Genomic DNA, 144179 nt, shown 5'->3' on the forward strand with positions numbered 1-144179 from the left:
ACTGAAAGCAATCTCCATTCACAAATCTCAGAACAAGTGTGTGTCTACCCTCAAGAGAGTCAGGAAACAATATATCTCTACTCTCAAGACGGAACTCTCAAACCTGTCTCCCTCCTCCAAATCCTGGCGGTGACTGGTCAAATCTGTTTCTGGTGTTTGTTCCCCCTCCATCCCTTCCCTTCAACGACTACACAGCTGACTCCACACATGAAAAAGCTGAATGCCTCAACTCTGTGATTGCCTCAAAATCTTGTGTCCCAAACCCATCGCTCTCTGTACCCACCTTACCCAGTCGAACCCAGCTGCTCCTGGACTCTGTGTCCTTCTCTCCTGACAAGGTGGATAAGTTTAAGTTGATCCTCGACTCTGATTCTGCAACTGGACCTGACGGCATCAGCCCACGGGTCCTAAAATCCTGCTCTGCCGCTCTTTCACACCCTCTTATCTCTCTGTTCTCTTCACCCTCTCTTTTGCTCAAGGTAATCTGCCATCAGCAAACATTACCGCTTTACACAAAAAATGTGCAAAAACAGATCCTTGCAACGACAGACCAATCAGCCTGCTCCCAATTATCAGCAAAGTCATGGAATCCATCATTGCTTCGGATATCAAATCCTTCCTCTTCTTCAATGGCTTGATCTCTGATCATCAATTTGGATTCAGACCAGGTCATTCGACTCTGGACATGCTGCTTCTGCTGTCTCAACAATGGATGGAGGCCCTCAACGCAAAACAGGAAATCAGTGCTGTCTCCCTTAACATATCACGTGCCTTTGATACGGTCTGGCACCCCGCTCTGCTCACCAAACTCTCCTCTTATGGTATCCATGGAGCTCTCCACACATGGCTTGCGGAATTCCTCTCTGGTCGCAGTCAACGTGTGGCCCTGAATGGGTTTCTCTCATCTCCCCTTCCTGTTCAGGCTGGAGTTCCTCACGGCAGTGTTCTGGGCCCTGTGCTTTTTCTGGTCTTCATCAATGATCTCTCTGACTCTCTGGAAAATCCTCTCTCTTTGCTGATGACTCCACTCTCTCCCGCTCCATTCCTCTTCCCTCAGATCGGCAGTCTGCAGCCTCTTCACTCTCTGCAGACCTGGACAAAATCACAGACTGGTCAAACAAGTGGAACATGTCTTTCAATCCTGACAAATCTCACTCTCTCACTATGTCTCTCCGAAAAGACTGTCTGGACAACCCCCCGATCTGCTTTCTCAATAATCCTCGCCAAGAAGTTCTGTCGCTCAAGCTTTTGGGTCTCACTATCTACCATGATCTTTCCTGGGAAAACCACATTTCCAAGCTGGCCTCCAAAGCCAGTTGCCGACTGGGCATCCTCCGTCGTGCGAAGTCCTTCCTTAGCACACCTGAACTCCTCACCACATACAAAGTTTTCATCCACAGCTCAATGGAATACTGCTCTCCCCTCTGGGCCGGTGCTCCTGCCTCACACCTAGCTCAGCTTCACGCGGTTGAAACGAAAGCTTTCAGAATCATTGGAATCTCCCGCGATGAAGCTAACTCTGAGGGCCTTTCACTCACTCACCGCAGGCAGGTAGGTGGTCTTTCTGTCTTCTAACGACTCCTCTCCGGCATAGCTCCCCCAGCCCGAGCTGTGCTCTGTCCCCTAAATATTCCTTCAGGTCGCACAAAATCTCCCAGCAACCCTCTTATGGTGAAACTGATAAAATCAAGACTCTCTGCTCACCTTCATTCCTCTTTTCTCCCGCCTCTGGAACAAACTCCCTCATTCTCTTCAATCCCACTCCTCCCTCCAGGTCTTTAAAACAGCTGTTCACCACCATCTCTTATCTTCCCACTTCCAAAACCTTGATCTTTTCTACCCCCGTTAATTCACCCCAGATCCACTTTTTTGATGATACCGACTTCATTCCTGGAAATCCTAGCAGTGTCCATTTGTTTTATACCTCTCTCACCGTGGTTGTGCCACTGATGCAGTCACCCTATTACTGCTAGTACACTGGGCTCAGGGCCAGGGGCCCCACACCTGTGGATTCGAACTCAGGACCTTAGCATCCCAATCCGTGCTTTCGACGATCCTTCCTCTCCCCCCTCACTAACAGCTACTTATACCCGACTCTTACCCCTCCTTCGCCAGCGTGTCATGCTTCGTCCATATCCACTATAATCCCGAAAGCAATAACAAAAATAAAACTTTTTTCTCATCTTTTCATTTTGAAACTTTTATGGAAGCAAATATTGGAAGGCCAAGGAAGGCCTTGAGTTTGTGATGGTGAAGCTTTACCTGACAGTATAGTCGGCACGGGGTCTCCACAATTTTTAGGATTTATTTTTCATATTTAATATTCGAATTTAAAGACGTACTTGATGTAATGCGTAAATATTGGGATGTAAAATGAGTAAATGAACAAAAGATGAGCACGTCCAGCATCATCAGGAACAACGGAAAGGTTTGGCGATATGGCGATGACGTCACTTCCTGTGCGGCCTATTCGGTTCGGTCTTTCTTGGGCTTGTTTTGTCCACCTGAAAGGTGAGTTCGTTATTTGGATACGTAGTTGTTTCCGTTTTTCCATTAAATGTCCCGGTTGTCATTTGACCTCCTGTTTAGAAACCGTTTAAAATTTTAATTTTATCGTCTCTTTCGGACCGGGCGACGCTTTAAAGGAGTAGGTGTTAATTTATTCGTGCTCCAGCACGAAAACAGTTTATTTTGTTGGATATGTAAATATATATATATATATAGATATATAGATATAAAATCCGAAGCAGCTATTTCCACGCCACCGTGTTTATTCAGCTCATATCTTTTTCTAATCGCTGGTTATGTATCGACCATCGACTATCGAACCTCCACCACCACCACCACCTCCACCTCCACCACCACCACCACCTCCACCTCCACCTCCACCTCCACCACCGCCTCCACCTCCACCTCCACCTCCACCTCCACCTCCACCACCACCTCCGTCCCCTTTTCCATTTTCCAAACCTCCACAACTACCCACACACCTCCTCTATCCCCCTTGCCCCCCTCCTCTACCCCCCTTGCCCCCCTCCTCGATCCCCCTTGCCCCCCTCCTCTATCCCCCTTGCCCCCTCCTATATCCCCCTTGCCCCCTCCTATATCCCCCTTGCCCCCTCCTCTATCCCCCTTGCCCCCCTCCTCTATCCCCCCTTGCCCCCCTCCTCTATCCCCCTTGCCCCCCTCTACCCCCCTTGCCCCCCTCCTCGATTCCCCTTGCCCCCTCCTCGATCCCCCTTGCCCCCTCTCTAGCCCCCCTGCCTCCTCTATCCCCCTTGCCCCCCCCTATCCCCCTTGCCCCTCACCTTGATCATCACTTCCACTCCAGTCACTCCCATTACATATTAATGTCTCTTTCACTATCGGTGTTCATTGTTTTTATTTTTTTATTTATCTTGTCCCTACAATGTGATGTTTTGCGATTTTATCATTTGATATGTCCGCCACCGAAAGTGGATGAGGGTTGTGTTTTCACCCCTGTCTGTCATGAAACAGCATATCTCAAAAAGTTATGGACGGATTCGGACAAACCTTGGTTGTGTGTTTGACAAGGATGAAACTTGGTTGGTGTATGACGAGGATGAAACATGGTTGGTGTACTTCAAGGATGAAACATGGTTGGTGTATGACAAGGATGAAACATGGTTGGTGTATGACGAGGATGAAACATGGTTGGTGTATGACAAGGATGAAACTTGGTTGTGTGTATGGCAAGGATGAAACATGGTTCTGTGTATGACAAGGATGAAATATGATTGGTGTATGACAAGGATGAAACATGGTTGTGTGTATGACAAGGATGAAACATGGTTGTGTGTATGACAAGGATGAAACATGGTTGGTGTATGACAAGGATGAAACATGGTTGGTGTATGACAAGGATGAAACATGGTTGGTGCATGACAAGGATGAAACATGGTTGGTGTACGACAAGGATGAAACATGGTTGGTGTACGACAAGGATGAAACATGGCTGGTGTACGGCAAGGATGAAACATGGTTGGTGTACGACAAGGATGAAACATGGTTGGTGTACGACAAGGATGAAACATGGTTGGTGTACGACAAGGATGAAACATGGCTGGTGTACGGCAAGGATGAAACATGGTTGGTGTACGGCAAGGATGAAACATGGTTGGTGTACGACAAGGATGAAACATTTGTTGGTGTACGACAAGGATGAAACATTTGTTGGTGTACGACAAGGATGAAACATGGTTGGTGTACGACAAGGATGAAACATGGTTGGTGTACGACAAGGATGAAACATGGTTGGTGTACGACAAGGATGAAACATGGTTGGTGTACGACAAGGATGAAACATGGTTGGTGTATGACAGGGATGAAACATGGTTTGTGTATGACAAGGATGAAACATGGTTGTGTACGACAAGGATGAAACATTTGTTGGTGTACGACAAGGATGAAACATGGTTGGTGTACGACAAGGATGAAACATGGTTGGTGTACGACAAGGATGAAACATGGTTGGTGTTTGACAAGGATGAAACATGGTTGTGTGTACGACAAGGATGAAACATGGTTGTGTGTATGACAAGGATGAAACATGGTTGGTGTTTGACAAGGATGAAACATGGTTGTGTGTACGACAAGGATGAAACATGGTTGTGTGTATGACAAGGATGAAACATGGTTGTGTGTATGACAGGGATGAAACATGGTTGGTGTATGACAAGGATGAAACATGGTTGTGTGTTTGACAAGGATGAAACATGGTTGGTGTACGACAAGGATGAAACATGGTTGGTGTATGACAAGGATGAAACATGGTTGGTGTCTGACAAGGATGAAACTTGGTTGTGTGTATGGCAAGGATGAAACATGGTTGGTGTATGACAAGGATGAAATGAAACATGGTTGTGTGTATGACAAGGATGAAACCTGGTTGGTGTATGACAAGGATGAAACATGGTTGGTGTATGACAAGGATGAAACATGGTTGGTGTATGACAAGGATGAAACATGGTTGGTGTTCGACAAGGATGAAACATGGTTGGTGTACGACAAGGATGAAACATGGTTGGTGTACGACAAGGATGAAACATGGTTGGTGTATGACAAGGATGAAACCTGGTTGTGTGTATGGCAAGGATGAAACATGGTTGTGTGTATGACAAGGATGAAACATGGTTGGTGTATGACAAGGATGAAACATGGTTGTGTGTTTGACAAGGATGAAACATGGTTGTGTGTATGACAAGGATGAAACATGGTTGGTGTATGACAAGGATGAAACATGGCTGTGTGTATGACAAGGATGAAACATGGTTGTGTGTATGACAAGGATGAAACATGGTTGTGTGTATGACAAAGATGAAACATGGTTGTGTGTATGACGAGGATAAAACATGGTTGTATGTATGACAAGGATGAAACATGGTTGGTGTAATGTGTATGACAAGGATGAAACATGGTTGTGTGTATGACAAGGATGAAACTTGGTTGGTGTACGACAAGGATGAAACATGGTTGGTGTACGACAAGGATGAAACATGTTTGGTGTACGACAAGGATGAAACATGGTTGGTGTACGACAAGGATGAAACATGGTTGGTGTACGACAAGGATGAAACATGGTTGGTGTACGACAAGGATGAAACATGGTTGGTGTATGACAAGGATGAAACATGGTTGGTGTATGACAAGGATGAAACATGGTTGGTGTACGACAAGGATGAAACATGGTTGGTGTACGACAAGGATGAAACATGGTTGGTGTATGACAAGGATGAAACATGGTTGGTGTATGACAAGGATGAAACATGGTTGGTGTATGACAAGGATGAAATGAAACATGGTTGTGTGTATGACAAGGATAAAACATGGTTGGTGTATGACAAGGATGAAACATAGTTGTGTGTTTGACAAGGATGAAACATGGTTTTGTGTATGACAAGGATGAAACATGGTTGGTGTATGACAAGGATGAAACATGGTTGTGTGTATGACAAGGATGAAACATGGTTGGTGTATGACAAGGATGAAACATGGTTGGTGTATGACAAGGATGAAACATGGTTGTGTGTATGACAAGGATGAAACATGGTTGGTGTATGACAAGGATAAAACATGGTTGGTGTATGACAAGGATAAAACATGGTTGTGTGTATGACAAGGATGAAACATGGTTGGTGTATGACAAGAATGAAACATGGTTGTGTGTTTGACAAGGATGACACATGGTTGTGTGTATGACAAAGATGAAACATGGTTGTGTGTATGACAAGGATGAAACATGGTTGGTGTATGACAAGAATGAAACATGGTTGTGTGTTTGACAAGGATGACACATGGTTGTTTGTATGACAAAGATGAAACATGGTTGTGTGTATGACAAGGATGAAACATGGTTGGTGTATGACAAGAATGAAACATGGTTGTGTGTATGACAAAGATGAAACATGGTTGTGTGTATGACAAGAATGAAACATGGTTGTGTGTTTGACAAGGATGACATATGGTTGTGTGTATGACAAAGATGAAACATGGTTGGTGTACGACAAGGATGAAACATGGTTGTGTGTATGACAAGGATGAAACATGGTTGTGTGTACAACGAGCAACGAGGATGAAACATGGTTGTGTGTATGACAAGGATGAAACATGGTTGTGTGTATGACAAAGATGAAACATGGTTGTGTGTATGACAAGGATGAAACATGGTTGTGTGTACAACGAGCAACGAGGATGAAACATGGTTGTGTGTATGTCGAGGATAAAACATGGTTGTATGTATGACAAGGATGAAACATGGTTGGTGTAATGTGTATGACAAGGATGAAACTTGGTTGGTGTACAACAAGGATGAAACATGGTTGGTGTACGACAAGGATGAAACATGGTTGGTGTACGACAAGGATGAAACATGGTTGGTGTACGACAAGGATGAAACATGGTTGGTGTACGACAAGGATGAAACATGGTTGGTGTACGACAAGGATGAAACATGGTTGGTGTACGACAAGGATGAAACATGGTTGGTGTACGACAAGGATGAAACATGGTTGGTGTATGACAAGGATGAAACATGGTTGGTGTATGACAAGGATGAAACATGGTTGGTGTATGACAAGGATGAAATGAAACATGGTTGTGTGTATGACAAGGATGAAACATGGTTGGTGTATGACAAGGATGAAACATGGTTGTGTGTTTGACAAGGATGAAACATGGTTTTGTGTATGACAAGGATGAAACATGGTTGGTGTATGACAAGGCTAAAACATGGTTGTGTGTATGACAAGGATGAAACATGGTTGTGTGTATGACAAGGATGAAACATGGTTGGTGTATGACAAGGATGAAACATGGTTGGTGTATGACAAGGATGAAACATGGTTGTGTGTATGACAAGGATGAAACATGGTTGGTGTATGACAAGGATAAAACATGGTTGGTGTATGACAAGGATAAAACATGGTTGTGTGTATGACAAGGATGAAACATGGTTGTGTGTATGACAAAGATGAAACATGGTTGTGTGTATGACAAGGATGAAACATGGTTGTGTGTACAACGAGCAACGAGGATGAAACATGGTTGTGTGTATGTCGAGGATAAAACATGGTTGTATGTATGACAAGGATGAAACATGGTTGGTGTAATGTGTATGACAAGGATGAAACTTGGTTGGTGTACGACAAGGATGAAACATGGTTGGTGTACGACAAGGATGAAACATGGTTGGTGTACGACAAGGATGAAACATGGTTGGTGTACGACAAGGATGAAACATGGTTGGTGTACGACAAGGATGAAACATGGTTGGTGTACGACAAGGATGAAACATGGTTGGTGTACGACAAGGATGAAACATGGTTGGTGTACGACAAGGATGAAACATGGTTGGTGTATGACAAGGATGAAACATGGTTGGTGTATGACAAGGATGAAACATGGTTGGTGTATGACAAGGATGAAATGAAACATGGTTGTGTGTATGACAAGGATGAAACATGGTTGGTGTATGACAAGGATGAAACATGGTTGGTGTATGACAAGGCTAAAACATGGTTGTGTGTATGACAAGGATGAAACATGGTTGTGTGTATGACAAGGATGAAACATGGTTGGTGTATGACAAGGATGAAACATGGTTGGTGTATGACAAGGATGAAACATGGTTGTGTGTATGACAAGGATGAAACATGGTTGGTGTATGACAAGGATAAAACATGGTTGGTGTATGACAAGGATAAAACATGGTTGTGTGTATGACAAGGATGAAACATGGTTGGTGTATGACAAGAATGAAACATGGTTGTGTGTTTGACAAGGATGACACATGGTTGTGTGTATGACAAAGATGAAACATGGTTGTGTGTATGACAAGGATGAAACATGGTTGGTGTATGACAAGAATGAAACATGGTTGTGTGTTTGACAAGGATGACACATGGTTGTGTGTTTGACAAGGATGAAACATGGTTGTGTGTTTGACAAGGATGAAACATGGTTGGTGTACGACAAGGATGAAACATGGTTGTGTGTATGACAAAGATGAAACATGGTTGTGTGTATGACAAGGATGAAACATGGTTGGTGTATGACAAGAATGAAACATGGTTGTGTGTTCGACAAGGATGACACATGGTTGTGTGTTTGACAAGGATGAAACATGGTTGGTGTACGACAAGGATGAAACATGGTTGTGTGTATGACAAAGATGAAACATGGTTGTGTGTATGACAAAGATGAAACATGGTTGTGTGTATGACAAAGATGAAACATGGTTGTGTGTATGACAAGGATGAAACATGGTTGGTGTACGACAAGGATGAAATATGGTTGTGTGTATGACAAAGATGAAACATGGTTGTGTGTTTGACAAGGATGACACATGGTTGTGTGTATGACAAAGATGAAACATGGTTGTGTGTATGACAAGGATGAAACATGGTTGGTGTACGACAAGGATGAAACATGGTTGTGTGTATGACAAAGATGAAACATGGTTGTGTGTATGACAAGGATGAAACATGGTTGTGTGTCCAACGAGGATGAAACATGGTTGTGTGTTTGACAAGGATGAAACGTGGTTGTGTGTATGACAAGGATGAAACATGGTTGTGTGTACGACGAGGATGAAACATGGTTGGTGTATGACAAGGATGAAACATGGTTGTGTGTATGACAAGGATGAAACATGGTTGGTGTATGACAAGGATAAAACATGGTTGTGTGTATGACAAGGATGAAACATGGTTGGTGTATGACAAGGATGAAACATGGTTGTGTGTTTGACAAGGATAAAACATGGTTGTGTGTATGTCGAGGATAAAACATGGTTGTATGTATGACAAGGATGAAACATGGTTGGTGTAATGTGTATGACAAGGATGAAACTTGGTTGGTGTACAACAAGGATGAAACATGGTTGTGTGTTTGACAAGGATGAAACATGGTTGTGTGTATGACAAGGATGAAACATGGTTGTGTGTATGACAAGGATGAAACATGGTTGTGTGTACAACGAGGATGAAACATGGTTGGTGTATGACAAGGATGAAACATGGTTGTGTGTACAACGAGGATGAAACATGGTTGTGTGTTTGACAAGGATGAAACATGGTTGTGTGTATGACAAGGATGAAACATGGTTGTGTGTATGACAAGGATGAAACTTGGTTGGTGTATGACAAGGATGAAACATGGTTGTGTGTATGACAAGGATGAAACATGGTTGGTGTATGACAAGGATGAAACTTGGTTGGTGTATGACAAGGATGAAACATGGTTGTGTATGACAAGGGTCCCTCCGCTTCCGGTCCGGTCTGAAGAGGACGCAGGCGTCACATGCTCGCCGCTTCTTCGACTGGGCCACTGTCTGTGGCTTGCTTTTTTGGTGGTCATGCGGATTTTTTGGCCATTGAGTCTGCCCTCCGCATAGTCCCGGCTCTGCTCCCTGCTTCGCCTACCCGGCTCCTTCGCCTGCTCGCTGTTTCCTCGGGCACGCTCTCGTGGGTTGTGTCCTTCGCAGCGGTGTGGCGGCGGTTTTGCCGCCGTGATCTTGATTTGTAGCGGCGGCGGTTGATTGCCGCTGCATTTCCCGCTTTGCCGTGATCAACCTTGGCCTCGTGATCGTCTCTTTGCTCCTGTCTGCCCTCTGCTTGGTCCCGACTCTGCTCCTGGCTTCACCTACCTGGCTCCTTCGTCTCCTTCGTTTCCTTGGGCCTGCTCCCATGGGTTGGGACCATTGTTTCACCTCCTCAACCTTGGCATCGTCTCATCTCTCCGCTCCTGCCTGGCATGGCTCTGCGGTACTCAGCCGCAAGGCTCCTGCTCAATACCTGCTCCACCCCATCATGCATCTCTGCCATCAAATCAAATGGACTCCTCCGACGACCCAGGTACATTCACCGTGGCTCCGGTCGTAAGTTTGTATATGTACAATCAGGTCACTCCATCCCCGTCCTATGGTCGGCTCAGCGCACTCCCACTCATCGTCCCAGCGCACCTAGTCACGGCAACGCACAAAATCGCACCTCCTGCCTGCAAACCCTGGCTAAATCACCTGAATTCATCCCCGCTGTTCAAAACAACATCAAGCTCACCCTGTTCAACACCCGGTCCCTCAACAACAAATGCCTCATCCTCAACGACTACATCCTGGTTAACAAACTGGACTTTCTCTGTCTCACCGAAACCTGGCAACAACCACTGGACTACTACACGCTCAACCTCACCACACCCAATGGATATTCCTACGTCAATAAAGCACGCTCGGAGGGCCGAGGTGGTGGAATTGCCGTTATCCACCGTCAAGACATCAGGACCAGCCTCATCCCCATCGCCTCATCCTCATCCTTTGAACACCTGGCTTTTAAACTCTCTGGTCGCACGCAGTCAGTCATGGCTGTCGTCTACCGCCCTCCCAAACCACACCCATCATTCCTGTCTGACTTCTCCTACTTTCTGACCCAGCTATGTTCCCTCTCCCACTCAATCCTTCTCCTTGGTGATTTCAATATCCACATGGACTCCACTGACTCCACAATAACCACTGACTTCACTGATTTACTCACCTGCTTTAACCTCAGTCAACATGTCAACTTTCCTACGCATATCCGTGGTCACATTTTGGACCTTGTCTGCTCCACTGGATTAATTTTGCATCATCTCTCTGGCTCCGACCTCACCCTCTCTGACCACTTAGCCATCACTATGACCATCAACATCCCCACCCCAACACCAAGACATTATCGCACTATCAACTTCCGTAAGCTAAACACTCTTTCACCTACCTCATTCTCATCCACCCTCTCTGAAAAAATGTCCACTTCTCCCTTCATTGACCTCCACACCCCTTCCGACCTCACTGACTACTACAACCACACTCTCTCCTCCTACCTTGACCAGCTTGCGCCTGTAAAAACCAAAAGTTTCTTTCACCCATTCTGCTCCCTGGTTTACCCCTGAACTCCGCCTGATGAAAACTAGTGCTCGCCAACTTGAAAGACTCCGCAATAAAACAGGTCTCACAGTTCACTCCCAAGCCTACAAGGACCACCTACAACACTACAAATATGCCCTCTCCCACGCCCGCCCCGCCTACTACTCTCAAATTATCCACTCTGGCTCCGGAAACCCAAAAGCACTCTTCTCGACAATAAACAAACTCCTCCGCCCCCTGAACACCACCACCCAGTCATTCACAGTAGACAACTGCATCTCCTTCCTCTCTTTCTTCCAACGCAAAATTGACAACATCTACAACAGCTTGACCACCGCCGCACCCGCTCCCCCTCCAACCACCTGCCCCCCCTTGTCCTGCCATCCCCTGTCTCGGTTCTCCCCAATCTCCCCTACTGACCTCTCTGAACTCCTCATAGGAATGAAAACTGCCACCTGCACTCTTGACCCCATCCCCTCCAGCTTTGTCAAGGCCTCCCTCCCTGCTCTCTCTCCACTTATCATTGCAACAATAAACTCCCTGTCTACAGGCATCGTCCCACCATCCCTCAAAATTGCTGCTGTTACCCCCATTCTAAAAAAACCTGGTCTAAAGCCTGACACCCTAAATAACTTCAGACCCATCTCCAACCTACCCTTTCTGTCAAAAGTTTTGGAACGCGCTGTAGCCGCTCAACTCAAACATCACCTCTCTGCCAATAACCTGTATGAAACATTCCAATCCGGATTCCGCTCCAACCACAGTACTGAAACTGCTCTCCTCAAAATCACCAACGACCTTCTCCTCTCCTCTGACGCTGGCAACCTCAACATTCTCGTCCTCCTCGACCTCAGCGCTGCCTTTGACACCATCGATCACACCATCCTCCTCACCCGACTTGAATCCACCTTTAACGTTACCAGCACTGCCCTCTCTTGGATTAAATCATACCTCTCTGACAGACGCCAGTTCATCTCCATCAATAACTTCAAATCCTCCACTGCTCCCCTCCCCCAAGGTGTCCCCCAAGGTTCAGTTCTTGGCCCCATCCTCTTCATCCTTTACCTGTCCCCCCTCGGTCACTTAATCCGCCGTCATGGTCTCCAATTCCACTGCTTCGCCGATGACATCCAGCTTTTCATCTCCACCAAGTCCGTCTCCACCGACACCCACTCTATCCTGACAAACTGCATCTCTGAAATAAAATCCTGGCTTCAAATAAACTTCCTCAAACTTAAATGTGATAAATCTGAAATAATCATCATTGGCCCAAAAACGCTCACAAAATCCACCCATAACTTTGCCCTCAACATCGACGGTATCCCAGTATCCACCTCCCCTCTCATCCGGAATCTTGGCGTCATCTTTGACCAAACCCTCTCCTTCGACAAATACACTAAACAGATCACAAAGACAGCCTTATTTCACCTGAAAAACATCGCCCGTCTCCGCTCATCCCTCTCCTCCACGGCTGCAGAAACCCTCATCCACGCCTTCATCACCTCCCGTCTGGACTACTGCAATAGCCTTCTCTATGGTTCACCCTCAACAATCACCAATAAACTCCAATACATTCAGAACTCCGCTGCCCGTCTACTCACCCATTCCCGGACCCGTGACCACATCACCCCCGTCCTTTACAAGCTTCACTGGCTCCCCATCTCCCAGAGAATCCAGTACAAAATCCTCCTCTTGACCTACAAAGCCCTCCATAACCTGGCCCCATCCTACCTGGCTGACCTCCTCTCCAGACACACTCCCACCCGCAACCTCCGCTCTGCTGGTACCAACCTCCTGACCCCCCCCATCCGGACCAAATTCAGATCCTGGGGGGACAGGGCCTTCTCCATCGCTGCTCCCACCCTCTGGAACTCACTACCTCACACCATCAGAGACTCCTCCTCACTCACCACATTCAAAACATCACTCAAGACCCACCTGTTCAGCACTGCATTCAACATTCAACCCACAGCATTTAACCCCTGACTATCACTTCTCCTTCTCCCTCCTTTTGCTTTAAATATTTCCCTATTGATTCTTGTCTTTTTGCAATTGTTGTTTTCATGTTTTGTTATGCATTATGTTTTGCACTCTGTCAAAGCGCCTTTGGGCTTCATGAAAAGCGCTATACAAAATAAATGAATTATTATTATTATTATTAATGTGTGTATGACGAGGATGAAACATGGTTGTGTGTATGACGAGGATGAAACATGGTTGTGTGTTTGACGAGGATGAAACATGGTTGTGTGTATGACAAGGATAAAACATGGTTGGTGTATGACAAGGATAAAACATGGTTGTGTGTATGACAAGGATGAAACATGGTTGTGTGTATGACAAGGATGAAACATGGTTGTGTGTATGACGAGGATGAAACATGGTTGTGTGTATGACGAGGATGAAACATGGTTGGTGTTTGACAAGGATGAAACTTGGTTGTCTGTATGACAAGGATGAAACATAGCTGGTGTATGACAAGGATGAAACATGGTTGGTGTATGACAAGGATGAAATATGGTTGGTGTATGACAAGGATGAAACATGGTTGGTGTATGACAAGGATGAAACATGGTTGGTGTATGACAAGGATGAAATGAAACATGGTTGTGTGTATGACAAGGATGAAACATGGTTGGTGTATGACAAGGATGAAACATGGTTGGTGTATGACAAGGATGAAACATGGTTGTGTGTTTGACAAGGATGAAACATGGTTGTGTGTATGACAAGGATGAAACATGGTTGGTGTATGACAAGGATGAAACATTGAAACATGGTTGTGTGTTTGACAAGGATGAAACATGGTTGTGTGTATGACAAGGATGAAACATGGTTGTGTGTATGACAAGGATGAAACATGGTTGTGTGTATGACAAGGATGAAACATGGTTGTGTGTATGACAAGGATGAAACATGGTTGTGTGTCTGACAAGGATGAAACATGGTTGTGTGTATGACAAGGATGAAACATGGTTGTGTGTATGACAAGGATGAAACATGGTTGTGTGTATGACAAGGATGAAACATGGTTGTGTGTATGACAAGGATGAAACATGGTTGTGTGTATGACAAGGATGAAACATGGTTGTGTGTATGACAAGGATGAAACATGGTTGGTGTATGACAAGGATGAAACATGGTTGTGTGTTTGACAAGGATGAAACATGGTTGTGTGTATGACAAGGATGAAACATGGTTGGTGTATGACAAGAATGAAACATGGTTGGTGTATGACAAGGATGAAACATGGTTGTGTGTTTGACAAGGATGAAACATGGTTGTGTGTATGACAAGGATGAAACATGGTTGGTGTATGACAAGGATGAAACATGGTTGGTGTATGACAAGGATGAAATATGGTTGGTGTATGACAAGGATGAAACATGGTTGGTGTATGACAAGGATGAAACATGGTTGGTGTATGACAAGGATGAAACATGGTTGGTGTATGACAAGGATGAAATATGGTTGGTGTATGACAAGGATGAAACATGGTTGGTGTATGACAAGGATGAACTTATTCTATATTTTTCAGGTCAGGATCCAGAGCCGACCTATCATTGGATACAAAACGTAAAATGTTGTGCCGGTCACAGGTGTGCGCCCTAATGAATGCCGCACCTGCTCACCATGTAAATAACGATGACCTTGAAGTGCGGGGCCCTCGGCCATGGCTTAGCTGGCGTCTGCCTTAATTTGGCCACGGGCTGCATATGAACCACCACCGATTGAAATGCACCTCTAACTGTTTAACTCTCCAATAACAATATTCATCCTTACAGATTTTTTTTTTTTTTTTTTTACATTTGAAAAAAATTAAGTTTTATTTTTGAAATTTATTTCGAAAATGTTGTGACATGTGGACATATCCTCATGCTGGGTATGTTGCTGTAGATGGCTGATGATCTTATGATCCAGTTGTCCAACTACCGGATCCAGCTTCAGCAAGTGGAGGCAGCGCTTACGGCAGATTCTGATAATGAAGACCTCCTGAAGCTAAAGAAAGATTTGCAGGTTGGTCATGTGGGGTTCCGCTGCCTGTTTATTAATGGTTTCACCGTAATGCTTATTTAGCCTCAACCATTCCCGAAGGGACAGCAGTGGCTATTGTAATTCAGTCTGTGTGTCAATGAGAGTCCGTACACAGATCTACTTTTATTTAGATTTCGGATTGTTTATACTCAGATATACTTTAATCTCTATATCCCGGCGATGCTCCCCATTTTTATATGCTCTGTCTCGTTATTCCCACGCTTTATGATATAATGGGGAGATATTGTAATCGGCTCTGTCTGTCTGTCCATCCGTCACGCTATCTCCTCCGAAATGGTTGCCCTGAAATTCACCAAACTTGGTCGTTGTGATGACCCTGAGGCGGCGTCAAAAGGTCGCAAATGCAATTACGGGCCCGTCTTTAAACATTTAAACAAAATTTAGTATTTGTAATGAACCTTGGGGGATGCATGAAATATGTTGTGGTTTTTTTTTTTGGGGGGGGGATTTGCTCCCTGGTTCATGACCCAGGGGATGGAGACTTCGGGTCACAGTGGTGAAACGGGGGGGGGGGGGGGGGGGGGAAACCTCTTTTACCTGTGATCTGGCTGGGAGCCTTATTCTTAAGACCATCCCTGACTTAGTTTGTCCTTTCCCTTTGGTTAAAACAATGTTGTATGCTTAACATCTGCAATTATTCTCATGCAAAGCGAATTGTCTCGCCCACATCCATGTTCTGTTGCAGGAGGTGATTGAACTGACGCAGGACCTTCTGACGTCGCAGCCTACAGATAATTCAACAAACGTCGATGAGCATGAGGCCAGCAGCAGTGTTGGCCACACGTGGCATGTGGGTGACCAATGTATGGCCCTGTGGAGTGAGGATGGACAGTAAGTGATCTCAGCGGTGGAGGGTGTAAGTAGAGTATCTTGCATATTTTGTAGTTTGAGAAGCTTTTTTGTCTAAGGAAGTCTGTTTTGTCTGTACATTGAGAGTTGATCTTCCTAAAAGCACACTATTGTAAATGGGACTTTAAGTTTTTGGCCATTTGTTGTTGAGTGTGTTCACCCTGGTAGCCAAGCGTTCAATGCCTACTTTGCAATTTGTATTTTATTTTTTTCCATTGATGAAAAAGTCAAAGTTTGTTTCGTGTTTGTTTTGCCTTTTAAAACGTCTGTAATGGTTTTTTTTTTTGGTTTTTTTTTAAATAAATCGAGCTTCTGTTTATAGATCTCTAAGATGTTTGGATTGACTGTTTTTGAGGTCACATGACTGGAGCATAGCCAAGAGCATTGTTCCCTAACGGTACACAGGCTTGTCTTTTCAGGTGGTACGAGGCAGAGGTGGAGGAGATTAATGCAGACAGTTGCACGGCAGCTGTGACCTTCTCGTTGTACGGAAATGCAGATGTGGTGGCTTTGCAGTCACTCAAAATGGTGGAGGAGGGTCAAGGGAAAGGCAGTGAAGATGGTCTTGGTGGAAAGCCCAAGTCAAAGTACAGCACAAATGCACATGCTCACACGATGTAGTTTCGTATTTTAATTTTCATTTTCAATCATCTGTATCTTGCCTCTGGAAGGATAGACTCGTGGCTGTTATGACATATGTCATGTACCATGCACATCGTTGTGATATATTCCGACTGTATTGTTATGCATGTGGTTTAATTTAGTTACACAAATGTGATTCATTATTAAAAAATTGAGAAACACAGAGTGCAACCGACTCTAGGTTTAAAACTCGGTGGTGTAATGGTTCGAGCGTCCGCTCCTAGTCTGGGTGGTCTACGGTTCAAACACCGGCCAAGTAATACCAAAGGCTTTAGAAATGGTACGTTCTTCTTCCTTGCTTGACGTTCAGCATTTAAAAGGATAAGAGCACGGACAATCCCTATAGGTTGGCATTCATGGGGAGGAGGAAATTCCTCCTCAGGAAATGTCCCGCTAAGTGTGGTGTCGCTGGTATCCAGAGTGCCTTGGGAAGTGGCGGCACTTCCCCCAAGCCCAGTGGTTGTATTTGTCTCTTCTAACTGTCCTGTTGTGTCTCATGTGTGTCATTATGTGGCGGCTCCACAACGAGCTTTCAATCCTGAAAAAAAGCCTCAAAGTCCAATGCTTTTGCCAAAAGTGGCTTTCATAAGTGACTAACACAGGCCACTTGTGCTCATACCTTTTCAGAGGGGCGAAGCAACACAGGCTCTCATTGGACCGCTTTACTTTGGTAACGATTATTATCATCACCTTTGAAGTTTGAGCCGGTTTGATTCGGGGAGTAGGAATGGTGAAATGCAAAATGTGGGAGTAAACATTGGATTGAGGGGAACATGGGGGGACGTAGGGGAGATGTAGAGTGTATGTGTACATACATGAATGATTGTACACATGTGTACTTTCAGGGCTCTACATTAACTTATTTTTTTCCCAGCTTGCTCGCGGTATAAAAAGACATTCGGACAAGTAGTAATGTCGAGCTCTGAGTTTCTCACCCAATGTCTTCTCCCACACCTTGACCCTCTTCCTTCTCTGTTCCCACCCATAAGTCTCGTTGTCTATTGCAGACTTGTGTTGCTCCACCCCATTCCCACCCCACCCCCGTGAGGGCATTTTAATGTCTGTTCACACACGGTTTGGGCTTGTCCTGAAAGAAGATCCTTATGTAGCTTAACGTTCAACTTTCTTTTCTTTTGACAAAACGACGGGTTGGTTGTGCTTCTGATGATTCTTTCGTTGCATTTCTCACATTTCCGGTGTATTTTTCCAACCGCAAACTATTTTTTGACAAATGTGATTGTTTTGTTGTGATGAAGGAAGGAAATGCTGGCACAACAAAGGGAGTATAAGAAAAAGAAGGCATTAAAGAAGGCTCAAAGGATGAAGGAGATGGAACAGGAAAGAGAAGACCAAAAGAACAAATGGCAGCAATTTAATAACAAAGCATTTTCCAAAACGAAGAAGGGCCACGTAAGTTTGTGTGAAACTTTTGATCGGACTTTGTGCACGACTGACGTATTCCAAACTTGGTACCGTTTGAGTATCCCCTCCGCCTTACCTGTCTGTTGTTCTGCACATTGCTGGATATTTGCAGGGTGGTACACAATCGAGTCCCTATTTTAAATATAGACATAAGTTGCATTGTTGTGTAAATAAGACACCAAAATATTTTGCCCTAAAAGGCCATTTATTTGCCCTTTTAATTTGTGAACATCAAATTTCAACATAAGCTCTTGTGTTCTCAACACATTCTTTTCAATCGTTCGACAACATTTTCCACTGAACGCGGAAGAAACCCGTCTGGCAAATCGGCGAACACTTTGCGGATGTAACTTTCTTTGTGGATGTAACCATGTGTGTAGGTGTTCGTAAAATTTTAACATTTTTCCCTTGTGAAAAAACATTTCCCACCAGCCACGCACACAATTCTAAACGCCTCTTCCATGCAACAACAACAACAACAACAACAGGCATTTTAAGGCCATTTTCCCTGCTAGAGTGGGGGTTAGCCTTGCGATCCCCATGACAATCTTCTCCATTTTGCCCTATTTTCTGCATCTCTCCTTGTTAACCCCCCTGCCCGCATTTCTTCTTCCACCATCTTTAGCCAAGTCTTTCTCGGTCTGCTCCGTCCTCTACTTCCTTCTACATTCATTTCCATCACTCTTCTCAACCAGTCACCTCCATCCTTCCCCAACACATGATCAAACCATCTCAACCTGTTCCTCTTCACAGCATCCATCACAGGCTCTATTCCATGTGTCACACATAAACCATTTCCCACCAGCTGTGCACATAACACTTCTAAAAGCATATTTGACACGAATGTTCATTCACATCCACCACACTTGCACGGTGTTGTGCATGGCAAGTCTGCCATTTTGTATCTGCACTGCATCCCTTGGTGCATCCACATTTGATGAATGTGCGGCATGCTTCACCAGCAAGTTGAAGGGTCATCCATTTCATCTTCCACTGTGCACTCGACATCTCCCAAGTCCACCTGAATTCTGCTGGACTTGGTAACTGTGGTGCTTTTATCATTGCTTGACCCCCATACATGACCTGCCTCGTATCCTACCCGCGACAGATTCTGGACTAGTGTGTCTTGTGTTGGTGGAATGTTTTCAATTTCCCTGCCTTTCTGAGTGAATAATATTTGCCTTTCACTATTTGCACTAATCTCAGGGCTCCCACAGTCATACATGATCACCATTAATCTCTCAGTTGTGGGAATAACATTCAGGGCATTCTCTGTAGTTGGCGAACATGTCATGGCGGATAATATCTGCACCATGCGACTTAATGACTATCTTAGTCTCTCCATTGAGTTGACAAATTTTCCTAAGAGATTTTGCCAGCAGTTCCACTTCCTACGAGTAGAATGTCACACCCCTCACCATGTGCTTCTAACTAGGGGAAGTATCCAAGTATCCCATTCTTGAATATTGTAATTTTTAAGTGATTCTTCACCATTGAGAGATGAGGCCAAAAAAACGATGTATGGCATATACATCTCAAACAGTTGTGGACAGATTATGAGAAAACTTGGTGGATTAGTTGGTTAGATGACAAGAACAAGCCGATTCTATTTTGGTTCAGGTCCACATCGAGATCTGGTCTATCATTGCGATGCAAAATGTAAACTGTTCAACTTGGCGAAGGTATGCACTTTACCGAGTGTTGTTCTAGTTACCGAAGCTGAATGGAGGTTATGGCTTCACCCCTGTCTGTTTGCTTGTTTGTCTGTCTGTCTGTCTGTGAACAAGATACACTACATGACCATAAGTATGCGGACACCCCTCATAATTAGTGGATTCTGCTGTTTCAGCCACACGCATTGCTGACAGGTATATATAATCAAGCACACAGCCATGCAATCTCCATCGACAAACATTGGCTGTAAAATGGGCCGTACTGAAGAGCTCAGTGACTTTCAACGTGGCACCGTCATAGGATGCCACCTTTCCAATAAGTCAGTTCGTCAAATTTCTGCCCTGCTAGAGCTGCCCCGGTCAACTGTAAGTGCTGTTATTGTGAAGTGGAAACGTCTAGGAGCAACAACAGCTCAGCCGCAAAGTGGTAGGCCACACAAGCTCACAGAACAGGATCGCCGAGTGCTGAAGCGTGTAGCCGGTAGCATGTAAAAATCGTCTGTCCTTGGTTGCAACATTCACTACCAAGTTCCAAACTGCCTCTGGAAGCAACATCAGCACAACAACTGTTCGCCGGGAGCTTCACGAAATGGGTTTCCATGGCCGAGCAGCCGCACAGAAGCCTAAGATCACCATGCGCAATGCCAAGCGTTCTCTGGAGTGATGAATCACGCTTCACCATCTGGCAGTCAGACGGACGAATCTGGGTTTGGCGGATGTCAGGATAACTCTACCTACCCGAATGTATAGTGCCAATTGTAAAGTTTGGTGGAGGAGGAATAATGGTCGAGGGCTGGTTTTCATGGTTCGTGTTAGGCCCCTTAGTTCCAGTAAAGAGAAATCTTAACGCTACATCATACCATGACATTCTAGACGATTGTGTGCTTCCAACTTTGTGGCAACAATTTGGTGAAGGCCCTTTCCTGTTTTAGCATGACAATGGCCCCGTGCACAAAGCAAAGTCCTTACAGAAATGGTTTGTCGAGATCGGTGTGGAAGAACTTGACTGGCCTGCACGGAGCCCTGACCTCAACCCCATCGAACACCTTTGAGATGAATTGCAATGCCGAATGTGAGCCAGACCTAATCACCTAACATCAGTGCCCGACCTCACTAATGCTCTTGTGGCTGAATGGAAGCAAATCTCCACAGCAATGTTTCAACATCTATTGGAAAGCCTTTCGAGAAGAGAGGAGGCTGTTATAACAGCAAAGGGGGAGTCAACTCCATATTAATGCCAATGATTTTGGAATGAGATGCTCGATGTTTGGGTGTCCACATACTTTTGGTCATGTAGTGTATCTCAGAAGGTTATGGATGGATTCGGATAAAATTTGGCAAAGAGGTAGTGTATGTGACAAGGACGAAATAATTAGATTTTGGTAAAGATCCGGTTTCGGATCTGGCTAGTAGATTTTTTTAAGTACTGTATTCACTATGGGGAGATAGGGCCAAAAACGATACATAGCAGGATATCTCAAAAAGTTGTGGACGGATTTGGACGAAACTTGATGGCAGGTTGTGTGTGTGACAAGGACGAATCAATTCGATTTTGGTGAAGATCTGAATATGGATTCAGCTACGAGAATCGTTTAATTCTTTAGTGATTCTTTACCATTGAATGATAGGGCTAAAACCGATACATAACACGATATCTCAAAAAGTTATGGACGGATTTGGACTAAACATGGTCGGGAGGTTGTGTGTGCGACAAGGACGAATCAATTCGATTTTGGTGAACATCTGGATATGGATTCGGATACGAGAATTATTTAATTTTTTAAGCGATTCTTCATTGTTGTGAAATCGGGAGAAAAGCTATCTATGACATGAAATATAAAAAAAGTTATGGACGAGTTATGAATAAACTTGAGTGGACAAGTTGGTAAGGTGACAAGAACAAGCTGATTAGATTTTGGTTCAGGTCCGAATCCAGATCCAGCCTTTCAGTGGATACAAAACAAACTGTTCAGCCTGGCAGAGGTATGCGCTCTACCGAGTGCCGTTCTAGTTGTACTTTTGTAAATACATGTCCAGTGGATGCATTGCGGAGAGGATTGGTTGACGTTTCTGGATTGTCGCAGAAGAGACTGGTTGTATTTTGATGATCAGGCTGTGAGATCTGTCGTGTAAACCTCTCTTGGGCATCTGAGGCATGTCTTCAATATCGATACCCAATAATCATCAATACCGGTTTGATCTACCTGTCAGGTAGGACGGCTCAACTAGTCGGTAAAGACAGACACCCTCCCATCTACACCCTCCCCACCCATCTACTCCATCCATCCCTCCCATCCCATCCATCTCTCCCATCCCACCCATCCCATCCATCTACCGACACCCTCCCATCTACTTTCTCAACAATCCTCTCCAAGAAGTTCTGTCGCTCAAGCTTTTGGGTCTAACTATCTGCCATGATCTTTCTTGGGAAAACCACATTTCAAAGCTGGCCTCCAAAGCCAGTCGCCGACTGGGCATCCTCCGTCGTGCGAAGTCCTTCCTAGGCACACCTGAGCTCCTCACCACATACAAGGCTTTCATCCACAGCTCAATGGAATACTGTTCTCCCCTATGGGCCGGTGCTCCTGCCTCACACCTAGCTCGGCTTCACGCTGTTGAAACCAAAGCTTTCAGAATCATTGGAATCTCCCGCGATGAAGCTATCTCTGAGGGCCTTTCACTCACTCACCGCAGGCAGGTAGGTGGTCTTTCTGTCTGCTACCGACTCCTCTCCGGCCTTGCTCCCCCAGCTCTCTCTGTGCTTTGTCCCCCAAATATTCCTACAGGTCGCACAAGATCTGCCAGCAACCCTCTGATGGTTAAACTGCCGAAATCTCGGCTATCTGCTCACCTTCACTCTTTCATTCCTCTTTTCTCCCGCCTCTGGAACAAACTCCCACACTCCCTTGAATCCCACTCCTCCCTCCAGGTCTTTAAAACAGCTGTTCACCACCATCTCTTATCTTCCCCCATCCAAAACCTTGATCTTTTCTACCCCCGCTAATTCACCCCAGATCCACTTTGTTTGAAATTCCAACTTCTTTCCTGGAAGTCCTGGCAGTGTCCATATGTTTTATACCTCTCCCACCTTCCTAAACTTCCCTGAAAGTAAAAACATATGTCTGCTGTTTGCTGACAAAAAGTAAAATAAACTTCCCTGAAAATGTCTGCTGCTCTTCTTCTGCTCCAATCGGATCATCTGATCATGTCCTTGTTAAAGTGGACATCTCTCTGACCATTCTCAGGGAGCCTGCTCAGCGTCGACGAGTCTGGCATTTCACTCAGGCCAACTGGCACGGTCTTCAAGCAGCCATCAATCATCTGGACTGGTCTCCCATCTCTACCACCTCTGACATCAACTCATCCTGGGAATTCTTCCAAAGTAAATTGCTCTCTTTCTCATGCACAGATTTATCCCATCTCGTCTTCAGTTGTCATACCCTTCCTCCCGTCCATGGTACACGAAATCTTGTGGTGAGGCTGTTGCCCAGAAACAACTTGCCTTCGTCTCCTGGAAAGCAAATCCAACGGAAGGAAATCTCATTTCCTTTCACAAAGCCCGAAACAAGTGTGTGTCCACCCTCAGGAGAGCCAGGAAACAATATCTCTCCGTTCTCAAGACGGAACTCTCTTATCTGTCTCCCTCTTCCAAATCCTGGTGGCGTCTGGTCAAATCTGTTTCTGGTGTTTGTTCCCCCTCCATCCCCTCCCTTACCTCAAACGGCTACACAGCTGACTCCGCACATGAAAAAGCTGAATGCCTCAACTCTGTGTTTGCCTCTAAATCTTGTGTCCCAAACCCATCCCTCTCTGTACCCACCATACCCAGTCGTACCCAGCTGCTCCTGGACTCCGTGTCCTTTCCTCCTGACAAGGTGGAAAAGTTTCTGTCAACCCTCGACTCTGATTCTGCAACTGGACCTGACGGCATCAGCCCACGGGTCCTAAAATCCTGTTCTTCCGCTCTTTCACTCCCTCTCTCTGTTCTCTTCACCCTCTCTTTTGCTCAAGGTCAACTGCCATCTGCTTGGAAATCAGCCAACATCAGCGCTTTCCACAAAAAAGGTGCAAAAACAGATCCTAGCAACTACAGACCTATCAGCCTTCTCCCAATTATCAGCAAAGTCATGGAATCCATCATTGCTTCAGATATGAAATCTTTCCTCTTCTCCAATGGCTTGATCTCTGATCATCAATTTGGTTTCAGACCAGGTCACTCCACTCTGGACATGCTGCTTCTGCTGTCTCAACAATGGATGGAGGTCCTCAATGCCAAACAGGAAATTAGAACTGTCTCCCTCGACATATCACGTGCCTTCGATACGGTCTGGCACCCCGCTCTGCTCACCAAACCCTCCTCCTTTGGTATCCATGGAAATCTCCACGCATGGCTGGCGGACCTCCTCTCTAGTCGTCGTCAACGTGTGGCCCTGAATGGATGTCTCTCATCTCCCCTTCCTGTTCAGGCTGGAGTTCCCCAAGGTAGTGTTCTGGGCCCTGTGCTTTTTCTGGTCTTCATCAATGATCTCTCTGACTCTCTTGAAAATCCTCTCTATCTCTTTGCTGATGACTCCACTCTCTGCCGCTCCATTCCTCATCCCTCAGATCGGCAGTCTGCAGCCTCCTCACTCTCTGCAGACCTGGACAAAATCACAGACTGGGCAAACAAGTGGAACATGTCTTTCAATCCTGACAAATCTCACACTCTTACGATGTCTCTCCGAAAAGACCGACTGGACAACCCTCCCATCTACTTTCTGAATAATCCTCTCCAAGAAGTTCTGTCACTCAAGCTTTTGGGTCTCACTATCTGCCATGATCTTTCCTGGGAAAACCACATTTCCAAGCTGGCCTCCAAAGCCAGTCGCCGACTGGGCATCCTCCGTCGTGCGAAGTCCTTCCTTGGCACACCTGAGCTCCTCACCACATACATACAAGGCTTTCATCCGCAGCTCAATGGAATACTGCTCTTCCCTCTGGGCTGGTGCTCCTGCGAATGGAGTACTGCTCACCTAGCTCGTCTTCACGCTGTTGAAACCAAAGCGTTCAGAATCATTGGAATCTCCCGCGATGACGCTATCTCCGAGGGCCTTTCACTTAATCACCGCAGGCAGGTTGGTGGTCTTTCCGTCTTCTACCGACTCCTCTCCGGCCTTGCTCCCCCAGCTCTCTCTGGGCTCTGTCCCCCAAATATTCCTGCAGGTCGCACAATATCTGCCTGCAACCCTCTTATGGTTAAACTGCCAAAATCAAGACTCTGCTCACCTTCACTCCTTCAATCCTCTTTTCTCCTGCCTCTGGAACAAACTCCCTCACTCTCTTCAATCCCCCTCCTCCCTCCAGGTCTTTAAAACGGCTGTTCACCACCATCTCTTATCTTCCCCAATCCAAAACATTGATCTTTTCTACCCCCACTAATTTCACCCCAAATCCACTTTTTTGAGGTGACTTTTGACTTATTTCCTGGAAGTCCTTGGTGTCCTTGCGTTTTATACCTATCCTGCCTCCCCCCAGGCCCTCTCCCTCCAAAAACATCTCCCGATGTCCCTGTTCTCAAATGTTGTGTTTGTGTGCTTCCTCCCCTTCTCTCCCCATCTTGTCGACCGCTCCCCTCTTTATATACTTTGTTTGCTTGTTTGTTTGATAAATGTTAGCTCTTTCACGAGCCTCGACTCTGTACACACAACCCCCCCCCCCTTCCAATGCCCGTCCCCCCAAAGCCCTCTCCCTTCCACAGATCTCTCGATGTCCCTGCCCTCAAATGTTGTACTTGTGTGCTTCCCACTCTCTCCCCATCTTGTCTACCGCTCCCTCTTTTTATATGTTTTATGTGTCGGTTTGTCTTTTTGTGTGATTAATGTTAGCTCTTTCACGAGCCTCGATCTTGTATACAAAAAAAAAAAAAAAACCTCAATTTCAACATGGACAGTATTTCAAATGTAGTGATGTCATCATCCATCACTCAAAATTTCTCAAAATCAGAAGCATTGACACCAGTTTTATACGCACCATTTAATCTCTCGTATACCATGAATCATCATTATCACCGTGATAAAGTGATATTCAGCAGTTACAAGATGTGAGGGCTTACGACTTTAGGTCACTCCGTTTTTATCAAATAACAGAAAAAGAGGATATTTGAAATTGTCACCAACTCATCTTTCATAGAATATGGCTGACACGTGCTCATGATCGAAGGTGAAGGTCACTACATGTCTGGCAATTTCGCCAATTGGCAGCAGCACTGGATAACCAAGCTATTTTTGGGGGGAGGGGAATGGCATACATCAAATACATGAATATTGTTCTTATTGGATTATTTGGCCCTGAAAACGTTGGTATAGACACCAAAATTAATTTCCTAACTATATTATTAGCCGATATATCAGACAGTGAAAATCCGCATGTCGGCCATTTTGGAAAATGGCTGCCACAGCTTCCACTTGACAATTTTATACTTGTATCACGAAGTGCATGTGTTTTTTGCTACACGTCTGGACTTAGGGGCCACTGAGTTGGGTTGAATTCATTCCACACCAAGCAAGCAGTTCTGGCCCACTTTGGCTGCAATTGACCATCGTTTCGGGATTACTTCCTGACCAGTAATGGCAGTTATGCCTGTTGACAAGACTATTAACATTTTGTAACTGTTGCTTCCAAAGCCAATTGAGAATGATTGTCTGTTTGGTGTTGTGTGTTTCAGGTGAAGAAGAGTATATTCGCATCTCCGGAAAGCGTCACAGGCCGTGTTGGGGTCGGCACTTGCGGCATTGCGGATAAACCGATGACCCAATATCAAGACGCCGCGAAGTATAACGTGCGACATTACATGCCTCAGTGATGCTCTCAAATGCCTGTTCTGGAGGTGTTTCCTTTCTCCTGTGACGACAGGCTTCGAGAGGCTTGCGTGCTCGAGTGTACATGCCTTCAAAATGTTTGGGTGTCGGTCCACCTCCGAGAGACACACAATTTGTTTTACAAACCTTTTTTAGGTGGCCCTGATGCTGGTTTGGATTCCTGAGGGGATGGGTGTAGGGGTTATGGGGTTGGGGGTTATGAAGTCCATGAGCTTGCTTTTCCTGCTTGTGGGAACTGCTGGCATATCTGCAGGATATGGTGTTTATACGATCGATTATGATACACATATACCATGTTGCTTCATTTGATGGAGCTTTAACGTGATCCGGTGCCAGATTTGTCCACTTCGTGGTCCCACAGCATCTCGTGTGCTGACTTTATCTCGTGAATGTCTTTCACTGGAGCCCAAGGGAAGGTGCCCGAGTTTACCTCCACCCTGTACAGGTGCGTCACGCGATTTATGAGTTCAACTGAGAGTTTGCCACTTCAATTTTTTTCCCCCTGACACCGAAGTGTTTGCAAAAGAATGGATTTGTTGGCACAAGTCAAGACGATTCATTCGGATGATTTTTGCAAATGTTAAGGGTCGTCCAATTTGAAGTGATACCCTTGATGTAAAATGATCGATGTGGATTTGCTATAACATTTTATTTAATAAAACGACCAAGTCTCTTACTTATTTCTGATGATTCTTGGTGTATTTAAGGTGTTGACTTACTTTACCTGCCTGAACAGATGGTTTTCAATTTTTATGGATGATAGGAAACTTTCCCTCCTTCCCAGCCCTGAAACAGGATATTGCAATGGTGCAATGCCCTCTTGATGAGGGGTTCTAGGTAAAAGGTGTAATGATGGCCAGGTAAGGAACTGAATGAGAAAGCATCATCAACAACAACAACAACAACATGCATTTTAAAGGCCATTTTCCCTACTAGAGCGGGGGTTAGCCTTGCGGTCCCCATGACAATCTTCTCCATTTTGCTCTATTTTCTGCATCTCTCCTTGTTAACCCCCTTCCCCGCATTTCTTCTTCCACCATCTTTAGACAAGTTTTTCTCGGTCTTACCCGTCCTCTACTTCCTTCTACATTCATTTCCATCACTCTTCTCAACCAGTCACTTTCATCCTTCCTCAACACATGACCAAACCATCTCAACCTGTTCCTCTTCACAGCATCAATCACAGGCTCTATTCCCATCATCTTTCGCAATTCATCATTTGTCTTCCTCTCTCTCAACTATACTCTGCACATCCGTCGAACCATTCGCATTTCCACCCTTTCCAACCTTCGTTGCTGCTCTACGTTCATTACCCATGTCTCGCTCCCATAAATCATAACACTTCTCACACATGCAGCATACACCTTTCCCTTCAGCTTCAACGACACTCCCCTCATCATCAGCACGCCACTCAGTTCCCGAAACTTCTTCCATGCACATCTCACTCTAGCAACCGTTGCCGAGTCTGATCCACCTTCTCCATTCAGCATGTCTCCGAGGTAGCAAAACGTTTTCACACCTTCCAGCTTCACGCCATCTCCAAGATACAACTCAACATTTCCTCCATCTGCAGCTCCCTCTGTGCACATCTTACATTTGAATGTAGCTGCCACACTGGTTAATGACCCTCTCAGACCACTACATTTTTGATGAACCCACTCAGCGCACATTGTACATTGAATGGAGTTCACTCCGACACCCTTCCTACACACAGCACAGGGCCACTTCCCAGTTCTTTCCACCTCACCACATGCTTTACCACTTGCCATCACCTTCGTCTTTCCGATATTCACCTTCAGACCTTTTGTCTCCATACATTCCTTCCACTTGTTCATCGTTTCCTTCAGTCCATCCATACTTTCCGCAATCAACACCAGATCATCTGCATACAACAACTCCCACGGTAAACCCTCCTTTACGTTCTGAGCCAGCACCTCCATCACAGCTACAAATAGTAGTGGACTTAGTACCGACCCCTGATGCACTCCCACCTTCACCTCAAACGCACCACTGTTCCCGTCCTTCTGAGAAAGCATCATCATGGGTAGAAATTGAAGAGGGTGGATGTGAATGTGTTAGACAGTACATTTGAGAGAACGAACATGGGGATACGATCCCATAAGGCAAATGGGACAGACTAGAACAAACAGAAGTTGGTGGAGCTCATTTCTTCGCCAGAATGGACAGTTTTTTTGTATACGCAGTTGAGGCTCGTGGAAGAGCTTGTACAATGAACGGATCAAGACATGCATACATGGTGCGGACAAAATGGATACAGAAAGAAACTCCAAGGAATAAATTTTGGAAGGAGGAGGGATTTGGGTGGGGTTTCATGGTTTCATAGAAAAGATCATGGTTTTGTATTGGGGATGATCTGAGATGGTAGTGAACAGTTGTCTTGAACACCTGGAGGGAAGAATGAGATTGAAGGGAGTATGGAAGGTGGAACATGTGGGAAAAAGAGGAACAAATGAGTGGAGTTGAGCAGTGATTCTGGAGTTAGGTAGTTTTACCTGCAGAAACCTGGGGGGACAAAGCACGGAAGGAGCAGAGAGTGCAAGACCAGAAAGGAGGTGCTCGAAGGCAGAGAGAACACCGACCTGTCTCTGATGGCAAAGTGATGGACTCAGCTTCAGCATGGGAGATTCCAATGATCCTGAAAGGTCGTGGTTTCCACAGCAACAAGCTGAGTGAGAAGTGAGGCAGGAGAGCCAGCCCAGACAGGAGAGCAGTACTCCATTAAGCTGCGGATGAAGGCCTTGATGGTGGAGAGGAGTTCAGGTGTGTCAAGGAAGGACTTTGTATGAAGGAGGATGCCCAGTTGGCAGCTGGCTTTGGAAGCCAACTTTGAAATGTGGTTTGTCCAAGAAAGATCATGGGTGAATGGGTTATAGTGAGACCCAAGAGTTTATATGACAACTTCCTCAAGAGGATTGTTTAGAAAGTAGATATAGGAGGGTTTTTGCCAGACGGTCCTTTCGGAGAGAAATAGTGAGAGTGGGGGATTTGTCGGGATTGAAAGACATTTTCCAAGTTTTTGACCATCTTGATTTTTTTCAAAGGTCTCAAGAGAAGGAAGAGGCTGCGGCCTACCTGTCTGAAGGATGAGGGACGTCACGATATAGGGTGGAGGTGGAGTCGTCAGTAAATAGAAAAAGAGGATTTTCCAGAGAGTCAGAGAGATCATTGATGAATATCAGGAACAGGACTGGGCCCAGAACACTGACTTGCAGAACTCCAGCTTTAACAGGGAGAGGAAATGAAAGGATTCCATTGAGAGCCACATTTTGGCTACGAGTAAGTCAGTAAGCCATGTGTGGAGTTGGCGTTGGATGCCACAGGCAGAGAGTTTGGAGAGTAAGGGAGGATGTCAGACTGCATCGAAACCACAAGATATGCCAGAGACAACCCTGATCTCATGTCTGAAATCGAATCAAATCGTCCTTGTTGCATCCACGTGTCTAAGCACGTTTCTGCCAAATTCATCCATAACTTAGTAAATCCTGCAGCTTCAGTAAGACAATAAGACAATAAAAAGTAAAATAAATGAAAAAAGTAAAATCAAATAAATTTTCAGTAAGAAAATCTATATATATATAAAACACAGTTTGTGTGTGTGTGTGTGTGTGTGTGTGTGTGTGTGTGTGTGTGTGTGTGTGTGTGTGTGTGTGTGTGTGTGTGTGTGTGTGTGTGTGTGTGTGTGTGTGTGTGTGTAAATATATAAATATATAATTTACTTTATGTAAATACGGTACAATATAATAATTAAATATACTACAAATTAATGTTGCTCGGAATCAGTGGTTGCTAGGATACGGCAGCATGCCAAAAATCGTTATAAATGACAGTTTGAACATTCGAAATAGAGTTTGATCGAGAGGTAGGTGGTGTGGTCATGCTGTTTGGTCGATTGATGTGTTTAAGGGTAAGATGTGAATGATTTAATGATATTATCATATAGAGTGTGTAAGGAAAGTTAAAAATTTATGATAACATTAAATCCTATTGCAAGTAAAGTTGGAATAAGTGATGTTGCATTGATGGGTTGACTGACTGCCTGGACGCAACTGAGGTTGTGGATCTACTGATGTACCATCTATTGATGTGGATCCATGATCGAGGTTGTGGATTCGCCGTTTGGAGAGGTCCTGGGCTGAAAGGATCGAAACCTCGAGGAAGAACGGTGCCCAGCTGATGATCCGTGCAGTCGGGAAACTAGGCAATTGCTTACAGGTTAAGGTTCTTGCTTTAGGTGGAGAAACTATGTTTGAGGTTTACAATTTAAATAAAGTTGAATATGGGATGTTGTAAAATTAACATCATTTACAGAAATCCTTTAAATTATTTAAGTTTAGGAACAACCGATACTGTACAATTAATTAAGTGTGTGTGTGTGTGTGTGTGTGTGTGTGTGTGTGTGTGAATGAAAGAGAGGGATAGAATTGTAAGGAACAGAAATGAAAAAACGAGATTGTGTGTGTGTGTGTGTGTAATGTTACCGATAGACTCCTAATCGGAGAGGCTCACGTGCTTGATATTTGGCATATCAAGTCACTTCCGCTTCCGGTCCGGTATGAAGAGGATGCAGGCGTCACATGCTCGCCACTTCTTCGACCGGGCCACTGTCAGTTGCTTGCTTTTTTGGTGGTCGTGCGGATTTTTTGGCCATTGAGTCTGCCCTCTGCATAGCCCCGGCTCTGCTCCCTGCTTCGCCTGCCCGGCTCCTTCGCCTGCTCGCTGTTTCCTCGGGCACGCTCTCGTGGGTTGTGACCATCGCAGCGGTTTGGTGGCGGTTTCCCGCCGTGATCTAGATTTGTAGCGGCGGCGGTCGATTGCCGCTGCATTTGCCGCTTTGCCGTGATCAACCTTGGCCTCGTGATCGTCTCTTTGCTCCTGCCTGCCCTCTGCTTGGTCCCGGCTCTGCTCCTGGCTTCACCTACCTGGCTCCTTCGTTTCCTCGGGCCCGTTCCCGTGGGTTGGGACCATTGTTTCACCTCCTCAACCTTGGCCCCGTCTCGTCTCTCCGCTCCTGCCTGGCATGGCTCTGTGGTACTCCGCCGCAAGGCTCCTTCTGCTCAATACCCGCTCCACCCCATCATGCATCTCTGCCATCATATCAAATGGACTCCTCCGACGACCCAGGTACATTCACCGTGGCTCCGGTCGTAAGTTTGTATATTTGCAATCGGGTCACTCCATCCCCGTCCTCTGGGCGGCTCAGCGCACTCTCACTCTTCGTCCCAGCGCACCTGGTCACAGCAACGCACACAATCGCACCTCCTGCCTACGAACCCTGGCTAAATCACCTGAATTCATCCCTGCTGTTCAAAACAACATCAAGCTCACCCTGTTCAACACCCGGTCCCTCAACAACAAAAGCCTTATCCTGAACGAATACATCCTGGATAACAAAATGGACTTTCTCTGTCTCACCGAAACTTGGCAACAACCTCTGGACTACTTCTCACTCAACCTCACTACACCCAATGGATATTCCTACGTCAATAAACCACGCTCGGGGGGCCGAGGTGGTGGAATTGCCGTTATCCACCGTCAAGACATCAGGACCAGCCTCATCCCCATCGCCTCATCCTCATCATTTGAACACCTGGCTTTTAAACTCTCTGGTCGCACACAGTCAGTCATGGCTGTCGTCTACCGCCCTCCCAAACCACACCCATCATTCTTGTCTGACTTCTCCTACTTTCTGACCCAGCTATGTTCCCTCTCCCCCTCAATCCTCCTCCTTGGTGATTTCAATATCCACGTGGACTCCACTGACTCCACAATAACCACTGACTTCACTGATTTACTCACCTGCTTTAACCTCACTCAACATGTCAACTTTCCTACCCATAACCGTGGTCACATTCTGGACCTTGTCTGCTCTACTGGATTAAATTTGCACCATCTCTCTGGCTCCGACCTCACCCTCGCTGACCACTTAGCTATCACTATGACCATCAACATCCCCACCCCAACACCAAGACATTATCGCACTATCAACTTCCGTAAGCTAAACGCTCTTTCATCTACCTCATTCTCATCCACCCTCTCTGAAAAAATGTCCACTTCTCCCTTCGTTGACCTCCACACCCCTTCCGACCTCACTGACTACTACAACCACACTCTCTCCTCCTGCCTTGACCGGCTTGCGCCTGTAAAAACCAAAACGGTTTCTTTCACCCATTCTGCTCCCTGGTTTACCCCTGAACTCTGCCTGATGAAAACTCGTGCTCGCCAACTTGAAAGACTCCGCAATAAAACAGGTCTCACAGTTCACTCCCAAGCCTACAAGGACCACCTACAACACTACAAAGATGCCCTCTCCCGCGCCCGCTCCGCCTACTACTCTCAAATTATCCACTCTGGCTCCGGAAACCCAAAATAGACGGGTCAATATACAACCAGAACAGCCGTACCCCAAAAAAATTGCAAATTTTAGTTTTATTGCATTTCCTTATATTTTAAGACTTACTTAGGAACATATCAAAAGTTGGACAGAAATGGACCATGGGAAAGTAAAATTTTTTGACATGATAAAAATGTCACAAAACCATGCACGATTCACTACGTCGAAAACGTCTTTGGTTTTTTATTTTTGTTTCTTTTTGTTTATATAAATTAATTTGTTCCACTGAGACCAGCTGCAAAGGCAACATTTCAAAAAAATGTCCCAGATCCTCCGTGACCACTACAATGCACCACGAGAAGATGATGAAGAAGCACAAAAACGTGCAATTCTTCAGACTGCTGCAAAACTAATAAAAAGTGACATAAAAACAACAGTTGCACCACATGGGGATACATACCCAACTACTGCAGACCTAAGCCTTACTGCTGCATTGGGGTATGTCCCAACTAGCCTGCGATTCTTGCTGCAGCATCTTTTGGTCGGGAAAGATACATCTAGGGAGGTTGCTGGTATTGGACAAGCAGTCATCCAAGCAGTGCGTCCAAGGGCTGTAATTGCACCATTGCAGCTTGGTCTTGCAGTGCAAATGCATCACTTGTATAGGTCTCGTTTCTTGATAGATAGTCTATCAACCTTTGGCTTTTCCTCATCTTACTCCGAAGTGCAACGGTTTGAAGTAAATGCAGCCTCTTCTCTTGCTCCGGATGTGTTTGGAGGTGACACCGACATTCTTGATACATCCTTGTTATTTGCTGGAGACAATGTGGACCACAACATCATAACGTTGGATGGAAAGGGTACCTTTCATGGGATGGGCATGATAGCAGCTATTACACCAGGGCGTCAATCTAGCCACATCATATCTAGAAAGAAAATGTCTGACAGGAAGCTCGTCGAACTGACGAAGATCAATATAATAGATTACCGCTATGCAGAGCACGTCAACCGCAACCTCAAATTTCAGCCCCTCCCTTTGTTATCAATTTGTGATCGCCCAATTGACATATTATGGGAGATGTCATTTTGCTTCGAAAAGAGTGCACCAAATTGGCAAGGCATGATGCACTTTCTGCATGAGGAGTGTGATCACCCAGGGAAAGCCTCAATACAGTTTCTCCCAATGATTGATATGAACCCAGGTGACAAAACCTGCATCTTGTCAACTCTTGATTACCTGAGCAAACTTGCATCAAAACACAACATGCCAGCAATCATCACATTTGACCAACCGCTGTTTTGGAAGGCCTCTGAGATAGTGAATGCTCTTCCTGCTGATAACCCAATCCATAATGCAGTGCTACTGCTTGGGAGCTTCCACACATTAATGAATTTGTTGGGTGCCATTGGAAGTTTGATGGATGGAAGTGGACTGAAAGAGATCCTGGAAACAGTGTATGGTCAAAATGCTGTTGTGCACATGCTGAGTGGGAAGGCGGTGCAACGTGCTTTTCGTGGCCATTTGCTTGTGGATCAGTGTCTTACACGTCAGGTTGTTGGCAAGATTGTGGAAGTTGACCCTGGGTTTCAAGAACAAGTGGCAGAACTGGAGCGACTGTACATTTCCCTGGAGACTGTCGAAAGTGACACTATAGAGTCTGTGTTGCAATCAGAGTGCATTCATTTCATTGACAATAGATTGAATCAGGAAAGGAATAAACTTGCAAAGGACTCGAAAACCAGTGCACTTTGGATCAACTACCAGCGTATGTTGGGAATTGCAAGGGCACTTGTGGCAGCTGATCGGACGGGGTCCTGGGAGATGCATCTCCAAGCCATATCAGCTTGCTTGCCGATATTTGCAGCTGCTGGCCATCCCAATTACCTGAAGTCAGCTCGACTCTATCTCGAGAAGATGCTTGCGTTAGAGGATGACAACCCTGAGGTTCATCAGAAGTTCCAATCTGGTTATCATGTAATCCGGCGCAGTGACCAATACTGGGCTGGCCTAGGCTCTGATCTTGTGATAGAACAGACATTAATGCGCTCACTGAAAAGCCAAGGGGGGCTGACTCGAGGAAGTGGGATGTCAGAGCACCAGAGAGCAGTTTGGACTCTGTCTTCAACCATATCGTCCTCCTACAACCTTGCTATGCAAGAACTGACCTCGAGTAGCTACTCAACAAGTGAACAACATAAAGAGTTGACAACATCCAGGGTGAGTCGAGATGAAGCTGATCGTGGCAAAGTTGCCGAAAAACTGGACAGCTTCACACCATTTTCTGATGACAAGTCATTGCGCAATATCATCACAGGGGTTACTGCAAATGAGGATGTCAATGTTCATGACCTATTCAAAGTAGGTAGTGACATTGTCAAGAAGATGGATGATCACCCAGCTTACTCCTATTCACACAAAAGGAGTTCTAAAGCCAAGACACTTGCATTCAGCAGGGCAGTCAAAGTTGCTGAGGACCGCACAATAGATCCAGCGTTACTATTCCAGAGGTTCTTAGTGGTGTCACAGACGGGAGATCTCCAGATAGGTGAAGTGATGAAATATGAACTCTGCCCATACCCAATGTCTCTTTTTGAGGCAAAAAACATCCTGCGCCAGCCAGATAAACCACAGTTGGCGGAGGCAATAAGGAATTATGCTACAACCAAATCTGACAATGCTGTCAACCAGACAGTTCCAGGAACAGATCACTATGTTCTTGACGGGGGATCACTTATTCACCGCTTAAAGTGGACAGAGGGATTCACCTACAGTTCCATTGCAGATGAATATGCCTCATTTACAGTACGACACTATGGCAAAGCTACTGTTGTGTTTGATGGTTATGAGGCTGGGCCAAGCACAAAGGACTGTTCTCATCAACGTCGGAATAGAAACAAGAATGCCACCAAGGTTAACATTACGGAGTCAACAAAATTTGTTGGGAAAAAGGAGGACTTTCTGTCGAATGAGTCAAACAAGCAGGCAATGATACTGTTGATTATAGAGGTGTTGCACAAGGAAGGCTGTGAGGTGATCCAAGCAGAGGGAGATGCTGATGTTGAGATTGCAAAAGCGGCCATCGCAAATGCGGCTTCCAGATCTACAACCCTCATTGGAGAAGACTAGGGCATGCCCGTACTATATCTATATCTAAAATTATATCCCCCCCACTCTATTTACATGAAATGGTTTGGTCCAAAGCGAACGGCTTGCGAGTACGGTGACAATCCCCCCCCTCTATTTACATGAAATGGTTTGGTCCAAAGCGAACGGCTTGCGGAGTTTGGTAAAGAAATCGCCATAGCGTGCACAAAGGCGCAGGAAAGCGAAAGAATCGCAAATTAGTTTTAATTAGTTTTAAAACATAGTTTAACGCCAACATAGTTTGCCAACGTGAAATAAATGAATACGCTCTCAAATGTGCCGTCCGAGGCAGAGTCTGTTCGGCACGTTCGGCACACGTGATAGCTCGCTGCTCTCTGATTGGTTGAATCGTTTTTTGGACATAGCTCGGTAACTACTTGTCCGATTAATATGAAACCTTGAAAAGGCACATCCTCGGGTCCCCAGCAATATACCTGGCAAGTTTAAAGTATATCGGACCCGTGGTTGTCGAGAAACAGCGGTCACAGACATACATACATACATACATACATACATACATACATACATACATACACACAGAGATTACTGGAATTATAGATAGATACAGATCTCCTTCTCCTCCTGCTCTTCTATATGGTGGAGACAAACTGCATTGAACTCTATTTCCGTTCTGACACGGCAAAATCAAATGTCTACAATATCAAAGTCCTTCAGCAGATACTTGGAAATGCAGCCTGCAGAGATATATTGTTCCTTCATGCATTAACTGGCTGTGACGCAACGTCTCGTGTCTTTGGGATTGGAAAGAAGTCAGGGTATCAAAGAATCATCAAGAAAGAAAAGGAACTGATAGACAGCTCAAAGGTGTTCTGTAAACCACAGCAGAGTCAGGATGTTATTGAAACTGCAGGCTGCAGAGCAATGGTGGCATTGTTTAAAGCAAATCAGAACGACTCATTGGCATCGATCAGATACAACATTCTCTGCAAAAAGGTTGCAAGGGCTAAGGCATTTGTCACTCCTGAAAGACTGCCACCCACATCCGCTGCCTGCAAGTTTCATTCTCTGCGGACCTATTACCAGGTAATGGAATGGATGGGCCTTTGTTGTGGAATGGAGCCAACGGAGTGGGGATGGAAGGTAGAAGGAGGAAAACTTGTTCCAGTGATGACAGACAAAAGCCCTGCTCCAGACATACTACTTCAGATGATTCACTGCAACTGTTCAGGGGGGTGCAAAACACTAAGGTGTTCATGTAGGAAGCATGGATTAGAGTGCACCAGTGCATGTGGACATTGCCAGGACAGCAACTGTGACAATATGAGTGTTGAACCAGACATAGAGGAGGAGGAGGAGGACGATGAAACTGGAATCTAAGACTAGAAGGCATATGGTACTTCCACATGTGTCAAAATTGTCCAATTTTTTATATGTTGCTTTCCATGTCATAGACTGGCAGAAACAATCAAAGAACATATATTTGTGCAAATATTTACTTTAAATTGCGAATGGTCTCAGGATTAGCACTGCATAAACTACCAGCAACGATCATAATACAAATATTGGTGCAAAATTAACTTTAAATTGTTAGTGGTCTGATGATTATCAGTCAATTTTTTTACGTTTTATCTGCCGGCAGCCATCTTGTTTTCTGACGTCACTGAGGGACTTTCCCATGCGTCAAAATTGTCCAACTTTTAATATGTTGTCTTCCACTTCATAAACTACTAGAAATAAGCATAAAACAAAAATTTGCAATTTTTTTGGGGTCAGGCAGTATATTGACCCGTCTAAAAGCACTCTTCTCGACAATAAACAAACTCCTCCGCCCCCTGAACACCACCACCCAGTCATTCACAGTAGACAACTGCATCTCCTTCCTCTCTTTCTTCCAACGCAAAATTGACAACATCTACAACAGCTTGACCACCGCCGCACCCGCTCCCCCTCCAACCACCTGCCCCCCCTTGTCCTGCCATCCCCTGTCTCGGTTCTCCCCAATCTCCCCTACTGACCTCTCTGAACTCCTCATAGGAATGAAAACTGCCACCTGCACTCTCGACCCCATCCCCTCCAGCTTTGTCAAGGCCTCCCTCCCTGCTCTCTTTCCACTTATCATTGCAACAATAAACTCCTCCCTGTCTACAGGCATCATCCCACCTTCCCTCAAAATTGCTGCTGTTACCCCCATTCTAAAAAAACCTGGTCTAAACCCTGACACCCTAAACAACTTCAGACCCATCTCCAACCTACCCTTTCTGTCAAAAGTTTTGGAACGCGCTGTAGCCACTCAACTCAAACATCACCTCTCTGCCAATAACCTGTATGAAACATTCCAATCCGGATTCCGCTCCAACCACAGTACTGAAACTGCTCTCCTCAAAATCACCAACGACCTTCTCCTCTCCTCTGACGCCGGCAACCTCAACATTCTCGTCCTCCTCGACCTCAGCGCTGCCTTTGACACCATCGATCACACCATCCTCCTCACCCGACTTGAATCCACCTTTAACATTACCGGCACTGCCCTCTCTTGGATTAAATCATACCTCTCTGACAGACGCCAGTTCATCTCCATCAAAAACTGCAAATCCCCCATTGCTCCCCTCCCCCAAGGTGTCCCCCAAGGTTCAGTTCTTGGCCTCCTCCTCTTCATCCTTTACCTGTCCCACCTCGGTCACTTAATCCGCCGTCATGGTCTCCAATTCCACTGCTTCGCCGATGACATCCAGCTTTTCATCTCCACCAAGTCCGTCTCCACCGACACCCACTCTATCCTGACAAACTGCATCACTGAAATAAAATCCTGGCTTCAAATCAACTTCCTCAAGCTTAACTGTGATAAATCTGAAATAATCATCATTGGCCCAAAAACGCACACAAAATCAACCCATAACTTTGCCCTCAACATCGACGGTATCCCAGTATCCACCTCCCCTCACATCCGGAATCTTGGCGTCATCTTTGACCAAACACTCTCCTTCAACAAATACACTAAACAGATCACAAAGTCAGCCTTCTTTCACCTGAAAAACATTGCCCGTCTCCGCTCATCCCTCTCCTCCACGGCTGCAGAAACCCTCATCCACGCCTTCATCACCTCCCGTCTGGACTACTGCAACAGCCTCCCCTGTGGTTCACCGTCAAAAATCTCCAATAAACTCCAATACATTCAGAACTCCGCTGCCCGTCTACTCACCCATTCCCGGGCCCGTGACCACATCACCCCCGTCCTTTACAAGCTTCACTGGCTCCCCATCCCCCAGAGAATCCAGTACAAAATCCTCCTCTTGACATACAAAGCCCTCCATAACCTGGCCCCATCCTACCTGGCTGATCTCCTCTCCAGACACACTCCCACCCGCAACCTCCGCTCTGCTGGTACCAACCTCCTGACCCCCCCCCCCCCATCCGGACCAAATTCAGATCCTGGGGGGACAGGGCCTTCTCCATCGCTGCTCCCACCCTCTGGAACTCACCACCTCACACCATCAGAGACTCCTCCTCACTCACCACATTCAAAACATCACTAGAGACCCACCTGTTCAACACTGCATTCAACATTCAACCCACAGCATTTAACCTCTTACTATGTCTTCTCCTTCTCCCTCCTTTTGCTTTAAATATTTCCCTATTGATTCTTGTCTTTTTGCAATTGTTGTTTTCATGTATCGTTATGCATTATGTTTTCCACTCTGTCAAAGCGCCTTTGGGCTTCTTGAAAATCGCTATACAAAATAAATGAATTATTATTATTATTATTATCGACATGGCCATTGAGCCTGGAAAGAACATGGCCGACCTAAAAAAAAAAAATTCATATTTTTTTTACCATATTTTTACCTCAGCGCATTTCAGCGAGGAATATAATACACGCAATCTGAGCTGGTGGCAGAGCAGCGCGCTGATTCGCTCAGAGCGATCACGTGATGTTCCAAGTTTGCCGCCATAATCTCACAGTTATGCGTTCACACGTAATTCCGTTTTTTCACATTTCAGCGAGGAACATTGCCATTCACACCACATAGGTTTTTTTTCACTTTCATCTCATATTTGTGATTTATTTCAAACAAATTGTATTTCCCATCTACACGGCCATGAATTCCTATTAACGTTATGTAAAGTACATAAATTGTGTGGATTACATCATTTATGGATGTGATCAATTGCCAGTAACCATCTATATCCCTCCCCTCTCCTTCCCTCCCCCTCCCCTTCCCTCCCCCTCCCCCTCCCCCCTCCCCTTCCCTCACCCTCCCCCCTCCCTCACCCTCCCCCCCTCACCCTTCCCTCCCCCTCCCCCTCCCCCTCCCCCTGTCTCCTCCCCTCTCCTTCCCTCCCCCTCCCCTTCCCTCCCCCTCCCCCTCCCCCCTCCCCTTCCCTCACCCTCCCCCCTCCCTCACCCTCCCCCCTCCCTCACCCTCCCCCCCCTCACCCTTCCCTCCCCCTCCCCCTCCCCCTCCCCCTGTCTCCTCCCCTCCCCCTCCCCCTCCCCCTGTCCCCTCCCCCTGTCCCCTCCCCCTCCCCCTGTCCCCTCCCCTCCCCCTCCCCCTGTCCCCTCCCCCTGTCCCCTCCCCTCCCCCTGTCCCCTCCCCTCCCCCTGTCCCCTCCCCTCCCCCTCCCCCTGTCCCCTCCCCTCCCCCTCCCCCTCCCCCTGTCCCCTCCCCTCCCCCTCCCCCTGTCCCCTCCCCTCCCCCTGTCCCCTCCCCTCCCCCTGTCCCCTCCCCTCCCCCTCCCCCTCCGCCCTTTTCTCCCCTCCCACCCCCCTCCCCATCCCCTCCCACCCCCCTCCCCATCCCCCTCCCCATCCCCTCCCCATCCCCTCCCCATCCCCCTCCCCATCCCCTCCCCATCCCCCTCCGCCCTCTTCTCCCCTCCCCCCCTCTTCTCCCCTCCCCCCCTCTTCTCCCCTCCCCCTCCCCCTCCCCCTCCCCCTCCCCCCTCCACCTCTCCCCACCCTGCTAGTAAAATATAAACAAGGCAAATAAAACAAAAACAATAAACAAAATAAATACAATATAAACAATAAAACAATAAAATAAAATAAATATAAACAATAAAAAAGAAGAAAAAGTAAAATAAATTAAAAAAGTAAAATAAAACCTATTTCAATAAATTTTCAGTAAGAAAATAAAATAAAAACAAGGCAAATAAAATAAATACAATATAAACAATAAAACAAAATAAATATAAACAATAAAAAAGACAATAAAAAGTAAAATAAATTAAAAAAGTAAAATCAAATCAATTTCAATAAATTTTCAGTAAGAAAATAAAATAAAAACAAGGCAAATAAAACAAAAACAATAAACAAAATAAACACAATATAAACCATTGTAGCGGCTGCCGCTGGGGTTTCACAATCGCCTTGCACCTATCAAGGACGCGGAGCGATCACCATGCCGGGCTCGTCCAGGACGCCCGGGCAGGCCCGCGCTCAACTTGCCAGGCCTCGGTCGGGACGCCCGGGCATGCCCGGGCATGCCCGGGCAGGCTCGCCCTCAACTTGCCAGGCCGCAGCCAGGACGCTGGGCCACGCCCCCTGGCGCCGGGCCTGGGAAAACCCCCTGGGTTAATAGATATATATTGCTGACCGATAAACGGGTTTTCAGAGTGCCTGAGTGTTTGATTTCAATAAAGCAACTCAGATGAATTCCAGCTTTTTGTCGCGTCCATTCTTCTGATCGACGTGGGAGCCCCAGCTCCTTCATTGGTGACCTATCGACATGGACACGGCAGTCGCCCTTAAACTGCCTACCTTCTGGGAGGCTCACGCGGCGGTTTGGTTCGCACAGGCGGAGTCCCTGTTCGCCCTGCGAGGCATCACGGCCGACGACACCCGCTTCCACCATGTGGTAGCTGCGCTCGGGTCGGCTACCGCAGCCCGCGCCCTGAGCCTCCTCGAAAGCCCGCCAGCCGCTGACAAATACGGCGCGATTAAAAAGCTTCTCCTCGATGCTTTCGCCCTCCCATCGGCGGAACGCGCACGGCGCCTGCTCGAACTGCCTGAGCTCGGCGACACGCGCCCTTCCGAGCGAATGGACTACATGCTTTCACTGCTCGGCGAGCACTCTCCGGCATTCCTGTTCCGGGAGCTGTTCCTCCGTCAGCTGCCTAACCCGGTACGCCTCGCCCTGGCAAGCACGACGATCACAGATCCCCGGGCCCTTGCCAGAGAAGCCGACAAGATCTCCGCTGCAGGACGGCGCATCGCAGCGGCGACATGGGACCCACCGCCGTCCGACGCAACAACCATGGCGCCCGAGCACCCGGCACGGTCGACGGCCGAACTGCCGACGCAATTGGCGGCCGCTCTACCGTGCCGACCACCTCCACCCGACCAAGCGTGGTGTTACTATCATGCCAGGTTCGGACAAAAGGCCCGGACATGCCGACCCCCGTGCACCTTCGGCAGGCCGGGAAACGGCCGGGCCGGCGTTCATTACCAGCCATGAGCGCCGGCCATACGGGCAACTTACTGTTCATCACGGATAAAGCGTCCGGACGGCGCTTCCTGTGCGACACCGGCGCCCAACTGAGCGTCATACCCGCCTCTGACCAGGACAGGCAATCCGCGGTTTGCGGCCCCTCCTTAGTTGCGGCCAACGGATCGACTATCCGCACCTTCGGCCCGCGCAACGTCACCCTCTGCTTCGGCGGCCAACGCTTTGCTTGGACGTTTGTAACCGCCAACGTGCCCGTGGCTCTGCTAGGCGCCGACTTCCTCTGCGCACACGGACTGCTGGTGGACGTCCAACGGCGTCGTTTAATCAACGCTGAAACCTTCAGCTCCCTGGTATGCACATTGAGCAGCTCCGCGCCGACCGAGCTGGCATGCACCGTCCCGTCGGCGAACGAGTTTGCTCGCCTGCTCACGGAGTTCCCAGCCCTCACGCGGCCGACGTTTTCGGCCGTCGCAGTACGGCATGGGATCGAGCACCACATACCAACCACGGGCCCGCCGGTCTACGCCAGGGCCCGCCGCCTCGACCCAGCCAAGCTCGCCGTAGCAAAGGCCGAATTCGACGCGTTGGAGCACCTCGGCATCGTGCGGCGCTCCGATAGCGCGTGGGCCTCGCCACTGCACATCGTGCCAAAGCCGGGGGGTGGATGGCGCCCGTGTGGCGACTACCGCCGTCTGAATGACGCTACCACCCCCGACAGGTACCCGATCCCGCATATCCAAGACTTCTCCGCCCGTCTGGCGGGACGGGTCATTTTTTCGAAAATTGATCTCATACGGGGATATCACCAGGTACCTGTCAGGGCGGCCGACGTCCCTAAAATGGCAGTCATCACGCCGTTCGGCTTATTCGAATTCTTGCGGATGCCGTTTGGTCTCAAGAACGCGGCTCAGGCGTTCCAGCGCTTGATGGACGGCGTGCTGCGTGACCTGCCGTTCCTTTTCGTTTACCTGGACGACATCCTCGTCGCCAGCACGTCCCGGGCCGAGCACCTCCTCCACCTCCGAACACTGTTCGAGCGCCTCAGCGAGCACGGCCTCATCGTCAACCCGGCCAAATGCCACTTCGGCACGACGGCCGTTGATTTTTTGGGCCACCACATCACCAAGAACGGGGCCGTGCCGCTGCCAACCAAGGTCGAGGCCATCACCACGTTCCCGCGTCCCCGCACCATAAAGGCCCTGCAGGAATTCCTGGGAATGGTGAATTTTTATCACCGCTTCGTGCCCCGCGCTGCTCACCTCATGCGGCCCCTCTACGACGCCCTCCGGGGCAAGCCGGCCAAGCACGACATCGCCTGGTCCGCAGCAATGGATGCGGCCTTCCAACGCTCAAAGCGGGCCCTCGCCGACGCAACACTGCTCGCTCACCCGGTGCTCAACGCTCCCATCGCCCTCACCACGGATGCCTCCGACTACGCGGTGGGCGCCGTACATGAGCAATGGGTGAACGGGGTTTGGCAGTCACTCGCTTTTTTCAGCCGGCAGCTCCGGCCGAACGAGCTCAAATACAGCACGTTTGACCGGGAGCTCCTCGGTCTACACCTGGCCGTCCGCCATTTCCGCCACCTCCTGGAGGGCCGACCTTTCACGGCGTTCGTCGACCACAAGCCGTTGATTTACGCCATGGCCAAGGTCACGGAGCCATGGTCGGCCCGCCAACAGCGCCACCTCTCCGCCATGTCGGAGTTTACCACGGACATCCGGCACGTCGCCGGCAAAAACAACGCCGTGGCCGACTGTCTTTCCCGGGCCAGCGCGAACGCGGTCCACCTGGGCGTGGATTTTGCGCTTATGGCGGCGGACCAAACCACCGACTCCACGGTGCAAGCCCTCCGGGCGGCGGACACGGGCCTCCGCCTGGCCGACATCCCCTGCGCGGACACTGTCCTGCTCTGCGACGTCTCCCAAGGCCAGCCTCGCCCCATCGTGCCCGTCACCTGGCAACGCCGCATCTTCGCCTCCCTCCACGGCCTTTCCCACCCGGGCCGGAAAGCTTCCCAGAAGCTGGTGTCGGCGCGTTTCGTCTGGCACGGCCTTCGTCGGGACGTCCGCGATTGGACCAGCGCCTGTACGGCCTGCCAACGGGCCAAGGTCCACCGACACACTCAGGCCCCGCTGGCACCTTTCACCGTGCCCGAACGACGTTTCGACCACGTCAACGTGGATCTGGTGGGCCCCCTCCCCCCGTCACGGGGGTTCACACACCTGCTCACCATGGTGGACAGGACCACCAGGTGGCCGGAGGCCGTTCCCCTCGTCTCCACCACCACCGCCGACGTGGCGCAGGCTTTCATCGCCACCTGGGTCGCCCGCTTCGGCGCACCGGCGGACATCTCGTCAGACCGCGGACCACAGTTCACCTCCGAGCTGTGGGGCGCGGTCGCCCGCAACCTGGGGGTCAAGCTCCACCGTACTACGGCCTACCACCCCCAAGCAAACGGGTTGTGCGAGCGATTCCACCGCTCCATGAAGGCCGCGCTCATAGCCGGCCTTCAAGACGGCGGTTGGGCCGACCGGCTGCCGTGGGTCCTTTTGGGCCTTCGCACGGCCCCCAAGGAGGACCTCCAGGCATCCACCGCCGAGCTGGTCTATGGCCAGGTGCTACGCGTCCCGGGCGAATTCGTGCCCGACGCTACCAGTCCCTGGTCCGCAGCTCACCAGCGCTTGGACCTCCAGGAGGCCGCCCGACGGTTTGCCCCCGTGCCGACATCCCACCACGGTGACTCCCAGTCCTACGTCCCCCAGCACTCCGCACAGCAGAGTATGTTTTTGTGCGTCACGACGCACATCGGTGGCCACTCCAGCCGCCGTACGACGGGCCCTTCCGGGTGCTACGACGGGACGACAAGTCGTTCGTCATCGACATCGGCGGCAGGTCGGACCGGATTACAGTGGACCGCCTCAAGCCGGCGCACGTGGACGTCGACCACCCACCACGGGTGGCCCTTCCGCCGCGGCGAGGCCGCCCCCCGTCCACGGGGCCCCCCACTCGACCGCCCACCACCTCACCGGACCCCCTCCCACGACCCGCCAGGGGTCGCTTCGGCCGGGTCATCAGGACCCCCCTCAAGTTGACCCTGCCGGTGCAAGTCGATTCTGGGGGGACGTGTGTAGCGGCTGCCGCTGGGGTTTCACAATCGCCTTGCACCTATCAAGGACGCGGAGCGATCACCATGCCGGGCTCGTCCAGGACGCCCGGGCAGGCCCGCGCTCAACTTGCCAGGCCTCGGTCGGGACGCCCGGGCATGCCCGGGCATGCCCGGGCAGGCTCGCCCTCAACTTGCCAGGCCGCAGCCAGGACGCTGGGCCACGCCCCCTGGCGCCGGGCCTGGGCAAACCCCCTGGGTTAATAGATATATATTGCTGACCGATAAACGGGTTTTCAGAGTGCCTGAGTGTTTGATTTCAATAAAGCAACTCAGATGAATTCCAGCTTTTTGTCGCGTCCATTCTTCTGATCGACGTGGGAGCCCCAGCTCCTTCACCATAAAACAATAAAATAAAATAAATATAAACAATAAAAAACGACAATACAACAAAACAACATGCATTTTAAGGCCATTTTCCCTGCTAGACCTTGCGGTCCCCATGACAATCTCCTCCATTTTGCCCTATTTTCTGCATTTCCCCTTGTGAACCCCCCTGCCCGCATTTCTTCTTCCACCATCCTTAGCCAAGTCTTTCTCGGTCTTCCCCGTCCTCCACTTCCTTCTACATTCATTTCCATCACTCTTCTCAAACAGTCACTTTCATCCTTCCTCAACACATGACCAAACCATCTCAACCTGTTTCTCTTCACAGCATCAATCACAGGCTCTATTCCCATCATCTTTCGCAATTCATCATTATCATTGACATGTCATTGTCACTTTACGCATTGTCATTGTCACTCATTGTCATTGTCACTCACGCATTATCATTGACATGTCATTGTCACTTTACGCATTGTCATTGTCACTCATTGTCATTGTCACTCACGCATTATCATTGACATGTCATTGTCACTTTACGCATTGTCATTGTCACTCATTGTCATTGTCACTCACGCATTATCATTGACATGTCACTTTCATCCATTCAATATTCATAAATAATTTTACAACATTCAATATTCATAAAAAGACAATAATAAATTCATAAATTTGAAAAGACAATAAATAAATTCATTAATAATAAATTTTAAAATAAAAAAGACAATAAAAAGTAAAAAAAAGTAAAATCAAATCAATTTCAATAAATTTTCAGTAAGAAAATAAAATAAAAACAAGGCAAACTGCCACGTGCAGCGCCGTGTTGGATGTGCAACATATGGTGCAGAGCGTGCTTCCCTCTTATCGCCGTCGCCGTCTCCGGGGTTTGGTCTAAGTGGGTACTCGCAGCTCCGTGGTTAAACCCGTGCGCCGTAGCCGTGAGCGTGGTGCGTGCGGTGAGCCTCTCGGCCGTCGATCCGAGCGCGGGGCATCGGCGAGGCCGGACGCGGATCCGTGCGGGGAACGGGGGACGCCCCATCTAACCAACCAGATCAGCCGATCCTAGCGCTAGCGATCAATGGGAGTGATGGGAGTCGCGGCCAATTCCACCTGCACATCCGATATACAACACTGTCCGGTTTGCCTTAAATATGTGGCTTCGGAGAGCACTCGTTCATTGTAGGTGACTGAAAAGTAAGCTATCATACAATGTTGACTTTAATGTTGTATTGCTAATGAGATAGTATTCATTTTTATCTCATTTTGGGAAAAATATTCATTACTTTTGTTCCTTTTTCCTCCTAAATATGTGTATCGAACAAATGATTGTTTTCTAATTTGCATGTACCTCAGCATTGGTTCACTCAGATCACGTTATACAATGGTGGTGTACTCCTTCTTCATGGTGTTGTTGATGTTGTTGTTGTTTTTGGTTTTTCTTTCTTCGCATTACCTTGTTGCCTCATTTGATTCAGTTTTTTTTTAGTAGTTCATCGTCATCGAGGTGAAACTAAAACCTCAACAAAATAACCTTTCAACATAAGAAAAACCCTTCATATATTTTTTATTAACCAATCCGTAAAATAACTCTGGCCATGTTTGAATGCATATTTTTTTCGTAATACAGAACCTTTATCCGACAATTCTTACTTTTTTTTTCTTTAAAATGTTTTTTGATACCGATTGAGCAAATGTTTATTTCATGTAATCTGTATATTTAGATTTCTTGGGAGTTCCGAACAAGGCGGTGTATTAACTGTCCGACTGAAGACGCTTCTGTTACGTGATCGGCTGAAATAAACATTCCGCACTCAAGTAATTTATAAATTTAATAACGTGTAGTAATGAATAATCTGAGTATACAGCAACAACCTAAGAGTATTTTTATGAATTTAAAGGTATGAATGATTGTGGTTTCATGTTTTATGTCCAGCACGCCGCGTGTGTTGCAGTGGAAGTTAGATCACGTGTGAATGTTCATTCCATACCAATTACCACACCGGTTGCAAGAAGCAGAAATTCGATTGATTGGATCGTTCGGTTGGTACTTATTGATGAAAACGTTCATTGAAGAATTGTTCGAATCCGTACAGTGTAATACATAGCGCTGTTTATACTTGTAGTTAACCAGGACACCGTATGCAGTACAGTGTCAGTAGGTGCTTGATCACTCGGTTTTTAACATAAACTATGAACGATGTTATTAAATGATTCTCTATACAGTATATGTCAGTAGAATGGCAATGTTGTGCTCTATTGATTGAGTGCAGGTGGACGAACCTCACCTTTACCTGGGTTTAGAATAAGTGTTGCTTGGTAGTGTTTCCGACTGGACCCCTTGACCCATGATGTTCCGCACAATAGAGAACCCCATTATTTAATTGCCATGCATCAGATATGTTTGTCCATTGAATACTAATGTCCTTGTCCCAGGTCTGCAAGAGTTCTTACTTTTGTTGGGGTTCGATTTTTGAAATGGACACCCATTGGTCAGACAGCTTCCGGACCACACCCACATCTGTCACTTGACTCCACCCACTATAGCACCAATATGAAATTATATGGTCGCTCTCTTGGTTTTCTGGTGGTCCTGACACTTTAGGCCTGCAGGCCTCTGCTGATTATACACTTCCCGGGTTTGTTACGTCAGATTTCCATTGACTTTGTTTGGGTCGAGTGTTATTCACATTGAGAGAGACGCCTAAAAATCTAATCCCATGTCCAATAACAGTAATGTCTAATGGAGATCGTCAGAATGCATGGTAATCAAGCATTACGTTGCTTGATCAAGCATTACGTTGCACAAATTACCAAAAAATAGCATTACATAATTTTTGAACGGTCCCAGTGGGGTTAAAGAATCTGTTCGTTCGTGTGACGTGTGACGTGTGACAATCTGTTCGTGTGACGAATCAGCTCGTTCTGATATAACCATGGGGAGGGTGACATGAATAAGAGGTATCGAGTTCATTTTTAGCTCACCTGCAATGAAGTTCAGGGGAGCTTATGCGATGGTGCGCCGTCCGTCCGTCCTTCCGTCCGCCCGTAAACACTTAACTTCTCCGAAACCGCTGATAGTCAGGGCCCGTAGGGATATTTTGGGGCCGTTTGGTTCAAATTTTTCCAAAAGCACCAAATTTGGCCCAGATGTTGCCCCTGCCATACTCTTTCGATTTTTGACAGGCGCCCCCCCCCCCCCCGGGGGCCCCATATTGGCGAAATACTAAATGGCCGCCACCCGGATTAGAGGAAAATCAGTTAAATAACCAAAAGGGTTGGAATCATGTATGATACCACTTTTCAGGGGTTTTCGAGGTCGAGGAATCCAATTATGGTGTTATTTTGATGATTCGAGGTCAAGGTCAACCCTCAAGGTCATATTAAAGGTCATTTTTGAGTCAAACATGTCGGTTTTTGAGTCTTTTGTCAAGATTTACGCGAGGTTCACCATTTTATGTTTCTGGGTTGGGTATTCGAACTCTGACCTTATTTTTGACAATTAGAGGAAATATTTACATGTCTATTTCCTAATTTTCAGGCATATGCAGTTCATCAGTCTAATTACAAAGGTACGGATTTTGATGTTTTATGAACTGTATGCCATATCCTTGTGTTTAATTTTTGTGCGATCATGATCCGGGTTCATGTATACATGATTGTATACATGTCATAAATATGACGTCATAGGTCATGTGACCTGGCGGCCATATTGGATTTTATGAAAACCTTAAAAATTGATCCCTGCCTTCATTTTTCGATCGATTCATTTTGAACTTTGACCACTTATAGTACGCCATGTGATTGGATGCATATCCTAATTATGACGTCATAGGTCAGGTGACATGGCGGGATGGACCGGTATGGTCCCCGGATCATACCGCCTTTGGCACCCATCAAAAATCGAAAGAGTATGGCATGGGCAACATCTGCACCAAATTTGATGCTTTTGGAAGAATTTGAACCAAAATATCCCTAAGGGCCCTGACTATGATGGGATTGTGACCAAATTTGGCACAAATGGTATTTGTTGTGTTGTGACTAAAGTTTGTTCACGGCATAAAAAAAAAATCGAGGTCTAAGGGGGTTTACCTGGGTCAAAGTGGATCCAGGTTTGACCCCCCCAAAATAGGAATTTGGTGTTCCCTCTGAAACTACACACAATATTTTGATGAATCTTCAACTACAACCTTCATCACCCATGATGTACCAAATGTTTATTCAAGGCATTATAAAAATTGGGGTCTGAGGAGGTGAGGTATACGGAGTTGGGGAAGGGGGAGGGTGGGTTGCCCCCCAAAATAGGTATTTTTTTGTATGTTTGTTTAAAGTCTTATGATTATGTTCGTATGATTCTAGATGCTGCCCTGTCTTCTAGGAACCATTGAAATTGGTTTAAAATACCTTTAGTCAGTGCAGTATACTGTTTATTCTACCAGGTGAGCATCAGGGGTATTGCCCCTATGTTATTAATTGCACATTAAATGTGTGTTTCCCAATCGCGCTGTTCATCTTTTAAGAGTGCTTTAAATGCACATTTCCCAATCAGCCCATTACTGGATTTTGTCGCAGGTCGTGATCACAGTGCGGTCATTCTTGTTATTAATGTAAAAATGCACTGATGTCTGCCAATGTTTTTGTCCTACACCTGATAAGTGTACTAGCTCCAGGAACCTTGGATCACTGTAAAATAAATGACAAGTTTCAAGTTTCAGGCTCTTTAATCATTTAAAATGAGAGCATTTGGAAAGGATTAGAAGACAAGGCAGAAAATGCAAGGTGTTTTGAAGCGGTGCTAGTAAGCCTTGATATTCCACCTACAGATGCCACACACAACTTTGATGGTGTATCTTGGGAGGAAGCTGTTTATACTATCACATGACTGAGGAAAGCCTTCGGTTGAGCAAATTGAATTCATATTTTGGTTGTAAAAGGGAACCATACGTTATTTCAGCTCTTGAACCATTCAAATTATGGATAAACCAGATGCAGCAATGGTCAGGATTTGACGGTCTAGAGATTGATAAGGATATGGCAAGATTGGAGAGAAGGTTAAGGTTGATTTAAAGTGGAAGAGACGTTTGGTAAGAGCCATTGGTGAAGATTGTGTGATCATAATTGGTTTACAACTTTAAGTTTGATGTGCACTTTTAATGCTTGTGATTCTCTTGAATAATGAACATTGAATTGGATAGTGTGATATTTATAAAATGATCTGTTTTCAACCCTTGCTTAGTGGGTTGAGCATCATGGGAAAAACAAAACAGAAGAAGAACTTGACTGAAAAAGTGCAGAGAGGGAAGAAGAAGCACGATGTGAAGAATAATCCCTTTGAGCTCAAGATAAACAGGCAGAAGTTCCAGGTGCTTGGAAGAAAATCCAAACACGACCAAGGACTACCTGGCATTTCTCGCTCCAAGGCAATCAAAAAGGTACCGGATATGCCTATTTAACGATGGGAATGCTTTATTACCCCGCACACGCGAAACGAAAAGCAGGGTTAAGGAATTGGCTCATGTCCGTATTATCAGTTTATTATGTTCAGTTTATGATTGAGTTTATTTGTACTCCTTTAAACCCCTATTTAAATTGAACTACTGTATATACTTGAACACTGTAGAACACAACCCGCTTTCATAATATTTCCACCAACCATGCTATATATCGATATACTAGTGCAAAGGCCGTCAAAAATGACGGGCCAAAGAGCGTTCCTCCCGATCACCACATCACCTCAGCTGTGCTGACAGTAGGGACAGGTGGCCATATAAGGTGAAACACAAACACACAAAGTCAGATTACAAATTACAAGCTCTGGTTCAGGTTCTTCCCTGGTGAAAGAACGCTCGAATGGTGGTGCTCGGGTTGGCGGTGTGAGCTGTGGGTCGAGGCTCTGACGGACGGAGCGAGCAGACTGTATGACCAAAGCCAAGCCACGCTGCATATATATTGTTGCGAATATGGAATTTGGCCTCCATATCCGCTTGTAAATATTCCCCTATTTTCTCCAATACTCCCCAACTTTCCCCGATCCCCCATTCCCTAGTCCCATTGCATGTAAATAACAATCAGTAGAGCCGACCTTCCCCTTATTCCCCCATTAAATGTCGTGCCCAGGTCCACCGCACCACACGTAGCCAACTTTCGGACATCTTCCTAGTTATTCTTAATCTATGTCAGTTAAGGCCTCGTTTCCATTAATTATGACTCTTCGTTGCACCAGAATGTGATTATATGGCATCAGTAGTGAGTTTAGGACCTTTCCCATACCTCCTCCCATCTTCTTCCCCAAACAACAACAATAACAACAACTACAACAACAACTACAACAACAATTACAACTACAACTACGACTACAACAACAGAGGGGCGGGGAGTGTGCGTCCTCACACCGGCTCGGTTACCCGCCATGACCATACGCTCCACGGCGTTACCCCGAAGGGGCTGGCTGTCAGCTCCTCGTCAGGGGCGGAGCCAGTAACCCCCCCGCACGCACCCAATGAGAAGCAACGTGCCGATTCCACGAGGCGGAGCTAACGAGCCGAGGGCGTGTCACTCCCCGCCGGATATACGCGGCCCCGCGCCGGATGTGACGTCAGATGCGCCTCAGCCTGGAGAGAGAAGTCGCCACCCCTCGAGCGCTGCAATACCTCCACCGCATCTCTTAAACTGGACCGTACGTGATCCTGCCCTGAGCCCAGGTGCACCTGGAGCGATCGCTACCCGCTTTCGTTGCAATCAAACCCCGTGTGAGTGAGCCTTGTCCCGTTTATTTGTCGTCTGTTGGGGTTAATATAAGTGTGTTTAAGTGCCCACCTTCCTATGTTTCCCTCTTGTCCCTGTAATCTAAACCTTCCGCATTATTGTAATAACAACCTTTGAGAACCGTATCCCTGGTGTCGTGTCGTATTAATTCCAGCCGTGTGTCTTCTTTTTCCTTCATTGGTCTAGCATAGCGCGATTCGTCAACGTTCGGGCACAATCGGGTAACTTGTGCAGACGTGGTCATACCATAAAACCGCTCGGTAAATAACATCCAAGCCACGTCTGTAACAATTGGTGTCGGGAGTGAGATTCGAGGCCCGACCAAATTTTGAAGAAAAAAAAAACGAATAGAGGAAAAAAAAAAAATTTGGTCAAAATTTGGAGCGGCCGAAATTTGTTTTGTTTTACGAAACTCGAATTTTGCAAGTCGCGCTATGGCGGATCAAGACGGCTGGGGTCCGGTAGGGGAGAGTGAAGCAGGGTCGGTCCAGGACCAAATTGAGACACGTGAGGAGAGCGAAACAGCGAGGGTAGCAAGCACGCAAAATGGCGCCTCGCTGGTCACCGCGCCGGCGACCGTGGCAGCGCCACCGATGGATGTGAACCTTTTTTTTATACGAATGAAGGCCCTTATGGCCCAGAATAATGAAGAAATGGAAAACAGAATGAGGAAGCGGATGGATGCTCATTGGGAGCAAATGAGGGCTCGGAGTGAGCAATTGGGGGTAATGAGGGACGAAGCGAGGGGTACTGGTGAGAAGGTAGACAAAAATTTTGAGGGGTTAGACAACGGGATAAAGGAGGTGAAAAATGGGTTAATGGGGGTAGAAAATAGAATGGCTGCCCAGGAGAATCAGATAGAGGGAGTGAAAAATGGGGTAGAGGGAGAGGAGATCAGAAGAGGAGTGAGTGAGGAGGTCGGAGGAGTGCGCGAGGAGGTGAGGCACTGTAAGGAGCACATGGAGAAGGAGGTGAGAAAGGGGACTGTAAAGTTACAAGGGGGCATAGAGGTCCTGACGCAGGAGGTGGAGCAGCTGACGGTGGGACAGACGGAGTTAGTGGAGCAGGTTCAAAGGAACACTGCGGTATTAGGAGGTTTAAAAGCGACACAAAACGACATAAAAAACGACTTAATAGCGACAAAGAGGGAATGTCAGATGGTACGTGAGGGACTGACAACGAGGTTGGACGAGGTGATAGAGGTAATGGAGACGAAGGACGGGCAGGTGAGGACGCACCTGGAAACGGTCAAGGTAGCCTTAGAGGATGAGCTTGAGGATACGTACCGGGGAATAAAAGAGGTGAAGCAGAAATTAGAAGAAGTGGAAGAAGGGGTGAGCGAAATTAAGAAGCGACGGAGAGGGGATAAGAAAGAGATAAAAGAGGAGATAAAAGAATTGGTCCAAAGTCTGTGTTTGGATCGTGATGATGTGCTCATTAACCGGATGAGGGATTCGCAGGTGATGGAGGAGAAGCGAAGAGGAAGAGGACCCGGTGTAAGTGGTGACCAATATGGTCGTGCGTATGATGCGCCAGGGGATTTAAGGAGCTTGGGGGTCGAGATGGACCCGGGTGTTCGTGAGAGGCCGTTGGTGAAGTGTGCGACAGGTCTGGTGTGCGAAAGAGGAGGTGTGCGAGAAAGTCCGACTCTGGGGTGTGTGAGGAAAAAGTGCGTGCCAAGGAGTAGTGAGGGTGCTGGCGAGAGTGAGTCGGTCGTAGCGCGTGTGCGAGGGAGCACATGGAAGCGCGGTGTGGTAAGTGTTACAGAGGGTGTGACGGGAGAGTGTGCGCAGGAGTGTGCGCGAGAAAGGTGTGTGACGGACAGGTGCATGAGGAAAGAGTGCGCTGTCAGAAGTAAGGAAGAGTGTCCACCTGTGGTGAGTGTTACAGAGGGTGTAACGGGAGAGTGTGCGCGAGAAAGGTGTGTGACGGACAGGTGCATGGGGAAAGAGTGTGCTGTCAAGAGTAAGGGTGAGTGCGCTGTCAGGAATGGAGGTGAGAGTATTGAGAGTGACAAGGAGAGTGAGTTAGTTGTGACAGGTGAGCGAGGATGTACACCTGGGATGGAAGGATGCACACCTGGAATGGTAGAGCGTGAGTGGGAATGCACGCTGGAATTAGTGGTGAGGCACGTGGTTGGGTGTGCGAATGAGAGCACACCTGTGATTGTCACAGAGGAGGTGACCGAGGAGGGGGCGCGAAGAAGTGTGTTGGTGAGGTGTGCTACCAACGAATGTGTGCCAAAGTGTTCGGTGGTCAGGTGTGTGACCAAGGCTGTGAGTGGAATGGGTGTGCCTGGGTGTGTAAGGAACGGTACAAGGAGCATGGAAACGGCTGGAGGTGTGAGCAAGGAACGGGCTGCGGGGTGTAAGCATGCAGGTGAAGCATCGACATTAAACGGGATAGAGTTTAGAACGACTTATAGCCGAATCGGGCCCTCGGTGCGTGCTGGGCCTCGCTTTGAACGGCCGCGTCTGTGCTCCACTAGGCGGAGCGGGCGGCCCGATAGAAAGAGTCGTCATGGCGACCACTTTTTGTTGAGGAATTCCGGCAGGTCGAGATCGGGACATTGGATGGCTCCGTGCCGAGATGGTGCGTGGGATCTCGGCCCGGGTAAGCCCCCGTCCCTGCCCCGAATGCCGGATGCATCCAGCCGCTGGCACAAAACAACCAGCATCCATTGCTTGGCTTCACGAAGCCGGGCTTTGGACAGGGAGTGGCGCACCGAGAGGTATTAGTGAGTCGACTGGGTGATGAGGTTAGTGTTTTGGACCCAAAATTAGAGAAAAACAAAATTTGATGATTGGCAAGGGATTGGCAGTAGTGATTGGCAGATGATGGGCAGTGATTGGCAAATTTTTAATTTGTTGAAATTTGATGTGCAAAATTGGTAGTGAGAGACCCCCGATGTGGTGGGATGGCAAATCCACCATCCCTCACAGGTGGGGGCAAAGGAGCAATAGCTAATGGGGTGTATGGCAGTGAAAACTAGCCCGGGTGGGTTAGGATATTGTGTGTAGGGATCTAGCGAAGATGACAGTAGGTAACGTTAAGGTTAGTTAGTGACTGATACCTGTAGTGGGGACGCAGGTAGATTAGTGTGGATTATAATGACGAGGGAGCGCAATAGTTTAAAGGGACGACTGGGAAGCGCAAGTTTCAGAAGGGAGTAGTTAGCTGAGATGATGCTGTGTGTGTGAGAATGGAACAGGTGTGATTGCACAGGTGTGCAACTGGACAGGTGTGTGGAGCAGTGTATGAGTAGTGAGTGTGTGGATCAGCGCGAATGCGCTTGGGGAGAGAAGGGTGCAGGTGGCACCAGGTGTGCAAATACAGGTGTGTGGAGAGAGTTGGAGTAAGTGGTACGGAGTGGTGTGCATGGTGTGAAGGTGTGAATGGGGGAAGAGTGGACCCCCATCACGGATACCCGGGGCGGGTAGTGTAAGTGTTAGGTAGAGGGTGCAGGTAAATTGTGGTTGGATATTGGCATTTGTGGTGCGGTGGCAGAATGGTGTTGTGGATGGGTGCATTAGTGTTGTGGAAATGGCTGGGCGTGTAGCCTGTTAGTGTGTGTAGTTGGTTGGGCACTCCACCACTGTGAGGATGTCGGCCAGGTGAGGCCGCAGGTGGGCTCTGGGAGCCGGTAGTTGTGAGTGGGTGCCTGAGGATCCCGGGTGTGGATCGGGCAGCCCAGTGCCAGAGAGGGCACGGAGTGGGGAGAGCGCCAGAGGGCCTTCCCCAGGTAGATAGGTTAGGGTAAGGAGCAGGTAAGCTCGGAGGCAACTGCAGTGGTGGAGGGGTGCAGGTGGGTAGACCCACTGGGAGAGGTACACGCCACAGCCCAGAAATTGTACGAGGGCACCGGGAGATGAATCGGGGGAGTGAGACCCCAAATTGAAGAGCACCACAGTTTGGCCAATGGGAATTGGTTTTTTAGAACCCATAGTGTAAGAGGGCCAATGGTTTGGCCGGAGAAAGACCCCGGGTAGTGTAAAGTTGTTAAAGTCATTTAGGAGATAGTTAGGATTGATGAACCTGTCGCACCATACGCAGCCACTTACCTGTGGTGATGATGATGACTCCACACCTGTGTTTTCTTTGTTCTGTGTGCAGGAAATGAGATTGCTGTGGATTTGTGAGACGCATCACGACGTGGATGAGACATTGGGGTGATTCCATCTCTCCCTCCCTAGGAGGGACTGATGATGAATTGGTAATGGCAAATTTTGATGAGAGTTGAAAATGGCAAATTTGATTGGTTAGGAGGGAGAGAAGACGAATTTGGTATATGGGAGGAACGGGGAAGACAGTAGGGATGTTTGTTGATTTGTAAAGTAGATGTTTATGGGTAGTGTTGTGTTGTGTGGATACAGTAAGGGGTAAGGGAGGGGCCATGTAGGTTACCTGGTGGGGGGAGGGCGTACGATAGGAACGTACCTGTCTCACCTGGTTCCCATGTGCCCCCAGTGTGCATCACCTTACATTGCGTGCACTTTTGCGCCCTTACCACCTTACTCACTTGTCTGCTTTTTTTTGTCTCCCACCTCCGAGGATCTGGCTTTGGGGTAGAGAGAGAGGAGAGAGAGGTGCTGGCTGCGCAGTTGTGGGCCTGCACTTTCGCTGTTTGCTGCCGGGATCGATACACCATATGGACCGCAATGTTTGTGGCCACCCACAATGGACCGCAGTTCGTTTGCGGCCAAGCACCACCCGGGGATGGACCTATGGATCAACGTGGCACCTATGCCATACAGGTGAACCACTAATAGTTAACACCACCAAGTGCACCACAAGAAGAGCAAGAGACACCTGCAGGGTTAGGGGTTGTCGAATTTATTTTTAATCATTGAACAATGGTGACTGCACCGATTGGCGGTGGGGTGGTGCTTTTGATGCTGGGACAGGGTGCTCTGCACGTTATTAAAGGCCGTCGGCCACAGAGCACTCGTGGGTTGGTGTATCGATGTTGGCAAGCGCGCTCTCTCTATGCATAACATCTGCATGTGTTCCTCCAAAAACAGGTCCTGGATCGTAGTGTAAATAGCAGCGTAGTCTTGTAAATAATGCTCCCTACCGGCTGTATGTTTAGTTTGAGAATTCTTTCCGGATTCGGTTATCCTGTGGGTGTGTTTCTGTGAGGAGAAGGGTGCAACGTCGCAGGGGGACATATTTACTCATTTGTGAATATCTGTAAAACTGTCGCACTCAGGGTAGAGTTAATAGTAGAGGGAACTACATTGCGTGCCACACTAAAGTAGGTAAAAATTTATCGGGTCGGGACGCCCCGAGGGTAGAGAAGGGTGCAATGTTGCGAATATGGAATTTGGCCTCCATATCCGCTTGTAAATATTCCCCTATTTTCTCCAATACTCCCCAACTTTCCCCGATCCCCCATTCCCTAGTCCCATTGCATGTAAATAACAATCAGTAGAGCCGACCTTCCCCTTATTCCCCCATTAAATGTCGTGCCCAGGTCCACCGCACCACACGTAGCCAACTTTCGGACATCTTCCTAGTTATTCTTAATCTATGTCAGTTAAGGCCTCGTTTCCATTAATTATGACTCTTCGTTGCACCAGAATGTGATTATATGGCATCAGTAGTGAGTTTAGGACCTTTCCCATACCTCCTCCCATCTTCTTCCCCAAACAACAACAATAACAACAACTACAACAACAACTACAACAACAATTACAACTACAACTACGACTACAACAACAGAGGGGCGGGGAGTGTGCGTCCTCACACCGGCTCGGTTACCCGCCATGACCATACGCTCCACGGCGTTACCCCGAAGGGGCTGGCTGTCAGCTCCTCGTCAGGGGCGGAGCCAGTAACCCCCCCGCACGCACCCAATGAGAAGCAACGTGCCGATTCCACGAGGCGGAGCTAACGAGCCGAGGGCGTGTCACTCCCCGCCGGATATACGCGGCCCCGCGCCGGATGTGACGTCAGATGCGCCTCAGCCTGGAGAGAGAAGTCGCCACCCCTCGAGCGCTGCAATACCTCCACCGCATCTCTTAAACTGGACCGTACGTGATCCTGCCCTGAGCCCAGGTGCACCTGGAGCGATCGCTACCCGCTTTCGTTGCAATCAAACCCCGTGTGAGTGAGCCTTGTCCCGTTTATTTGTCGTCTGTTGGGGTTAATATAAGTGTGTTTAAGTGCCCACCTTCCTATGTTTCCCTCTTGTCCCTGTAATCTAAACCTTCCGCATTATTGTAATAACAACCTTTGAGAACCGTATCCCTGGTGTCGTGTCGTATTAATTCCAGCCGTGTGTCTTCTTTTTCCTTCATTGGTCTAGCATAGCGCGATTCGTCAACGTTCGGGCACAATCGGGTAACTTGTGCAGACGTGGTCATACCATAAAACCGCTCGGTAAATAACATCCAAGCCACGTCTGTAACAATATATTTTAGTTCTCGCACAGTAGGCTATTATTTTACACATCTTTTCTCAGATTTCGTAGTATGAAGATCGTTCTGACTGAACTCAAAAGAGCTCAACGAAGAGGCAGTATGCCGCCAACTGTTCTTTTTAGAGCAACAGCCCAACTCCTCTGGAGCGGCCACATATTGATGACGCATTTACTCTCCTGCACCTAGACATGCTTACACGCACCATGCCACGTATCGTCTCCAACACGCACCATTAGACACCACATAAAAATTCCTCCCACCTTTACCTTTCCCTTTAGCGTTGGGTCGTGGGAGCACGACTGCTGCCACCCGGTAAGCGAGAGGCCGTGATCCTCGCACTGCTTGTCTTTCTAATCTTTTCTTACCTTCCCGTGAATGTCTGATGGGTGGCCCTGTATTGTATAATAGCCGGTAGGTAAGGCCCCGGTTAAGTTCTGCATCTCGTGCATTTTCTTTCCTGCTTGTAAATATCGCTGCACTCTTCATTGCTTGCGATCGCTTGTACATTTTAAATCTTCATTCCCCCATTGTTCTCTTTGCGTGCACCTTTCCCCTCTCCCCCTTAACATTAAAATCCATGAGTTCCCTCCCCCCTCCTTTTGAATGAGTATCCCTGGCCGAAAGGGGGACTATGGTTTTCCCATGCGTCTGTTCGTGCGTGCGTAAGCGAAGGACCGAATTCTAATTTTGTGTGTGGATGCAACCCACGTCAAAATCCAAGATGGCCACCGCCATGTATGTCTGAACCTTGTGAGCGGAATATCTTGAAAAATAAGCGAAGCACCAACTTCTAATCTGGTGTGCGGGTGTATCTACGCATAAGGAAGAACGCTATTGAAAATTGGGTCGCCATGTCAAAATCCAAGATGGCCGCCTTGCGTCTTCCCACTTTGTCAACTCGCATCACTTCACCGACGGGGGACCTAGGCGTAACGCTTGTTGACAGTCCTTTCCAATCTGTCCGTGTCTATCATTTCCTCCATTGATCCAGCGCTGTTCGCACTTAGTGTAGCTAGGGCGAATACCATTCACCACCTAATTGGCTCATTACAGTTCGGTATGCACCAGCGGTTGCTCGGCCGCCCTAATTAAAGATTTAATTAAGATAATATTGGTGCATAGCCGAGGGCGCATACCCCGCTAGAAGGCCACATGACATTCAGTTAAATGGTATTAGCCGGCGGACACTGAAGCACATGGTTAACTGATTGGCGCTTGCGGTTGATGAGCAACCTGATGTGGCACAAAGTTATTCGTGCGTAGTAGTCTCAGTCCCCAGTGAGTCCAAGGGGAACCGAGGATACCCCCCCTCTTAGTAGACCTGAAACCCATGGCCAGAACAACATATATATGTATGTATGTATACACACGCACTCACACACGCTGGCCTGAAGCAAATGTGATCATCTCGTGATATACACCCCCGATTTGTGTAGGTGGAAAGTGTTGGCGCGTGATTTTGAGGAGCATGTATGAGGGTTATCATTGTTGAAGAGCTTTTGTGGTCAGTTGTGGTTGAGATATTGCAGATGTTTATTTCATTCCACCACTCAGTTATTTTGTTTGTTGTTTTAATCAGTGTGTTCGTGTTGTGCATGCAGAGAACGGAAACGCTACTCGTGGAATACAAACAGAAAGACAAAGTGAACTCCTTCATAGATCGTCGCTTTGGGGAATTTAACCCAAACATGACTGTGGAAGAGAAAATGACAAAGAGATTTATGATGGAGCGCCAGGTGAGCCTCTGATGACCCTGTATTGCATCATTTAGTTCCTGTAATTGCAGAAATCTCTTAAAATAATGTTCAGTACTGTTTTAGCCTAAAAAGCTCTGATACCGGTCGGGGTTACTTTATCTGGCAACTCAAAAACGGTCAATTTTGAAACCCCACAGTTGTACAATTTTTAACCCCTTTATTCTGAAAATTAATTATCCACAAGCCTTCTGAAAAGTTAATCGGCAGGAAAAATATATCGCCACAGAAGTGACGTTGCGAAATCACCACAGACAAACCTGTGAAGTGGCATATATGTCAGATTCGGTATTGCCACGCTGTGCTCTTTAGTTTTGTACACATAATTGTGTTTGTGTTATACCCCCTGTACTGCAATCATTTCTAAAAGACCTTCAACATCTGGACAGGCTTCGATAAGGAAGCATTCATCGCTCGGTATCGAGCAAAAAGTGGAGTCATTGCGGAAGCATGACGTGGGTGTTTTGGTGAAATGCCCGAGGGAGGATTATGGTGTTGGTACATCGATGGTGTACGATCTGAAGAAACAAAAGGAGCAGATGTTGCAGTTTTATGGTGAGAGTGATGTGCCCACTGCCCAAGCTAATGGACAAAAGGAAAACTTTGCATCAGTCCTTGTACTCCGCTCTCCCATCCGGTGAGCAAGCGTATCTCCAAGTCGCCCACTGATGTCGATAATCTCTTGATGGAGTAGATCAGGCAGCGCAGTTCCACCCACACCTTGACCACTGCTGCCCACACTTTGACCACGGCCGGCTCCACCTTGACTGCAGCTACTGCCACTCCCACTCCCTCCACGGTCTCGCAAATGTTATCAATGGCCGCCCACACCTTGTCTGCCACTGCCAACACATTGGCAATGAACGCTTAATCGTAGTCCGCGACCAACTTGCGGACCAACTTGCGGACTTGCGGACCAACAAGTCCGACTTAATCGTTGTCTGCTTCGTAATCATTGTCCTTGACAAATCGCACCTTGTCCGTGGCTCCCCGCATCTTGTCCGTCGCCACACAGACCCTGTCCGCAGCCGCTCACATCGCATCCATGGCCGCCCACATCTCGTCCATGGCCGCCCACACCTTGTCCGTGGCCACCCGCACCTCATCCATGGCCGTCCACACCCTTTTCACAGCTGCCCAATCGTTGTCTGCTGCCACGCAAACATTGTCAGCACGGGTGGTGAATAAATATGCATATACATTTTTTATTTATCTTCCGCAATATTATTGCAAATGAAGGTGAAAATATTGCCTGTGTCATAAGTATTGTACACGATAAGTATCCTCACCAAGTATGGGACCCAAAATCCGGCAAATCCCAAAAACCAGCAAGCCTAATTCCCCATGCTTGCCAGATCAGGGGTCCCCAAGCTGTAGTTCTTATTTTTCAATGTTTATCCCATATATATGGGAAATTATATGTTTTTGATGATAGTTCTATTTTGATTATTCTCCTTGCTTAACAAAATGGGCTGGGTGAGTGCATGTGCTGTTGCACATGTACAATACAATATGATAAATCATTAAAACCCCAGTATGAGTTATTTGTTAAATCACAAATTGTACTTGCTTCAGTCAAATGTTCACTCCTGTTTATTTTAATACTAAATTTGAAGGGTGTTGAACGAGAGCTGTGCTATTAATGACAACTGAAATAATGTGTGTTTTCACACACGTTACAAAAATATTGCAACACATTTGACATAAGCTCCAATGTTACTAACAGCTCGGAAATACAGTATTTGGTTCTTTGTCTTGTAGTCGTTTGTCGCATTAAAAGCCTTTTACGCTGTTTTATTTAAATAGACACGGGATCTCATTTAAATTGATACTAAAGACAGGTGTTGTGTTGACTATTTATTCCAAACAGAAGTATCTAAAGGGATATAATAGAGATGTTTAAGATGATGAATTGTGTGAACAGGATAGGTAAAGTGGGTTTTTCAGCAGAGTGGACCTGAGGGTAAAGAAGATGAGGTTTACGACAGTAATAAGGCAAGCCTCTTTCAGTCACAGAGTAGTTGATGCATGGAATTGTTTTCCTGGATAGGTATTAGAAAGGTACTTGGATGCATTTGTTATGGATTCGTCACTTCTGCCTTTGTTGTTATTATGTACTTGTAGGATTTTTAGTTTCAGGTAATATTGTTGTTAATATTTCTGTGTGAAATGGAGATGACTTTAGTAAAGGTAAAAATAAATGTTTGTGGCGGAAAAAGGAAAACGCGGCAAAGAAACCGGAAGAGGAGAGAGGAGGAAAAGAGACAGCTGTGAGTCGCATCGAGGCTGCGAGCGGACGTCTCGATATTGGTCGCGAATGAATTGAGGCTTCCTGTGAAAGGGATTGCCCACGACATCGTCCCATATTGCGATTGCAATTAAACCTGCTTCTCAGGTTTAATTGAACTATTGCTGGCGGGAAAGCAAGCGCCTCCATTACAGGCCGATACGCCATTTTTCCTCGAGGAGGCCGTCTGCCTGGTGCTTCGTGTTTTGTCGTTGGGATTCCCATATCGACCTCTTCGTGTTGATTGCCGTTGGTTTCCATATCGGCTTAATCGTTGGTGGACGTGAGGCGTCGATTGCACTCACGTTTTGGGGGGATCGTTACCCCGCGCCGCCAGCTGCCCGACCTCACCTCGTAGCTCCTCGTCCATAGCTGCGCCGATACCTGCCTATTGTTCTTACCGTTCTGCACGACTTTGACCTTCGCCCAGCGTGGGGATTTGTGCACGGACTTTGGGATTGTTACATTCCACTCACATTTAGCGTATCGTGAGTTCATTGCTTTGTGAGCATTGGGGAATGATGGTACGATCATATGTATTGTTCATGAGATGCAAATGATATTTTTTATAGTACTTTAGTTAAGAGTGTTATTATTGTGTATGTTAGAGTTCTTGATACAATTGCTTATTTTGTTTGATACAATTGCCTTGGTGTGGTTTTACCATGGTTTATTAGAACACTCAAAATAACAAATCGTTCTGCCGCGTTCCCTCTAGAGACTCTGAGAGGCACCGTGACTGGGGTTTGGGGAGGTAACACGTAACACATTGGAGATGGAGGGGTATGGGGATATTGCCAGGACTTGTTGGTAACTTGTGTGTGGATGGGTGATTATACTGGGGTTGGTGTGCAGCGCAGACATGATGGGCTGAATGGCCTCCTCCTGCGCCAAAGTTCCTTGTGTGTAAGAATGAGCCCAAATGTAGAATTGACTGTCAATAATTTTATAAATACTCGAAAATTGGTTTAAAATGTGACATCTTTGTATCAGCAAATTATCCTTTTCTGCTTTCCACTCAGCGGCGCCTTAAAAAATCTGATTTGTACAACCTCAACAAGGGCGAAGAACTTACCCACTATGGTCGTTCGCTGGCTGATGGCCAGGGCATGACTGATTTTATTGAGAATGCTGATGATGATGATCCCGATGATCGTGGCCTTCTCTCAGGTAAGGTTCATCCTTCTTTTTTCTTTTTTTTTTCCCTTTTTTTTTTTTTTGACAATGCTTCTGCATTTATAATTTTGAGACAGTGTGACTCAGACCTTCTTACCTCTTCATAATGGAAAAGTATTCTCTGGGAAGGCTAGTGACAGTGTGCATTGGCAGACCATATAATCTGGAGTTTATCAACTAAAAATTGATGAGTTTGTTTAATTTGGGAAATGAGGTGCAGCTGACATTTCAAGTCTCGGCCTATGTCAGTGTTTACACACACTTGCCAACTTTTAGTTGATAAAATTCATTATTTACCTCGATTAAAAACTGTATTTTGTATGTAGATTTTGCTAATGCACAATTGTGCATCAACCATGAAGGTTGTACATCAAAACCTTAATATCAACAGAATTTATTACTTGCAAAATCGAAGATTTTGAGGAGGGTTATCATTCGAAGATTTTTCAAGTATATTGGTCGATTGCGTTTGTTATTCTGTCTGTTTGTCACTGGCCTACAGGTCACAATTCTAAACCGATCGTCATGAAACTTCATCAAGTTGTAGAGGTTGTCACAATTGAGACGCCTATTGATTTTGAGGTCAAAAGGTCAACTCAAGGTCAAACTTCTAAAATCATCAATTTTCATCCGATTGACTTGAAAATTGAACAGCATTTGCACATTGAGTCACTAAATTAGGAAACTAACTATTTTTGAGGTCAAAAGGCCAAAGGTCAACTCAAGGTCAAACTTCTCTAATCAATTTTCATCGAAAAATCGTCACTTTATCCTATTGAACCGAGCTTTGATAAAGATCGTCAATTTTGATCTTGATGAAATTTACAATTTGCTGGATCAATTGCAACCTATTTTTCAAGTATCGTGCTCTGCATGACGTCTTCTTGTTTGTGTATGTATTTTTTTCTCGCACCCGAATCTGCCTTTTACATGAAATCAACTCGCTTCCTGTCATTGGCATCCTCACCAATCACGCTCATTTCCAAACCCGCAGGAGAGCATTTTATAAAATGGCAACTATGCGAAAGGATTGTGACTCCAGCAATCCAACAACCTCCAATATGTATGACATAGATACCTTGAATGACTGATTTATTTTGACGGGGAAAAAAAGACAAGTTTCCAAACAGCACGAATTGTATTTCTTGCTTGAGATAAAGGATGTCCTATCAAGGTTTGACAGTCATCTATGTTTGTTCATTTCTTCAATTGTGTGTGTGTGTATATACTTGCTGATGGCCAGGGAAAGACTGACGTTTAATCGGTGACTGACGCAAACAAAACGTTTTTTTTTTTCTTGTCCTGATGATCGTGGCCTGCGAAAATTACTGAAAAACTTCAGTAAATTTTGTTTAAAGAAATATTGTGCAAAAATATTGAATGTTGTACCAAATTAACGAGAATTGCATGAAAAATATTGAAATGAAGGTAGTTGGGTCTAGCTGCTTTTTTAAATCTTGCTTATACCTCTTTAAAATAAATATGGAAACTTCTACTAAAACGACTGTGGCTGTCATCCAGAAAGTATTTAAAGGAGTCCACCGAAGTCGTTGCGGCATGCATCTGGTGAAGTGAACATCCCACATTCCACAGTGCACAAAATTCACAAAGTGAAATTGCATGAACATGCTTACAAGATGCAGGCGGTTCAAATGTTGCAGGAGGAGGAATACCATTCAAGGTTAGATTTCTGTCAACAGTTCAAATCGAAAATCCACAAATCCCCGGGGTTTCTTGACAAGTTGACATTCTCTGATGAGGCAACGTTACACATCAATGGCGAAGTCAACCGCCACAATTGATGCACATGCGGGGACAGAAAACTTCAGGAACTCTGTCAACACCAAAGAGGCTCGTCAAAAATCAGTCTGTTGTGCTCTCAGGAAGTTGCACGTCATTGGTCCTTTCTTTTTTGAAGAAGCGACAAATCGATGGTGAATGTTATTAATTATTATGCAATGTTCAGAATTTCTTTATTCCTGAACTACACCAATTAAATTCTTCAGGTAGCACCTTCTTCCAGCAAAACGGTGCTCGCTGCTATGTTGCTTTGAATGTGTTCCTAAATGTCCTTTACCATATTGAACAATCCCCCATTGTTGTGTGAGTCCAGGTATTTCTTTTTGGTGCCATCGTTTTGTTCAGCTTTAGTGTTTTATTTACAACAATACTTATGTTTTGCTGACCGTGGCAAATCATTTTTTCACCATTTGCTGCTGTTTATTCTTCCTTGTAATATACGTACTTGGATGGCAACAAGTTCTTGGGTGATCTCTTTCTAGACAAGCTCTTTGGTAGACATGGACCAATTGCTTGGCTACTTCGTTCACCTGACCCTCTCCCAATAGAATACTTTTTATGGGGTCATGTTAAAACTTATTTGTTCATCAAAACTGAAGAGAATATTTTCAACGAGAGATTTTGGACATTTGAATTGAAAGAATTTGGACAAAAGATGGTGAACATGTTGAAATATAGAAATTTTGTGTAAATAAAAAATGTGTAAAGAAAGTATATTGTGTAAAAACTTTTTTTGAACGATACTTTAATGTGTATTTATAATTTGCTTCTATCACGTGTACATTTAAAGTTTAAAATTGCACAGAGACTTAATGAACACCCTGTATATGATACTATAATTTAGGAATTCCCCTTGCACCGCCTTCCTGTTCTCTGATCCCTCTTCCCTCCCCCAGCCGAGTTTACTGCAACAGCAAATTTTGGAGGTCCAGGACTAGAACGCAATAAGTTAGAAGGTGAACAGGCTGAAGAGAAAAGAAATAGATCACGTAAAGAGCTTCTTGAAGAAATGATTGCAAACTCCAAGATGATGAAGGTTTGTTGGGCTGTTTTGTGCCCTTTCTGCATTGTTTCAACATCCTCTGACAATAATCAGGCTGCCAGAATGGCCAAGACGTATGCACACTCACCTCTCAGCTACTTAGTCTCGGTTCCAATCCCGATCGAGCTATAAACTGTCATCCTCTTATTTCACAAGCAGGGTGGTTAATCGATGTGTGTGCCGTCCCTCGGATGGACGTTAAACGGGTGTCCTGTCTGCCGACATTAGTTAGCGGATGTTATAGATCCTGCGGTGTCCTTCGCGAAGAGTAGGCGAGCAATCGCTGGCATCATGGCCAAAAAAATTTAAATTCCTGACCCTACTTCGAGTTCCCCATTTCCAATGGAACAAAGTGCAAAAGGGTTAACCCCTCTATGACCCCTAGATGGGCACGTGGATTAGTCGTCGTAGAATAATGGCATTGATCTAAAGACGTTAATGAGGGTGGGTGAAAAAATGTCCTGTGTGAGGGGAAATTAAAGTTCTTCTTACCACTCCCCGCCCTGGTGTTGGGCTAGCGGCTAGGGTGCCGGCTTAGGATCCTCGGATCCTGGGTTCGAATCCCGGTCAATCGCTGAATTAACGCCAGGGGGGTTGACTCAGCCTGTCATCCTTCCGAGGTCGGCAAATTGAGCACCAGTTCACTGGTAATTCCCTGCTTGTCGTTAAAGGCGGCAAAAAGGGTTGGCGTCAGGAAGGGCATCCGGCCGTAAAACATTGCTTCAAAAAGGGGACCAAAAAACAACAACAACCACAGTTCCCGAAAAAGGCCAACCCCTGCTTGCGGGGAAAAATGGCCTCTAAACGGTGGTTTTTTACCACTCCCCGCCTCTCCCCAAATCCATTGCGTCATGGTTTTGTGCCAGAAAAAACTTAGTGTAGATGTTACTCTATGTCATCTCCAGAGGGTTTTCCGCATTTTGTTTCCTCGTGATGGTGGGTTATTGATGCCAGTGGAAGAGAAAACCTGCTTTTGGCTGTGACATCATTGATTTCCCTTTTGACTTCCCCTTGTTCAACAATACAGTTGCAATAAAATGTAAAGCACAAACATTATACTTTATGCTTGTGATGATCTGTTGCACATCTGAATCATAACTAGGTGCCATAAATTATGCAACTTGCGAGGCCTCTGAGATCTGCCATTCGTGGTAAAGCTCGATTGGTGTTTTAGTTTTTCTGTCCTTAAGCAAAAGCACTGTGGTCTGATCTGGTGTCTTATGGCACTGTGGCCTATCAGTATGAGCAGCAGAACGAGCGGGAGAGAGCACAGGACCTGACTGCAAAACTGGATGAGCAGTGGAAGGACATCCGTCTCCTACTCACGCACAAGGGATCCGAAGACAAAGAGCCAGAAATAAAGAAGGTACTCTTTCATTTTACTTAAGATTGTGCATATTAAGTCTGAGGCAAGTAGGTTTGAAAGAACTTCACATCTGTTGACGGAGGAAGCTGAATTGAGTTGTTGCTTTCACAGTGGTGTAGTAAGATGAATTACTGTTACATGGAAGGGTGGTGTGGGATCCACAGCTACATTGTGGTAAGAATAGAATTGGCCATGTGACCATGTAGCTTAGATGACTCTTGTAACAGGAAAAAATTGTCAGAGTAAGTCGTCCTGTTAAGCATGTACTGAGGAGGCAGTGTGTGTTGACTTTAAGACAGTATATTTTAAGTTCATTGTGTAAAACGTCCTGTTTTTGAGCCAGTAGATGGGCATAAAGGCACAAAGCTCATTGAGCTTTCGGAGGAAACACCACGGACTGTTTGGCCATTGGATGGCAGGCCATGGCAGTGGGATCAGCTGCAGAGCCTTGGAGTAAGGCGTAAGACTTTTTATTGGGACTGTCCCGTGGGGTGGGATGGCCCAGGAGGTGGCTGGCATACCTCCTCTCGTATCCTCGTCACCATACCTCTGCACCTCGCCATACCTCTCCTCGTCGCCTTACCTCCTCGTCGCCTTACCTCCTCGTCGCCTTACCTCCTCGTCGCCTTACCTCCTCGTCATCATACCTCTCCTCGTCGCCATACCTCTCCTCGTCGCCATACCTCTCCTCGTCGCCATACCTCTCCTCGTCGCCATACCTCCTCCTCGTCGCCATACCTCTCCTCGTCGCCATACCTCTCCTCGTCGCCATACCTCTCCTCGTCGCCATACCGTGCCTCGTCGCCATACCTCTCCTCGTCGCCATACCTCTCCTCGTCGCCATACCTCTCCTCGTCGCCATACCTCTCCTCGTCGCCATACCTCTCCTCGTCGCCATACCTCCTCGTCGCCATACCTCTCCTCGTCGCCATACCTCTCCTCGTCGCCATACCTCTCCTCGTCGCCATACCTCTCCTCGTCGCCATACCTCTCCTCGTCGCCATACCTCTCCTCGTCGCCATACCTCTCCTCGTCGCCATACCTCTCCTCGTCGCCATACCTCTCCTCGTCGCCATACCTCTCCTCGTCCCCATACCTCTCCTCGTCCGCATACCTCTCCTCGTCCCCATACCTCTCCTCGTCGCCATACCTCTCCTCGTCGCCATACCTCTCCTCGTCGCCATACCTCTCCTCGTCGCCATACCTCTCCTCGTCGCCATACCTCTCCTCGTCGCCATACCTCTCCTCGTCGCCATACCTCTCCTCGTCCCCATACCTCTCCTCGTCCCCATACCTCTCCTCGTCCCCATACCTCTCCTCGTCCCCATACCTCTCCTCGTCCCCATACCTCTCCTCGTCGCCATACCTCTCCTCGTCGCCATACCTCTCCTCGTCGCCATACCTCTCCTCGTCGCCATACCTCTCCTCGTCGCCATACCTCTCCTCGTCGCCATACCTCTCCTCGTCGCCATACCTCTCCTCGTCGCCATACCTCTCCTCGTCGCCATACCTCTCCTCGTCGCCATACCTCTCCTCGTCGCCATACCTCCTCATCTCTGTCCTTCTGCCTTGTGCCATACCCCTGTGCAACACCAACCTGCACGGACCGCAGACCCACAATCAGCTCGTGCCTTGCCTCAAGCCCTTGCTTGTTCCCCATTGTTGTGTGAGTCCCAGTATTTATTTTTGGTGCCATAGTTTTGTTCATCTTTAGTGTTTTATTTACAACAATACTTGTGTTTTGCTTACGGTGGCAAATCTTTTCACCATTTGCTGCTGCTTATTCTTCCTTGTAATATACGTACATGAATGGCAACAAATTACATCACTTTGCTAAACATAGTAATGACCATTTTCTTGTTATTTGGCAAGGAGCAGCTCTGTTCTTGATTTTGAACTGTATACATGTGCAGGTGGAGAGCTATGATATGGTTGTACGTGAGCTGGGTTTTGAGATGAAAGCACAGCCCACCGATCGGCTGAAGTCTGCTGAGGAGCTAGCTCGACAGGAGCAACAGCGTTTGCAGAGCCTGGAGGTAAAAACTGTGGTACACGAGCTGGAACGGCAAATTTGATTTTTTGAAGAGGATTTGCTCCTACAACTGGCCTTGGAATGTTTGTATTCATAGGCAGATCGGTTGCGAAGGATGCGAGGGGAGAAGGCAACAGTCGCTTCCCGTCGGCCCAAACATGAATCTGCAGATGACCTGCATGATGACTTTCAGGTGGAGCATCATGAGAGGACTTTACTTTCTTATGAGGTATGCTATTTAACTGTGAGGACAGGACTGGCATGGAATTTGTATCGCTCAAGTATTTGGACCTTCCATTTTGTAACTATGGCTTAGCATACTGGCTTTCTGAATCTTGTTGGCTCGGTAAAGCCTGTATGTTAGGGTATGCTTCCAAGAGTCTCAATCTAATGCATGATGGACAAATGTGAATCGGAGTACACCGTGAAGGAAGGGGCCAAGGTGGGGGGGGGGGGAGTCGGAGGGGTGGGGGAGTCGGAGGGGTGGGGGAGTCGGAGGGGTGGGGGAGTCGGAGGGGTGGGGGAGTCGGGGGGGGGGGGGAATCTGTGTGTAAAGTTAAAGGGCCCTTTCCATTTACACGAGCATTGACTGATGCGTACCAGTATGAAATAGTACGCAGCAGTCCTCCCAGTGTAACCCTTTTTCTTTTAGATGCTGCACTTGGCTGCAGGTATCATCAATTGCTGGGTGTGCAGCTGTGCTGTTGATGCAGTGGCCCCTGTAGGTCACAATAGGAATTTGTTCATAGCGATGGTGATAGCTCCGCTTCTCTCTATGAAGGCTAGTGGGATCTTTAACGTCTACGAACTAATGCTGGCAGACGGGACGCCCAGTTTAACGTTCATCCGAGGGAGACACACACATTGATGAATCGCCCTGCTTGTGAAACATAGTACATCTCTATGTAGCATCCATAGTACAATTGCCCAATGTAGCATCATACACTCATTGTTCCAAAGCGTTGCATGCATGGAAACAGTCCGACCATGTGCTTGCCGTACATGTTCGGAAGCACGTTTGTGCATCGTGCATTCAGATTCAGATTCTTGGCACCACAGCATTTATCTTGCTCATCCATGTTGCTTTTCCCCCTTTAAAAAAAAAATCTTGTGAGCGCTACGTGGTGTTTCTTTATCTTGATACTAATTGCATTTTATCACCTCGTGTGCAGGATGGGAAGTGGAATCTGGATCGTCTTAGCAAGGGAGATGTAGAAGGTGGTGATGATTCCAGTATGGTAAAACAGCCAGGGGGAAATGAAGAATGTGGTGATGGTGACAATGACGATGAAGAAGGCAGTAGTGCCGAATCTGATGGAGAAGAGCAGAAGGGAAATGAAGAATTTGGTGATGGTGACAACAAAGGAGAAGAAGAAGAAGAAGAAGAGGAAGAAGAAGAAGGCAGTGGTGTCGAATCTGATGAAGAAGAGCAGAACATGGGTAGTGAGACGGATGGAAATGATCAGTTGGACTTCCAAAGCAAATCAGATGAGGCATCCTCAGCAGAAGAGGAGGCAAATGTTGAGAGTGAGAAGGTTTCAGGGAAGAATGAGAGTGACGAGTCAGAAAAGGTAGAAAGTATTCAGAGAATGAAGACCATGTGTGAAGCTGAAGGAGAGCTACCCTACGTATTTGCTGGTATGGATGATGATGTGATCAATTCCAATTTATTTGTTTGTTTGCTTGATTAGTGCAATGTAATATTGTAAAGCAGCAGGACAGCTTCGCTCATCGGAGCTAAAATCAAGTTGAAGTTGGCATCCAATCTGATGCCATCAAGGGAAGCAACATTATATAGCATGCTGTATTTCAGTGGTTACATTCGGATGACAATTACCTCTCACAACAATCCATCTTTTCTTTTGTAAGGGAAGATCTATATATTATATACACAAATGTGATCCACCCGCCTCCTTCCACTTCCCACTCGCCCAACGTAAAAACATTCCCTTATTTGCCCTATTCCTTCCCTCCCTGTACTACCATGTCTTCCCAAACTCATTTTGACCCTTCTCCTGTCATCCCTTTACCTGTACTGACCTGAACACTCCCATTCTATGCATACGTAATAAATAGATGACTCATTATTATTTTTCTTTGTAAATGTGGACAATTTTTTTTTTTCCTCTTTTAATTTTTGTCCTCCTCAATCCCCGCAAGCAATATTTCTTTCTAATTCTAGTGTTGTTGTTTGGGGAATTAAAATGTAATGTTTGAAACGCAATATTTTTATTGCATTGGAATTGGGTTTGAAGCTCCAATGATTCACTGACTTTCTCCTGACCCTGTTGTCACTTGAACCATATTTCCTGGAACTTGAGACTTGTCCATTTGTTGATATTGACCAAGAGACCTGTTTTTTTTATTTTTTTATTTTTGTTTTTTTTACAAGATCTAAGGCTCGTAATGGAGCACACACACACACACACACACACACACACACACACACACACACACACACACACACACACACAAACACACACACGGTTACACTTGGCCTGGGGAAAGTGCCATCACTGCCGTCACTTCCTGGGATACTTTCACTCGTCACTGTCACTGTCCGTCACTGTTCTTTTTAATCAGTCTTTTTGATAGAGTTTAGCTATTACTTTCTGAGCCTTGTGTTCACTAAATGGTTAAGGTGGCTGGGTTAAGATATTTGGGTCTTGAGTTTGAGCCATCGTCGTGCCGTTTAAATAACACCAGGTGGTTGACATACCCTGCCATCCTTCCGAGGTCGGCAAAAGGAGTACCAGCTTCCTGGGGTAATAAGCCATCCGAGTATCCATGTTCACTCGTATCTTAGAACTTAAATGCTCTCATGGAGCGGTAGAGTGACACCAGCCTGCAACAGACCACAAAACCCAAGTCACCAAATCATTATTGTTGAAGATTCACTGCGATATCACTCTTCACCAACATCCTTCTGGATCCGGTAGTAGAGATCACCAAAAACAGGGAAGACCTCTCAAGTGAGTGGAAGCTGTTCCGCAGTGGGATATTAACATCAGTTGACTTGGTTTCGTGATCTATCGGAGGCCAGTCTTACTCCACCTATTCAGGTGGGCATTCGAGCACATATTGACTGTTAGTCCCCGATGAAGGGCACTATGTGGCTGAAAACTTCGATTTTCTGAGTCTGTCTTTTTTTAAAAAGAAAGCCTCAAGTTTGTTGTTCTTTTGAATTGTCTATGCTGTGGATCTCACCTTTTTGTTATTATGGATTCCCCCAACAACAAACTGTTATTTACCTCCACTACCAAAGATTGACAGAGGTTATGTTTTCACTGTTTGTCTGTGAGTATGATATCTCAAAAATATGGATGAATTCGGACGAAACTAGGTGGATGAGTTGGGTAAGTGGCAAGTACAAGCCGATTCGATTTTGGTTCAGGTCCGGATGCAGATCCAGCCTATAAGTGGGAGACAAAACATATATTGTTTAGTGGTTTGCGCTCTACTGAGTACCATTCTAGTTGGTTATACGTTTCCCCCCCAACTATGAGCTTTCCATTAGTGGCTTTATTTTTTTTGCGATTTTGTATTGGTCACAGTTAAATATTCTATTGAGGCCCTTTACTCATTCTTTTTTTCTCTCTTTGTACCAACATAAGTATTATTCTTTGTAAATATAAATTTATGTTTGTTCTTGCTGTGGTAATACAAATTTGGTTGCAATCCCTCTGACTTCGCTCTTTTAAAAAAAATCTCAAACATGTTGTGAACCTCCAGCTCCAGCCAGCTTCACTGAGCTCCGTGAACTGCTTGAGCAGTATGACATAGAACAGCAACTCACCGTCATTGAGAGGATGATCAAATGCAACCATCCAAGCCTCCCTGAGAGCAACAAGGAAAATCTGCAGGTGTGTTGTGTTGTGTTGTGTTTCTCATAACACAAACTGACTAATACATTGTTTGCATGTGTCGTGAAGAGATGATGCAAGAACTATCTGCCATTGGTTTTGTAAGATTTTTGATAGAACGGTTTTATTGTTATGATTTAAGATAACATTGATTCGTCTTGTATGCATCAGACGACTGTAGGGGTAGTAGCATCATTAGCTGAGGCAGTGCTGCTTATGCAGTGCTCTCTGTATGTTAGGGCAAGAATTTGGAATTGGTTCAGTGTACCGGCTGTAGCTCGCCTACTCTTTGTAAAGGACACAGTGGGATATTTGACGTTCACCAACTAATTTTGGCAGACAGGATGCCCAATTTAACATCCATCAAACACACAATGATGCATCACTTTGCCTGTGAAACACCGGGTGGACAGTTTGTAGCTGGATCAGGATTAGAACCCAGGCTAGACAGCTTGGAAGCGAGTGTGCATAACTCAAAGCCATCCTGCCAGCCCGGTACCATTGATGACATCGTTTTCCTGACTCCTTTGTTGTTGTGACTTCCCAACCACCTCAGACAATTTGTTACTCTTTTTGACACTAAGAATAGTAATTGTAAGCAAAGTTGATTTGCTTTTTGCCACAAGCTTAGAAAATGGTGTTAATATTTTGTATCTACTGTGTAAACATTGTTTTAAGATTTTGGCAAACCTTTAAAAAATGCTGATGTACTTCTTTCTTTCGAAGAACCTTTTTGAGTTTCTGCTGCTTTACGTCAGGGAGTTGACAGGACTAACGCCTCCAAATCTTCCTGCAGCTGATAAATTCACCAGGTTTGTGCTGCACATACTTTTCATTAAATTCCACCCAATGGGAGCTTTTAGTTGCTGCCCTTGAAACGAGAGCAATTTGTAGATTTGTAAAAATTAGAAAAAATATTTTGATGCACTCCCTTTACTTTACTGCCACCTTTGGTGGTGAAGGTAATAATTGGGAACATATTGTCCTGTCCCCGGCGGTTAAGACTGCCGGATGACGAATAGCCGAACGTTTATACTCCTGAAGCGACCTCCCGAATACATGGTGGTTATGAGTGCACTCGAGATGGAGGCTGCGAGACGTTTACCTGAACGTTTACACATGCGTTTATACCGAAAACACAACAAATAAACAAACACCACAAATAAAATGCAACAATAATGAATTTAATGAGAATAAATCAAGGAATAAAATGAATGCTGAGATAAACTAAAATTCTCTACTGTGAGGTACCTCCACACATTCTTGAACATGCACACAGGGAAAAGATAAAATAAAAAGAGATCCCCTTTTTCTGGCCGGTACTTATCGTTGGCCTCAATGCGTTCTTTTTGAGGAGAGTGTTGGTGAAGAGGCTCAGAGCCTCCCGCTCGGGAAGCACACAAGCTTGGGCGACAGCGACGAAGGTGCCAAGGGCGTGAGGCGAAGATGGCCCTTTTCCTCTCCTCACTTTCTCCAAGCTCCCGATTGCCACCTCTCCTCCACAGCGCATACAAAAGACACCAAAACTGGCCAGCTTCTTCTCGAGCACCAAAACCCAAAGCTGGCGAAGCCTTCCTCCTCGATCTCCTCACCAACATCTCTGGAAGCTTCTCGATGATGTCACACTGACCAATGGCAAAGCTCTTTCCAAATCGCCTCATGCTCGGCCCACATCCTCTGGGCCAATCATGACCTTCAGGGGCATGGCATGCCGGCTCTTTCTCCAACCGAGAAAGAGAAATCCCCCCCCCCCCCAATCACACCACTCCAGGGGCATACCCTTTTTCCTTATTCCATTGGGGGGTGGGGCTTGCCCTGACTAGCTCTGCTTGGCATCTTACCAGCATGGTAAATGTTTAAAGGAGGTTTTCATGGCTGGAAAAACGTAAAGGGAAAATTACTGAGGGAAAAATCACATACTGGGGAAAATTAGCCTTAATCCCTACACGAATTAGCACTGCTTTACCCCCCCCGCCCCCTTCCCATGGGAAGACACATAAACAATCTTAAGCTATAGTTTCCCTACTTACTGTACATTGAGGTTTCTCTGACGCGCCCATGGTCCATGCTACAATTATACAATCCTACCTTCCCTACGGTATCCTTTCAGCAACCCCCATAAACATAACAATATGTACAGGGCAAAGGGGCAGATGAGAGTAAGCAACGAGTATGCACAGAGGAAAAGCTGATAAATAGAGTAAATATGAAAAAGAGTGCAAAGTATAAGATTCGGAAAATATGTTAAGAGATGGTGATCACCCATCATTTTAAAGGAGTGGAGTAAAGAACATTAATGGACAGTCTTCGAGAGGTCATTGAGTAAAAAATTACCTTCGTGAGGAACTATACATACACACGCATGGAAAAAGGTTAAAGGTCCACAGATACAGAATTGTTTTTGATGTGATTGTGTAGATTTTAAAGTAATAAACCAAGAACTGAACGTGGTTTTTAATTCCTATAGTTTTTTGAGGTGTTACAGTTAAAAAAGCAAACCCGTCCGGTACCGCCCCTAAAAATTGCGATGGTCATGACGTCATCTGCATGGAGTAATCGAAGGCAAGGTTGTCTCACCACGCAACGGATAATGGCGGCACAACTCGCTTCAGACTCGTCAGAACGTGAATTTGACGAATATTTTTCTGATCAAGAATCCTCCAATAGTCAAAATCATTATAAAATCTACCAGCAGCAAAAAAATTCCCGCGATGACGCTGCGGGTCATGTGGGTACTAAAATTGCCATTTTTGGGGGGATTGGGGCCAATCGAGTGTAAAAGGACACCCAAAAAACATTAATATCTTCCTTCCAAGATATTTATTCAAAAAAAGAACAACGATAAAGTGTTAAGTGAAGCAATATCTATGAATTCAACCAAACATGATTTTCTGTGTCTGTGGCCCTTTATGCTCAGGCCGCATTTTCCTGGGTAATTGCATTAACCGTGAAAATTATTCAGACACCAACGTTTATCAAAAAGAAACCGTATACAGGTAAAGTATGCATGCTGGCCAACAAATGTCTTGAGACAAATTCATTTGTTTTTTATTTATTTATTACTCACTAAATGAGGATGTCTGTAATGGCATTGTTTTACACCAAAAATCATGTTGATTTAGAATGGAGCTTTTGGCTAACCCATTTTCTTAAATCTATGCCCAAGAATATCCCAGACATGCTCGATTGGATTTAAATCGGAACTCCTTTTTCTGGCAGTGTTGCGATGGCATTGTTTCCCAGGAAGTTTGTAACAGCATGGGAATGGTGGGGGTCAGGCTTTGTCATCCATGGATGTTGGTCTTCTGAGAAGTGTGTGATGAGTGAGTCATTTCAAAATGTGGAGCAACATCATGATCCAAAATGTCCCAATGATAATTTTCACATGTCAGGTTACCCTGTAAAATGACTAAGTCAACTTTACAATCGTAACAGGCAGCCTCATATCATAACGGATCTGGCACCAAATAGGATGGATTCTACAGGGTGAGCCAGAAATATGGTTATTTTTAACACTGGAAAGGTAATAAAAAGTTGTATTTCAAAACAATTTTTTACAAGAAAGTGAAGTACATAACATGCCATTTATTTGTGGAAAAGAACATCCAGGAGATGCACACCATTTTGTCTGACACATTCCTCCAATCCTGGACGCCAATTATTCATGACGTTCTACAACATGACCACGTCAATATCATTGATTTCACATCTGATGTTTTCCTTAAGTTCATGAAGGGTTTGTGGACGGTTAACATACACTTTGTCCTTCAGATATGACCACAATAAGTAATCACATGCAGTCAAATCGGGTGACCTCGCTGGCCATGTAATATCGCCGTTTCTGGAAATGACATGCTTTGGAAAGAGTGCCCTTACAGTAGTCATGGACACTGGCGGTTTGGAAGGTTGCACCATCTTTCTGAAACCACGTCATTGGGCTCACTTCTGCAAATCTGTTTAATTCTCTGGAGAGGAAGTTAGAAACCATATCGGTATGTTGAGCTGCAGTAACAGTGACTGCATTTCCGTTATCGTTCTCAAAGAAGTAAGGCCCTATGATGCCGAACGACGAAAGTGCACACCACACTGTGGACTTTGCGACTGTGTAACGGTTTCGTGTGCATTTCTCTTGGGTTTTCGGCTGCCCAAAAATGAGTATTTTGCTTGTTGGCATCGCCACACAGATGAAAATGTACTTCATCAGACATGAACAAATTGTTAGCAGTTTTGATTTTCATTTCCGTCCATAAATGAAAGCATTCCCTCACAAAAATTATTGTGGGAAATCTCATCATCTTGGCTTAATTCCTGGACCGTTTGAATTTTATAGGGATAAAAGTTTAAATCCTTATACAATATGCGGCGTAGTGACGTGTGAGAGATTCTTAAGGCTGATGCATGCTTTCGGCTGGAGCGATGTGGACCTCTCAAAACTGACTCCCTTACACACTCAATGTTTTGTGCCATTCTGACTGATTTGGGTGCTCCTGGCGGTTTCTCTTTTAAAGTTGAACCGGTCCTCTCAAACCTCTGAACCCATAACTTGATAGCACAAACAGACGGCACATTTTCATGATGTTGAACATTGAAATGGAGTTTGAATTAACGTTGTGCAGCAGTTGCACTATCATTATTATTGTAAAAAGCTTTGATAGCGAAAGTGCGTTCTTCACCCGACTAGTTCCACATGGTCACTCAAGTGTTCTGCCTGCAAAAAAATAAAAATAAATCAGTAAAAAATAGAAATAATCAAAATGCATGTTATGTACTTCAATATCATGAATTAATTTATTTTGAAATACAATTTTTTATTTCCTTCACACGAATTTCAAAAATGACTTTCTGGCTCACCCTGTATAATATTCTTGAGTTTAACTTATAGGCTGTGTCAGGTTGCCCCAAAACTTGAGTTCGACCATCAGTCATATGCAAGAGGAATCTGCTCTCATCAGACCAATGGATCTTTCTCCAGGAAGTGAGATTCCAGTGTTGACCAGGGCCAGATTAACCTTTTGTGGGCCTGGAGCCAAACACATTTATGGACCCCCATTTATGGACCCGTTGCAAAAAAAATAAATTCTTTATCTATCTATAATTCCAGTAATCTCTGTTTGTACGTTTGTACGTCTGTACGTCTGTACGTCTGTTTGTCTGTGACCGCTGTTTCTCGACAACCACGGGTCCGATATACTTTTAACTTGCCAGGTATATTGCTGGGGACCCGAGGATGTGCCTTTTCAAGGTTTCATATTAATCGGACAATTACTTACCGAGCTATGTCCAAAAAACGATTCAACCAATCAGAGAGCAGCGAACGATCGCGTGTGCCGAACGTGGAGGACACACTCTGCCTCGGATGGCACATTTGAGAGCGTATTCATTTATTTCACGTTTGCAAACTATGTTGGCGTTAAACTATGTTTTAAAACTAATAAAACCGAATTTGCGATTCATTCGCTTTCCTGCGCGTTTGTGCACGCGATGGCGATTTCTTTACCAAACTCCGGAAGCCGTTCGCTTTGGACCAAACCATTGCATGTAAATAGAGGGGGGGGATTGTCACCGTACTCGCAAGCCGTTCGCTTTGGACCAAACCATTTCATGTAAATAGAGGGGGGGGATATAATTTTAGATATAGATATAGTACGGGCAATGCCCTAGTTGTAAAAAATATACATATCATTATGGTGGGGCACATTGAACCATGGTTCGACCTGCCCCACCTTTGCAGGTTCAAGGTGCCCCACGTAACTCCATTATACGAAAATGTTAACCGTCTGGCCACTCGCTGGCCACTTTGACCATCTGGCCACTCGCCCATAAGGCTAGATTTTTGAAGTGCTGCAGAGAGTTGTGCTTCTGGCAAGTTCTCCCATCTCAGCCAAGGAACTCTGTAGTTCTGTCAGTGGTCATTGGGTTCTTGGTCACCTCCCTGACCAAGGTCCTTCTTGCCTGGTTGCTCAGTTTTGTCTGACGGCCAGCTCTAGTAAGAGTCTGGGTAGTTCCATATTCTTTCCATTTCCTACTGATTGAGAAATCTCTTCCTATGTCCTCACTTCCTATGTCCAGAGATGATGAATAATTGATTACTTTATAATTAGCCTGACTTTTTACACTGTCAGTTTAAATTGACAGACCAAAGTTTTCCGCTGCATCTATAGTACAAGATAAAGAAGAACTTACCCTATGAAATTTGCTTCAGCCATCTTGAATCGAAAAAATAAGTGTCATCTTGCAAAACCAAAAGGCAAGTGCTAATGACTATAGTAGTTTATCGACTTACCACGAGATGATCATACACTAGATACATGTATGTGAAGGGAATTATTCTAAGGGGTGGTTCAAGGTGCCCCACTCTCCGTACACTTTAAAAAAATCTATCATGCTCATTATGGGGCCCTTCTGATTGTGGGCCTAGCGCTGAAACGACAATGGAGTCATTGTAAACCCGTCCCTGCAGGGGCTCCATGCCAAGCAGACTGGTTTGTTGTCTGTGGTGAAAAGAGGTCATCTTATCAGTTTGATGGCTTTGTAACCTGCAGCACAAAGCCGGTTACCGACAGTTGATATCGTCTGAGGGAGATTCCATTCATGCTGCAACACTGTCCTTGTGGCAAAAGGGTCTGACAAGTCTGAGCAGAGCTGCCTAGAGATCATCATGAGTCATCCAGATTGATTGTGGACCAATGTGCTGATAACAACAGTTCAATAGAAGCCAAGCTGACACCCAGCTGGGACATCCCAGCATTGTTCATCTTACTATAATTTGCCATCTCTGGGCTTTACCAAGTCTTCTAAGGGCCATATTAACATAGTATTCCAATTTAAATATGCAACAATATCATATCTTCTCCAAACCTTGACCAGGTGAAAGTGTTTTTGCAAATTGATATCCCTGCTGTGCTGCGCTGGGTGTGCAAAATTGCCATGGTCTCATGATGAATGCATAATACAGCATAATATACAATGGACGGTTGTTTCATTTATGTCCAATATTTCTGTTTCACAAACAGTATGATTTTATAGGTGTGCTTAACTTTCTGCCATGTGTACATTTTACTTTCACACGGAATAGTTGAAACTTAAACAAGATTGTGACAGTGGTTGTGTTTTCAGATCGCTGTTCGACTTGGCTCATCTATTCCCTAAAGCGGCGGCTCGTGCCATGCAGGGTGTCCTGCAGAAAGCCCAGGCTAAGTTATCTCGAAAAAAACATTCTCCAGGACTCGAACAGGCAAGTATAGAATCTTGTCTTGACAGATTATGTTGTACTGGCAACTACTGTTCCAGATTTCTGCCAATGAGCATATTTTCAATATATCAACTGAAAATTGGTCAATGCAAAAAGTTGAATAACAAAGTTTGTTGTTTTAGGTTGTCGTTGGAGAGAGGTTTTATTTGGTAGGTCAATAAAGTTATTTATTTATTTGTTTGTTTGTTTGTTTGTTTATTTATTTATTTATTTATTTATTGCATCATCTCTGATGAGGAGGAGAGTGTCGCTGAAGCTGAAGGGAAAGGTGTATGCTGCATGTGTGAGAAGTGTTATGATTTATGGGAGCGAGACATGGGTAATGAACGTAGAGCAGCAACGAAGGCTGGAAAGGGTGGAAATGCGAATGGTTCGATGGATGTGCGGAGTATCGTTGAGAGAGAGGAAGACAAATGATGAATTGCGAAAGATGATGGGAATATTGCCTGTGATTGATGCTGTGAAGAGGAACAGGTTGAGATGGTTTGGTCATGTATTGAGGAAGGATGAAAGTGACTGGTTGAGAAGAGTGATGGAAGTTAATGTAGAAGGAAGTAGAGGACGGGGAAGACCGAGAAAGACTTGGCTAAAGATGGTGGAAGAAGAAATGCGGGCAAGGGGGTTAACAAGGAGGGATGCAGAAAATAGGGCAAAATGGAGAAGATTGTCATGGGGACCGCAAGGCTAACCCCCGCTCTAGCAGGGAACATGGCCTTAAAATGCATGTTGTTGTTGTTGTTGTTGTTGTTGTATCTCGATGATATTCGTTCGATTCCCGGCAGCAGGTGGCCTGCTGCTCCGGTGGATAGAAGTTAAACTTGTAGTGCTAACTGTTTAATTGTTCAAATTTATTCATATAATTTACCTTATGGATTCAGTCTCATCTCACTTTTCAGAATAAAAACCTTAGGTTGACCAAAGCTTTTTGACTCACCTTGAAGTTATCCAGACATTTTTATGTCTAGTTGAAGAAATCAAAATTTCTGCACAAACTACCTACAAGCATAGGTGGTGATATAATAGAAGTCTTCTTTTTTGCTTTCACAATTTGTAATTTTGCGACTCTACAATTTTGTTGGTAAACCTCTGGTACCCTTTGTCGACTAGCCCATAGGAATTTTCCCTCGTGTCCCAGAATGCAGCCGCATAAAGCTTGTCTGAGTACTCATTATTCAGAGTTTGATAGAAGACGTAGACGAAAGTTTTTTTGTTTTTTTTTGGTGTTCCATTTAAATATGGATGACTCATCAAAAGGTAAGCCAGGAAAGGAAGCAAAGTGTGGATTTCTGATGTCTTTGAGTGTGGGAATTGGAAACCCAGCAAATCAACGACTGGAGATACAAAGTTTCTCAACTCAACACCCTCACTCAAATGTCAGCTGTTAAAACTTTTTATTGTTTGTTTATTTATGTATGTGAGGCACAATGACAAACTATCAAATATTATCAGCATGTTTACAGTAATGAATTCCTTCATGCTGCATTGAATTGTGGGACACAGCAAAATAGTGCTTTGAGACCTGTTTCGTTTTAGGTGTGTATATTTCTTACCTGACTTCATGAGGTTTAACTTTTTACTCCTTTTTGATTCCTGGTTCATAATTAGGAATTGAAAAGCAAACTATGTATAATCAATAGGTTCCTGAACTATGTTTTATTTATGATCTTTTATTTTTATTATTTAATTATCATTATTATTATTTTATATCACAGAACAATAATACAACAACAACAACAACAACATGCATTTTAAGGCCATTTTCCCTGCTAGAGCGGGGGTTAGCCTTGCGTTCCCCATGACAATCTTGTCCATTTCCCCCTATTTTCTGCATCTCTCCTTGTTAACCCCCTTGCCCGCATTTCTTCTTCGACCATCTTTAGCCAAGTCTTTCTCGGTCTGCCCCGTCCTCTACTTCCTTCTACATTCATTTCCATCACTCTTCTCAACCAGTCACTTTCATCCTTCCTCAACACATGACCAAACCATATCAACCTGTTTCTCTTCACAGCATCCATCACAGGCTCTATTCCCATCATCTTTTGCAATTCATCATTTGTCTTCCTCTCTCTCAACGATACTCCACACATCCACGGAACCATTCGCATTTCCACCCTTTCCAGCCTTCATTGCTGCTCTACGTTCATGACCAATGTCTCGCTCCCATAAATCATAACAGTTCTCACACATGCAGCATACACCTTTCCCTTCAGCTTCAACGACACTCCCCTCCTCGTCAGCACACCACTCGGTTCCTGAAACGTCTTCCATGCACATCTCACTCCAGCAACCGATGCCGAGTCTGATCCACCTTCTCCATTCAGCATGTCTCCTACGTAACAAAATGTGTTCACACCTTCCAGCTTCACGCCGTCTCCAAGATCCAACTCAACATTTCCTCCATCTGCAGCTCCCTCTGTGCACACCTTACATTTGAATGTAGCTGCAACACTGGTTAATGACCCTCTCAGACCACTACATTTTTGATGAACCCACTCAGCGCACATTGTACATTGAATGGAGTTCACTCCGACACCCTTCCTGCACACAGCACATGGCCACTTCCCAGTTCTTTCCACCTCACCACATGCTTTACCACTTGCCATCACCTTCGTCTTTCCGATATTCACCTTCAGACCTTTTGTCTCAATACATTCCTTCCACGTGTTCATCTTTTCCTTCAGTCCATCCATACCTTCCGCAATCAACACCAGATCATCTGCATACAACAACTCCCACGGTAAACCCTCCATTACGTTCTGAGCCAGCACCTCCACATAGCTACAAATAGTAGTGGACTTAGTACCAACCCCTGATGCACTCCCACCTTCACCTCAAACTCACCACTGTTCTCGTCCTTTGTCCTTACAGCTGTGCGCGCTCTTTTGTACATTGCCATCACTACTCTGATCAACCATTCCTCTACTCTTAACTTCCTCAATGCCCATGTCAATACTTTGTGTGGAACCCCATCGAATGCTTTCTCCAGATCAACAAACCCAAGAAACAACTTCTTCCTCTTCTCCATGTACCTCTCCTGCAACTGCCTCACAATAAAGAGCGCGTCTGTCGTTCCTCTTCCTGGCATAAATCCAAACTGCATTTCGTCGATCTTCACCTTCTTCCTTATCCTCCTCTCCAACACCCTTTCCAATACCTTCATTCCCTGCTCCAATAACTTTATCGCTCGGTACGAGCCACACTCCAGAGGGTCACCTTTCCCCTTGTATAGAGGGACGAGGGTACTCAGTTCCCAATCTACTGGAATGTGGCCTTCTTTCACCACCAGATTACAGATCTCTGTCATTCTCTTCACACCCCAACTTCCTGCTGCCTTCAACATATCTCCCACAACTCCCGTCGGCCCTCCCGCTTTTCTACTCTTCATTGCTTTTATCGCTTCCTCAACTTCCTTCTCAGTTATCTTCTCTGCCGGTCCTAAAACTGGGTTACTCTCTTTGTTGCCACCCCATACATTCTCTGTATTCAATAGCATTTCCATATATCTTTTCCATCTTCCTTTAATTCCATCTGGGTCCACAACGATTTGTCCCACTTCATCCTTCAAGCAACTCACCCCCATCACATCACACCTCTCTTTCGCTATCTGCTTTGCAATCCTGAATACCGCTCTCTGACCCTCTACTGAATCCAAGCGTTCTCTGAACATTTTCCTCCATGCCTCCTGCGCCTTTGCTACCTCTTTCTTTGCAGCCTTCTTGGCTGCCTTATAACTTTCATGCTCTGCTTTTTCTGCTCCCTTACCCTTCGCCTTCTGCCACTCCTTGAACTTCTTCCTCTTCTCGTCAATCCTCTTTCCAACTTCATCATCCCACCACCATGTTTCCGAGGTCCTTTTGTCCATCCACATAACTCATCAACGGCTCCCAACAGACTATCTTTCATCGACATCCAACCACTTTCAAGCTCAATCACATCATCCTCGACCCCACTCAGCCTCTCTTTTAATGCCTCCCTTACTGTCACCTCTTTCAACCTCCACACCTTCATTCTCGGTTGGTACTTCACCCGCCGAGCTCTCCTCGCACCTTTCACCCTTACATCGCAGACAACCAAGTGGTGCTGTGAAACAGCCTCCTCCCCTGGGATCACCTTTGTGTCCCGGAGGTGCCCCCTATCTCGCCTACGCACCATCAGGTAGTCAACGGTTGTCGTCGACCCACCTGACGTGTATGTAACAAGCTTATTATCCTCTTTCTGGAACTGAGTATTACAAATTAACAAATCAGCTCCATCAGCAAACTCCAAAATCCTTTCACCTTCTCCATTTCTCGCACCATATCCGTAACCCCCATGAACTCCCTCAAAACCATCCATACTCCTTCCCACATGTCCATTTAGGTCTCCTCCTTCCACAACAACTTCCTCATCTTTCACGTTTTCCATCAGCTTCTCTATCGCACACCAGAACTTGTCCATCTCTTCATCGCTCCGACCAACCTGCGGAGCATATCCCGAGATGACGTTCACCAAGGGCTTTCCAATCATCATTTTCACCATCATCAACCTATCACCCACTCTCGTCACACTCACCACACTGTCTACAAACTCCTCAGAAAACAGGACACCAACACCATTCACGCCCTCCAAGCACCCTTGCCACACAAACTTGTATTTCTGTCCCTGCCTACCCTTCACCATTCTCACACCACTTCCCTTCCATCTCGTCTCTTGCACACAACATATGTCCACTCTTCTTCTGACCAATACTTCCACCACTTCTCCTGATCTCCCTGTCATTGTCCCTACATTCCATGTCCCAAACCTCAGAAACCAATCTCCACTTCGGGCTGTACCCTGCCCATATGTAGTTGTAATTGTCATGGTTATGTTTTTATGGCCGGATGCCCTTGCTGACGCCAACCCTCTTAGTCGCCTCTTCCGACACGCAGGGATACGGTGTACCTATTCTAAACCAGGGTACACACCGGGAATATCACAGAACAATCTATTATATAATACCGAGTCGGGTTTTTCTGAGCAAATCGTTTACATACTTGCAAATTGAATTCATGCCCAAAGTTTGGACAATACATCATCACCCACGTTATGGACCTTGACAAGTTTATATCCATTTGTTGATTCTCCCTTTTTTCTTCATGTTTTGGCCAATTTTAAAAGTGTGTACGTTACTGTATGGCTGCTATTCCTTTCCATGTCCAACCTGTCTTCAATGCTTGCGCGATTGCACATGAGAACATAAGACGTATTAAAAATAAACCTTTTTAGTGACAAATCGTTTTAATTTCACATGTCTATTGCTTGCGCGGTTTTTCTAAATCTGTAGTGCAGCCTGGCGAGAATACAAAAAGGTTTTATACACTGCCTCAACATTTTTCCCCTGTGATACTTCATTCCCACTTTTACCATTGCATTACCTTTGTATAATTCTGAGTGAATATTTTTCATACTTTGTACTTTTTGTCCATCTTGAGTGACAAAACGTTTTCATTTCACACGTTTATTGTTGTGTGTGGGTCATCCAACTCTGTTGTCTGGCCCAGCGAGATTGGATACACTGCTTCAAATCGAAACTCTCAATAAAACCTCTGACTATGGTTACCATGTGATCCCTCATTCCCTCTTTTACTACGGCCTTACCTTTAGATACTTCTGAGTGAGTATATTTATAGTTTGTACCTTTTGTGGCATGTTTTGTACACTCACTTTTTTCCCTTTAACTTGTATGTTTTAAACGTGGATTTTTCCATGTGTATTGCAAGTTTGATTGATTATACTGTTACGATCCTGGGATCTTCAACCGCCAACGAACTACCGGGTGGGTAGGCCGTTGAGAGGTCGCCGCATCCACGCATAATGTGCTGCCGGTCAGTGGTTTAAAAACCATACTGCCCTTCCGCTCCCAAGTTGTTCTCCCAAATTTGGCCGAGCGATGCCAAAGGGCAGTTTGGTTTTAACTAATGGCACCTTGTGAATCATCCTGCACCGCTTTTCAATTCCTCACGTATGGGTTTACATACCAAATTAACTACCACACTACTGTTACGTGGTCCTCCCGGTAACTACCTGGTCTTGGTGACTCCCGGACCGTGGGAGGACCCCGCCAGAAAGATATATGATCTATAGGTTTTCATAACGCAATCAATATGAATTCCAGTCAATAAGAAACCCCACACCAAGGATCCGGATTAATCAATAATATATTCCCCAATCAATCAACAACCATCAACAATCAATCACCAATATTACTAAGATGGCCATCTCATATATTCCCCCCCTTTCCCCACTCACGACCCCTCAATGGTCACTGTCCCTCACAATGTCTCTGGGCCCCTCCAGACCAAGGTGAAGGTCGACTTCTCCGCACACGGGCGGTTGAACAGACCCCTGGCTGACGTGCTCCAAACGTGCACGTCACATACCGGGAACAGCTGCTGCAGCGCACACCTCCTTGCAAAGCAAAGCGGGCAAAGCAAAGCGCGGCTCGCAAAGCGCGCGAGGCCCAAGGTGCGACCCGCACACGCCCTCGGAGGCGTCGAGGCGAACAGTGCCGGACGCTTGGTTCCTTCCAGGAAGCCCCGGCAACCTGACACGTAACAGGCAATCGCCCCGCGCAGGTAACTCCTCTCGCCAGACGGGCGTTTCAAACTCAGCGTTCTCAATGCTAATCAATATCGACACCGCTCGCGTCGGAGCTGGGCGAGGAAGAAGAAGATGGCCGCTTTCTGCCGGACCTCGTGTCTCTCTTTGCTTCTTCCGGTTCACTATCCCGTTTCCGGTCTCCTGTTATCCGGAGCCTCTCTAACCATTTAACCACAACAACCTTTAATAGAATAAACATTAATAAGCAATGACATGAATAGTAATTCACCTAAATCCGGGATCCGTAACACTCCCCCCCTTCAAGAAAGAAAGTTTGAACCCCGCGAAAACTTTCTGGGCCGGCCAACTTTGATAAACAAACCCGATACCCCAAATCATCAGTTCCCCCCGGGCACAATTATCGCATCTCAAAAATAAAGCAACAAACTTTCACCAAAACCCCCCAGAGATTCCAAGGTAATTCCCTCTAGACCAAGCGTCAACAACTTCTAGTTGCTCTTGGATGGAGGCCCAGCTGAGTACTCACTACATGGACGCCTTAAGGAATGTGGGGTTCACGGTTAGTCCGGGGAGGAAAGTTCATTACATGGACGCCTTTAAGAACGTGGAGTTCACGGTTAGTCCGTGCAGGAACGTTCCCTACCGGGACGCCTTTTAAGAACGTGGCGTTCACGGTTAGCCCGTGTAGGAGCCCAGGCTCGGCGGCTCCGCCGTATATAGAGTGCTTCAACTTCTCCGGACTCCTAACAGTTACGGTGGGACCCCTTGTCCCAGCAGTCACCTGACTGGCGGTCTCCTTCTCGGCCAGACCTCTGCCAATCATTCTTTCGGGAGATGCCGTAACTCTGGGAGCCTCCATAGTAATATCGGCTGCTGCCAACACCAAAACTACCGCCAAGTGGTCCTCTTCTGTAGACCTCTCGACGCCTACGAAATGCCTTCCCTACTGTTATGGTCCGACCCTCAAAATCCTTACCATTCCAATTTTTCTCTGCCTCCCTGGCGTCTTTTGTGCTTGCAAACGTGACAAAGCCGAACCCTCTTGACCGCTGCGTTTCCCTGTCTTTTACCACCCGCACTTCCACCAGCGGCCCATATCTGTTGAAGACAGAGGTCAGAACTTCTTCCTCTGTGTTGAAGTTCAGTCCCCCTACAAATAACTTGGCACTTTTGTCGCCATCCCGAGCTGGGGTGGTGTTATTTCCCCTGCGGTGCTCTTTACCCACCCTCGGGTTACCATAAATTTGCCCCCCGGCCAAATCATTCCCGATAATCACAGATACTCCCTCTCCAGGAAGCGTGGCTTGTAAACCGACGGTGACCGGTCCTGACACCAAATCGGATTCCAAATGGATAACATGAAGTGGGGCACTAACACAGCCACCGATCCCTTGTAACCGAACCCTATCACCAGTTGCGGTACTCTTTGACAATGGCAAAATGCCTTCAAGCATTAAGGATTGATGGGCTCCTGTGTCCCTCAATACCCTAACAGGTCTTGGGTTAGTCAAGTTTCCCTCGAGTGAGACCAACCCCTCATAAATAAATGGTTGGTAACTCTTCTGTGGGCAATTTCTTACGCTTGCCATCGCATTCGGAGTTGTAATAGTCGGACTCCGCTCTGGGGTTTCCCTTTTCATGAGGTAACAACTGGACATCAAGTGTCCAGGTTTCTTGCAAAAAGCGCAAGTAGGTCCGGAGGAAAAACTCGTGGTCTGCCTCGGGCTCCCCGAAAAATAAGTTTGTCCTGGGCCCGTCGCCCTCTGATTTCGAACAGTTCGGGTATCAGCGTTGTCCCCATAATCATCTCGAGGCCGCCGCCATGTATTGTCGTTCTCCGCACCTGCTGTTCCACAACTCCCCTGCGGAAATCTAGGCGAGGAGTTAGGTTCGTGGACCCCTATCCGGTGTGTTAAGGCATAATCATCTGCCATGGTGGCTGCGTCCCACAACTTCGGTACTTTCTTTTCCTGCAGGTACACTTTGATGTCCTCGTGGACACACTGTTGAAATTCCTCCACCAGGATCAAGTCACGCAATGCTTCGAAGTCGTTCCCGACTCCTTTTGACTCACACCACTGATCAAACATGTTTTCTTTCACTCTGGCAAACTCCACATGGGTCTCACTCTCCCTCTTCCTGGCATTCCTGAATTTTTGCCGGTAAGCTTCAGGAACCAACTCATCGGCTTTGAGGATGTGCTTCTTCAATACCTCATAATCTGCACATTGGTCCATTGGTAGCGCCGAATAAATCTCTTGAGCTTTACCCACCAGCACACTTTGCACTAGTATGGTCCAGGCCTCCTCCGGCCAGTTTAACTGTCGAGCCACTTTCTCAAAGTGTGGAAAAAATTTAGCGACTTCCTTTTCACTGAAGGATGGAACCAGCCTCACATGTCTGCCCACATCCCAGGTGTTCTGGCTAGGTGTCGGCCCAGTCAGCAAGGGTGGTACCTCTCCCCGTTCTCTCATTAACTCCAGCTCCTTGAATTTAATTTCTTGCTGAAGCTCCATGTCACGTTCCTTTAATTCCCTTTCCGCTTTTCCCTCCTCTGCTTCGAGTTCCCTTGCAGCTCTCCTCTCCTCTGCTTTTCTCCCTTCTAACCTTTCCTGGAGTTCTCGTTCCACTCTCCTTTCCTCTGCTTGTTTCTCTTCTCTCCTCTCTTCTGCTTTCCTTTCTTCTTCTGCTCTTTCCTTTTCTGCTTTCCTTTCTTCTTCTGCTAACCTTTCCTGGAGTTCTCATTCCACTCTCCTTTCCTCTGCTTGTTTCTCTTCTCTCCTCTCTTCTGCTTTCCTTTCCTCTTCTGTTCTTTCCTTTTCTGCTTTCCTTTCTTCTTCTTTTAACCTTTCCTGGAGTTCTCGTTCCACTCTCCTTTCCTCTGCTTGTTTCTTTTCTCTCCTCTCTTCTGCTTTCCTTTCTTCTTCTTTTAACCTTTCCTGGAGTTCTCGTTCCACTCTCCTTTCCTCTGCTTGTTTCTCTTCTCTCCTCTCTTCTGCTTTCCTTTCCTCTTCTTTGATCCGTTCCTGGCTCCGTAATTGCAACTCCAGTTTCCGGAGCTCAACGTCTTCTGGTTCTTCGGGTAGCCACTGCCAGGCTAACTCGTCCCATCTATCTATAATTCCAGTAATCTCTGTACGTCTGTACGTTTGTACGTCTGTACGTTTGTTTGTCTGTGACCGCTGTTTCTCGACAACCACGGGTCCGATATACTTTTAACTTGCCAGGTATATTGCTGGGGACCCGAGGATGTGCCTTTTCAAGGTTTCATATTAATCGGACAATTACTTACCGAGCTATGTCCAAAAAACGATTCAACCAATCAGAGAGCAGCGAACGATCGCGTGTGCCGAACGTGGAGGACACACTCTGCCTCGGATGGCACATTTGAGAGCGTATTCATTTATTTCACGTTTGCAAACTATGTTGGCGTTAAACTATGTTTTAAAACTAATAAAACCGAATTTGCGATTCATTCGCTTTCCTGCGCGTTTGTGCACGCGATGGCGATTTCTTTACCAAACTCCGGAAGCCGTTCGCTTTGGACCAAACCATTGCATGTAAATAGAGGGGGGGGGGGATTGTCACCGTACTCGCAAGCCGTTCGCTTTGGACCAAACCATTTCATGTAAATAGAGGGGGGGGATATAATTTTAGATATAGATATAGTACGGGCAATGCCCTAGTGTTCCTAATCCCACCATAGATTGTATCACCGTGGTCTGCAACTCTGCCTTCCTCAAATGAGTTCGGACCTCCAAGTTAAAATGTTTGGCCAATTTCAAGAGGTCCGACTTTAGTAACGCTCGGAACTGTGCCTCACTCGGGGTTACCGCAAAGTTCTGTGCCACAAACGCCATGGTGCCTATCGTTAACACCTGTTAACCTTCACCCAAGACTTTACCACAATTTCCCAAAAATTTACCAATTAATACTTAATTAATAAATTTTAATTAATAAAACTATTATTTTATTATTTTATACAATTTTATATCCCGGAATTCAATTGGACGAGCCCCCAATTCTGTTACGTGGTCCTCCCGGTAACTACCTGGTCTTGGTGACCCCCGGACCATGGGAGGACCCCGCCAGAAAGATATATGATCTATACGCTTTCGTAACGCAATCAATATGAATTCCAGTCAATAAGAAACCCCACACCAAGGATCCGGATTAATCAATAATATATTCCCCAATCAATCAACAACCATCAACAATCAATCACCAATATTACTAAGATGGCCATCTCATATATTCCCCCCCTTTCCCCACTCACGACCCCTCAATGGTCACTGTCCCTCACAATGTCTCTGGGCCCCTCCAGACCAAGGTGAAGGTCGACTTCTCCGCACACGGGCGGTTGAACGGACCCCTGGCTGACGTGCTCCAAACGTGCACGTCACGTACCGGGAACAGCTGCTGCAGCGCACACCTCCTTGCAAAGCAAAGCGGGCGAGGCCCAAGGTGCGACCCGTACACGGCCTCGGAGGCGTCAAGGCGAACAGTGCCGGACGCTTGGTTCCTTCCAGGAAGCCCCGGCAACCTGACACGTAACAGGCAATCACCCCGCGCAGGTAACTCCTCTCGCCAGACGGGTGTTTCAAACTCAGCGTTCTCAACGCTAATCAATATCGACACCGCTCGCGCCGGAGCTGGGCGAGGAAGAAGAAGATGGCCGCTTTCTGCCGGACCTCGTGTCTCTCTTTTCTTCTTCCGGTTCACTATCCCGTTTCCGGTCTCCTGTTATCCGGAGCCTCTCTAACCATTTAACCACAACAAACTTTAATAGAATAAACATTAATAAGCAATGACGTGAATAGTAATTCACCTAAATCCGGGATCCGTAACACTACAGAGAACCCTGTTCCCTCAGTGACCACAAAACAGGTTCTCATTAACAAATATTTATTCACAAGAAATAAGTAGGGGTGGGGTAAAAGGTAAAATAACATGACTGGTGAAACAAACTGAAACAAAAGAATAAATCGGTAACCCTCGTACCCACGATGCCAACGATGGACTTATTTATTTAATATTAAGGCTGCTCTCTCACATGGATCACATGACAGATAGAGGGAGAAGAAGGGTTACAAAATAACCTGGGAGAGCAGGGAGAGGGGCGAGGCCTTGCTTGCGCCCAGTTTTGGTACTGAGACTGCCAATGTGTGGCCTTGAGGTGCTTTGTCTGTCCCGCAATCTCCCGGGTTTGTCACCGCAGCAGACCACGAACAGCTGGAAACCATGCCGAGAATGTTGCAGGACCAGAGTGCCATGGGAATCTGACCTGGGTGCAGAGAGCAGGAGGTCTTGTGGATAGCAGGTCTGGGGAAAAGGACAAGTCCATGAGGCAGCTATGCACAGGGAAAAGGCCTGCAAGAGATGACCACCAGAAGTCAAGACCGTGAGCTTCTGCCCATCACATGTTTTATTGACTCCCCGTGGGGCGGGCCTCGGGCCGCTCATGGCACTCCTACTGGCCACTCTCCAGGGGGGGAATTACCTCCACCCTTTTGGAGTCTCTGACTCGTGGAAGCATCTCGATGCGTAAATCAGTCATGGAGGCCAAGTGGAAACTTTATTTGTCTTCATTTTAAAGGAAAACATAATGACAGATTACACGGGGAATTCATATGGAACACAATGTCAAGGTGGGGAAACGGGGCTTAGAAACAAACATTTGGAAATGAAGACAAAGGGATCTTTATGAGAACAAACTCGACCCGACTTGTTGTACACTTATTACATATGTTTCTGCTGAACATGTACAATGAAATAACTACCGTATTATAAACTATTCCCCTTTAACACCTTAAGCGATTCCCTTAATACTGTGCTGGTGGTGGTGGTGCTGGTGCTTTCTGGATTTTCTCATATAGTCAAGTCCTGGTGGGTGATGATGACTATAGCAGGATCACATTATCATTCCCAAATGACATGCTGTACTTGTGCATTTATTAGACTCGAGTTAATATTGTGCGGTCAATTCTCAATTCCTCTTTTGATTTTCAAAAAAAATAATTGGAATATTTGAGTTCAACAGGTAACATTTGCAATACAGTGATTGGATAAATTTGTAATATTTCGGGCGCCCTTTGTAAATCATTTTGTAGACCATAACTCAGTTAAAAACATCTGATTTTCTTCCACTCGTCTCTTTTCTCTCTCGTGCCTTCTCTCATATGACCGTTAATTTTTCAAGTGACCTTTTTATTGAGATCAAACGTAGCAGTGGGTTGACGTGTTTATAAGTCATCCATGCATTCGCATCAAATTCTGACTTTTTTTTTTTTCAGTAAAAATTTTTGTGCATTTTCAATGGTTGGAAAGAGGAATGCCACTTGTGGATATAGTCGAGTTTGCATGGCAAATGTTTGACAGCTGATATGTGTGCCAGTTTGTGTGCCAGCGATGGCTGTGTGCCAGTTGGTTAAAAAAAAAAAAAATTAATAATAATAATAATAGTGATTTTATATTACTATTGAATTAAATGATAAAATAATTTTAAAAATTAAAATAAAATTATTTTTTTTATATTATTTTTATTATTTAAAAAAAGTAATAATATAATAAAAGAAATAATAATAAAAATTTAAGTATTTTTAATAAAGTAATAATTAAAAATATTATAATAAAGTTGTAAATGCAGTGGAATTGCATCAAAGAAGTGTTTCAAAACCTCGTATAATTCTTCAATGCCTCGTCCTTAGAAGCCGGTGTCAGCATAAAATGTTTCTGTAGCCATCTCTTCAGGTGTAAGACTTGAATTATCACACACATCTTGCTCAACCAACCTGTTACATGATGAATATCGCAAACAAATGCACAGCCATACATTTATGGTGTTTGTGACACAATACTGCAGGCATTGATCATCGTTATATCTTCGCATGTACAATTGTGGATTTGTATACTAAATGAATAAATAGCACCGCAAAGCGGGCGTAACTCCTCAGCACATGCATGGTGGAAACCAATTTCAAGATGGCTGCCGTGGCGGCCATATTGAAAATCGCAGCACGCCCATTTTCGAAAGGAACCTTCCTCTGCTCAACCCCAACACACACTGCAAAAATGGATTTAATCGGACAAGTCATTCTGCTCGAAATTGACGGAAACCAAAAGTTGACGGACGCCTGGATGGCTGCCGTGGCGGCCATATTGAAAATCGCAGCGCACCCATTTTCGAAAGGAACCTTCCTCTACTCAACCCCAACACACACTGCAAAAATGGATTTAATCGGACAAACCGTTCTCCTTGAAATTGACGGAAACCAAAAGTTGACGGACGCCCGCCCGGACGACGCCCGTGACGACAATACCCCTTAGCCCAATTTGGGCTGAGGGGTGAAAAGCAGAGCGGTGTCTGCATGTACTTTTAATGTTTCTCCGGTAACCACTTTGCGATTCTTGGGCTGATCGATACCAATTTCCAGGGTATACTCAGGGGGCCCCGACAAAAGAACATTGCTTCAATCTTTTTCCCAGATTTCTCATAGTTGTTTATTTGGATTATTTCTCCATTGTGGCGGACCAATACCATCAATTTGCCCGGTAACTACTCCAAGACTGTGTGTGTGTGTGTGTGTGTGTGTGTGTGTGTGTGTGTGTGTGTGTGTGTGTGTGTGTGTGTGTGTGTTTTTTTATATATATATTCAGGAATGTGGAATTTATTGGTTTCATGCTCTAGCATTCGCCGTTTCTGCTTGCTCATGGCCTACCATCCGTGCATAGCACGGGTAACTCGCTAGTATGTGTGTGTGTGTGTGTGTGTGTGTGTGTGTGTGTGTGTGTGTGTGTGTGTGTGTGTGTATATATATATAGTCTGTCTTGTCTTGTCACTGAACTACTTTCTCAAACTTTTGTGAAATCGTACCAAACTTCTGGAATGCACATATCTCTCCTGTCGGTATGTCCTAAGGGTATTTTTTTTGAAAAATTTTCCAATTATTATTATTCTTTTTTTTCTTTGTAATTCTTTTGGGGAATTTTTTTTTCCCCAACTTCAATTGTTTATAAAAGGTAATATCACGTATATTACAAATACATTTGTGCAAAATAATTGTTTGAATCATGATTGGTTTAAACCATGACAAAACGTCAACTCGGGTACAGTCATTTATCTATACTAGGGCATTGCCCGTACTATATCTATATCTAAAATTATATCCCCCCATGAAATGGTTTGGTCCAAAGCGAACGGCTTGCGAGTACGGTGACAATCCCCCCCCTCTATTTACATGCAATGGTTTGGTCCAAAGCGAACGGCTTCCGGAGTTTGGTAAAGAAATCGCCATCGCGTGCACAAACGCGCAGGAAAGCGAATGAATCGCAAATTCGGTTTTATTAGTTTTAAAACATAGTTTAACGCCAACATAGTTTGCAAACGTGAAATAAATGAATACGCTCTCAAATGTGCCATCCGAGGCAGAGTGTGTCCTCCACGTTCGGCACACGCGATCGTTCGCTGCTCTCTGATTGGTTGAATCGTTTTTTGGACATAGCTCGGTAAGTAATTGTCCGATTAATATGAAACCTTGAAAAGGCACATCCTCGGGTCCCCAGCAATATACCTGGCAAGTTAAAAGTATATCGGACCCGTGGTTGTCGAGAAACAGCGGTCACAGACAAACGTACAGACGTACAAACGTACAGACGTACAAACAGAGATTACTGGAATTATAGATAGATATCGACACATCTGGGCAGTGTCTGTGTTGTGACTTAACGACTCCCTCAAACTTTTGTTTCCGTGGTTGTGAAGTGTATTTAATAACGTTGTGGTGGTTTTGAATTACTTGGTGGTGAGGTGTTTTGAATTACTTGGTGGTGAGGTGTTTTTAATTTCGTTGTGGTGAGATGTTTTAATTTCGTGGTGGTGAGGTGTTTTTATTAAGTGGTTTATGGCTGTGAGGTGTTTTTATTACGTGTTTGATGGCTGTGAGGTGTTTTTATTACGTGTTTGATGGCTGTGAGGTGTTTTTATTACATGTTTGATGGCTGTGAGGTGTTTTTATTACGTGTTTGATGGCTGTGAGGTGTTTTCAATTTCGTGGTGGTGAGGTGTTTTTAATTTCGTGGTGGTGAGGTGTTTTTATTAAGTGGTTTATGGCTGTGATGTGTTTTGAATTACTTGGTGGTGAGGTGTTTTGAATTACGTGGTGGTGAGGTGTTTTGAATTACGTGGTGGTGAGGTGTAATCGGCCCAAACTTCCAGTGTGCACCTACCCCTCCCATAGGTATGTGCTGAGGGGTTCTTTCTTGAAAAAAAGACATTGAACCTAAATCTTCAACCTAAATTGCCTATAAAAATGTAATATCACAAACGCAACAAATACATTTGTGCAAAATAATTGTTTGCGTTATGATTGGTGTAAATCATGACAACACAGCAACTCAGGTACAGTCATTATTCTCAACTAAAATAAGCCCGTTCCTCAGTAACGACAGCGAGCCGAGCCAAGCCAGTATATATATATATATATGTATGTATGTATACACACACATGTGATGGGAAACTCCTATTGTGCATGTGTGAGCCAAATTAGGAACAACTCCCTTTCATTCGAGGTCCCACGAGCAACACATTGCCCACCGAGAGTGGGCCGAGAAGGGCATTCCCACCCTCATACTCGTACTATATATTACCTCTCCACAAGCTCAGCTTAGAAACTTCCATTTTTTTTAAAATCATGCCTCTTTTCAAGTATTCATCTTGATCTATTATATTGAACAAAACCCTGTTATCAAATAAATGTTTTCTACTGGATGATTGTTTTCTATACCAAGCAAGAGTTTTTGTTTTGTTTTGTTGTGCCTGGTGGTTATCTATTGTGGTTGATGAATATTGTTTGCCATCTTTTATTTTGCAGTTGCTCTTCCTAAAGCTCATCTCTCTCATCTTCCCGACTTCGGATTTCCGGCACCCTGTTGTGACACCTGCCATGGTTTACATGAGCCAAGTTCTAACACAGGTTGTATATGATATATGAGGTCTTGCAGGTTTTGGAAAGATAGAATACTTGGGGTGGGGGAAGGGATGGTGAGAAATGGCTTGTACTCTATGCAGTCCTCATGCTTGATATGCCAGACCTGTACCAATTAGCATATGTTTGGATGCTATTGTCAAATTAATTTTTTGCTATTTTTATCCCTTCCGCACTCCCTTACCTTGTCATTGGGGGCCCTTTCTTCCCTTTTGGGAAATGTTTTAATTGAATGCTCAACTTTTGTTCCTGCACATGTATTTTTAATAATTTACTTACCCGCGACACTCTATCTGGTGCATGTGGGTTAGGTAGTTTTATTTTATTTTTAAAAATTTTCATAACTATTCTTCTCCGTTAATTTTATAGGCATAATTAATCCTGTGGGTTGAATCTGCTTTTGTGACTTTTGCAGTGCCCTGTTGAAAACCTGCGACAACTTTCCGTCGGTCTCTTTGTGTGCAACCTCTTTCTGGAGTTTGTGGCGCTTTCACATCGTCTCGTGCCAGAGCTTCTCACATTTCTACATGCTAGCCTTGCACAGGCCACTCCTCCAGGTCACTGCTATTCCCAATCATTGACTCAATGCTTTTAGGGGCCATCGTTATATTATCTATACAAAAAGGTGGGATTTTTGATTTCCGATCTGGCAATCTGCAGAGAATAAGCAACTGGGCATCTACCGAGAACATGTTGTTTAACACAACAATCAGCCGTATTCTCACTTTGTCCTTCCATAAGAACCAGTTGGCAAAACCCCCGTTTTGTTTCCATGGTCATCCTTTGGGATAAATTATAGTTGTATAAATCCTGCCAAATCTGCACTTTTGATGTGGGTGAAACTACAGCAGACTTACTGTACCTTAATAACAATATTTTTTAACACCAATTGAATTTTACTGAAAACAAATCGAACAAAACTGCATCAGTGGCGGTAGATTAAACATAATCAGGATTTGATGCCATAAATACTTAAAGGTATGAACAGGCCACTTGCCTAAAATATTGATTGTAATTACCTTTGAATAAACAAGACTCCTTTAATAAAATGGTACATTCAAACGATCATTTCAAGTAGTTTATTCATTTGTTCTGCACCCAAACATTTTCCATTGTTGCAGATTTCCGACCTCATACTCCCTGGCCTGCCAGTCGGAACTACGTGCTGCTTGTTGTAACAAACCAATCGACATTCGGCTCGTGGAGAAATCACCGACTGCCCCTTTCCGTCCTTAACACTGGGCCACAGGCAGATGACCCACTGGACTGCGATCATTTCCGGTACATTTGGGTTTTATTGGACCTTCATTCACTGGAATTTTATTTTGACACCAAACCTGTCCTTCACTTATTTTCTCATGTCATTAGAATTTTGAAATAGAATTGTGAAACTTTGCATGAATGGAATACTTTCAAGATTATGACTGATTCTGATGTACCATACTCTTTACAGAGTGTCAGTGCTGCAAAGCAGTTTCTTGGCAAGGGTTGTACTGGTTGGTTTGCCATTGCCTTCCCAGCAGTGATTATGGCAGGAATTTGGAATTTGTTCATGGTGCCGGTGATGGCTCACCTACTCTTCGCAAGGGACACTGTCGGGTCTTGAACGTCCACCAACTAATGCCGGCAGACAGATTGTTGCTCTTCGTTGCTCTTTAACGGCCTCTATTATCTCACCTTGTGGGGTCGGTCGGGGGAAGCTTGGCCCAAGTCTTTCACGAACTGGCCTGGCCAGGCCTGACATTCGCCTAGTTGGGGCAGGAATTTGGAATTTGGCCATGGTGCCGGTGATACTCACTGACTCTTTGCAAAGGACACCGTCGGATCTTTAACGTCCACCAACCCATGCTGGCAGACGGGACCCCAGGGTTGACGTCCATCCGAGGGATGGCACACACGTTGGTGAATCACACTGCCTGTGAAACACTGGGATGACAGTTTATAGCTGGGTCGAGATTTGAACCCAGTCTCGAAAGATTAGACATGAGTGTGTGTACCTCTAGGCCTTCCTGCTTGCCCGAAGATAATTATAGGAATGTGCAATACAGTTGAGTCTCATTATAGCTAACATATACATTCCTTGGACTGATCAATGTATTCAAAACTCGATACTCGGACCCCTAAGAAATCAAATAAATCCTACATTTCACCTTGTACACGGATTTTCCATAATCACATTTCAATGAACCACTGATAATGTAGTCTCAATTACTCCACAATAGATCTCCATCATTTGCATTAAAAAAAATTATTCGTTCATTATATTAAGTTGAACTTTGATCGGGCTTTATGCAAAATATTATAAACACTCGTAAAACCAACATTTGTTCCAATTTGACAAATATATATTGTTTGCAGAGATCCACGTCTCACAGTGGAACTTGTACATAAATGAGATGCACGACAACACCATAATTAGACATCAGCATAACATTAGCAGACAATGTCTACTAATTTTTGTCGACAACTACTAATATCATGTCTACAACTATTAATTGTCTACAACTAAATGTCTACAACTACTACTATCATCAGCATAACATCTACAATTTTTTGTCAAACCTCGACTCTGATTCTGCAACTGGACCAGATGGCATCAGCCCACGGGTCCTAAAATCCTGCTCTGCCGCTCTATCTCACCCTCTCTCTGTTCTTTTCACCCTCTCTTTTGCTCAACGTCATCTGCCAGCATCTTGGAAATCAGCAAACATTACCGCTTTACACAAAAAAGGTGCAAAAACAGATCCTTGCAACTACAGACCAATCAGTCTGCTCCCAATTATCAGCAAAGTCATGGAATCCATCATTGCTTCGGATCTCAAATCCTTCCTCTTCTCCAATGGCTTGATCTCTGATCATCAATTTGGATTCAGACCAGGCCATTCTACTCTGGACATGCTGCTTCTGCTGTCTCAACAATGGATGGAGGTCCTCAATGCCAAACAGGAAATCAGAGCTGTCTCACTTGACATATCACGTGCCTTCGATACGGTCTGGCACCCAGCTCTGCTCGCCAAACTCTCCTCCTATGGTATCCATGGAAATCTCCACTCATGGCTTGCGGACTTCCTCTCTGGTCGTAGGCAACGTGTGGCCCTGAATGGATTTCTCTCATCTCCCCTTCCTGTTCTGGCTGGAGTTCCCCAAGGTAGTGTTCTGGGCCCTGTGCTATTTCTGGTCTTCATCAATGATCTCTCCGACTCGCTGGAAAATCCTCTCTATCTCTTTGCTGATGACTCCACTCTCTGCCGCTCCATTTCTCATCCCTCAGATTGGCAGTCTGCAGACCTGGACAAAATCACAGACTGGTCAAACAAGTGGAACATGTCTTTCAATCCTGACAAATCCCACACTCTTACTATGTCTCTCCGAAAAGACCGACTGGAAAACCCTCCCATCTACTTTCTCAACAATCCTCTCCAAGAAGTTCTGTCGCTCAAGCTTTTGGGTCTCACTATCTGCCATGATCTTTCTTGGGATAACCACATTTCCAAGCTGGCCTCCAAAGCCAGTCGCCGACTGGGCATCCTCCGTCGTGCGAAGTCCTTCCTTGACACACCTGAGCTCCTCACCACATACAAGGCTTTCATCCGCAGCTCAATGGAATACTGTTCCCCCCTCTGGGCCGGTGCTCCTGCCTCACCCCTAGCTCGGCTTCACGCTGTTGAAACCAAAGCTTTCAGAATCATTGGAATCTCCTGCGATGAAGCTAACTCCGAGGGCCTTTCACTCACTCACCTCAGGCAGGTTGGTGGTTTTTCTGTCTTTTACCGGCTCCTCTCCGGCCTTGCTCCCCCAGCTCTCTCTGTGCTCTGTCCCCCTAATATTCCTACAGGTCGCACAAGATCTGCCAGCGACCCTCTTATGGTTAAACTGCCAAAATCTAGGCTCTCTGCTCACCTTCACTCTTTCATTCCCCTTTTCTCCCGCCTCTGGAACAAACTCCCCCACTCCCTTCAATCCCACTCCACCCTCCAGGTCTTTAAAACAGCTGTTCACCACCATCTCTTATCTTCCCCCATCCAAAACCTTGATCTTTTCTACCCCCGCTAATTCACCCCAGATACACTTTTTTTGAAATTCCAACTTCTTTCCTGGAAGTCCTTGCAGTGTTGATATGTTTTATACATCTCCCACCTCCCCCCAAGCCCTCCCTCTCCCACATTTCTCTCGATGTCCTTGCTCTCAAATGTTGTGTTTGTGTCCTTCCCCCTCTCTCCCCATCTTGTGTTCCGCTCCCCTTATTTTGTGTTTTATGTGTCGGTTGACTTTTTATGTGATTAATGTTAGCTCTTTCACGAGCCTCGATCTTGTATACAAAAAAAAAAAAAAGTACAAATTCATATGCAGTATTGACGTTTGAAAACCACATATTGGACAATTTTTTTAATTTAACTTGTTTGAGAATGTGAAGCAGGAGGTGGGGTGATGAGGGTTTCCCACATTGTCTGCCAAGAAGCAGAAATCACTAACTTACAGGAGAATGGAGCAAAAGATCAATTGTAGACATTACACACTCTATACTCTTGCCACGGGGTAGGCTCAGGTTCCTCCCCCACATTACACAACTGGTGTGGTGGTGGCTTCTTGATGAGGACATTGCATTGACATCCCACAAGTTTGTGCTTCAATTTCAGCCGAAATCAGCAGTTTTATGGGTTTGGGATTTCAAATTTTAGAACCTGAACAGCTATTGGTGGAATTTCTGTGCCACTGTTGGATTGTTGGTTAAAAAAAATACAGGGGGCTCACTAATTACCTTCTGAGAGGGGGTAATTATCCTGTACACTGATTCATTAATTGCAGAGGCAATTTGAGATTGACATGAAAGTGCTGCCCTCTGCATCCTCTTGCAAATTTGAAAAGTATTGATTAGATGTTTTCTTTGCAGCACTTTACAATGTGATGTTAGATCTTTTTAAAATCAATTTAGCGTTTGCTGAAATGTATACATTATTGTAATATTCTTTCATGCAGGATATCTGCCTTGGCCCTAACTCTGGAGCTTATCCGTGACTGTGTGAAACTCTACAATGGCGTTCCTGCCTTCCCCGAGATTTTCCGTCCAATCGAGGAGCTTCTCAGCCAGCACCTGAAATTGAACAATTACCCGACACCTATCCAGGTGAGAGCATAAAGGATTATTTTTAACGTAGGGTTTTCTCTATTCTGTTTTTTTAATGCCATGTTAGGCTCGTGGAGGAGCTGGAACATTGAACGGATCAGCACGTAACAGAACAAAAGGAACAGTATAAAAAGGGGGCAAAATGCACCAACACCAGGAATGAATGACAGAGGAAGACTTTGAGAATAAAGTGATGTGGGGAAGAACGACGGCTAGAGGAGGTCATGGAGGATGGACAAGATGGAGGGCAGCCACAAGTTATATGGAAGGAAAAACTCGAAACTTGGAAATAGATGGGCTTGAGGAGGGTTAAAGTGGAGTGCAAAGATCATGGTTTTGGATTGGGGACAGTCTGAGATGGTAGGAGAACACCTGTCTTGAAAACCTGGAGGTAAGAATGAGATTGAAGAGAATGTGCAAGGTAGTTCCACAGGTGGGAAAAAGAGGAATAAATGAGTGAGCAGTGGCTCTGGATTGAGGTAGTTTCACTTGGAGGGGTTGCTGGTGGACCACGTGCTTCCTGCAGATACCTGGGGGGATAAAGCACAGAGAGGGCAGAGGATGCAAGACCAGAAATGAGACGGAGAAGACAGAGACCACCAACCTGTCGGCAATGGCGAAGTGATAGGCAACAAAAAAGAGGAAGAAATGAGTGGATTCTCAAATCTACGGTGACGGTTCAAGCCTCGTCAGGAGTCGTCACAAGACTTCTGATAATTTAGCACTTCCTCTTGTGTGCAGTATATGCCTGGTGGTTTGTATCATCGTTATGGAGGTTAAACTCTTCCTTGTTGATGCAAAGTCTGTTTGTTTATGTGGTTGATATTTTCAATCACCTGAATTGATGAAGGTGTCTTTCTATACAAGTGAAGTTTTGAAATAAAATAAATTGATAAGGCGTGTGAGTTGTGAGGCATATGTCAGTTGCAGGCATGTCATTGCGTTGTCTCCACTATCAAGTTCGGAACTACTTTGTGCCGCATTTATAATATCCCCACTCGCCACAATTTCATACAACCTATTTCTGAATGAAAGAGCCCCATCGCACCTGCCTTGTGTGCAATACTCGTGAAGTTCACTTTGCACACCCAGTAAAGTCCAGCTGGGCCGTAGAAGGTGTAGTTGATTCCTCATTCACAAAAGTCACCTAACTAACGAAAGACGCATGGAAATGTATGGTGGCTCACGTACCATGATTTGGAGAGCACACCAATACAGTGCCGCCCACCCCCTGAGCTCTCAGAAGTGTTGTTGTTTTTTGGAAGAAGGGGGGGCGGGGGGAGGTGGTGGCTTTTTTAATCCTTAAAATATTTAGTGGCCATAAGTACAGCAGCTACTGCTTTCTTCTTCTCTTTTTCCTGGTCTAAAAAACGTTGCTTAACTTTGCAACCAAACATGTTATAGAGATGTGATGTACATACTCTTTTTATCAGGGATTATTGATAAAGTCATACATCTTGATGTTTGGCTGTTATTAGAAACAAAGGAAATGTGAATGACCTAATGATGTTTGTTTTGGGCTTCTGGTGTGCTATGTAGGAACAGAGAGCTTGCTCCCAGCTCTGCCATATGATCTAGCATGAAGTAGTTACAGGCAAACTACTGGAGACCAGACAGTAGACAATGGTTAGATGGACGGAGATTATGGACAAAATTTGGTGGACAGGTTCGATGTGCGTGAAGGGCAAATTGATTAGATTTTGCTGATCTGGATACAAGAATATCGAGTGATTCTTCACCATTGAGAGATAGGGCCAAAAATGATATATAGCACAATATCTTAAAACAATTTTGAACGGATTCGGACAAAACTTGGTCGAAGAGTTGGTTAAATGACAATAACAAGCAGATTCGATTTTGGTTCAAGTCAGTATCCAGATTTGGCCTATCAGAGTAATATGAAATGTAAACTGGTCAGCCTGGCGGAGGTATGCTCTCTACCGAGTGCCGATCTAGTTACCCTCGCCTGAGGAGAGGGTATTGCATTTGAGTCCGTTTGTTTGTCTGTTTGTCCGCACAGAATAAATACGATTTTCTCTGCAGCCATTGGTCCGATTAACAGGAAAATTTTCACCATAGGTGCATCTCCACCTGTATAATTTTTAAATTATAATTATGACCGTCATACCTCACGTGGTATGGCCGCCATCTTGTAAAAACCGAAAAAATGTGTCTCCGCAATATCTCCAAAAGCGCTGCAAATAAAAATTTGAGACACGGCTCATTATAAAGAACTCTCCATGGGGAATAAAATATGTTGATGATGATGTCATAATTCGACAAGTACAAAACTTCATCCGATCAAGATGAAATTTATTGAGCATCATCAAGGGATAAATTGTTGGAGAAAAAAAAAAACGACGACGTTATTGGTCACATGGTTCGGCCGCCATATTTGTTTTAACACGAAAGCCATTAAAAAAACACCGAAAACACGTCCTGGCGAATGTCTGCAATCTCTGATTGCTCTTTCTTGTTCTTATGTGTAATGTGAAGGAGCGAAAAAGAGCAATCGCTAATATTTCCTTTACATGGTTTTACTGGTTAATGAAATATCACGAATTGACAAATGTAATTAATAAGTGACTCCACTGTATGCTTGTTCTCGAAATAAAAATATTCTCGTACCATTTTCTTTCAATGTATTTCAATTTTGCATTTTGATAATTTATAAATTCTAGGTTTCTTAATTTTTTTTAACAGTTTGTACTTTTAATGTCACAAAGCAAAAGTGTGTCTAACTTTCTGATCACTATGGCCTCACAGGAGCTGGCAGAAGTTGTGCGTCACTCTCTCACGACTCCGTGCACTCTAATACCTATGGTGTACCAGAAGCAGAAGCCGACGCCCATCCAGATGTTCTGTCCCAAAGTGCAGCAAGTGTAGGCATTGGCACTTTGGCGTTTTTTTTGCAACTTCTTTCACCGATTTCTTGTTTTTTATGCCTCCACAGACAAAGGCACCGGATGCATTATGTTTTCGGGTTGTCTGTCCGGCAATGTGTACTGTGTACGTGTGTGTAGCCGATTTTCGTTATCACGATAACTGGTGAACCGCTGAAGGGATTTTGACCAATCTTGGTACAAGTATGTACATTGATGCAAAGATGAACCGAGTAGATTTTGGTTTCAAAAGGTCAAAGGTTGATGGTCGTGTAACCTTTAATTTAAAATATTTGTTGCCACAATAACTTGTGAACTACTGAAGATATTTCAACCAAACTTGGCACAAGTGTACTCTACGATACAAAGATGAACTGTTTAAATTTTGGGTTCAACAGGTCAACAGGTCATGTGTCCTTTGAAAATCGTTTTGCAGATCATAACTCGAGTTAGAAGCATCTAATGTTTTCTCTTTTCTCTCTTGCACCCTTTCTCTCCTGTGATCTTTAATTGAGATACAACATACCAGTGTGTTTATATCTAAGGTGGGCGGAATCATGAAGATTCTTTGATTGTAAAGGGCAGCCTTGTCGTTGAACCAGAGTTTTTATTTCCAAACCCAGACTTTAATTATTTTTGAGCAATGCTCTTTTTTCCTCACCTTTCGCCGCAGTTACGAGTCTGGCCATAAGAAGAATGTCAGTCGTAAGGAGGAGCTGAAGCAGCTCCAGCGGCATCATCGAAGGGAGTTAAAGGGTGCTGTCAGAGAACTGCGAAAGGACAACCAGTTCCTCGCTCGACAGCAGCTGGCTGAGCAGCTAGAAAGGTGAGCAGTTCACTTCTCAGGTCACTCGTAGTTTTATTTTTGTACTGATAAATGAAAAAGGAAAGATGCCTTTTATGGCATTATTTATTTGATAGTTGAAAGGAAGTGGTGAGTGGGGAAAAAACAAGTAATAAAGGAAATTATTATGAAAAGTATTTTGTCAAACATCTTGCTTCTACATACCTGTCTGTCATAGGGATGCTGAGAGGAGGAGGAAGGTGAAGGAGATACGGCACTTGTTGTCAACACAGGAAGGGGAATATAAAGCCATGAAAAAGAAGGTTATTAATTTTTGAGTTGTGCAAAGTCATTTTGTAAATAAAAATATTCCCTCTTCTGATTAAGTTCTTTATACACAGTTTTGAAAAGAAGGTATCCATGCATTGTAGAAATTCTTGAAAGTTTTTGCCAGCACAAGGTGCAGAATGATAATTTGATCGCTCTGGTCGTAATTGTTCTTTGAATAAATAAAATTTTACCTGTGATGTGTCATGGGTCTAGAAGAGCTCTGCGTGGTTGTTGTTGGGGTGGTCTATTTTTTAAATGTGCACCCATTGATCAGATAGCTGCCCAACCCCACCCACATTTGGTGCTTGACTCTTCCCACCGTGGCACCCAGACAAAATATGGCCGCCATCTTTGTTTTCTGGTGGGCCTAAGACATCAGGCCTGTCGTCCTTTGATGATTATACACTGCCTGGGTTTGTTGCATCAGACTTTTATTGATTTTGTTTGGGTCAAGTGTTACTCACAATGAGGGACCCCAAAAAAGCTATCCCCAAAAATATAATTGATGTTGAATAAAAATTATTAGTAAGGTTTAATGAATAATGTTACGTAATTTTTGAATGGCCCCATATTGGAATTAAACGATCCGTGACCGTGTGACAAATGGGCTCGTTCTGATTTAACTATGATGGAGGGTGACATGGATGAGAGGTGTCGAGTTGATCTATTAATTGCGCATCAATAGGCCATAAGCCAAATTGATGTTTCTTTCAAGCTTGTTACACCCATTGCGCCTCTACTTGAAATATAGGTTTTTCTAAGCCATCGGCTATGCTCAGCATGAAAAAGTAGTTTCACATGTGAGATTTCATTTCAAAGACACATTTATTGGCATCTCCCATCGGCACTCTGAAAATCGCGCTAGTTTTTGAGCTGCATTATCCGATGCACACAACCAATCAGAAGCCTTCAAATCGTCCGTGGATGAATATGTTAATGGCCTCCATGGAAGGCGAGTGTCGGGGGCAATGCCAGGATAAATTACAGGTGTTTGATCCATTTTTGTACCAAAAACGCCAGTACTTTAGTGCCGTTCAAAGAGAATAGTTGGGCACGAGTGAAAGAGTACGCTTTGAAGTGGTTCAGGCGAGATGGTGCTGAAGGAATGATCGCCCACGGTGAGAAACGTCAATGAGAAGGTAAGAAAATAGTCAGAAGAAGCCAAACTAAAATTTGTTTTCGTTCAACAGAAATCTGTGGAGCTAATGGAGTTTCATAATAAAAAGTTAAAATGGACCTTCTGAAACAGTTCCTACAACAATGTAGTTACCAGTTTGGCGTTTTCTCAATTTTGTGCGAGTCCGGTCAATAATTCAGGGGAATTTCCGCACTGATCACATGCATAATTGAAGAGAAATCCTTTTAAACAAAAACAGATCCAATTTGAATGAAGTGAAGGTAGGCCTGTGAATCAGGCTCCTGCCGGTAGGTATGCAGGTATATGTAGCCTGGGAATTGAAATAACCAAACTGTATGGGAGAAGAAAAAAAATTCTGGTTCCCATCACCAAGTAAGGAATACTTGCAGGTGTTTTACACCTCGCCAACAACGTCTCCCGAGGCATTGTGTGTGTGAGTGTGTGTGTGTGTGTGTGTGTATGTGTGTGTGTGTGTGTGTGTGTGTGTGTGTGTGTGTGTGTGTGTGCGTGTGTGTGTGTGTGTGTGTGTGTGTGTGTGTGTGTGTGTGTGTGTGTGTGTGTGGTGCACTTGTGCTGGCGTTGAAAACCACTTTTTGCACTTGTGTTAGTGTTGAATAACCACTTGCCTCACTTGTGTTGGTGTTGCAAAACCACTTTTCGCACTTGTGTTCGTGTCGTTTAACCACTTGTCTCACTTGTGCCACTTTTGAAAACCACTTTCCGCACTTGTGTTAGTATTGCAAAACCACTTGTCTCACTTGTGCCACTTTTGAAACCACTTGTCTCACTTGTGCCAGTGTTGAATAACCACTTTACACCCTCGTGCTCGTGTTGAAAACCACTTGATGCTCCTTTTAGCGTTCAAAATTACTTTTAGCACTTGTGTTGGTGAAGGAAACCACTTTTCGCACTTGTGTTGGTGTCGGAAACCACTTTTCGCACTTGTGTTGGTGTCGGAAACCACTTTTCGCACTTGTATTCGTGTGGAAAAACCACTTTTTGCACTTGTATTCGTGTGGAAAAACCACTTTTCGCACTTGTATTAGTGTTGAAAAACCACTTTTTGCACTTGTGTTAGTGTGGAAAAACCACTTTTGGCACTTGTGATAGTGTGGAAAAACCACTTTTCGCACTTGTGTTGGTGTCGGAAACCACTTTTCGCACTTGTGTTGGGGCAGGAAACCACTTTTGCACTTGTATTAGTGTGGAAAAAACACTTTTTGCACTTGTGTTAGTGTGGAAAAAACACTTTTCGCACTTGTATTAGTGTGGAAAAAACACTTTTTGCACTTGTGATAGTGTGGAAAAACCACTTTTCGCACTTGTGTTAGTGTTGAAAAACCACTTTTCGCACTTGTGTTGGTGCAGGAAACCACTTTTGCACTTGTATTAGTGTGGAAAAAACACTTTTTGCACTAGTGTTAGTGTTGAAAAACCACTTTTCGCACTTGTGTTAGTGTTGAAAAACCACTTTTCGCACTTGTGTTGGTGCAGGAAACCACTTTTGCACTTCTATTAGTGTGGAAAAAACACTTTTTGCACTTGTGATAGTGTTGAAAAAACTACTTTTCGCACTTGTGTTGGTGCAGGAAACCACTTTTCGCACTTGTGTTGGTGCAGGAAACCACTTTTGCACTTGTGTTAGTGTTGAAAACCCACTTTTCGCACTTGTGTTAGTGTTGAAAAACCACTTTTCGCACTTGTGTTAGTGTTGAAAAACCACTTTTCGCACTTGTATTAGTGTGGAAAAACCACTTTTTGCACTTGTGATAGTGTTGAAAAACCACTTTTCGCACTTGTGTTAGTGTTGAAAAACCACTTTTCGCACTTGTGTTGGTGCAGGAAACCACTTTTGCACTTGTATTAGTGTGGAAAAAACACTTTTTGCACTTGTGATAGTGTTGAAAAACCACTTTTCGCACTTGTGTTAGTGTTGAAAAACCACTTTTCGCACTTGTGTTGGTGCAGGAAACCACTTTTGCACTTCTATTAGTGTGGAAAAAACACTTTTTGCACTTGTATTAGTGTGGAAAAAACACTTTTCGCACTGGTGTTGGTGCAGGAAACCACTTTTGCACTTATATTAGTGTGGGAAAAACACTTTTCGCACTTGTATTAGTGTGGAAAAACTACTTTTCGCACTTGTGTTGGTGCAGGAAACCACTTTTGCACTTGTATTAGTGTGGAAAAACCACTTTTCGCACTTGTGTTAGTGTTGAAAAACCACTTTTCGCACTTGTGTTAGTGTTGAAAAACCACTTTTCACACTTGTGTTGGTGCAGGACACCACTTTTGCACTTGTATTAGTGTGGACAAAACACTTTTCGCACTTGTATTAGTGTGGAAAACCACTTTTCGCACTTGTGTTGGTGCAGGAAACCACTTTTGCACTTGTATTAGTGTGGAAAAACCACTTTTCGCACTTGTGTTCGTGTTGAAAAACCACTTTTCGCACTTGTGTTAGTGTTGAAAAACCACTTTTCGCACCTGTGTTGGTGCAGGAAACCACTTTTGCACTTGTATTAGTGTGGAAAAAACACTTTTTGCACTTGTGATAGTGTTGAAAAACAACTTTTCGCACTTGTGTTAGTGTTGAAAAACCACTTTTCGCACTTGTGTTGGTGCAGGAAACCACTTTTGCACTTGTATTAGTGTGGAAAAAACACTTTCCGCACTTGTGTTAGTGTTGAAAAACCACTTTTCGCACTTGTGTTGGTGCAGGAAACTTCTTTTGCACTTGTATTAGTGTAGAAAAAACACTTTTTGCACTTGTGATAGTGTTGAAAAACCACTTTTCGCACTTGTGTTAGTGTTGAAAACCCACTTTTCGCACATGTGTTAGTGAAGGAAACCACTTTTCGCACTTGTGTTGGTGCAGGAAACCACTTTTGCACTTGTATTAGTGTGGAAAAAACACTTTTCGCACTTATGTTAGTGTTGAAAAATCACTTTTCGCACTTGTGTTAGTGAAGGAAACCACTTTTCGCACTTGTGTTGGTGCAGGAAACCACTTTTGCACTTGTATTAGTGTTGAAAAACCACTTTTCGCACTTGTGTTGGTGCAGGAAACCACTTTTGCACTTGTATTAGTGTGGGAAAAAACACTTTTTGCACTTGTGATAGTGTTCAAAAACCACTTTTCGCACTTGTGTTAGTGTTGAAAATCCACTTTTCCCACTTGTGTTGGTGCAGGAAACTACTTTTGCACTTGGATTAGTGTGGAAAAACCACGTTTGCACTTGTATTAGTGTGGAAAAACACTTTTTGCACTTGTGATAGTGTCGAAAAACCACTTTTCGCACTTGTGTTGGTGCAGGAAACCACTTTTGCACTTGTATTAGTGTGGAAAAAACACTTTTCGCACTTGTGTTAGTGTTGAAAAACCACTTTTCGCACTTGTGTTAGTGTTGAAAAACAACTTTTCGCACTTGTGTTGGTGCAGGAAACCACTTTTGCACTTGTATAAGAGTGGAAAAAACACTTTTCGCACTTGTGTTAGTGTTGAAAAACCACTTTTCGCACTTGTGTTGGTGTTGAAAAACAACTTTTCGCACTTGTGTTGGTGTGGAAAAACCACTTTTCGCACTTGTGTTAGTGTTGAAAAACCACTTTTCGCACTTGTGTTCGTGTTGAAAAACCACTTTTCGCACTTGTATTGGTGCAGGAAACCACTTTTGCACTTGTATTAGTGTGGAAAAAACACTTATTGCACTTGGGATAGTGTTGAAAAACCACTTTTCGCACTTGTGTTAGTGTTGAAAAACCCCTTTTCGCACTTGTGTTGGTGCAGGAAACCACTTTTGCACTTGTATTAGTGTGGAAAAACACTTTTTGCACTTGTGATAGTGTTGAAAAACCACTTTTCGCACTTTTGTTAGTGTTGAAAAACCACTTTTCGCACTTGTGTTGGTGCAGGAAACCACTTTTGCACTTGTATTAGTGTGGAAAAACTACTTTTCGCACATGTATTAGTGTGGAAAAACTACTTTTCGCACTTGTGTTGGTGCAGGAAACCACTTTTGCACTTGTATTAGTGTGGGAAAAACACTTTTCGCACTTGTATTAGTGTGGAAAAACTACTTTTCGCACTTGTGTTGGTGCAGGAAACCACTTTTGCACTTGTATTAGTGTGGAAAAACCACTTTTCGCACTTGTGTTAGTGTTGAAAAACCACTTTTCGCACTTGTGTTAGTGTTGAAAAACCACTTTTCACACTTGTGTTGGTGCAGGACACCACTTTTGCACTTGTATTAGTGTGGACAAAACACTTTTCGCACTTGTATTAGTGTGGAAAACCACTTTTCGCACTTGTGTTGGTGCAGGAAACCACTTTTGCACTTGTATAAGTGTGGAAAAACCACTTTTCGCACTTGTGTTCGTGTTGAAAAACCACTTTTCGCACTTGTGTTAGTGTTGAAAAACCACTTTTCGCACTTGTGTTGGTGCAGGAAACCACTTTTGCACTTGTATTAGTGTGGAAAAAACACTTTTCGCACTTGTGTTAGTGTTGAAAAACCACTTTTCGCACTTGTGTTGATGCAGGAAACTTCTTTTGCACTTGTATTAGTGTAGAAAAAACACTTTTTGCACTTGTGATAGTGTTGAAAAACCACTTTTCGCACCTGTGTTAGTGTTGAAAACCCACTTTTCGCACATGTGTTAGTGAAGGAAACCACTTTTCGCACTTGTGTTGGTGCAGGAAACCACTTTTGCACTTGTATTAGTGTGGAAAAAACACTTTTCGCACTTGTGTTAGTGTTGAAAAATCACTTTTCGCACTTGTGTTAGTGAAGGAAACCACTTTTCGCACTTGTGTTGGTGCAGGAAACCACTTTTGCACTTGTATTAGTGTGGAAAAAACACTTTTTGCACTTGGGATAGTGTTGAAAAACCACTTTTCGCACTTGTGTTAGTGTTGAAAAACCACTTTTCGCACTTGTGTTGGTGCAGGAAACCAATTTTGCACTTGTATTAGTGTGGAAAAAACACTTTTTGCACTTGTGATAGTGTTGAAAAACCACTTTTCGCACTTGTGTTAGTGTTGAAAATCCACTTTTCGCACTTGTGTTGGTGCAGGAAACCACTTTTGCACTTGTATTAGAGTGGAAAAAACACTTTTCGCACTTGTGTTAGTGTTGAAAAACCACTTTTCGCACTTGTGTTGGTGTTGAAAAACAACTTTTCGCACTGGTGTTGGTGTGGAAAAACCACTTTTCGCACTTGTATTAGTGTGGAAAAAACACTTATTGCACTTGGGATAGTGTTGAAAAACCACTTTTCGCACTTGTGTTAGTGTTGAAAAACCACTTTTCGCACTTGTGTTGGTGCAGGAAACCACTTTTGCACTTGTATTAGTGTGGAAAAAACACTTTTTGCACTTGTGATAGTGTTGAAAAACCACTTTTCGCACTTGTGTTAGTGTTGAAAAACCACTTTTCGCACTTGTGTTGGTGCAGGAAACCACTTTTGCACTTGTATTAGTGTGGAAAAACTACTTTTCGCACATGTATTAGTGTGGAAAAACTACTTTTCGCACTTGTGTTGGTGCAGGAAACCACTTTTGCACTTATATTAGTGTGGGAAAAACACTTTTCGCACTTGTATTAGTGTGGAAAAACTACTTTTCGCACTTGTGTTGGTGCAGGAAACCACTTTTGCACTTGTATTAGTGTGGAAAAACCACTTTTCGCACTTGTGTTAGTGTTGAAAAACCACTTTTCGCACTTGTGTTAGTGTTGAAAAACCACTTTTCACACTTGTGTTGGTGCAGGACACCACTTTTGCACTTGTATTAGTGTGGACAAAACACTTTTCGCACTTGTATTAGTGTGGAAAACCACTTTTCGCACTTGTGTTGGTGCAGGAAACCACTTTTGCACTTGTATTAGTGTGGAAAAACCACTTTTCGCACTTGTGTTCGTGTTGAAAAACCACTTTTCGCACTTGTGTTAGTGTTGAAAAACCACTTTTCGCACCTGTGTTGGTGCAGGAAACCACTTTTGCACTTGTATTAGTGTGGAAAAAACACTTTTTGCACTTGTGATAGTGTTGAAAAACAACTTTTCGCACTTGTGTTAGTGTTGAAAAACCACTTTTCACACTTGTGTTGGTGCAGGAAACCACTTTTGCACTTGTATTAGTGTGGAAAAAACACTTTTCGCACTTGTGTTAGTGTTGAAAAACCACTTTTCGCACTTGTGTTGGTGCAGGAAACTTCTTTTGCACTTGTATTAGTGTAGAAAAAACACTTTTTGCACTTGTGATAGTGTTGAAAAACCACTTTTCGCACTTGTGTTAGTGTTGAAAACCCACTTTTCGCACATGTGTTAGTGAAGGAAACCACTTTTCGCACTTGTGTTGGTGCAGGAAACCACTTTTGCACTTGTATTAGTGTGGAAAAAACACTTTTCGCACTTATGTTAGTGTTGAAAAATCACTTTTCGCACTTGTGTTAGTGAAGGAAACCACTTTTCGCACTTGTGTTGGTGCAGGAAACCACTTTTGCACTTGTATTAGTGTGGAAAACCACTTTTTGCACTTGTGATAGTGTTGAAAAACCACTTTTCGCACTTGTTAGTGTTGAAAAACCACTTTTCGCACTTGTGTTAGTGCAGGAAACCACTTTTGCACTTGTATTAGTGTGGAAAAAACACTTTTTGCACTTGTGTTAGTGTTGAAAAACCACTTTTCGCACTTGTGTTGGTGAAGGAAACCACTTTTCGCACTTGTGTTGGTGAAGGAAACCACTTTTGCACTTGTATTAGTGTGGAAAAAACACTTTATGCACTTGTGATAGTGTTGAAAAACCACTTTTCGCACTTGTGTTAGTGTTGAAAAACCACTTTTCGCACTTGTGTTGGTGCAGGAAACCACTTTTGCACTTGTATTAGTGTGGGAAAAAACACTTTTTGCACTTGTGATAGTGTTGAAAAACCACTTTTCGCACTTGTGTTAGTGTTGAAAATCCACTTTTCCCACTTGTGTTGGTGCAGGAAACTACTTTTGCACTTGGATTAGTGTGGAAAAACCACGTTTGCACTTGTATTAGTGTGGAAAAAACACTTTTTGCACTTGTGATAGTGTCGAAAAACCACTTTTCGCACTTGTGTTGGTGCAGGAAACCACTTTTGCACTTGTATTAGTGTGGAAAAAACACTTTTCGCACTTGTGTTAGTGTTGAAAAACCACTTTTCGCACTTGTGTTAGTGTTGAAAAACAACTTTTCGCACTTGTGTTGGTGCAGGAAACCACTTTTGCACTTGTATAAGAGTGGAAAAAACACTTTTCGCACTTGTGTTAGTGTTGAAAAACCACTTTTCGCACTGGTGTTGGTGTGGAAAAACCACTTTTCGCACTTGTGTTAGTGTTGAAAAACCACTTTTCGCACTTGTGTTCGTGTTGAAAAACCACTTTTCGCACTTGTATTGGTGCAGGAAACCACTTTTGCACTTGTATTAGTGTGGAAAAAACACTTATTGCACTTGGGATAGTGTTGAAAAACCACTTTTCGCACTTGTGTTAGTGTTGAAAAACCCCTTTTCGCACTTGTGTTGGTGCAGGAAACCACTTTTGCACTTGTATTAGTGTGGAAAAACACTTTTTGCACTTGTGATAGTGTTGAAAAACCACTTTTCGCACTTTTGTTAGTGTTGAAAAACCACTTTTCGCACTTGTGTTGGTGCAGGAAACCACTTTTGCACTTGTATTAGTGTGGAAAAACTACTTTTCGCACATGTATTAGTGTGGAAAAACTACTTTTCGCACTTGTGTTGGTGCAGGAAACCACTTTTGCACTTGTATTAGTGTGGGAAAAACACTTTTTGCACTTGTATTAGTGTGGAAAAACTACTTTTCGCACTTGTGTTGGTGCAGGAAACACTTTTGCACTTGTATTAGTGTGGAAAAACCACTTTTCGCACTTGTGTTAGTGTTGAAAAACCACTTTTCGCACTTGTGTTAGTGTTGAAAAACCACTTTTCACACTTGTGTTGGTGCAGGACACCACTTTTGCACTTGTATTAGTGTGGACAAAACACTTTTCGCACTTGTATTAGTGTGGAAAACCACTTTTCGCACTTGTGTTGGTGCAGGAAACCACTTTTGCACTTGTATTAGTGTGGAAAAACCACTTTTCGCACTTGTGTTCGTGTTGAAAAACCACTTTTCGCACTTGTGTTAGTGTTGAAAAACCACTTTTCGCACTTGTGTTGGTGCAGGAAACCACTTTTGCACTTGTATTAGTGTGGAAAAAACACTTTTCGCACTTGTGTTAGTGTTGAAAAACCACTTTTCGCACTTGTGTTGGTGCAGGAAACTTCTTTTGCACTTGTATTAGTGTAGAAAAAACACTTTTTGCACTTGTGATAGTGTTGAAAAACCACTTTTCGCACTTGTGTTAGTGTTGAAAACCCACTTTTCGCACATGTGTTAGTGAAGGAAACACTTTCGCACTTGTGTTGGTGCAGGAAACCACTTTTGCACTTGTATTAGTGTGGAAAAAACACTTTTCGCACTTGTGTTAGTGTTGAAAAATCACTTTTCGCACTTGTGTTAGTGAAGGAAACCACTTTTCGCACTTGTGTTGGTGCAGGAAACCACTTTTGCACTTGTATTAGTGTGGAAAAAACACTTTTTGCACTTGGGATAGTGTTGAAAAACCACTTTTCGCACTTGTGTTAGTGTTGAAAAACCACTTTTCGCACTTGTTTTGGTGCAGGAAACCAATTTTGCACTTGTATTAGTGTGGAAAAAACTATTTTTGCACTTGTGATAGTGTTGAAAAACCACTTTTCGCACTTGTGTTAGTGTTGAAAAACAACTTTTCGCACTTGTGTTGGTGCAGGAAACCACTTTTGCACTTGTATTAGTGTGGAAAAAACACTTTTCGCACTTGTGTTAGTGTTGAAAAACCACTTTTCGCACTTGTGTTAGTGTTGAAAAACAACTTTTCGCACTTGTGTTGGTGCAGGAAACCACTTTTGCACTTGTATAAGAGTGGAAAAAACACTTTTCGCACTTGTGTTAGTGTTGAAAAACCACTTTTCGCACTTGTGTTAGTGTTGAAAAACCACTTTTCGCACTTGTGTTCGTGTTGAAAAACCACTTTTCGCACTTGTGTTCGTGTTGAAAAACCACTTTTCGCACTTGTATTGGTGCAGGAAACCACTTTTGCACTTGTATTAGTGTGGAAAAAACACTTATTGCACTTGGGATAGTGTTGAAAAACCACTTTTCGCATTTGTGTTAGTGTTGAAAAACCCCTTTTCGCACTTGTGTTGGTGCAGGAAACCACTTTTGCACTTGTATTAGTGTGGAAAAACACTTTTTGCACTTGTGATAGTGTTGAAAAACCACTTTTCGCACTTTTGTTAGTGTTGAAAAACCACTTTTCGCACTTGTGTTGGTGCAGGAAACCACTTTTGCACTTGTATTAGTGTGGAAAAACTACTTTTCGCACATGTATTAGTGTGGAAAAACTACTTTTCGCACTTGTGTTGGTGCAGGAAACCACTTTTGCACTTGTATTAGTGTGGGAAAAACACTTTTCGCACTTGTATTATTGTGGAAAAACTACTTTTCGCACTTGTGTTGGTGCAGGAAACCACTTTTGCACTTGTATTAGTGTGGAAAAACCACTTTTCGCACTTGTGTTAGTGTTGAAAAACCACTTTTCGCACTTGTGTTAGTGTTGAAAAACCACTTTTCACACTTGTGTTGGTGCAGGACACCACTTTTGCACTTGTATTAGTGTGGACAAAACACTTTTCGCACTTGTATTAATGTGGAAAACCACTTCTCGCACTTGTGTTGGTGCAGGAAACCACTTTTGCACTTGTAATAGTGTGGAAAAACCACTTTTTGCACTTGTGTTCGTGTTGAAAAACCACTTTTCGCACTTGTGTTAGTGTTGAAAAACCACTTTTCGCACTTGTGTTGGTGCAGGAAACCACTTTTGCACTTGTATTAGTGTGGAAAAAACACTTTTCGCACTTGTGTTAGTGTTGAAAAACCACTTTTCGCACTTGTGTTGGTGCAGGAAACTTCTTTTGCACTTGTATTAGTGTAGAAAAAACACTTTTTGCACTTGTGATAGTGTTGAAAAACCACTTTTCGCACTTGTGTTAGTGTTGAAAACCCACTTTTCGCACATGTGTTAGTGAAGGAAACCACTTTTCGCACTTGTGTTGGTGCAGGAAACCACTTTTGCACTTGTATTAGTGTGGAAAAAACACTTTTCGCACTTGTGTTAGTGTTGAAAAATCACTTCGCACTTGTGTTAGTGAAGGAAACCACTTTTCGCACTTGTGTTGGTGCAGGAAACCACTTTTGCACTTGTATTAGTGTGGAAAACCACTTTTTGCACTTGTGATAGTGTTGAAAAACCACTTTTTCGCACTTGTGTTGGTGCAGGAAACCACTTTTGCACTTGTATTAGTGTGGACAAAACACTTTTCGCACTTGTATTAGTGTGGAAAACCACTTTTCGCACTTGTGTTGGTGCAGGAAACCACTTTTGCACTTGTATTAGTGTGGAAAAACCACTTTTCGCACTTGTGTTAGTGTTGAAAAATCACTTTTCGCACTTGTGTTAGTGAAGGAAACCACTTTTCGCACTTGTGTTGGTGCAGGAAACCACTTTTGCACTTGTATTAGTGTGGAAAAAACACTTTTCGCACTTGTGTTAGTGTTGAAAAATCACTTTTCGCACTTGTGTTAGTGAAGGAAACCACTTTTCGCACTTGTGTTGGTGCAGGAAACCACTTTTGCACTTGTATTAGTGTGGAAAACCACTTTTTGCACTTGTGATAGTGTTGAAAAAACCACTTTTTGCACTTGTGTTGGTGCAGGAAACCACTTTTACACTTGTATTAGTGTGGAAAAACCACTTTTCGCACTTGTGTTAGTGTTGAAAAACCACTTTTCGCACTTGTGTTAGTGTTGAAAAACCACTTTTCGCACTTGTGTTGGTGCGGGAAACCACTTTTGCACTTGTATTAGTGTGGAAAAAACACTTTTTGCACTTGATTGTGTTGAAAAACCACTTTTCGCACTTGTGTTACGTGAAGGAAACCACTTTTCGCACTTGTGTTGGTGCAGGAAACCACTTTTACACTTGCATTAGTGTGGAAAAAACACTTTTTGCACTTGTGATAGTGTTGAAAAACCACTTTTCGCACTTGTGTTAGTGTTGAAAAACCACTTTTCGCACTTGTGTTGGTGCGGGAAACCACTTTTGCACTTGTATTAGTGTGGAAAAAACACTTTTTGCACTTGATTGTGTTGAAAAACCACTTTTCGCACTTGTGTTAGTGTTGAAATACCACATTTCGCACTTGTTGGTGCAGGAAACCACTTTTGCACTTGTATTAGTGTGGAAAAAAACACTTTTTGCACTTGTGATAGTGTTGAAAAACCACTTTTCACACTTGTGTTAGTGTTGAAAAACCACTTTTCGCACTTGTGTTAGTGTTGAAAAACCACTTTTCGCACTTGTGTTGGTGTTGAAAATCAACTTTTCGCACTGGTGTTCGTGTTGAAAAACCACTTTTCGCATTTGTGTTGGTGCAGGAAACCACTTTTGCACTTGTATTAGTGTGGAAAAAACACTTTTTGCACTTGGGATAGTGTTGAAAAACCACTTTTCGCACTTGTGTTAGTGTTGAAAAACCACTTTTCGCACTTGTGTTGGTGCAGGAAACCACTTTTGCACTTGTATTAGTGTGGAAAAAACACTTTTTGCACTTGTGATAGTGTTGAAAAACCACTTTTCGCACTTTTGTTAGTGTTGAAAAACCACTTTTCGCACTTGTGTTGGTGAAGGAAACCACTTTTGCACTTGTATTAGTGTGGAAAAACTACTTTTCGCACTTGTATTAGTGTGGAAAAACTACTTTTCGCACTTGTGCTGGTGGAGGAAACCACTTTTGCACTTGTATTAGTGTGGGAAAAACACTTTTCGCACTTGTATTAGTGTGGAAAACTACTTTTCGCACTTGTGTTGGTGCAGGAAACCACTTTTGCACTTGTATTAGTGTGGAAAAACCACTTTTCGCACTTGTGTTAGTGTTGAAAAACCACCTTTCACACTTGTGTTAGTGTTGAAAAACCACTTTTCGCACTTGTGTTGGTGCAGGAAACCACACACTTTTGCACTAGTATTAGTGTGGAAAAACACTTTTTGCACTTGTGATAGTGGTGAAAAACCACTTTTCGCACTTATGTTAGTGTTGAAAAACAACTTTTCGCACTTGTGTTGGTGCAGGAAACCACTTTTGCACTTGTATTAGTGTGGAAAAACCACTTTTTGCACTTGTGATAGTGTTGAAAAACCACTTTTCGCACTTGTGTTGGTGCAGGAAACCACTTTTGCACTTGTATTAGTGTGGAAAAACCACTTTTCGCACTTGTCTTAGTGTTGAAAAACCACTTTTCGCACTTGTGTTAGTGTTGAAAAACCACTTTTCGCACTTGTGTTGGTGCAGGAAACCACTTTTGCACTTGTATTAGTGTAGAAAAAACACTTTTTGCACTTGTGATAGTGTTGAAAAACCACTTTTCGCACTTGTGTTAGTGTTGAAAACCCCACTTTTCGCACATGTGTTCGTGAAGGAAACCACTTTTCGCACTTGTGTTGGTGCAGAAAACCACTTTTGCACTTGTATTAGTGTGGAAAAACCACTTTTCGCACTTGTGTTAGTGTTGAAAAACCACTTTTTGCACTTGTGTTGGTGCAGGAAACCACTTTTGCACTTGTATTAGTGTGGACAAAACACTTTTCGCACTTGTATTAGTGTGGAAAACCACTTTTCGCACTTGTGTTGGTGCAGGAAACCACTTTTGCACTTGTATTAGTGTGGAAAAACCACTTTTCGCACTTGTGTTAGTGTTGAAAAACCACTTTTCGCACTTGTGTTGGTGCAGGAAACCACTTTTGCACTTGTATTAGTGTGGAAAAAACACTTTTGCACTTGTGATAGTGTTGAAAAACAACTTTTCGCACTTGTGTTAGTGTTGAAAAACCACTTTTCGCACTTGTGTTAGTGTTGAAAAACCACTTTTCGCACTTGTGTTGGTGCAGGAAACCACTTTTGCACTTGTATTAGTGTGGAAAAAACACTTTTCGCACTTGTGTTAGTGTTGAAAAACCACTTTTCGCACGTGTTGGTGCAGGAAAACCACTTTTGCACTTGTATTAGTGCAGAAAAAACACTTTTTGCACTTGTGATAGTGTTGAAAAACCACTTTTCGCACTTGTGTTAGTGTTGAAAAACCACTTTTTGCAATTGTGTTAGTGCAGGAAACCACTTTTGCACTTGTATTAGTGTGGAAAAAACACTTTTTGCACTTGTGATAGTGTTGAAAAACCACTTTTCGCACTTGTGTTAGTGTTGAAAAACCACTTTTCGCACTTGTGTTGGTGAAGGAAACCACTTTTCGCACTTGTGTTGGTGCAGGAAACCACTTTTGCACTTGCATTAGTGTGGAAAAAACACTTTTTGCACTTGTGATAGTGTTGAAAAACCACTTTTCGCACTTGTGTTAGTGTTGAAAAACCACTTTTCGCACTTGTGTTGGTGCGGGAAACCACTTTTGCACTTGTATTAGTGTGGGAAAAACACTTTTTGCACTTGTGATAGTGTTGAAAAACCACTTTTCGCACTTGTGTTAGTGTTGAAAAACCACATTTCGCACTTGTGTTGGTGCAGGAAACCACTTTTGCACTTGTATTAGTGTGGAAAAAACACTTTTTGCACTTGTGATAGTGTTGAAAATCCACTTTTCCCACTTGTGTTGGTGCAGGAAACCACTTTTGCACTTGAATTAGTATGGAAAAACCACTTTTTGCACTTGTATTAGTGTGGAAAAAACACTTTTTGCACTTGTGATAGTGTTGAAAAACCACTTTTCGCACTTGTGTTAGTGAAGGAAACCACTTTTCGCACTTGTGTTGGTGCAGGAAACCACTTTTGCACTTGTATTAGTGTGGAAAAACCACTTTTTGCACTTGTGATAGTGTTGAAAAAACACTTTTCGCACTTGTGTTGGTGCAGGGAAACCACTTTTGCACTTGTATTTCTGGGGAAAAACCACTTTTCGCACTTGTCTTAGTGTTGAAAAACCACTTTTCGCACTTGTGTTAGTGTTGAAAAACCACTTTTCGCACTTGTGTTGGTGCAGGAAACCACTTTTGCACTTGTATTAGTGTAGAAAAAACACTTTTTGCACTTGTGATAGTGTTGAAAAACCACTTTTCGCACTTGTGTTAGTGTTGAAAACCCACTTTTCGCACATGTGTTCGTGAAGGAAACCACTTTTCGCACTTGTGTTGGTGCAGGAAACCACTTTTGCACTTGTATTAGTGTGGAAAAAACACTTTTCGCACTTGTGTTAGTGTTGAAAAACCACTTTTCGCACTTGTGTTAGTGAAGGAAACCACTTTTCGCACTTGTGTTGGTGCAGGAAACCACTTTTGCACTTGTATTAGTGTGGAAAACCACTTTTTGCACTTGTGATAGTGTTGAAAAACCACTTTTCGCACTTGTGTTAGTGTTGAAAAACCACTGATCGCACTTGTGTTAGTGCAGGAAACCACTTTTGCACTTGTATTAGTTTGGAAAAAACACTTTTTGCACTTGTGATAGTGTTGAAAAACCACTTTTCGCACTTGTGTTAGTGTTGAAAAACCACTTTTCGCACTTGTGTTGGTGAAGGAAACCACTTTTCGCACCTGTGTTGGTGCAGGAAACCACTTTTGCACTTGTATTAGTGTGGAAAAAACACTTTTTGCACATGTGATAGTGTTGAAAAACCACTTTTCGCACTTGTGTTAGTGTTGAAAATCCACTTTTCCCACTTGTGTTGGTGCAGGAAACCACTTTTGCACTTGTATTAGTGTCGAAAAAACACTTTTTGCACTTGTGATAGTGTTGAAAAACCACTTTTCGCACTTGTGTTAGTGTTGAAAATCCACTTTTCCCACTTGTGTTGGTGCAGGAAACCACTTTTGCACTTGTATTAGTATGGAAAAAACACTTTTCGCACTTGTGTTAGTGTTGAAAAACCACTTTTCGCACTTGTGTTAGTGAAGGAAACCACTTTTCGCACTTGTGTTGGTGCAGGAAACCACTTTTGCACTTGTATTAGTGTGGAAAACCACTTTTTGCACTTGCGATAGTGTTGAAAAACCACTTTTCGCACTTGTTAGTGTTGAAAAACCACTTTTCACAATTGTGTTAGTGCAGGAAACCACTTTTGCACTTGTATTAGTGTGGAAAATCCACTTTTGCCCTTGTATTAGTGTTGAAAAAACACTTTTTGCACTTGTGATAGTGTTGAAAAACAACTTTTCGCACTTGTGTTAGTGTTGAAAAACCACTTTTCGCACTTGTGTTAGTGTTGAAAAACCACTTTTCGCACTTGTGTTGGTGCAGGAAACCATTTTTGCACTTGTATTAGTGTGGAAAAAAACACTTTTCGCACTTGTGTTAGTGTTGAAAAACCACTTTTCGCACTTGTGTTGGTGCAGGAAACCACTTTTGCACTTGCATTAGTGTAGAAAAAACACTTTTTGCACTTGTGATAGTGTTGAAAAACCACTTTTCGCACTTGTGTTAGTGTTGAAAACCCACTTTTCGCACATGTGTTAGTGAAGGAAACCACTTTTCGCACTTGTGTTGGTGCAGGAAACCACTTTTGCACTTGTATTAGTATGGAAAGAACACTTTTCGCACTTGTGTTAGTTTTGAAAAACCACTTTTCGCACTTGTGTTAGTGAAGGAAACCACTTTTCGCACTTGTGTTGGTGCAGGAAACCACTTTTGCACTTGTATTAGTGTGGAAAACCACTTTTTGCACTTGTGATAGTGTTGAAAAACCACTTTTCGCACTTGTGTTAGTGTTGAAAAACCACTTTTCGCAATTGTGTTAGTGCAGGAAACCACTTTTGCACTTGTATTAGTGTGGAAAAACACTTTTTGCACTTGTGATAGTGTTGAAAAACCACTTTTCGCACTTGTTTTGGTGAAGGAAACCACTTTTCGCACTTGTGTTGGTGCAGGAAACCACTTTTGCACTTGTATTAGTGTGGAAAAAACACTTTTTGCACTTGTATTAGTGTGGAAAAAACACTTTTTGCACTTGTGATAGTGTTGAAAAACCACTTTTCGCACTTGTGTTAGTGTTGAAAAACCACTTTTCGCACTTGTGTTGGTGCGGAAAAAACACTTTTTGCACTTGTGATAGTGTTGAAAAACCACTTTTCGCACTTGTGTTAGTGTTGAAAATCCACTTTTCCCACTTGTGTTGGTGCAGGAAACCACTTTTGCACTTGTAGTAGTGTGGAAAAAACACTTTTTGCACTTGTGATAGTGTTGAAAAACCACTTTTCGCACTTGTGTTAGTGTTGAAAATCCACTTTTCCCACTTGTGTTGGTGCAGGAAACCACTTTTGCACTTGTATTAGTGTGGAAAAACCACTTTTGCCCTTGTATTAGTGTGGAAAAAACACTTTTTGCACTTGTGATAGTGTTGAAAAACTACTTTTCGCACTTGTGTTGGTGCAGGAAACCACTTTTGCACTTGTATTAGTGTGGAAAAAACACTTTTCGCACTTGTGTTAGTGTTGAAAAACCACTTTTCGCACTTGTGTTGGTGTTGAAAAACAACTTTTCGCACTGGTGTTGGTGTGCAAAAACCACTTTTCGCACTTGTGTTAGTGTTGAAAAACCACTTTTCGCACTTGTGTTGGTGCAGGAAACCACTTTTGCACTTGTATTAGTGTGGAAAAAACACTTTTACCACTTGGGATAGTGTTGAAAAACCACTTTTCGCACTTGTGTTAGTGTTGAAAAACCACTTTTCGCACTTGTGTTGGTGCAGGAAACCACTTTTGCACTTGTATTAGTGTGGAAAAAACACTTTTTGCACTTGTGATAGTGTTGAAAAACAACTTTTCGCACTTGTGTTAGTGTTGAAAAACCACTTTTCGCACTTGTGATAGTGTTGAAAAACCACTTTTCGCACTTGTGTTCGTGTTGAAAAACAACTTTTCGCACTTGTGTTAGTGTTGAAAAACCACTTTTCGCACATGTGTTAGTGTTGAAAAACCACTTTTCGCACTTGTGTTGGTGCAGGAAACCACTTTTGCACTTGTATTAGTGTGGAAAAAACACTTTTTGCACTTGTGATAGTGTTGAAAAACAACTTTTCGCACTTGTGTTAGTGTTGAAAAACCACTTTTCGCACTTGTGATAGTGTTGAAAAACCACTTTTCGCACTTGTGTTAGTGTTGAAAAACCACTTTTCGCACTTGTGTTGGTGCGGGAAACCACTTTTGCACTTGTATTAGTGTGGAAAAAACACTTTTTGCACTTGTGATAGTGTTGAAAAACGACTTTTCGCACTTGTGTTAGTGTTGAAAAACCACATTTCGCACTTGTGTTGGTGCAGGAAACCACTTTTGCACTTGTATTAGTGTGGAAAAAACACTTTTTGCACTTGTGATAGTGTTGAAAAACCACTTTTCGCACTTGTGTTAGTGTTGAAAAACCACTTTTCGCACTTGTGTTGGTGCAGGAAACCACTTTTGCACTTGTATTAGTGTGGAAAAAACACTTTTTGCACTTGTGATAGTGTTGAAAAACCACTTTTCGCACTTGTGTTAGTGTTGAAAAACCACTTTTCGCACTTGTGTTAGTGTTGAAAAACCACTTTTCGCACTGGTGTTGGTGCAGGAAACCACTTTTGCACTTGTATTAGTGTGGAAAAAACACTTTTCGCACTTGTGTTAGTGTTGAAAAAACACTTTTCGCACTTGTGTTGGTGCAGGAAAACCACTTTTGCACTTGCATTAGTGCAGAAAAAACACTTTTTGCACTTGTGATAGTGTTGAAAAACCACTTTTCGCACTTGTGTTAGTGTTGAAAAACCACTTTTTGCAATTGTGTTAGTGCAGGAAACCACTTTTGCACTTGTATTAGTGTGGAAAAAACACTTTTTGCACTTGTGATAGTGTTGAAAAACCACTTTTCGCACTTGTGTTAGTGTTGAAAAACCACTTTTCGCACTTGTGTTGGTGAAGGAAACCACTTTTCGCACTTGTGTTGGTGCAGGAAACCACTTTTGCACTTGCATTAGTGTGGAAAAAACACTTTTTGCACTTGTGATAGTGTTGAAAAACCACTTTTCGCACTTGTGTTAGTGTTGAAAAACCACTTTTCGCACTTGTGTTGGTGCGGGAAACCACTTTTGCACTTGTATTAGTGTGGAAAAAACACTTTTTGCACTTGTGATAGTGTTGAAAAACCACTTTTCGCACTTGTGTTGGTGCAGGAAACCACTTTTGCACTTGTATTAGTGTGGAAAACCACTTTTTGCACTTGTGATAGTGTTGAAAAACCACTTTTCGCACTTGTGTTAGTGTTGAAAAACCACTGATCGCACTTGTGTTAGTGCAGGAAACCACTTTTGCACTTGTATTAGTTTGGAAAAAACACTTTTTGCACTTGTGATAGTGTTGAAAAACCACTTTTCGCACTTGTGTTAGTGTTGAAAAACCACTTTTCGCACTTGTGTTGGTGAAGGAAACCACTTTTCGCACCTGTGTTGGTGCAGGAAACCACTTTTGCACTTGTATTAGTGTGGAAAAAACACTTTTTGCACATGTGATAGTGTTGAAAAACCACTTTCGCACTTGTGTTAGTGTTGAAAATCCACTTTTCCCACTTGTGTTGGTGCAGGAAACCACTTTTGTACTTGTATTAGTGTCGAAAAAACACTTTTTGCACTTGTGATAGTGTTGAAAAACCACTTTTCGCACTTGTGTTAGTGTTGAAAATCCACTTTTCCCACTTGTGTTGGTGCAGGAAACCACTTTTGCACTTGTATTAGTGTGGAAGAACCACTTTTGCCCTTGTATTAGTGTGGAAAAAACACTTTTCGCACTTGTGTTAGTGTTGAAAAACCACTTTTCGCACTTGTGTTAGTGTTGAAAAACCACTTTTCGCACTTGTGTTGGTGCAGGAAACCATTTTTGCACTTGTATTAGTGTGGAAAAAACACTTTTCGCACTTGTGTTAGTGTTGAAAAACCACTTTTTGCACTTGTGTTGGTGCAGGAAACCACTTTTGCACTTGCATTAGTGTTGAAAAACCACTTTTCACACTTGTGTTAGTGTTGAAAACCCACTTTTCGCACATGTGTTAGTGAAGGAAACCACTTTTCGCACTTGTGTTGGTGCAGGAAACCACTTTTGCACTTGTATTAGTATGGAAAAAACACTTTTCGCACTTGTGTTAGTGTTGAAAAACCACTTTTCGCACTTGTGTTAGTGAAGGAAACCACTTTTCGCACTTGTGTTGGTGCAGGAAACCACTTTTGCACTTGTATTAGTGTGGAAAACCACTTTTTGCACTTGTGATAGTGTTAAAAAACCACTTTTCGCACTTGTGTTAGTGTTGAAAATCCACTTTTCCCACTTGTGTTGGTGCAGGAAACCACTTTTGCACTTGTATTAGTATGGAAAAAACACTTTTCGCACTTGTGTTAGTGTTGAAAAACCACTTTTCGCACTTGTGTTAGTGAAGGAAACCACTTTTCGCACTTGTGTTGGTGCAGGAAACCACTTTTGCACTTGTATTAGTGTGGAAAACCACTTTTTGCACTTGCGATAGTGTTGAAAAACCACCTTTCGCACTTGTGTTAGTGTTGAAAAACCACTTTTCGCAATTGTGTTAGTGCAGGAAACCACTTTTGCACTTGTATTAGTGTGGAAAATCCACTTTTGCCCTTGTATTAGTGTTGAAAAAACACTTTTTGCACTTGTGATAGTGTTGAAAAACAACTTTTCGCACTTGTGTTAGTGTTGAAAAACCACTTTTCGCACTTGTGTTAGTGTTGAAAAACCACTTTTCGCACTTGTGTTGGTGCAGGAAACCATTTTTGCACTTGTATTAGTGTGGAAAAAACACTTTTCGCACTTGTGTTAGTGTTGAAAAACCACTTTTCGCACTTGTGTTGGTGCAGGAAACCACTTTTGCACTTGCATTAGTGTAGAAAAAACACTTTTTGCACTTGTGATAGTGTTGAAAAACCACTTTTCGCACTTGTGTTAGTGTTGAAAACCCACTTTTCGCACATGTGTTAGTGAAGGAAACCACTTTTCGCACTTGTGTTGGTGCAGGAAACCACTTTTGCACTTGTATTAGTATGGAAAAAACACTTTTCGCACTTGTGTTAGTGTTGAAAAACCACTTTTCGCACTTGTGTTAGTGAAGGAAACCACTTTTCGCACTTGTGTTGGTGCAGGAAACCACTTTTGCACTTGTATTAGTGTGGAAAACCACTTTTTGCACTTGTGATAGTGTTGAAAAACCACTTTTTGCACTTGTGTTAGTGTTGAAAAACCACTTTTCGCAATTGTGTTAGTGCAGGAAACCACTTTTGCACTTGTATTAGTGTGGAAAAAACACTTTTTGCACTTGTGATAGTGTTGAAAAACCACTTTTCGCACTTGTGTTAGTGTTGAAAAACCACTTTTCGCACTTGTTTTGGTGAAGGAAACCACTTTTCGCACTTGTGTTGGTGCAGGAAACCACTTTTGCACTTGTATTAGTGTGGAAAAAACACTTTTTGCACTTGTATTAGTGTGGAAAAAACACTTTTTGCACTTGTGATAGTGTTGAAAAACCACTTTTCGCACTTGTGTTAGTGTTGAAAAACCACTTTTCGCACTTGTGTTGGTGCGGAAAAAACACTTTTTGCACTTGTGATAGTGTTGAAAAACCACTTTTCGCACTTGTGTTAGTGTTGAAAAACCACATTTCGCACTTGTGTTGGTGCAGGAAACCACTTTTGCACTTGTATTAGTGTGGAAAAAACACTTTTTGCACTTGTGATAGTGTTGAAAAACCACTTTTCGCACTTGTGTTAGTGTTGAAAATCCACTTTTCCCACTTGTGTTGGTGCAGGAAACCACTTTTGCACTTGTATTAGTGTGGAAAAACCACTTTTGCCCTTGTATTAGTGTGGAAAAAACACTTTTTGCACTTGTGATAGTGTTGAAAAACTACTTTTCGCACTTGTGTTGGTGCAGGAAACCACTTTTGCACTTGTATTAGTGTGGAAAACACACTTTTCGCACTTGTGTTAGTGTTGAAAAACCACTTTTCGCACTTGTGTTGGTGTTGAAAAACAACTTTTCGCACTGGTGTTGGTGTGCAAAAACCACTTTTCGCACTTGTGTTAGTGTTGAAAAACCACTTTTCGCACTTGTGTTGGTGCAGGAAACCACTTTTGCACTTGTATTAGTGTGGAAAAAACACTTTTACCACTTGGGATAGTGTTGAAAAACCACTTTTCGCACTTGTGTTAGTGTTGAAAAACCACTTTTCGCACTTGTGTTGGTGCAGGAAACCACTTTTTGCACTTGTATTAGTGTGGAAAAAACACTTTTTGCACTTGTGATAGTGTTGAAAAACCACTTTTCGCACTTGTGTTAGTGTTGAAAAACAACTTTTCGCACTTGTGTTAGTGTTGAAAAACCACTTTTCGCACATGTGTTAGTGTTGAAAAACCACTTTTCGCACTTGTGTTGGTGCAGGAAACCACTTTTGCACTTGTATTAGTGTGGAAAAAACACTTTTTGCACTTGTGATAGTGTTGAAAAACAACTTTTCGCACTTGTGTTAGTGTTGAAAAACCACTTTTCGCACTTGTGATAGTGTTGAAAAACCACTTTTCGCACTTGTGTTAGTGTTGAAAAACCACTTTTCGCACTTGTGTTGGTGCGGGAAACCACTTTTGCACTTGTATTAGTGTGGAAAAAACACTTTTTGCACTTGTGATAGTGTTGAAAAACGACTTTTCGCACTTGTGTTAGTGTTGAAAAACCACATTTCGCACTTGTGTTGGTGCAGGAAACCACTTTTGCACTTGTATTAGTGTGGAAAAAACACTTTTTGCACTTGTGATAGTGTTGAAAAACCACTTTTCGCACTTGAGTTAGTGTTGAAAAACCACTTTTTGCACTTGTGTTGGTGCAGGAAACCACTTTTGCACTTGTATTAGTGTGGAAAAAACACTTTTTGCACTTGTGATAGTGTTGAAAAACAACTTTTCGCACTTGTGTTAGTGTTGAAAAACCACTTTTCGCACTTGTGTTAGTGTTGAAAAACCACTTTTCGCACTTGTGTTGGTGCAGGAAACCACTTTTGCACTTGTATTAGTGTGGAAAAAACACTTTTCGCACTTGTGTTCGTGTTGAAAAACCACTTTTCGCACTTGTGTTGGTGCAGGAAACCACTTTTGCACTTGCATTAGTGTAGAAAAAACACTTTTTGCACTTGTGATAGTGTTGAAAAACCACTTTTCGCACTTGTGTTAGTGTTGAAAACCCACTTTTCGCACATGTGTTAGTGAAGGAAACCACTTTTCGCACTTGTGTTGGTGCAGGAAACCACTTTTGCACTTGTATTAGTATGGAAAGAACACTTTTCGCACTTGTGTTAGTGTTGAAAAACCACTTTTCGCACTTGTGTTAGTGAAGGAAACCACTTTTCGCACTTGTGTTGGTGCAGGAAACCACTTTTGCACTTGTATTAGTGTGGAAAACCACTTTTTGCACTTGTGATAGTGTTGAAAAACCACTTTTCGCACTTGTGTTAGTGTTGAAAAACCACTTTTCGCAATTGTGTTAGTGCAGGAAACCACTTTTGCACTTGTATTAGTGTGGAAAAACACTTTTTGCACTTGTGATAGTGTTGAAAAACCACTTTTCGCACTTGTTTTGGTGAAGGAAACCACTTTTCGCACTTGTGTTGGTGCAGGAAACCACTTTTGCACTTGTATTAGTGTGGAAAAAACACTTTTTGCACTTGTATTAGTGTGGAAAAAACACTTTTTGCACTTGTGATAGTGTTGAAAAACCACTTTTCGCACTTGTGTTAGTGTTGAAAAACCACTTTTCGCACTTGTGTTGGTGCGGAAAAAACACTTTTTGCACTTGTGATAGTGTTGAAAAACCACTTTTCGCACTTGTGTTAGTGTTGAAAATCCACTTTTCCCACTTGTGTTGGTGCAGGAAACCACTTTTGCACTTGTAGTAGTGTGGAAAAAACACTTTTTGCACTTGTGATAGTGTTGAAAAACCACTTTTCGCACTTGTGTTAGTGTTGAAAATCCACTTTTCCCACTTGTGTTGGTGCAGGAAACCACTTTTGCACTTGTATTAGTGTGGAAAAACCACTTTTGCCCTTGTATTAGTGTGGAAAAAACACTTTTTGCACTTGTGATAGTGTTGAAAAACTACTTTTCGCACTTGTGTTGGTGCAGGAAACCACTTTTGCACTTGTATTAGTGTGGAAAAAACACTTTTCGCACTTGTGTTAGTGTTGAAAAACCACTTTTCGCACTTGTGTTGGTGTTGAAAAACAACTTTTCGCACTGGTGTTGGTGTGCAAAAACCACTTTTCGCACTTGTGTTAGTGTTGAAAAACCACTTTTCGCACTTGTGTTGGTGCAGGAAACCACTTTTGCACTTGTATTAGTGTGGAAAAAACACTTTTACCACTTGGGATAGTGTTGAAAAACCACTTTTCGCACTTGTGTTAGTGTTGAAAAACCACTTTTCGCACTTGTGTTGGTGCAGGAAACCACTTTTTGCACTTGTATTAGTGTGGAAAAAACACTTTTTGCACTTGTGATAGTGTTGAAAAACCACTTTTCGCACTTGTGTTAGTGTTGAAAAACAACTTTTCGCACTTGTGTTAGTGTTGAAAAACCACTTTTCGCACATGTGTTAGTGTTGAAAAATCACTTTTCGCACTTGTGTTGGTGCAGGAAACCACTTTTGCACTTGTATTAGTGTGGAAAAAACACTTTTTGCACTTGTGATAGTGTTGAAAAACAACTTTTCGCACTTGTGTTAGTGTTGAAAAACCACTTTTCGCACTTGTGATAGTGTTGAAAAACCACTTTTCGCACTTGTGTTAGTGTTGAAAAACCACTTTTCGCACTTGTGTTGGTGCGGGAAACCACTTTTGCACTTGTATTAGTGTGGAAAAAACACTTTTTGCACTTGTGATAGTGTTGAAAAACGACTTTTCGCACTTGTGTTAGTGTTGAAAAACCACATTTCGCACTTGTGTTGGTGCAGGAAACCACTTTTGCACTTGTATTAGTGTGGAAAAAACACTTTTTGCACTTGTGATAGTGTTGAAAAACCACTTTTCGCACTTGTGTTAGTGTTGAAAAACCACTTTTCGCACTTGTGTTGGTGCAGGAAACCACTTTTGCACTTGTATTAGTGTGGAAAAAACACTTTTTGCACTTGTGATAGTGTTGAAAAACAACTTTTCGCACTTGTGTTAGTGTTGAAAAACCACTTTTCGCACTTGTGTTAGTGTTGAAAAACCACTTTTCGCACTTGTGTTGGTGCAGGAAACCACTTTTGCACTTGTATTAGTGTGGTAAAAACACTTTTCGCACTTGTGTTAGTGTTGAAAAAACACTTTTCGCACTTGTGTTGGTGCAGGAAAACCACTTTTGCACTTGTATTAGTGCAGAAAAAACACTTTTTGCACTTGTGATAGTGTTGAAAAACCACTTTTCGCACTTGTGTTAGTGTTGAAAAACCACTTTTTGCAATTGTGTTAGTGCAGGAAACCACTTTTGCACTTGTATTAGTGTGGAAAAAACACTTTTTGCACTTGTGATAGTGTTGAAAAACCACTTTTCGCACTTGTGTTAGTGTTGAAAAACCACTTTTCGCACTTGTGTTGGTGAAGGAAACCACTTTTCGCACTTGTGTTGGTGCAGGAAACCACTTTTGCACTTGCATTAGTGTGGAAAAAACACTTTTGGCACTTGTGATAGTGTTGAAAAACCACTTTTCGCACTTGTGTTAGTGTTGAAAAACTACTTTTCGCACTTGTGTTGGTGCGGGAAACCACTTTTGCACTTGTATTAGTGTGGAAAAAACACTTTTTGCACTTGTGATAGTGTTGAAAAACCACTTTTCGCACTTGTGTTGGTGCAGGAAACCACTTTTGCACTTGTATTAGTGTGGAAAACCACTTTTTGCACTTGTGATAGTGTTGAAAAACCACTTTTCGCACTTGTGTTAGTGTTGAAAAACCACTGATCGCACTTGTGTTAGTGCAGGAAACCACTTTTGCACTTGTATTAGTTTGGAAAAAACACTTTTTGCACTTGTGATAGTGTTGAAAAACCACTTTTCGCACTTGTGTTAGTGTTGAAAAACCACTTTTCGCACTTGTGTTGGTGAAGGAAACCACTTTTCGCACCTGTGTTGGTGCAGGAAACCACTTTTGCACTTGTATTAGTGTGGAAAAAACACTTTTTGCACATGTGATAGTGTTGAAAAACCACTTTCGCACTTGTGTTAGTGTTGAAAATCCACTTTTCCCACTTGTGTTGGTGCAGGAAACCACTTTTGTACTTGTATTAGTGTCGAAAAAACACTTTTTGCACTTGTGATAGTGTTGAAAAACCACTTTTCGCACTTGTGTTAGTGTTGAAAATCCACTTTTCCCACTTGTGTTGGTGCAGGATACCACTTTTGCACTTGTATTAGTGTGGAAGAACCACTTTTGCCCTTGTATTAGTGTGGAAAAAACACTTTTCGCACTTGTGTTAGTGTTGAAAAACCACTTTTCGCACTTGTGTTAGTGTTGAAAAACCACTTTTCGCACTTGTGTTGGTGCAGGAAACCATTTTTGCACTTGTATTAGTGTGGAAAAAACACTTTTCGCACTTGTGTTAGTGTTGAAAAACCACTTTTTGCACTTGTGTTGGTGCAGGAAACCACTTTTGCACTTGCATTAGTGTTGAAAAACCACTTTTCACACTTGTGTTAGTGTTGAAAACCCACTTTTCGCACATGTGTTAGTGAAGGAAACCACTTTTCGCACTTGTGTTGGTGCAGGAAACCACTTTTGCACTTGTATTAGTATGGAAAAAACACTTTTCGCACTTGTGTTAGTGTTGAAAAACCACTTTTCGCACTTGTGTTAGTGAAGGAAACCACTTTTCGCACTTGTGTTGGTGCAGGAAACCACTTTTGCACTTGTATTAGTGTGGAAAACCACTTTTTGCACTTGCGATAGTGTTGAAAAACCACCTTTCGCACTTGTGTTAGTGTTGAAAAACCACTTTTCGCAATTGTGTTAGTGCAGGAAACCACTTTTGCACTTGTATTAGTGTGGAAAATCCACTTTTGCCCTTGTATTAGTGTTGAAAAAACACTTTTTGCACTTGTGATAGTGTTGAAAAACAACTTTTCGCACTTGTGTTAGTGTTGAAAAACCACTTTTCGCACTTGTGTTAGTGTTGAAAAACCACTTTTCGCACTTGTGTTGGTGCAGGAAACCACTTTTGCACTTGCATTAGTGTAGAAAAAACACTTTTTGCACTTGTGATAGTGTTGAAAAACCACTTTTCGCACTTGTGTTAGTGTTGAAAACCCACTTTTCGCACATGTGTTAGTGAAGGAAACCACTTTTCGCACTTGTGTTGGTGCAGGAAACCACTTTTGCACTTGTATTAGTATGGAAAAAACACTTTTCGCACTTGTGTTAGTGTTGAAAAACCACTTTTCGCACTTGTGTTAGTGAAGGAAACCACTTTTCGCACTTGTGTTGGTGCAGGAAACCACTTTTGCACTTGTATTAGTGTGGAAAACCACTTTTTGCACTTGTGATAGTGTTGAAAAACCACTTTTTGCACTTGTGTTAGTGTTGAAAAACCACTTTTCGCAATTGTGTTAGTGCAGGAAACCACTTTTGCACTTGTATTAGTGTGGAAAAAACACTTTTTGCACTTGTGATAGTGTTGAAAAACCACTTTTCGCACTTGTGTTAGTGTTGAAAAACCACTTTTCGCACTTGTTTTGGTGAAGGAAACCACTTTTCGCACTTGTGTTGGTGCAGGAAACCACTTTTGCACTTGTATTAGTGTGGAAAAAACACTTTTTGCACTTGTATTAGTGTGGAAAAAACACTTTTTGCACTTGTGATAGTGTTGAAAAACCACTTTTCGCACTTGTGTTAGTGTTGAAAAACCACTTTTCGCACTTGTGTTGGTGCGGAAAAAACACTTTTTGCACTTGTGATAGTGTTGAAAAACCACTTTTCGCACTTGTGTTAGTGTTGAAAAACCACATTTCGCACTTGTGTTGGTGCAGGAAACCACTTTTGCACTTGTATTAGTGTGGAAAAAACACTTTTTGCACTTGTGATAGTGTTGAAAAACCACTTTTCGCACTTGTGTTAGTGTTGAAAATCCACTTTTCCCACTTGTGTTGGTGCAGGAAACCACTTTTGCACTTGTATTAGTGTGGAAAAACCACTTTTGCCCTTGTATTAGTGTGGAAAAAACACTTTTTGCACTTGTGATAGTGTTGAAAAACTACTTTTCGCACTTGTGTTGGTGCAGGAAACCACTTTTGCACTTGTATTAGTGTGGAAAAAACACTTTTCGCACTTGTGTTAGTGTTGAAAAACCACTTTTCGCACTTGTGTTGGTGTTGAAAAACAACTTTTCGCACTGGTGTTGGTGTGCAAAAACCACTTTTCGCACTTGTGTTAGTGTTGAAAAACCACTTTTCGCACTTGTGTTGGTGCAGGAAACCACTTTTGCACTTGTATTAGTGTGGAAAAAACACTTTTACCACTTGGGATAGTGTTGAAAAACCACTTTTCGCACTTGTGTTAGTGTTGAAAAACCACTTTTCGCACTTGTGTTGGTGCAGGAAACCACTTTTTGCACTTGTATTAGTGTGGAAAAAACACTTTTTGCACTTGTGATAGTGTTGAAAAACCACTTTTCGCACTTGTGTTAGTGTTGAAAAACAACTTTTCGCACTTGTGTTAGTGTTGAAAAACCACTTTTCGCACATGTGTTAGTGTTGAAAAACCACTTTTCGCACTTGTGTTGGTGCAGGAAACCACTTTTGCACTTGTATTAGTGTGGAAAAAACACTTTTTGCACTTGTGATAGTGTTGAAAAACAACTTTTCGCACTTGTGTTAGTGTTGAAAAACCACTTTTCGCACTTGTGATATTGTTGAAAAACCACTTTTCGCACTTGTGTTAGTGTTGAAAAACCACTTTTCGCACTTGTGTTGGTGCGGGAAACCACTTTTGCACTTGTATTAGTGTGGAAAAAACACTTTTTGCACTTGTGATAGTGTTGAAAAACGACTTTTCGCACTTGTGTTAGTGTTGAAAAACCACATTTCGCACTTGTGTTGGTGCAGGAAACCACTTTTGCACTTGTATTAGTGTGGAAAAAACACTTTTTGCACTTGTGATAGTGTTGAAAAACCACTTTTCGCACTTGTGTTAGTGTTGAAAAACCACTTTTTGCACTTGTGTTGGTGCAGGAAACCACTTTTGCACTTGTATTAGTGTGGAAAAAACACTTTTTGCACTTGTGATAGTGTTGAAAAACAACTTTTCGCACTTGTGTTAGTGTTGAAAAACCACTTTTCGCACTTGTGTTAGTGTTGAAAAACCACTTTTCGCACTTGTGTTGGTGCAGGAAACCACTTTTGCACTTGTATTAGTGTGGAAAAAACACTTTTCGCACTTGTGTTAGTGTTGAAAAACCACTTTTCGCACTTGTGTTGGTGCAGGAAAACCACTTTTGCACTTGTATTAGTGCAGAAAAAACACTTTTTGCACTTGTGATAGTGTTGAAAAACCACTTTTCGCACTTGTGTTAGTGTTGAAAAACCACTTTTTGCAATTGTGTTAGTGCAGGAAACCACTTTTGCACTTGTATTAGTGTGGAAAAAACACTTTTTGCACTTGTGATAGTGTTGAAAAACCACTTTTCGCACTTGTGTTAGTGTTGAAAAACCACTTTTCGCACTTGTGTTGGTGAAGGAAACCACTTTTCGCACTTGTGTTGGTGCAGGAAACCACTTTTGCACTTGCATTAGTGTGGAAAAAACACTTTTTGCACTTGTGATAGTGTTGAAAAACCACTTTTCGCACTTGTGTTAGTGTTGAAAAACCACTTTTCGCACTTGTGTTGGTGCGGGAAACCACTTTTGCACTTGTATTAGTGTGGAAAAAACACTTTTTGCACTTGTGATAGTGTTGAAAAACCACTTTTCGCACTTGTGTTGGTGCAGGAAACCACTTTTGCACTTGTATTAGTGTGGAAAACCACTTTTTGCACTTGTGATAGTGTTGAAAAACCACTTTTCGCACTTGTGTTAGTGTTGAAAAACCACTGATCGCACTTGTGTTAGTGCAGGAAACCACTTTTGCACTTGTATTAGTTTGGAAAAAACACTTTTTGCACTTGTGATAGTGTTGAAAAACCACTTTTCGCACTTGTGTTAGTGTTGAAAAACCACTTTTCGCACTTGTGTTGGTGAAGGAAACCACTTTTCGCACCTGTGTTGGTGCAGGAAACCACTTTTGCACTTGTATTAGTGTGGAAAAAACACTTTTTGCACATGTGATAGTGTTGAAAAACCACTTTCGCACTTGTGTTAGTGTTGAAAATCCACTTTTCCCACTTGTGTTGGTGCAGGAAACCACTTTTGTACTTGTATTAGTGTCGAAAAAACACTTTTTGCACTTGTGATAGTGTTGAAAAACCACTTTTCGCACTTGTGTTAGTGTTGAAAATCCACTTTTCCCACCTGTGTTGGTGCAGGAAACCACTTTTGCACTTGTATTAGTGTGGAAGAACCACTTTTGCCCTTGTATTAGTGTGGAAAAAACACTTTTCGCACTTGTGTTAGTGTTGAAAAACCACTTTTCGCACTTGTGTTAGTGTTGAAAAACCACTTTTCGCACTTGTGTTGGTGCAGGAAACCATTTTTGCACTTGTATTAGTGTGGAAAAAACACTTTTCGCACTTGTGTTAGTGTTGAAAAACCACTTTTTGCACTTGTGTTGGTGCAGGAAACCACTTTTGCACTTGCATTAGTGTTGAAAAACCACTTTTCGCACTTGTGTTAGTGTTGAAAACCCACTTTTCGCACATGTGTTAGTGAAGGAAACCACTTTTCGCACTTGTGTTGGTGCAGGAAACCACTTTTGCACTTGTATTAGTATGGAAAAAACACTTTTCGCACTTGTGTTAGTGTTGAAAAACCACTTTTCGCACTTGTGTTGGTGCAGGAAACCACTTTTGCACTTGTATTAGTGTGGAAAAAACACTTTTTGCACTTGTGATAGTGTTGAAAAACAACTTTTCGCACTTGTGTTAGTGTTGAAAAACCACTTTTCGCACTTGTGTTAGTGTTGAAAAACCACTTTTCGCACTTGTGTTGGTGCAGGAAACCACTTTTGCACTTGTATTAGTGTGGAAAAAACACTTTTCGCACTTGTGTTAGTGAAGGAAACCACTTTTCGCACTTGTGTTGGTGCAGGAAACCACTTTTGCACTTGTATTAGTGTGGAAAACCACTTTTTGCACTTGCGATAGTGTTGAAAAACCACTTTTCGCACTTGTGTTAGTGTTGAAAAACCACTTTTCGCAATTGTGTTAGTGCAGGAAACCACTTTTGCACTTGTATTAGTGTGGAAAATCCACTTTTGCCCTTTTATTAGTGTTGAAAAAACACTTTTTGCACTTGTGATAGTGTTGAAAAACAACTTTTCGCACTTGTGTTAGTGTTGAAAAACCACTTTTCGCACTTGTGTTAGTGTTGAAAAACCACTTTTCGCACTTGTGTTGGTGCAGGAAACCATTTTTGCACTTGTATTAGTGTGGAAAAAACACTTTTCGCACTTGTGTTAGTGTTGAAAAACCATTTTCGCACTTGTGTTGGTGCAGGAAACCACTTTTGCACTTGCATTAGTGTAGAAAAAACACTTTTTGCACTTGTGATAGTGTTGAAAAACCACTTTTCGCACTTGTGTTAGTGTTGAAAACCCACTTTTCGCACATGTGTTAGTGAAGGAAACCACTTTTCGCACTTGTGTTGGTGCAGGAAACCACTTTTGCACTTGTATTAGTATGGAAAAAACACTTTTCGCACTTGTGTTAGTGTTGAAAAACCACTTTTCGCACTTGTGTTAGTGAAGGAAACCACTTTTCGCACTTGTGTTGGTGCAGGAAACCACATTTTGCACTTGTATTAGTGTGGAAAACCACTTTTTGCACTTGTGATAGTGTTGAAAAACCACTTTTCGCACTTGTGTTAGTGTTGAAAAACCACTTTTCGCAATTGTGTTAGTGCAGGAAACCACTTTTGCACTTGTATTAGTGTGGAAAAAACACTTTTTGCACTTGTGGTAGTGTTGAAAAACCACTTTTCGCACTTGTGTTAGTGTTGAAAAACCACTTTTCGCACTTGTTTTGGTGAAGGAAACCACTTTTCGCACTTGTGTTGGTGCAGGAAACCACTTTTGCACTTGTATTAGTGTTGAAAAACCACTTTTCGCACTTGTGTTAGTGTTGAAAAACCACTTTTCGCACTTGTGTTGGTGCGGAAAAAACACTTTTTGCACTTGTGATAGTGTTGAAAAACCACTTTTCGCACTTGTGTTAGTGTTGAAAAACCACATTTCGCACTTGTGTTGGTGCAGGAAACCACTTTTGCACTTGTATTAGTGTGGAAAAAACACTTTTTGCACTTGTGATAGTGTTGAAAAACCACTTTTCGCACTTGTGTTAGTGTTGAAAATCCACTTTTCCCACTTGTGTTGGTGCAGGAAACCACTTTTGCACTTGTATTAGTGTGGAAAAACCACTTTTGCCCTTGTATTAGTGTGGAAAAAACACTTTTTGCACTTGTGATAGTGTTGAAAAACTACTTTTCGCACTTGTGTTGGTGCAGGAAACCACTTTTGCACTTGTATTAGTGTGGAAAAAACACTTTTCGCACTTGTGTTAGTGTTGAAAAACCACTTTTCGCACTTGTGTTGGTGTTGAAAAACAACTTTTCGCACTGGTGTTGGTGTGCAAAAACCACTTTTCGCACTTGTGTTAGTGTTGAAAAACCACTTTTCGCACTTGTGTTGGTGCAGGAAACCACTTTTGCACTTGTATTAGTGTGGAAAAAACACTTTTACCACTTGGGATAGTGTTGAAAAACCACTTTTCGCACTTGTGTTAGTGTTGAAAAACCACTTTTCGCACTTGTGTTGGTGCAGGAAACCACTTTTTGCACTTGTATTAGTGTGGAAAAAACACTTTTTGCACTTGTGATAGTGTTGAAAAACCACTTTTCGCACTTGTGTTAGTGTTGAAAAACAACTTTTCGCACTTGTGTTAGTGTTGAAAAACCACTTTTCGCACATGTGTTAGTGTTGAAAAACCACTTTTCGCACTTGTGTTGGTGCAGGAAACCACTTTTGCACTTGTATTAGTGTGGAAAAAACACTTTTTGCACTTGTGATAGTGTTGAAAAACAACTTTTCGCACTTGTGTTAGTGTTGAAAAACCACTTTTCGCACTTGTGATAGTGTTGAAAAACCACTTTTCGCACTTGTGTTAGTGTTGAAAAACCACTTTTCGCACTTGTGTTGGTGCGGGAAACCACTTTTGCACTTGTATTAGTGTGGAAAAAACACTTTTTGCACTTGTGATAGTGTTGAAAAACGACTTTTCGCACTTGTGTTAGTGTTGAAAAACCACATTTCGCACTTGTGTTGGTGCAGGAAACCACTTTTGCACTTGTATTAGTGTGGAAAAAACACTTTTTGCACTTGTGATAGTGTTGAAAAACCACTTTTCGCACTTGTGTTAGTGTTGAAAAACCACTTTTCGCACTTGTGTTGGTGCAGGAAACCACTTTTGCACTTGTATTAGTGTGGAAAAAACACTTTTTGCACTTGTGATAGTGTTGAAAAACAACTTTTCGCACTTGTGTTAGTGTTGAAAAACCACTTTTCGCACTTGTGTTAGTGTTGAAAAACCACTTTTCGCACTTGTGTTGGTGCAGGAAACCACTTTTGCACTTGTATTAGTGTGGAAAAAACACTTTTCGCACTTGTGTTAGTGTTGAAAAACCACTTTTCGCACTTGTGTTGGTGCAGGAAAACCACTTTTGCACTTGTATTAGTGCAGAAAAAACACTTTTTGCACTTGTGATAGTGTTGAAAAACCACTTTTCGCACTTGTGTTAGTGTTGAAAAACCACTTTTTGCAATTGTGTTAGTGCAGGAAACCACTTTTGCACTTGTATTAGTGTGGAAAAAACACTTTTTGCACTTGTGATAGTGTTGAAAAACCACTTTTCGCACTTGTGTTAGTGTTGAAAAACCACTTTTCGCACTTGTGTTGGTGAAGGAAACCACTTTTCGCACTTGTGTTGGTGCAGGAAACCACTTTTGCACTTGCATTAGTGTGGAAAAAACACTTTTTGCACTTGTGATAGTGTTGAAAAACCACTTTTCGCACTTGTGTTAGTGTTGAAAAACCACTTTTCGCACTTGTGTTGGTGCGGGAAACCACTTTTGCACTTGTATTAGTGTGGAAAAAACACTTTTTGCACTTGTGATAGTGTTGAAAAACCACTTTTCGCACTTGTGTTGGTGCAGGAAACCACTTTTGCACTTGTATTAGTGTGGAAAACCACTTTTTGCACTTGTGATAGTGTTGAAAAACCACTTTTCGCACTTGTGTTAGTGTTGAAAAACCACTGATCGCACTTGTGTTAGTGCAGGAAACCACTTTTGCACTTGTATTAGTTTGGAAAAAACACTTTTTGCACTTGTGATAGTGTTGAAAAACCACTTTTCGCACTTGTGTTAGTGTTGAAAAACCACTTTTCGCACTTGTGTTGGTGAAGGAAATCACTTTTCGCACCTGTGTTGGTGCAGGAAACCACTTTTGCACTTGTATTAGTGTGGAAAAAACACTTTTTGCACATGTGATAGTGTTGAAAAACCACTTTCGCACTTGTGTTAGTGTTGAAAATCCACTTTTCCCACTTGTGTTGGTGCAGGAAACCACTTTTGTACTTGTATTAGTGTCGAAAAAACACTTTTTGCACTTGTGATAGTGTTGAAAAACCACTTTTCGCACTTGTGTTAGTGTTGAAAATCCACTTTTCCCACTTGTGTTGGTGCAGGAAACCACTTTTGCACTTGTATTAGTGTGGAAGAACCACTTTTGCCCTTGTATTAGTGTGGAAAAAACACTTTTCGCACTTGTGTTAGTGTTGAAAAACCACTTTTCGCACTTGTGTTAGTGTTGAAAAACCACTTTTCGCACTTGTGTTAGTGTTGAAAAACCACTTTTCGCACTTGTGTTGGTGCAGGAAACCATTTTTGCACTTGTATTAGTGTGGAAAAAACACTTTTCGCACTTGTGTTAGTGTTGAAAAACCACTTTTTGCACTTGTGTTGGTGCAGGAAACCACTTTTGCACTTGCATTAGTGTTGAAAAACCACTTTTCGCACTTGTGTTGGTGCAGGAAACCACTTTTGCACTTGCATTAGTGTTGAAAACCCACTTTTCGCACATGTGTTAGTGAAGGAAACCACTTTTCGCACTTGTGTTGGTGCAGGAAACCACTTTTGCACTTGTATTAGTATGGAAAAAACACTTTTCGCACTTGTGTTAGTGTTGAAAAACCACTTTTCGCACTTGTGTTAGTGAAGGAAACCACTTTTCGCACTTGTGTTGGTGCAGGAAACCACTTTTGCACTTGTATTAGTGTGGAAAACCACTTTTTGCACTTGTGATAGTGTTGAAAAACCACTTTTCGCACTTGTGTTAGTGTTGAAAAACCACTTTTCGCAATTGTGTTAGTGCAGGAAACCACTTTTGCACTTGTATTAGTGTGGAAAAAACACTTTTTGCACTTGTGGTAGTGTTGAAAAACCACTTTTCGCACTTGTGTTAGTGTTGAAAAACCACTTTTCGCACTTGTTTTGGTGAAGGAAACCACTTTTCGCACTTGTGTTGGTGCAGGAAACCACTTTTGCACTTGTATTAGTGTGGAAAAAACACTTTTTGCACTTGTAGTAGTGTGGAAAAAACACTTTTTGCACTTGTGATAGTGTTGAAAAACCACTTTTCGCACTTGTGTTAGTGTTGAAAAACCACTTTTCGCACTTGTGTTGGTGCGGAAAAAACACTTTTTGCACTTGTGATAGTGTTGAAAAACCACTTTTCGCACTTGTGTTAGTGTTGAAAAACCACATTTCGCACTTGTGTTGGTGCAGGAAACCACTTTTGCACTTGTATTAGTGTGGAAAAAACACTTTTTGCACTTGTGATAGTGTTGAAAAACCACTTTTCGCACTTGTGTTAGTGTTGAAAATCCACTTTTCCCACTTGTGTTGGTGCAGGAAAC

The 144179-nt window shown here is 44.0% G+C and overlaps 2 protein-coding genes and 1 long non-coding RNA gene across 8 annotated transcripts; all 3 read left to right on the top strand.

Annotated features, from left to right (window-relative positions):
* Positions 1-2413: 2413 nt before the first annotated feature.
* Positions 2414-27591, top strand: SMNDC1 (survival motor neuron domain containing 1). 3 transcript variants are annotated; one of them, XM_068106140.2, is made up of 6 exons: positions 2414-2511; positions 15314-15433; positions 16158-16303; positions 16741-16908; positions 18220-18373; positions 26762-27591. In XM_068106140.2, exons 2-6 carry the CDS (start codon positions 15314-15316, stop codon positions 26897-26899), a joined length of 726 nt encoding a protein of 241 aa, XP_067962241.1. In that variant the 5' UTR covers positions 2414-2511; the 3' UTR covers positions 26900-27591. The 3 variants fall into 3 exon arrangements, with proteins under 3 accessions (XP_067962241.1, XP_067962242.1, XP_067962239.1); XM_068106141.1 differs by lacking the exon at positions 2414-2511 and adding an exon at positions 2629-2647; XM_068106138.2 differs by lacking the exon at positions 2414-2511 and adding an exon at positions 10259-10373.
* Positions 27592-48035: 20444 nt separating this feature from the next.
* NOP14 (NOP14 nucleolar protein) lies at positions 48036-107968 on the top strand. 4 transcript variants are annotated; one of them, XM_078772296.1, is made up of 20 exons: positions 48244-48349; positions 49848-49878; positions 51543-51738; positions 61095-61229; positions 64557-64704; positions 67407-67546; positions 68793-68918; positions 70832-70954; positions 71048-71179; positions 72123-72588; positions 74683-74813; positions 75540-75625; positions 81930-82047; positions 98517-98618; positions 99046-99187; positions 99752-99911; positions 103608-103755; positions 106522-106637; positions 107311-107463; positions 107660-107968. In XM_078772296.1, the coding sequence occupies exons 3-20, from the start codon at positions 51556-51558 to the stop codon at positions 107757-107759; spliced, it is 2709 nt and encodes a 902-aa protein (XP_078628422.1). In that variant the 5' UTR covers positions 48244-48349; positions 49848-49878; positions 51543-51555; the 3' UTR covers positions 107760-107968. The 4 variants fall into 4 exon arrangements, with proteins under 4 accessions (XP_078628423.1, XP_078628422.1, XP_067962232.2 ...); XM_078772297.1 differs by lacking the exons at positions 48244-48349; positions 49848-49878 and adding an exon at positions 48036-48124; XM_068106131.2 differs by lacking the exon at positions 49848-49878 and having other exon boundaries at positions 48252-48349.
* LOC144890713 (uncharacterized) lies at positions 58535-59113 on the top strand. The gene is made up of 2 exons (XR_013622480.1): positions 58535-58826; positions 58857-59113. It is a non-coding gene; the product is annotated as an uncharacterized LOC144890713 (long non-coding RNA).
* Positions 107969-144179: the final 36211 nt, after the last annotated feature.

Source organism: Myxine glutinosa, chromosome 2 (assembly GCF_964187855.1).
Source record: "Myxine glutinosa chromosome 2, kmMyxGlut1.1, whole genome shotgun sequence".
NCBI classification, from domain to species: domain Eukaryota; kingdom Metazoa; phylum Chordata; class Myxini; order Myxiniformes; family Myxinidae; genus Myxine; species Myxine glutinosa.

Bases quoted from the DNA above. Each gene is read 5' to 3' on its own strand.
- SMNDC1 (XM_068106138.2), top strand. From the start codon at position 10,329: ATGCATCTCTGCCATCAAATCAAATGGACTCCTCCGACGACCCAG. The intron at 10,374-15,313 runs GTACATTCACCG...ATGTTGCTGTAG, and splicing joins GGACTCCTCCGACGACCCAG to ATGGCTGATGATCTTATGAT. The intron at 15,434-16,157 runs GTTGGTCATGTG...GTTCTGTTGCAG, and splicing joins AGCTAAAGAAAGATTTGCAG to GAGGTGATTGAACTGACGCA.
- NOP14 (XM_078772297.1), top strand. From the start codon at position 51,556: ATGGGAAAAACAAAACAGAAGAAGAACTTGACTGAAAAAGTGCAGAGA. The intron at 70,955-71,047 runs GTAAAAACTGTG...TTGTATTCATAG, and splicing joins AGCGTTTGCAGAGCCTGGAG to GCAGATCGGTTGCGAAGGAT. The intron at 74,814-75,539 runs GTGTGTTGTGTT...TTTCTTTCGAAG, and splicing joins GCAACAAGGAAAATCTGCAG to AACCTTTTTGAGTTTCTGCT.